Source organism: Prionailurus viverrinus, chromosome B2 (genome assembly GCF_022837055.1).
Source record: "Prionailurus viverrinus isolate Anna chromosome B2, UM_Priviv_1.0, whole genome shotgun sequence".
Classification (NCBI taxonomy): Eukaryota; Metazoa; Chordata; class Mammalia; order Carnivora; family Felidae; genus Prionailurus; species Prionailurus viverrinus.
Window position 1 is genome coordinate 120147215 of NC_062565.1, and position 116425 is coordinate 120263639.

Sequence of the window (116425 nt, forward strand, 5' to 3'; positions counted from 1 at the left end):
CGACCGACTTCAGCTCCGGTCATAATCTCATGGCTCGTGGGTTCGAGCCCTGCATTGGGCTCTGTGCTGACAGCTCAGAGCATGGAGCCTGCTTCGTATTCTGTCTCCCTCTCTCTCTGCCCTTCCTCTGCTTGCACTCTGTCTCTCTCTCTCTCTCAAAAATAAACACTAAAAATTATATTAAAAAAAAGAAATGTTGACGTGGTATTTAACTTTCTGATAAAAATATTGTTCAGCATCCTGCTTCATGTATTTCATAAAATCAAAATGGATTTCTATCAGATTTATAAAAATTAAAGAAAATAAAGCTTTTATAATTTTTCATTGGTGAAATAATAACAGAAAACCCTCAGGGATTCATGCACTACTTTACGATTTTTTAAACTTTAAAAGAAAACAAAGTCACGTTAAGAAAAAAAAGACAACGCTGAAAAAACTATTGGCAGTTTACATGATGAAGAAGGGTTATAGCTTTCAAAACATAAAAACCTTTACAAAACAGTAAGACATAGACAAATACTACACTAAACATGTCAATAGACGGTTTTATAGAGGGAAAATACAAATGACTAACGAATACATTAAAATACCAAATATACAAATAATTAAAATACTAATAAAAATGTATTAGAGTTTCATATATCAAATTGGCAAATATTAGAAGGATCCGTAAAACCCAATGTTAATTAGAGTGTGGGAAATTATGCACCCTCATAAGAGTTGAACATGCTCCTATACATCTGGGAAAAATATAGTTTAATTCCTCCTTTCTGAAGTGAACTAAAATATTTATATTAAATTTAAATCATACATGTCACTTAACTCTGTAGTTCCATTTCTAGAAAGTAATCCTAAGAAAAGAGCCAGGCAAGGAAATAAGCATGACCAGGGCATTCTTTGTATAACTCTTGACAGGGAAAGACAAGCACAATGTATTTTTTTATTAAAATCAAAACAAAAGCAAAACACTCTGACCCAGATTATAAAACAGTAGATGTAACACGGCACCCATATATGTATATTTCTATATATACATATATATATAAAGCACATATTTCTATATGTTTTTACAAAGTCCAACTTTATATCTAATGGGCAGTTTGTGAGGGGGGTTTCTTTGCATTTATCTTTATCATTTTAGTGTTTGTGATGAAATAAACATACTAAAATTGATATTCTAACACATATCTCTATTCTTACCTGAACATTGAAATTAGATTTGTCTGTTTGCTTCCTTGCTTTATTTTAGGAGAATATCTTGTGAAAATATATATTTTCTATATTTTTTCTTAACCTAATGAAACTAAATTGCAGCTGCCTTGGTATCTTTCAGGGACTACTTTTTTTTTTATTGCTGCAGGTTCTTTAAACATCTATTTCATATACAATAATGTATTAGCAGTTACTTTTGGGCCACATTACAAAAATATTTTTTTTTAACTTCTATAAACATGTCAGTAGACATTTAAATTTTCTTCTTGTATGATTTCCATGCTGAGCAAGTGTGGCTATTATAGTTGATTCCTGATGAATTTTATAACAGTGAAGATACTAGATCATTGGATCCCTCATTATCTGTTAACCATAACATTGCCATGCTGTTGAAATTTTTTAGGGTTTTAACCAGGGGGAAAGAATGTTTGTAAATCAGATTAGCCTATTTTTTGCAGAGGGGAAAATAAAGGTTTGGGAGAACTCGGGAGTTGAGGGGATCCATGGATAGACGCCAGAAATGCCAGCTGTTCTGGCTTGGGCACACACCTCAATCTTTGCACCTAAAAGTGGGAAGGAAGAAAGTTCTGGGAACTCAAACGGCATGGCATCCTTTGGACATTGAACAGGTTTTTCCTTCTCCCTTCAAAGTCCCAGCTGGTGACACTGATCCAAAAAGATGTTGTTTAAATAAGTAACTCCTAAACCTTCATGGTTAAGCGACGTATTTGCCTTCAAACTGTAACTAATGAGGTGGAAGAGGCCCTAGGAGGCATCAGTAGCAGTCCCCAGGCAAGCGGTTCCTGCGGGGTCTCTCCTGGGTAATTCTACTTCCTCCCAGCACGGAAGTCCTGCCCTCAGTAGAGGGGGCCTTCCCACCCATACTGCCTGGTTTTGTTTTTGTTTTTAGTAAATTTATTTTGGAGTAATTTTAGGTTTACAGAAAAGTTACAAAACTAGTACAGAATTTCTGAATACCGTGCACTCAGTCTCCCCCATTGTTAACATATTGCCACAGGACCTTTGTCACGGTTGCGAAACTGCCATTGGTAGAATACAGTTAACCGAACCCCGGCCTTTATCTGGATACCACCAGCGTCTCCATTAATGACTTCCTGTTCCAGGATCCCATCCAGGATCGCACTTCGTTGTCGCATCTCCCCAGCCACCTCTGGTCTGGGCCTCGTTTCTCACGGCCTCGACAGTCTTGAGGAGCACGGGCCACCCAACCGATGGGTTAGGTCTCCTTTTCCTTGTTGGGCGCCGGAGTAGAGAGAATTACTCCGCGAGGATCTGCTGGGCTGGGAGAGCACAGAGGGGCCGCGGGGGCTGAATGTGTGGCATTTCTGCTTGAAGACACGCAGGGAGATCCCAAAGGCTGGGCCATTTCCGCACACATACGTGCATATGCATGTGCGTGCACTTGTGTGCATACGTGTCCATTCATGCATGCACCCTTAGGGGCTGCATCAGAAGGAGAAGCTACTGCCACGGCCACGGTACTTTCCGCCCACGAAGTTAGGGAGCATATGAGCACGTGCTTCTCCTGGCCTCTGAACAGTGGGTGATGTGGGCAGATCAGACTCTACACAGAAAAGAACTGTTTGTTTTAAGATGGCCTGAACCTGTGTCTCTGTAACCGAGAATGTCATTTGGGTTTTGCTTTTTTTTTTAATACGTTTTAAAATGTTTATTTATTCTGAGAGAGAGAGACAGAGACAGAACCTGAGAGCGTGAGCAGAGGAGGGGCAGAGGGAGAGAGGGAGAGAGAGAATCCCAAGCAGGCTCTGTGCTCTCAATGCAGAGCCCCACATGGAGCTCGATCCCACAAACCATGAGATCATGACCTGAGCCTAAATCAAGAGTCAGACACTTAAGCCACCCAGGCGCCCCTGTCATTAAGTTTGGTACTCAGGCAAAGCAGAGTGAGTCTACACTGGTTGCTTATTGGTGTGTACCCTGCCTCACTGGCAAGAAAGGCTTTGGAACGGAAGGGGACTCTTATGGCATGCTTTGGCTCCCTTCAGGCCCTGTGGGGAAATTTGAATGGCAAAGTTAGTGTTTCTGTGAATGCGTTTTCTAGTCTGAGAGCCAGACGGTATCCTGCGGCTTAAAGAGAAAAAAAAAAATCACCCCTTTTCATGATGCCCTAATCTGGAAACGTCTATGAGGGTGTGAGTGAGAGACTGAGGTGGGATGGAGAGGATTTCCAGGACCCCAAAGGCAGCTTAGCACATGGACCAGAACATGGACCCTGGGTCCAGTCGGTCTAGGCTAGAATCCAGTTCTCCCCAACTTCTCAGCCTTCCTGGGCCTCAGTATTCTCTGCTGTGAAGGGGGGATATCAATACTACCTTCTTCGTGGAGTTATTTTGATGATTATAGGAATTAATATTTCTTTTTTTTTCTTTGAGATCCTGCTTTTAATTCTTTTGGGTATATATCCAGGGGAATTGCTAAATCATATGACAGTTCTATTTTTTTTTTTGTTTTTATGTTATTTACGAATTACTATTTCTCAAGCACTAATACAGCAAGGTATTTATGTTTTATATGTTGTATGTATTGAGAGCAGTGCTGGAGAGACTGAGAGAGTGCAGGGTATTAAACATTCACGTGAAATAAGGAAAGAGCACCCTGGGGTCCATGCTGGACAATACTGAGGAGAGCATAGGAGATGGGTATTCAGGGAAGGTGAAGAAAGAATGTTCTAGGACCACGAGGATGAACAAAGGAGGATACCCACCTCACCACCTGCCTGCTGGGAAGCACAGTCATCAGGTGAGGGCTAGGTTTCTGGAAGGTGCAGGGACCCCACACAGAAGGAAACATGTCTCTAATGTTATTTCTCAACAGTTATGCATTTTGGTGTTGTCTTATCCGGAGATGCCAGTCTGGGAACCGCACTGGACTTTGTCAAACCTCTCACTGGGGGGAGAAAGATGAGAAAAAATAACAATGGAACATGTGTCGCATGATGGAAATTTTATTCAATTTACAGGACTGTCCTTTATTCTTAGGTTATATTCTTCTCCAGCTTTTGATATTAAAACATTATTCACATGAAATTATGGCAAAGTACCTGGAAGTTGTCCCTGGTGCTATTGCTGCTTATTTATCATGACCTTAAGTTGGCAAAGTTAAAATTTGGTAATTAATCTGTTTAGTTCTCCAAAATTTTTAACCAGTTTTATTATTTCTGATCCAAATTTCTAGAAACCACTATCTTGACCCATTACTATTTAAAAAAATTTTAAGTTTATTTATTTTTGAGAGAGAGTGAGGGAGTAGGGGTAGACCGAGTGGGAGAGAAAGAATCTCAAGCAGGTTTCACACTGTCGACACAGAGCCTGATGCAGGACTTGAACTCACGAACCACAAGATCATGACCTGAACCAAAATCAAGAGTCGCTTGACCAACTTAGGCACTCAGGGGCTCCCCACTGATATTTTTAATAGCAAACATAGTATTTTCAGCAGGTAAGCCTTTTATTACTCCCTCAAATAAACCTGGGCAGCATTTGGTCAACTCTAAGCTAAATAAAGACAATGAAGTAATAAGGACTGTTGATAAATCTGACATGATCCAATGGAAGCAGATGTCCAAGAAATCAACCTTCTAGAGAAAGAAATATGAAGTTTCTACTAAGAAAAAGAATTCTTATGCAAGTTTCCTTTTTCTTTTTCTCTCTTCCTTCCTTCTTTCCTCCCTCCCTTCCTCCCTCCCTTCTTCCTTTTCTTTCTTTCTTTCTTTCTTTCTTTCTTTCTTTCTTTCTTTTCTTTCTTTCTTCTATATCATTGAAAATTATTAGCAGAATCTAGGTTATTTTATACACTCATTATCTGAGGTTAGTCTATAAACAGCAACTAGCCCAGAGATGAGATGCCATGTAAATTAGAGGCATTTCCTAAATCTACAATTCTTGCACATGTATGAGTCTTCCTATCTTGCTCATAAGACCATCTTGAGGGAATACGTCAGACAACGATCAAGGGTAAGTGGCAATCAATGCTTTTCAGGGATTATATTTTCTAACATCAAGGGCAGGACTTGGAGGCAAACTTTTGATTATCTTGCATCATACAAAGTTTTCAGTCTCTTTTCTGCACTCGACAATCAGTTTGAGAGTTTTGAACTTCTCAGACATTCCTAAAATAAAAAGTCATTAAATAAACATCTCCCCAGTGACTGAAAGTGTGAGACAATTCTCATTATCAGGGAGAAAGATGCATTAATGATCTCTGCGTTCTTTCCAGTGCTCACACTCATACATTTGTTAATGAGAGGAAGGGGAGAGAAATGTTTTGTACTCTTGTCTCTTTGGACTAGAGGCTAGAGGTAACCAAACACTAATCAGAATCAGAGGGTTAAACTGTAAATGAACAGTGGTTGGCATTGATTACAAAATCCATATGTTCAATGCCAGTCCAAGCAATCCTTCAAGTTAATGAATAACTGAATCAGTTCTCATTTTGATTCATCACATAATTAATTTGTGTTTAACAAGTATTTCTTAGAGATGTGTCTTAATTGGTTATGGAAATCTTTGGGATGAGAAGCAGCATGAAATTAATTTTTCCCCAAATCACAGTCTCTAAAATGGGCTCTAGCAAATCTTCCCTGTTTATTCTTTCATTAAATCTCAGGCATATCTCTACAGTCACTCGTGAGTGTTAAAAATTCAATTTTATTGAATTCAATTTCTAAAAATTAAATGACTCCAATTTTAAACTCAAGTTTAAAACTATCCTCTGTATCTAATTGAATATCCCTGTCCTCGCTATTTCCAATGCTAGCCAAGTCTGAACTTAAAAAGCCTGGTTTCAGGGATGGGACGCATCTGATTTTTCATTCCTTACCGCATCCTTCTTTTCTGCTCCACTCCATAGGGAACAGATAGAGTAGAAGAAGAGAACAATAATTTTACACCGAATTTGGTTTCCTCGTCACATTTGCTTCATGCTCACGACCCTGGTGTTGTGAGCCTTCCAGTAACATCCCTCTTGTGCAGTGCGTATGCGGGTTCTTCAGGCAGCCCTGCAGGACACAGTCCAACCTTCTGCTCCCTGGCATGCATCAGTGCCACCTGAGTAGGTGACAAGACAGGCCTCTTTTCCTGCTGGCCTGTCTGCCTCACAGCCATCTTCCTCCAACTCTACTTTCCCCTACTTGACATGAAGACAGGGCAGGTCAGCAGGGCTACTGAATAAGCAGATCTAAACAGAGAATCAGTTTGAATATCTTGCCAGTACCTTCTTCAATGGAGTGGTTCCCTGGATGGAGAGACCCTAGGAAGAAAGGTCTATAAGGTTTCCCTTCATGGACAGACTCTAAGGAGGAGTTGGAAGTTCAACGGGAGTGGCTCACCGATATCAGGGGACCAGATGGCGGGCAGGCTCCCCGGCCCCCCAAAAGAAGTCATGTATACACCTCATCACAGAGCCTCCACTTAGGTACCTGGCACATTCAGGGCATTGTCCACCAAGACAGTGACCCTAGCAGGCGTGAGGACAGCTTTTGTCCCATTAGTAATATTCTCCTTATTCCATTGCTGCCCCACTCTGGAGGGCGGGTGAAGCAGAAGCAGAAAAGGAGAGAGGAAGAAAGAGTGAAAAGTAGATATACACTCCTCTGTACTCTAGGGCCCAAGGGCCTGGGCCTGGACGTCACTGAAAGAATATGGAACTGGGTGTGATTTTAAAGTTTTAATCTGAATTAGCTAGAATTTATTATGGGTTTATAAGTAGTGGAAGTTGAGTGGAAAGCAATAAGATTTGCTTAGAGTGTTATTAAAAATGAGTGGGGCGCCTGGGTGGCACAGTCGGTTAAGCGTCCGACTTCAGCCAGGTCACGATCTCGCGGTCTGTGAGTTCGAGCCCCGCGTCGGGCTCTGGGCTGATGGCTCGGAGCCTGGAACCTGTTTCCAATTCTGTGTCTCCCTCTCTCTCTGCCCCTCCCCCGTTCATGCTCTGTCTCTCTCTGTCCCCCAAAAAATAAATAAACGTTGAAAAAAAAATTAAAAAAAAAATGAGTAAGGGAGAGTCAAAGGGTGTTTGCCTGCTCTAGTAGATAGAATGGTGAAGCCATTTGATGTTTGTGATGTCACCAAGCTCAGACTGTCTCAAATCTAGTAACATATTCAATGAGTCAGACTTCCAATTAAACTAGCAAGCAGGAAGGATGAATCTGATGACCAGAGACTCATTCCTTCATGCTTTTCCTGACTAATTTGAAGAATACGTCCCACCACCCTACTGCACATTTTGAGAGATCACATTCCTTTCTTAGAAACAAATGATAATTAAACGATCATTCAGTAATTTTGAATTCATTCTTAAATTTCCCCTATTTAAGCATTCATGACCTAAAATACATTTACCATTGATGAAGTGCTCTTCAGCATGTGACCACTCGATTTCCAGCTCAATAGTCAGGGTTGATATTTCAACACAGTAAAAAAACTGTAAAGCAGACGGAGGAGGCAATGACAGTCAGAATGCAAGCTATGCTGACAGGCAGAGCCAGCCCTGGAGACGTCCTCCTTAGCCTTGCATTGATCTTTCTTTCTTTCTTTTTTTTTTATGGTTATGTATTTTTGAGACAGAGAGAGACAGAGCATGAACGGGGAGGGTCAGAGAGAGGGAGACACAGAATCTGAAACAGGCTCCAGGCTCTGAGCTGTCAGCCCAGAGCCCGACGCGGGGCTCGAACTCACGGACCGTGAGATCATGCCCTGAGCCGAAGTCGGACGCTTAACTGACCAAGCCACCCAGGCGCCCCAGCCTTGCATTGATCTTTCAAGAGCTGGATCAGGAGGAGCCTTTGCAGTCTGGGGAGGACTTTCTAGGGAAAATAAACAGGTGGTTCATGGCGGCTCAGGGAAATAGATATTTACCAACCAGTAGTGAGCATTTCAGTGTTTTCACAACTGGAATAGTTGAATTGGTGCCTACCGTCAGAAAATCAGCCCTACGAAGATAATTAAGCACTGTACCTTACTCCTGAAATCCCAGTGAAATGTCCCCAAAAGTATTTCTGAAAGATAAAAACCAGATGAGATCAAATTGATTGAAAAACCAGAGTAAAGCACAACCCAAGATACACACAATATAAGGTTACCAGAGAGGTAAGAGCTGTTCTTTCCAAAAGAGCCTGGGAGAAATCCTAAGCTCCAGAAAGAGCAATCACAAAGAGTAAACGGAAGAAAATATTGAAAGCAATTGTAGGGGAAGCTTTTTCTGGGTAAAAGAAAGGTCCGAGGCTTCAGATTGAAAATGCGAAGAGGACAGACAAACAAAAAAGACCACACAGGCAGCAATGCAACAAATACAAAAAGAAAATCTTAAAAGCTCCTAAACAGGGACCACCAAGAAACAGCTTAAAATTAAGGGATGGCCATCATGCCGGCATCACGCTGCTCCTCAGAGTACTTGTCCTCGAATGCCATGGAGAAATTCTTTTCCAGTTCTCAGGGACTTTCGTTTCTGAACCAGGATTCTAATTCTGGTTAAAATTGTCATTGTAACTGAAGTCCTGTAAAATTCTTCAAAGCTAACTGAGAACCCCGTGTGTCTGTGTATATATTTGAGCGGACCATGAATCTATAGAACCAGGTGAGCCAGATCGAATGGAGGAGAGTTGAGGCAACCTTCAGGAAGGGGCGGTTGTACTGTGAGCCCGTGTTGAAGGACAAGAAGGTGCATCGACTCGGGCCCTGTGCACACCTGGATGCTGCTGGAGTGTGGCCGACACTCTACACGAATTCACGAGATGACTGCAATCAGACCTTGTGCGGGTTACATAAGCCGCAGCCTGCATCCAACAGAGGATGGTTTAATTTAGATTATTTTAAAGATAACTTTCAGTTTCAAGCCATGACGAGTCTACCTTCACAGCCTAATGTCTAGGTGGTAACGCGAGTGTAGAAAAATACATGTTTGGATTTGAAATTGTTCTGTCCCTTGAATTCAACTACCAATGCCCTATAGTTAGGGAATGAGACTCTTGTCAGAGGGTAATTCAAATAAAATTCATAACCATGAATGGTCACACTCGTATACTACAAATAAACACGTATGTTTCTGCAGCATTGATAATGATAAGCACTGTGAGGCATGAAGAATGATCCATACAGAATCTGAAAGGTCAGATAGGATCAAACGATTGAAAAATCAGAGTCGAGAGAAAGACAACCCAAAATACGCTTAGTATAAGGTTTTTAAAGAGGTAAGAGCCATTCCTATCAATAGAGCTTGAAGGAAATTCTATTATTTTCTCAATGTGACCAGGCACACTCTATATAAACTTATTAAAAATGTTCTATATTTAAATGAATACACATCTATTTATTCACTAAACATTTATTGATTATCCATTATTTCCAAGTACAGTGTAAGGTCCAGCTGGGGGTATAAAGAAGAACAAGAGGGACGTTCTCCTAAGTCGTGAAGTTTTTTGGGATAAACAACTATGAACAACAGATCACTAGAAAGCAGAGAGTAATGTCATGGACACAATGATCGGTTCCTGAGAAAGGAGGACATACAGAAATGTTTCTACAAGCTCTATTGTTTTCATCTTTGTACATGGAAAAACAAAGAGAGACTTTGCAAGGGACTGTTAAATACACGAGCAAACATAATCATACTGTTACTCATAATAACGTACTAACAATTGATCCGTGGAAAAAAGAAAATGAAACTTCTAATCTCAACAATGATTAGATGAGATGGGGGGATTTGTGTGGAGACAAGGTGCAAAGGAGCCAAAGAATGAATAGTATAAAACAACAAGATCATGGTTGTGCATGATGTGCGGGCCAACCCTGACTTAGCAGTTAAGATACAGTTTATCTGAATGGCCCTCCCTTCAGTCTCAGGGGGAAAAGCGTTGTACAGTCAAATACTATTTCCCAGGGGCCCGTGGGTGGCTCAGTCGGTTGAGCATCCGACTTCGGCTCAGGTCATGATCTCGCGGTTCGTGAGTTTGGGCCCCGCATCTGGCTCTGGGCTGACAGCTCAGAGCCTGGAGCCTGCTTCAGATTCTGTGTACCCACCCACCCCTGCCCCACCCCTGCTTGTGCTCTGTCTCTCTCTGTCTTTGAAAAATGAATAAACATTAAAGAAAAATACTATTTCCAGAATGAAGGAGTATAGATGAGTGGAAAACTATGGATTGAAATGTTACAGCATAGGGGTGCCTGGCTCAGTCAGTAAAGCGTCCGACTTCAGCTCAGGTCGTGATGTCGCGGTTTGTGAGTTCAAGCCCCGCATCAGGCTCTGTGCTGACAGCTCACAGCCTGGAGCCTGCTTCAGATTCTGTGTGTCCCCATCTCTCTGCCCATCCCATGCTCATGCTCCATCTCTCTCTGTCTCTCAATAATAAATGAATGTTAAAAAAAAATTGTGTTACACCATAGCAAATCAATTACTCCTTCCGATGTCCCCATCTCCCCAAAGAACTTTGCACTTTTCTTTATGATGCTCATACTTGCCCTTGGTAGAAGGAAAGTCCCGTGTTCCAAATGGCTCCCAATGACCTGAATACAGAGGTGGGGCCACAGTCTCCTCTGTAAGGAAGAATAGTTGGTGTTTGCTGCACTTACTCTCTGTCTGCCTGGCTATGAATAAGATTCTGTTGTTGAACAAATATGCTACCTTGGCCTCCTACTCACTTCTTTAAGCCTCAGGCTCCTCACTTAGGAAACAGAAGTAATAATATTTGCCCTCTTACAGGGTTGTTGAGAAGACTGAGAGTGCAGGTAAGAGATCCCATGCACCCAGTGAGGGCTCCGTGACATGGATAAATCATTATTAGGTTGACATTGGCTTTATTGTTATATCTTTCCAGTTCCAGAGCCCACGTGTTGCACACCAGACAGAAGCACTTAATAAATGTTCACTGATGCAAAGGCCAATAGCAAAGGCAGCACACAACCAGAATAAGTTCACAGAAGAGAATAATGAGGGAAGTAGCTGGTGTCTTCCAAGCGAAAGTTTCAAACACTTATAAAAGTACCATAGTATGTTGGTCTAGGAAGAAAGTGATTAAAATGGAATGGCTTGTCGAATCTATTTGAGAGGGTACCCCCCCAAAAAAGAGAGAGAGAGAGAGAAAAGACAAGTGTAAATGTATTAAACTAGATGTTGAAAGCGCTTGCTTGAATCCAGAAGCTTTATGATATTCATCAGAGTTCTTAAACACTTTTGTTTTAGCTTCTTTATCTTTAAAATGAGTCCGGAGGAGGATTCTCTGGCTGCGGAACAGAATGAGAAAACATCGTTACACTAAAACCACTGGAATCGTAAGACATTGATGATATTCAGTGTTGGAACTGAAGAGTTGTGGGTAAAATGATACTAAACATTCTAGGGTGCCTTTAATCATATACAAAATCCAATAAAGACGAGAGAGACATAAGAGAGTTTCTCATAAGCACAGTAGAATTGGAAATGATACACTATTTCAGGAAAGGTTTCCCACTTCACAGCATTTGTGTAAGAACAGAAATGTTGTGTAGTAGATACTGTTGATGTAAATTATTCCAGAAATTTGAAAAATACAGCAAGAATATTCTGATATATATTCACTCCTGCTCCCAAGATCTGATACTCAGTCTGTGAGTTCGAGCCCCGCGTCGGGCTCTGTGCTGACGGCTCAGAGCCTGGAGCCTGCTTCAGATTCAGTGTCTCCCTCTCTCTCTGCTCCTCCCCCGCTTATGCTCTGTCTCTCTCTGTCTCTCAAAAACAAATAAATAAACGTTAAAAAAATATTAAAAAAAAATCTCCGTGTCTGATGGCAATAAAAGAGCTGGAACCACATCAAGTGACGTATCACATTGTTCATGGGGCATAAAGCACCCTTCAGTCTTAGTACCAAGAAAAGTCTCTGAAATAACTGGCTTGGTTTATCCACGGTGAATTGCATGACTAGTGCAGCTTTGTTTTTTCACCCGTGAACCAAGTTTGTGGGTCATATGAAACGTATTTTGCAGATTCTTTCTTGGCTTCTTTTTATGCCCTATATTTCAGTTTTCTTTCTCCTTTTGAACATACTTTTAATTTACATTTTCACCTATATCCTTGAAGGCTTCTGTAAGTAGTTTTTGGAACAAAGTTCAATTACATGAATAAAACATAAATTAATTTGAATATTAATCTTAACATGATGAATGACAATCTTAAAACCCTTTCTTTAACCCATATGTTAACTGGCAAAATTCCTGAAGCCTACTGTAATTCTATGCGGAGACTTACCCGGAGGAAGAAGCTTACTGAATAAATGTTTTTTATGATGCCATTTATCTTTCCCATTGTAAATGCCTGCATTGATATTACAGTTAAGAGATATGTCTCTTGACTGATTTTTTTCTGGCTCTGAAATCACACATTTGGACCCATCAATCTGAACACCAGGCAGTGCAGACCCATTCCTTTACCCTGTCAGAGCAAAGAGCCACTGCCTCCTTAAGTGTCTCTTAGTTGTATTTACAGTTTATTAAAAAAATATTACAAGGAAACAAAGAGAAGATATAGCTTGAGCAGAACTAATATAAAGTAATCAAAGGCAGGGTTAGAATAACAAAAATATACTAGGTCCTTTATATTCTTGTCTTAATCTTTCTGAAAAATCCTACCAGGGAGTGATTAGTAAGCAGAGAAGTACAGTTAAGCTCAGAGGAAATGAAGCAGCCCAAGGTCATGGTGCTAAATGGCAAAGTTGGCATTGCAGTCCAGGCATTTCTGGCTCCAAGGCCGTGCCGTTTCCTTCCACAAATGGGTTTTGATGTTGCATTTATATGAACTTGAACTGTGAGCCTGAATTTAAGTGTTTGGGTCAAAACTGAAGCACACTGTGATTATGTCACATGAGAAGATCTTGCACAGTTATGATTCATTTTTCTTCTTCCCAATGCCATGTTCATTGTGAATCTATTCTCAATCTATCACTTACACTTACTCAGAAAATATATTTATTGTTGAGGAATTCTCTCTCAAGATCTTCTCTGCCAAGTGACCATCAGTTTGATGGCTTTTTGAAACCAAGGATGAAAGAAAGCATAAATTAAGGGGCCCATTGCTGAGTTATAGTAAGCAATCCAAACCAATATTTCATAAATATATGTGGGTGTGATGAAACCCAAGAAGGCATTGATTATTGGATCAATGAAGCATGGCACCCATGAAATCAGGAAAGCTATCACTGGTAGCCTATCAGTGATAGTGAAAGCTATCAAAGGAAGGCGATTCCCAGGGTAGACCAGAGGGTCAGTGACAGCCATGTATCTATCAAGAGAAATAAAACCCAAATGGTAGATAGAAACATAGCAGAAAGACTCTTCGAAACAAGAGTGAAATTTACAGTAACTCTCCCCAAATACTAGCAGCTCTCCACGGACCTCACTGTGCTTCAGGGCATGACAGTCACCCCCACCAAGAAGTCAGTGCGTGCAGCCCAGGGGGGCACGATCAGAAAGTTTGTAGGTGTGTGCAGCTGCTTGAGATGAAGAATCGAAATCATCACCAAGAGGTTTCCAAATATGGTCAGCGTGACCCCAAAGTCAAACACTGCATAGAGAATCATGCGGGGGCCTGGTGAGTAGGCAGTTTGACACAGGATCTATGCAGGTTCTCAAAGCACTTTTGCCCAGCTGCAGGGGGGAGCAAATCACTGCTCATGATTCTTCGTTTCGATACCCGGGAAACTGACTTCTACGGCTAAGAGTGGCATTCCAGTTTTCAAAAATCCTTAGGGAAAAAAAAAAGATATATACAACATACCAGTAATTGCCAGTGCATTCTTTCCCTATTTTTTTGTGAGTCAGATTCCCTATTTTCATGTTTAAAAAGTGATTGATTCATATCCTCACCTTATAAAATATTTCACTTTGCAATGAATAAGCAGTTAGTTTTCATCTTTACATAAGATGCTGTTTATTTTAATTAAAAAATATTTTCCCCGTATCGCCTACTAGTTCATATCTGAGAAGCATTGGTCATCAAAGAGCTGTTATGTGATGCATGCATAATGCCACTTTTTATTAGCATTTTCCCCCTAATTTATCAGAGCTTTATCAATGCCCAAATCACTCTGTCCCCTCAGGAAAGTAGCCAAATAATTCCAAATACCCAGAGCCCTGAAGATTGAATCCCCATAGTGCAAGGTGTGGAAAGAAAAAAAAAAAAATCTAAATAATGATTATCTTTAGGCTAAAAATAAGTTTACACTCTTCCAATTTCCGGACGACATCTGACTTTTTCGTGAAATAGAAATAGGAATAGTGCCTCTCCTTAAAAACCTTTATATAGAACTTGAAAGCCATATTGTTCATTCCTCCCAATTACTGGAGACTGCATTATCATTTTTGTAAGAACCATTTATTTATGATTCCTGTTTGTCACTAAAACCTTCAAATAAGCTCTTTCTCCTTTTCATTGTTGGTTTGTGTTAGAGAAATTAAATGCATAATCATTTATTAAAATCTGGAATGTCTAAGGTTGAGTTTTAATAATTCTGATTTGGAAAAATGGGGGTATGGAAATATAGCGTTTTCTTCATGGAAATACATAAAGGAAGTATATGTCCACCTAAAAAGCAGGTTTCTGCTAAGGCTTTTTGTTTTTGTTTATTTGGTAGTTTGTTTCTAAATGGGAACTGTTGGGAAGATATTAAAGAAGAAAAATCTTTGGAATGTGGATATTCCTACATTATACTTTAGATTTTACCATTGACAAAGTTCTTTTTCCTCTTAGCTTTCTAGAACAGAGCTCAGCTTTAGGCTTTGAAAAAGATTTTTGTTTTTAAATAAATGAGTTCTGGTCATTTTTAAAAACCAGATTTTTCATTATGAGGGATAATTTGTGTGTGGAAAATTTACACTTTTACAGTGTTCAGGCTGATGAGTTACAATAAATAGATCCATCTTTGCCATCAAAATATAGAACATTTTCAATGCCGCAGCAGCTTCCTGAGGCTTTTGTAGTAGATCTCACCCATTTCTCTTCTCCTGCCCTAGGCAACCAGTGATCTTCATTCTACTACTACAGATTAGTTTGTGAGGTCTAAAAATCACTCGGGGAATGAATCACACAATATGTACTCTTCTGTGACCTTCTTTCTCTCAGCTTAATGTCTGGGAGATTCATCCGTTTATTGGCGATATTTAGTGGTTCGTTGTTATTGCTAAATAGCAATCAATTATATGAATAAATCACAATTACTTTATCCATGTACCTGTTGATAGACATTTATTGTGTTTACTTTGGGGTTATTAGTAACAGACTCGCTATCAACATTCATGTGCAATTCTTTGCGTAGACATATGTTTTCATGTGTTTCTGGGAAATACCTAGGAGTAGAATTGCTAGATCATATTGGAACCTTATGTTTAACTGTACAAGAAACTACAAACTGTTTTGGAAAATAATCGCACCATTTTACGTGCCCCAAAACAATCTGTGAGCATTCCACCTGCTCCAAGTTGTCTTCAATATCAGTATTCCCATTTCTTTTTGTTTTATTTTTTTAAAATTTTTTTTTTTCAACATTTATTTATTTTTGGGACAGAGAGAGACAGAGCATGAACCGGGGAGGGGCAGAGAGAGAGGGAGACACAGAATCGGAAACAGGCTCCAGGCTCCGAGCCATCAGCCCAGAGCCTGACGCGGGGCTCGAACTCACGGACCGCGAGATCGTGACCTGGCTGAAGTCGGACGCTTAACCGACTGCGCCACCCAGGCGCCCCTTCTTTTTGTTTTAAACAGTCCAGGCAATGTTAGCAGTATCTCGCGATGCTTTTAGTGAAATGAATGGTGATATTAAGAATCTGTTCATGTTATTATTGGCCATTGATGTATCCACTTTGGTGAACTATTCATTAACACTTTTGCCCACTTGTAATTGGGTTTTAAGAGTTCTTATTACTACTGAGTGGACTGGGTACAAGTCCTTTCTAAATATATGTTACGAATGTTGGACTTTTCGATTTCTTGCGAGTGTTTTTTCTGATGAGTAAAGGTTTTAATTTTAATGAAGTTCAACTTTTTTTTTGGTCAGCGACTTTGTTTCTTACCTGAGAAGCCTTTGCCTAACTCATTGTCACAACCATTTTCTTCTATGTTCCTTCTGAAATTCTTGTAATTCTACTAATGTTTACTTTTGTAATTCATGTCATATTAATTTTAACTATGTTGTGAGGAATTTTATTATTATTATTATTATTATTGTTTGAGGTTTAGTAGCATTAGCAGTAGTAAGATATGGGTATTTAGTACTTCCAGCAGCATTTCTTGAAATGACTATTCTTTTTCCAGTGAATGATGTTTGTTCTTTTGTCAAAAACCAGTCAACCATGTACATGTGAACCTGTTTCTGGACTCTCTATTCTAGTCTGTTGATCTTGTTTCTGTGTTTAGGTTCATACCTGATTGTCTTAACTGAAACATGATAGTAAGTATTAAAGTCAAGTTATGTAAGCTTTCCACCCTGCTGTTCTTTCCAAAATTGTTTTGGCTATTCTGTTGTCTTTATGTCTCACACAACTTTTAGAATCACCTTGTCCATTTTTAGGAAAAAAACAAAACCTGTGGTTTTGTTATTGGTGTAAAATTTCATCTACAAAAGTTACAGAAAGACATACTGAAATATTTGATCAGGACAGTGAATTTGCTCATTTTTCCTTCTAGTTTTGTCATTTATGGTTTACGAGTGTAGATATTCTACCACTAACTATATACATATTTAAGATTGTTATATTTTCCTGGTAACATTTAAGGATTGGACATCCTAATAATATTGAATCTACTAAGTCTACATATTATATTTCTCCATGTATAAGAAGCCCAAAGAAGAAAATAATGGTAACTAAAAGTGTTTTTTTTTTTTTAACAAAAACTAAGGCAAGAAAGGAGCAACAGGGAAACAAAATACAAAAGTAACAAATGAGAAACAAATATCAGATAATAGAATTAACTTAAATATGTAAAATTTATATCAGATGTAAGTGGATTAAACTCTCCAATTAATAGACAAAAATTGTCAGGCTGCATAAAAATAGTAAATCTCCACTATTGCTGTCTAGAAGAGACACACTGTTTAAAGGAAAAAAGAATTAAAAAAATATATGCTATTCACATAATGAGCATAAGAATGCTGTTATGGCTATATAAATACTGGACAATATGAAAATCCTGACAGATCATACCTTCAGAAATAAAGACCGATTCCATAAAATGATAAAAGAACTATATTCCAGAGGAATTGAATCTTAAGATGAGTTCTCTGAATAGGTTCTGGGTTTCCTGGAATTGGTTCTTTGATGCATTCATGACCCCATTTCCAGAGGCAGAAAGAGAATTTTTAGCCCGTAGCCTACAGTGGCAAAACATTTACTCAAATTATTATTGTAGACACCTGTAATCAAGTGCCTACAGAAGACAAGACTCTGGTGACCAAGGATTTGCTGCCATACCACATTTTAGTTAAAATAGAAGTGTAATACATTGGTTAGTTTCTTTTAACTGCTCTGGAGAACCTGGGGAAAGAAAATGATGAGCTTGAGAGTCTTTGAATTCTTTGCTCAAGGGCAATATGAAGGATTGGAACGTTCGCTGAATACTTTGAAAGAATCCCCTCTCTGCCATAGCCATAGGACTTGAGTTTCTGAGAACCAAGCTCCAGGCCCAATTCTATAGCTGGCTGAATTACCATGCAAGATGAATTCTCAAACTCCCAGAGCATCTTTTGCTAAAATTCTGGCATGGTTAGGAAATAAAGATTCTAAATATTAGAATGTTGACCTATGGCAGGTCCTGATAAAACTGATTACCCCTGCCCTCTAATTCTCACAAGCCTTTCTCTGCTGGAAGAGGCAGCTGGTCCACTTCTGCCTGAGGAGGTCACTCTCCTTTGTTTCAAAAAGCTATAATGGCCTTCCCTGGGGAAATTGCCTTACAGTGCACCACTGACCCTTCTCAGGACTTCCCCTAACACCTTTTCTTGCCTCCAGAACTGTAATTACACTCAATTCCAGCAGCCCCAAAGAGAGAAGTACAAAGTGTGATCCATGAAAATGTGCAACTCAAAACAATATTAAAAATATTTTGATACCATTAAGATGTAACTCTTAAGGGGCGCCTGGGTGGCACAGTCGGTTAAGTGTCCGACTTCAGCCAGGTCACGATCTCGCGGTCCGGGAGTTCGAGCCCCGCGTCAGGCTCTGGGCTGATGGCTCAGAGCCTGGAGCCTGTTTCCGATTCTGTGTCTCCCTCTCTCTCTGCCCCTCCCCCGTTCATGCTCTGTCTCTCTCTGTCCCAAAAATAACTAAATGTAGAAAAAAAAAATTAAAAAAAAAAAAGATGTAACTCTTAAGATACTTTAACCACTTTTAAGAGGTACTTCCTAAAATATACCAATGCAGCTACAATTTAGTTTCCTTACGTAAGACAAAATATGCTAGGGATATATACTCGAAGGAAATCCTCATTTGATTAAAACAAGCAAACAGACAAACCTGACTCAGTACTCAAGTAAAACAGATATTGTGAAATAGTAATGTCAATTTTGATACATTAATTTTTCATCACAAACACCGCAATGATAAAGATAAATGACACAGTAACCCTCCATATATACACACATTGTCCATTATACATAAAGTTAGACTTTAAAAGAGCATATGGAAATATACATAGGTAGGGGCCATATTACTTATACTGTTATGTAATCTGGGTTTTAAAATCAGGGTGGGGGCGCCTGGGTGGTGCAGTCGGTTAAGCATCCGACTTCAGCCAGGTCACAATCTTGCGGTCCGTGAGTTCGAGCCCCGCGTCGGGCTCTGGGCTGATGGCTCAGAGCCTGGAGCCTGTTTCTGATTCTGTGTCTCCCTCTCTCTCTCTGCCCCTCCCCCGTTCATGCTCTGTCTCTCTCTGTCCCAAAAATAAATAAAAAACGTTGAAAAAATTAAAAAAAATAAATAAAATCAGGGTGTTTGGGTTTTGTTTTATTTTTATTTTATTTTATTTTTAATGGTTTTTTAATTTTTTTTATTTTTGAGACACAGAGAGACAGAGCATGAACGGGGGAGGGTCAGAGAGAGGGAGACACAGAATCTGAAACAAGCTCCAGGCTCTGAGGTGTCAGCACAGAGCCCGACGCGGGGCTCGAACTCATGGACAGCGAGATCATGACCTGAGCCGAAGTCGGCCTCTTAACCGACTGAGCCACCCAGGCGCCCCTGTTTTATTTTGATTTTAGTCAAAAAATATATTGTGGTTGTTTTTCCATGTCAATTTATACAGAACTCATTAGCACTTTTTAACAGTTTCATAATGTTCCATTACATAGGTGGAACATAATTTATTTAATTTATCCCATATTGACCTTGGCTTTTCCCAGTTAATAATTAAAAGTTATACAATGAATGTTATTGTCATGTTTGCTTTCTCGGCTGGCTCTTTTCTTAAGATTACTTTCTAGAAATGGAGCTATAGAGTCAAGTGATACGTATGTTTTAATTTTTTTTTAATTTTTTTTAATGTTTCTTTTGAGACAGAGAGAGAGAGAGAGAGAGAGAGAGAGAGAGAGGGAGTGCAAGCAGGGGAGGGGCAGAGAGAGAGGGAGACACAGAATCTGAAGCAGGCGCCAGGCTCTGAGGGGTCAGCACAGAGTCCAGCCGTGGGGCTGGAACTCATGAGCCGTGAGATCATGACCTGAGCTGAAGTTGGATGCTCAACCGACTGAGCCACCCAGGCACCCCTTAAATTTTTAATTCCTCTCAGAAAGGAGATACTAAGTTATAGTCTCCCAAGATGTATGTAATTATAATGTACTTGCATGAAAGTATCCAATTTCCCATACTCTAATATCGGGTATTATAGAAACTTCAAATATTTGCCAATTTGGTATATTATACCATATCACACATTCATTAGCATTTAAAAGTTATTTTTAGATTTGCATTTTAATGTGTTTATTAAACATTCGTATATTTTTTCTCTGTGGAATCACCAGTCATATGCCCAGTCAGGTGTCAACCTTGTCTTACTGTTTTGTTAAAGCCTTTACGTGTTTAAATCTATTAACCTTCACCATGTGTGCTGCCCAGACTTTTCCAAGTGTAACTTTTGAATTTTTCCCGAACTAGGCTTCGTTTCCTTTGAATTAAAAAAAAATTAAATTGAGTGCTTGAATCTATACAGATGTTCAGTCATGATTTCTACCATGAAAAATTCTAAAAACACTATTTTTTTTTAACATCTGGAAATACTAGTTTTGATTTTGTTCATGATATGAGGCACGATGCTTAACATTCTTTTCCAAAAAGCTGTATGCCACACCATCACTTCCTAAATAATCCATTCTTTCTCCATAACTTGCAATGCATTGGTATTTTTGTCATCAACAATGTACTACTTTGGATATTTTTTATAGAAAAAAAAGGCCAGAAAAATGCCCTCCACAACAGCAGAAAGGTAAAATAGCAGAAAGGTAAAAAAGGGTGAGAAAACAGTCCCATGAAAGAACAATCACCAGTGTGGAAATTGCATCATCTGTTCAGAATTATTCCATAAAATATGCCCCAAAATATAAAACACGAGTCCATTTCGGAGTCTGAAATAAGCCTCAGAGAACTATAGGAGCTACAGAAAAAGACCAGACCCAAGAAACAAGCTGCTTAAAATGGAAGTCAAGTGCTCAGAGTCCAGGGATGACAGGGACAGCGAGACTTTCACAGGGAACACGGAACCAGGCAACCTTTGAAGGTGACACAAGGGTAAGCCTAACGAGAGGCCTTGAAAAGGAAAATAATTAACAATTGACAAAGCAGGGAATGCACAGATTTGAAGACACTAGAAAATATGAACTTACGTCAGCCATTTTTTAGTAAACATATTTCTTTCAAATGCTTAAAGGTGTTCACTGAGAAAGTAAAAACATAAAATTATGCTACTGAAACTGTGGCATGATTTCTCCTCTGCAGTTTGATGGGTCATCTTCATACAGCGTGATTCATGCCACAGTTCTGGGGAAATTTGCACTCGAGCAACAGATTCCTCGATTTGACATTTAGGATCATTAAGAAAACAGGCTTATGGTTGAGGAACTGTCTTTTAATACTTGACCACTTATAATGAGTTTTACTGCTCTCCTAAACCAAGGGTAAAATAAAGCATAGATCAAAGGATTTACAGCAGAGTTATAATAAGCGAACCAGCAAAGTATCTCATAGACATAAGAAGGTGTTATAAACCCCCCAAAAGAATCAATGAATGAATCAATCATGTACGGTAACCAGGAGATCAAAAATGCTACCACCGTGATACCCAGGGTTTTAGCTGCTTTTCTCTCTCTCTTACTCACCCTGGTTTTGTATGTCCCTGATGCTTCTGTTTTGCTACTAATGTTTTCAATCTTTATAGCCTGTTTTCTAGCCACAAGAAAAATATTACTGTACAGCACCATCATTACAAAAGTAGGTGTGAAAAATAATAGCAAATCTATCAAAATCCAAAATTGATTTATAAGTGGCCGACAACCACCTATGCAGCTGAGGGCACTTACTAATTCCTCCAGCCCGTCATCATGAACACCTGTGAAGAACACAGCACCACTGTATACAAGGGGCAGGATCCAGGAGATGCCGATGCATGTCCCCGACACGGACACCGTGAACTTGGTAGGATAGACCAGAGGCTCAGTAACAGCGATGTACCTGTCGATGGAGATGAAGCACAAGTGGAAGACAGAAGAATAACAAAATGCCACATCACAGCACGTGTGGAAGGTACAGAAACTCCGCCCAAAGTACCAGCAGCCCTCCACAGACCTGACCATGCTGAAGGGCATGACGGTCACCCCCACCAGAAAGTCAGCACAGGCCAGAGAGGCGATGAGAAAATTGGTTGGCGAGTGCAGCTGCTTGAAATGCAGGATTGAAATCACCACCAGGAGGTTTCCAAAAACGGCCAGCACAGCCCCCAAGCTGAACAGTGTGTAGAGAATGAGCCGGGGTCCGGGCGAGTAGGGGACTTGCGCGCAGGATCCGGTCACGTTCTGGTAGCAGAGCTGCTCGGATGCAGCGGGGGACGGGTTGGTGCTCATGGTGCTGCTGCAAACAGCCTGCAAACGTGGAGAAGTTCTGCCCTTGGCCAGTCGCACCCAGCAGAGCGGTTTCTTATTTCCTAAGGCGGAGAAAAGATCTTTTTAACTGATACCCCTGTTGTAGTTATCAGATATTATCACTGTGCCCTGTCATAAGCATTTTATTTTAAGCCCACAACATATAAAATAGTACTATGTTCAATTTAAATGCTCAGTAAATCTTAGCTATTAGTATCATTTTTATTTTTACTCTTTGGCATGTAGTTGAGCCAATTTTTTTAATCCAATACGAATTTTACTTCACGTAGGACTGTGGCAAGTTTGCTTTCGCCACAAAAGATTTTGTTTATCTTGCAACTTATCGAACGTCTTTTATTACCTGCTTTTGATATAGGGGATATTCCTTTTTGCCAGTTAACGATAATTGTGTGACTTGTGTTTTATTAGTTACCTTTTACTGCCACCCCCCACAAAACTGTCTGTGACGTTAATGACAAAAAAGATCCCAAGAAGCACCACCAAATCCCATATCTCAAGTCATCGCAAATCAAGTGGAGTCCCTGTAGTGCAAGGTGTGAATAGAGAGCAGAAACTTATACTTAATATTCTCCACTTAAAACTCATATTTTGACATAGAATAGCCTCCATACTAAAACCCAACAGAGACTATGTGAAAAACATAAACGAAAGGACACCTCACTCATATAAATAAATGCAAAAATCCTGAACAGAAGTTTAACAAACCAAACCTAGAAATATACGAAACGATAATGCATCATGATGGGAGTCGATACAAAGAAGGGAAGTTTGCCTTAACATTAGAAAGTAAAATAATACAATTCACCATTTTAACATATCTGAAGGAGGAAAGCAAATTATATAAAGTTCAACACTGATTCATTACTGAAAAAATTCTTAGCGGGGAGCCAGGGTGGCTCAATTGGTTAAGCATCCGACTTCGGCTCATGTCGTGATTTCACGGTTCATGGGTTCAAGCCCCGCGTCGGGCTCTGCACTGACAGCTTGGAGCCTGGAGCCTGCTTCAGATTCTGTGTCTCCCTCTCTCTCTTTCTGCCCCTCCCCTATTTGTGCTTCTCTCTCTCTCTCAAAAATAAATAAATAAACATTTAAAAAATTTTAGCAAAATAAAAATACAAGAAATCTTTGTAGGTATCAAGGTCTCTACTGAAAATGCCTATTACATATAATTTACTCCAAAGTGCTACTTGAGAGCATTCTCTTTGAGTGACAAGCAAAGATGCTTCAGTAATCACAAGATTCAGAGGGTAAGTCCTCCCACAATACCCATAAATTCATGTGCAGTCCAGTCATTCATGCATGCATTGTTCATGCTTATTTATTTAGCGTCTATTTGTATCAGAGTCTTGAAGATACAAGAATAAGCAAGGAACGTGTCCTGCACTTCAGGGGGGTATCCATGTTAATATGAGAGACAGACGTATAACAATAACAGTTCACTGTGCTCTGAGTTAAAGTTGACACATGTAAAAAGGGTAAAGTGAAAAATGACAACAGCAACTAATAGAATTGGGTGAATACATAGAATTCACTGAGGGTATAAATTGAGAGCCAGGTCTAGAAGGCTCCTAATACCATCCAGGAAGGTATTAATGTAAAGAACAGGGAAAGTTTCAAAACTCTGCACAGCTTTGAACACCCCAATGATCATTTTAGATTTTATCCTATGACTAGTGCAGGCAGGTAAAGAAAGCAAATTATGAGCAGGTGAAGATCTCAACTACCACAGAAGGCAATTTTCTTGATTTTTCTGTAACTTATCTTTACCTCTCTTAAAAACCCCCATGTCATGGAATGCAGTAGACTTAAGTTCAGTCAATTTGGGTTTCCCACTCTCTTCTCCCAGAGTAGGTATGTAGTCTGCCTCATTTCCACACGAATCGATTAGGATTGTGTCTGTAGGTGTCTTCTAGGATGAAATGGCCATCTATTTCCAAATGGAAAAATGGATGTACACAAACCCGAAACTCTGCATAATGTGCTTAACAATAGCCGCCTCTAGACTACGAATCCGATGTCTCTTACGCGTGTTCCAGACCACCCACGTGTGGCACAGTGAGGGGCATGCTGCTTTAGCTTTTTCAGATTTCACAGCCACTGTACCCTCATCAATCTTTCCTCTATCTCCAAGAAAAATGCCACTTTTGTTGAAATTGAGATATTAATTCTTAGTTATCTGCCTTCAAGGCCTTCCTTTTCGGCGTCCTCAGCTAAGACTTGGAGATTTGAGTTATGTCAGAGTAGTCTGTCATTTTCTCTCTAGTTTTCCTTCCCTCCTTCCATCATCTCTCCCCTCCCCTCAGCCTCTGCTAATTACTTTCAGGATATTGAAAACATGCTGAAGTTCTCTTTCAACTCTGTCTCGTCATAGCAATCAGGTATTTCTCAGCCTACTATAACTGCAGAGCACCTACCTAACATCTTTGTATGAATATTCTTACATTTCGGATAATAGCTCATTATCAAATTGTTATGGCTTTTAACAATCTGTTTTACAGAAATCCTTCCTAAAACATTACAGAAATGCTGGAAAAACCCACAAGTATCTTCGTGAATCACAGGGCACAGATTCAGGTATGCAAAACATGCTACCGTATTGTTAAAGCAACTATCACTATAACAGTAGCGAACAGCTTTTGAACACTTGCTATATCTAAGTGTTTTATACGTATTAAATCAATAAATCGTCACAGCAAGAAGAACACATGAAGTCATCGTGACTATTTTACTGAAACATTACAAGTTAATCACTTGCCCAGGGTAAACGTCTAGTAAATGGTGAGCTGGGGATTTGCATCCAAGCAATTTAGCTCCAGATTTTGTGTTCTCTATGCTCTACAATTATAAATTTACCTCATTTCTGGGCCAAGCTCCCTAACCTCCAGGTGATAGAAACTTCCTCTCTGTCATCTGGGTTTTCCCTACCTTCCCTACTGTGTCAGTCACCCATCAACAGTGATTCTGTGGATTAGAGATCTGATCTGGGTGACCATCTACCTACAATGATGTCCAGTAAGATGTCCTTCCTGGTCTCTGGACTTTGGTCTTCTTCTGTCACAGAGTAGTCATTCCTCATATCTGACAGCAAGGCTCCTTTAATTCTTACTTTTATTGGCCAGTTCCAGTGCCTTTCTCAGAAGAATTCCCGTACGCTTGTGGCATCACAGGCAGTCAAACATTTGGTGGGGTTTCGAGGACCTGTCATGACTCCATGGCACCCTCAGGGGCTCAGGAATTTTTACTGTCCTTGTACCATGCAGAGCAGTGGGGTGCTCTGTGGTGCTGTCTCAAGCTGTATGCTCAGACAGCCTATGTAGCCATTTCTGCCCCGTGAGTTCTGCACAAGGAAGGAGAATGAGTTTCCCTTGCACTTGGATCTTTTCCCCTTAAACCTACCTATGTTAGTTTCCTGTGGTTACTGTAACAAATTACCACCGCCCCTGATGGTTTAACACAGCACAAATTTATTCTCTTAGAATTCTGGAGGGCAGAAACATGGAATCAGTTGTACTGAACCAAAACCAATGTGCCTACATAGCCTCACGCCCTCTGGAGGGTGTGGGGAAGAATCCATCCTGGCCTCTTCCGGCTTCTGCTGGCTGCTGGCACTCCTTTGCTTCTGGCCCCAACACTCCAATCTCTACCTGTGTGGTCACACTGCCTTCTTGGTGTGTGTCAGCTCCCTGTGCTTCTTTCTTATAAGGACACTTGAGATAGCATTTAGGGCCCTCCCAGTTAATCCAGGATGATTCCTCCACGTCAAGATTTTTAATTTAGTCACATCTGCAAAAATATTTTTTTCCAAACAGGATTAACAGTGGTAGGTTCCAAGTATTAGGATATGGATCTCTTTCAAGGGGCTATTATTCAACCAACTGCACTGGCATGTCAATTTTTGCCCTTTCTCAACCCTCTCCCAGAGAGGGAGAGATGGGGCGCTCCTCTCAGAGATCCCCACTACTTTCTCCCTTATTTTGGCCATCCAATTATCTTTCCTACTCTTATTCAGGAATACAGGGAAATTTTGATAGTGTGCATAACTTCCTCAAATCTAGTGACTATCAGCTCTTTCTTTTCTGAATAGGGCTTTGGCTTTTAAGGTTAAAGTGCTTGGAAAAAAAAAATCTGTCTTGCTCATTTCAACTAAATCAATTAGAGCACAATAGATGTTCCAAAGAGTTTTTTCCAAGTTTATCTTTTCTAAACTTTATTATATGGAAATTTTAAGTTTATGTTAAATCTTCCAAATTTTTCCATTTGAAACTATGAAAGTATTCAGTATTTTTTCTAAATTTTTATGGTTTTGAATTAAAAAAATTTTTTTTAATGTTTATTTTTGAGACAGAGAGAGAGAGACAGAATACGAGGTGGGGAGGGGCAGAGAGAGAAAGAGACACAGAATCTGAAGCAGGTTCCAGGCTCTGAGCTGTCAGCACAGAGCCCAACACGGGGCTCAAACCCACAAGCTGTGAGATCATGACCTGAGCTAAAGTTGAATGCTTAACCAACTGAGCCACCCAGGCACCCCTATGGTTTTGTATTTTATACTCAGATCTGTCCCAGGGGAACATCTATCTATTTAGATACAGATATAGATATAGATATAGATATAGATATAGATATATAGATATAGATATTCAAGTGTTTGTAGAGGAAGGATATAACTTTTTTCCTCCAAGGTAAATGTCCAAACATAATTTGTTGAATATATCATCTTCTATAAATATATGACATTGTAAGTTTGCATTATAACCAACAGCGACAATATTTATAATACATTATGAAAGGCAACTATTCCCACATGAGGTTGAACAAGTGAAGTGAAATAAACATGTTGGAAAGATAGTTATTGTTATAAATACATCATTTTGTCAATTTCACAATGGAGAGATGTCCTAAGGAGAATGTCCCTTAAACATCAAATCTCAGGCTTGAGTCAGATCTGAACTGGATGTCTGATTCCCTTGATTTTGGAAGAGCATTGGCGAACAAGAGGAACTCAACTCCTCGCTAGAGCATGAAACAGAGGGAGCTGAGGAGATTTAAGACAAGAACTCCAGCAAAAGAAAATGTTGGAATGAAAGTTGGTCGAAAAACACAAGAGTCTAGGGGAAGGCCAAGAGGACATGACATTAATAGAAAAGAGGAAGAAGAACATGAGCATTGAAAGTAACAGGGAAGTAACCGTGAAAGGTGAAAATACCAAGAAATCACACCCCCAGAAGGCTGGGAAGTGGAAAAGTGACAGGACAAGAAGTGGTCAGAATCAGCAGTAGGAAGTAGGTCTGTTCACCACGTCAGTAAATCTCTCTGTGGCAGATGCTTGGAAAAGCTCACTTTAATCAATGTTTGGTTAAATCTGAGGAAGACTTTTTTCAAATTTGATGTCATATTCACACACCGTATCCCATGTCATAAAACACGGAAAATTCCCAACATCTCACAAATACCTCAATTTTAAGTTTAGGCTGATCTTGAAAACACATTTGTGGTGGAGAAGCTACCCTGTAGTTCCTGAGCAGTTAGGTTGTTTGACTTCTCTCCAAATCTCAGGGTAAATAAAACCAAAGATTTGGTCCTGAAGTTTGAAATCCAGGCCTAAAAGTTTGTTACCAATTTGAACGAGTCTTCTCCTATTTTATTATAATCATTGATGCATTTGAGTTTAAGTCAACTATCTTAGTACTTTTCTTCATTCTTCACATTTTGTCTTTGTTCTTTTATCATTTTGGACTCATTTTAAATTACTTTTTTTAGGGGCGCCTGGGTGGAGCAGTCGGTTAAGCGTCCGACTTCAGCCAGGTCACGATCTCGCGGTCCGGGAGTTCGAGCCCCGCGTCGGGCTCTGGGCTGATGGCTCAGAGCCTGGAGCCTGTTTCCGATTCTGTGTCTCCCTCTCTCTCTGCCCCTCCCCCGTTCATGCTCTGTCTCTCTCTGTCCCAAATAAATAAATAAACGTTGAAAAAAAAATTTTTTTAAATAAATTACTTTTTTTATTATTCACTCTTTCTCCTATGAAATTATAAATTGGACTAACATATTATTCTGTTGGAGTCCTGGAGTTTTAATATGTATCCCTGATTAATTAAATTCTTCAATAAGTTAATAATTTTGCCAATTCAGGGCAATGCAAAAGCTTGCCAGGAATTTCAATATACATTTTAACTCCGTTTGTCTTGGCCATTTTTTTTTCTTTTTTTTTTCTTTTTTTTTTTTTTTTTTAAATTTTTTTTTCAACGTTTTTTATTTATTTTTGGGACAGAGAGAAACAGAGCACGAACGGGGGAGGGGCAGAGAGAGAGGGAGACACAGCATGGGAAACAGGCTCCAGGCTCTGAGCCATCAGCCCAGAGCCTGACGTGGGGCTCGAACTCACGGACGGCGAGATCGTGACCTGGCTGAAGTCGGACGCTTAACCGACTGCGCCACCCAGGCGCCCCGTGTCTTGGCCATTTTATTGCTACCGCGGTCATTTATTTTAATTCTGCGTATAATTTAAGTCAAAAAGACATTTATTTTTACTTTTAGCATTCATTTTATTTTCTGATATTGACACTCTGTGGCACACTTCGTTACTTCCCACACTACAGTGTTTCCTCTGGGATTGGTTTTTTTCTGCCTTGAAAACTCCTTTAGCTTCTTCCTTTTGTGTGGGTATGCTGGCAATGGAGATTCTTGGGTTTTGTTTATCTAAAAATATTTTTATTTTGCATTCAATTTTGAAAGGTGTTTACGCTAATTTCAGAATCCAAGGTTGTCAGTTATTTGTTATAAAGGCTTTAATGATCAGGGCACCTGGGTGCGTAAGTCGGTTAAGGGTCCAACTCTTGATTTAGGCTCAGGTCATGATCTCAGGGTTCGGTTCCTGAGACGGAGCCCAGCGTTGGGCTCTGTGCTGACAGCGTGGAGCCTGCTTGGGATTCTCTCCCTCTCCCTCTCTCTCTGCCCCTCTCCCTCTCATGCACACACACACACACACACACACACACATACACACACACACACACACACACACACACTCAAATTAATAAAGAAAACATGAAAAATAAAAGAAAAACATTCCTAAAAATCACTGTCGAAAATAACCTACCAAGTTTACACACCTTATGCTATAGGGATTCCATGCAGGGATTTTCCCGTTGATGGCATTTATTTATCTGGAAGGACTACATGTCCTAGTAAAGCAATGTTGAGATAAGGATAAGAAGAGGTGATCCTTCAGTCCCAGAGTTACATACCGTATCAATGACTGTTGCAAAGAGAAATGCTAAAGGTAGAAAATAAAGATATTTATGACTAAAAGGAAACGTTATCAAATTAAGGCAACCAAATGTTTTTTAATTGACATCAACCCCTCAGTAATCTTTTATTATGTAATTTTAATTTTATTATAGAAATCAAAAGATTTACCATAAAAACGGGAGATTGAAAAATATAATAAACATCCTATCTGATCATTCCTTTAGACATCCTTGTGGATTTTTTCCCAGATGTGTTGAGAAGTAAAATCCCACTTCCTCTGTGAAAATCAAGAAACACAGAATTCTCCACATGTAAACAGCGGCATCGGGAGCAGCACCTGTCCTCACCTGCAGCCCAGAGCTCTGCTACCAGATCATGACTCTGACCAGATCCTGCGTGAAAGCCCCCTACTCGCCCGGACCCCGGCTCATTCTCTACACACTGTTCAGCTTGGGGGCTGTGCTGGCTGTTTTTGGAAACCCTCTGGTGGTGATTTCAATCCTGCATTTCAAGCAGCTGCACTCGCCAACCAATTTTCTCATCGCCTCTCTGGCCTGTGCTGACTTTCTGGTGGGGGTGACTGTCATGCCCTTCAGCATGGTCAGGTCTGTGGAGGGCTGCTGGTACTTTGGGCGGAGTTTCTGTACCTTCCACACGTGCTGTGATGTGGCATTTTGTTATTGTTCTGTCTTCCACTTGTGCTTCATCTCCATCGACAGGTACATCGCTGTTACTGAGCCTCTGGTCTATCCTACCAAGTTCACGGTGTCTGTGTCAGGGGCATGCATCGGCATCTCCTGGATCCTGCGTCTTGTATACAGTGGTGCCGTGTTCTTCACAGGTGCTTATGATGATGGGCTGGAGGAAATATCTAGTGCCCTCAACTGTGTAGGAGGTTGTCAGACCGTTGTAAATCAAAACTGGGTGTTGATAGGTTTTCTATCTTGCTTCATACCTATTCATAATAACTCTTTATAGCAATATTTTTCTTATGGGTAGACAACTGGATAAAAAGGTTGAAGATACTGGGGGCAAAATAGAATTTTCATCAGCTAGTTGATTTATATCCAGAGTGGCCAAGAGAGAGTGAAAAGCAATGAAAACCCTGGGTATCACTGTGGTAGCATTTATGATTTCATGGTCACCGTATAGTATTGACTCACTGATTGATTCTTTTATAGGCCTCATAACCCCTCCCAAAACTTATGAGATTTGCTATTGGTGCGCTTGTTATAACTCAGACATGAACCCTTTGATTTATGTTTTATTTTACCCATGGTTTCGGAAAGCCATAAAAGTTGTTGTGAATGGTTGACTTTTCAAGGACAGTTCAGCTACCGTGAATTTGCTCTCTGAACAAACGTAAACAATTGGACTGGGAAGTTAAAGAAATCTTTACAATTTCTAAATGAAACGAGTTTTAAAAATCAACTAAGGCTATTAATGAGGAGAAAACAAATTACTCTTCAAATGTAATAGGGTAAATGTATTTATGAGTAAAAGGAAATTTTTTTTCCACTCGTTAAAATGTGAACTTCCATGTCACTTCTCCAAAAGCATGTACTTTATTAATAAGTGTTGAATTTTTATTTGCTAACTACCTCAGAGCTCAGCATATCCCACTTTCTAAAAAGACTTTTCTCCCTCATTCCTTTCAGTTCACTGACTCTTCCCTTTGTTCTGATATGTCATCTACAAACATCTTCATTCTTTGATTCACTTTCCTCTTTTCTAAAAAGCTTTTTAACTCTAGCAACCAGTCAAAACTTTCACCTGTGAATTGCATCCCAAGATTCTTGCTTTCTTTTGGTTTGCTTCATTTCCGGAGGGAGCCTTCTGGGGAGCAGTTACATGTCTTGGGCTTAATGTCTGAGGAGAGAGATCTGAAATATTTATCTATAAATTGTGTGTAGACTAACACAGCCACTGTGTCTGATTTAGAATTAGTGGAGATCTCTTGGGGGTTGGGGGGCATTTGCAAGCATAGATATCGTTTTGACCAAGCTGTTGTGATGGCCAAACAGATTACTGTCATCTTGTGTAATTATTTCCTCCCCCAATGTAGGAAGCAGAAGCCACTGTACTTCCGGAAACAATGATAGGATGATTATTTCTCTGCTCTTCTCGCTACTGCTGTTACAACTCAGAACTGTGTAAATGGTTGGTATGGATAGGACTCTATGCTATGCTCTTCTGTTTAAACACATTGAACATTACTTTCCCATTCAGGGTAATTCTTTTTTGAAAGCAGTCTTTAGTTCTTTCTTTTCTGTAACAAAACTTAATTTCAACAGAAAATTTGCTAGTTTTAGGAGGTAAGTGAAATATACATCAATAAAGACATTCACATATTCACCTTGTTTTTCATTTTTGACATATGAACCACATGCCCACATTGTACCAAATCAGTGCTAGATTATGTAGAAATGGTAATACCAGCTTACCTTTATGTTTCAGAATCTGTGACTCTGGCAAGAAGCAATGTTGTTAACTGTGAAAATTTTAAAAGGATAAACACTAGTTCAACTAGATCAAGATTAACATCGATAGTGACAAGTCATGTTGATAGCAGTGTGCCCTTGTCATGATGTGATGAGAATGCCATGTTATTTCAATGTTTTTTCCCCCAAAAAACCTATTACCTCAGTGGAATCATGAGAAAAATCATTACACAAACCCTCATAGAGGACTATCCTACAAAGTGCCTGACTAGTGCTCCTCAAAACTGTCAAGGTCATAAAAAATAAGGGATAAAAGAAACTGTCAAGGTCTAGAGGAGCCTAAGGAGACATAACAACTAAATGTAATGTAGTGTCCTAAAGGGGAACTAGAACAGAGGAAGGACATAAGGAAAACCTAAGGCAATCTGAATCATGTATGGACTTCTTACTGATACATTAATAATAATATATCAATGTTGGTTCATTAATTGTAAGAAATTTATGATACTAATCTAAATTGTTAATAATAGGAGAAATGGGGTGTAGGGTATAGAAACTCTCTGTACTATCTTTGCAGCTTTCCTGTAAATTTAAAATATTCTAAAATAAAATGTTTATTTTTAAAGTACAGGGCACACAGTTATGTGAGGACAGTGAGGATTGATCCTTATACTACTGATTCATTGATCCATTTCACAAATACCTTCGAAAACTTAGCATTCTGGGTTCTGGTTCAGAGCTTTAGGAATACAAAACAAAAACCTTAGACTATCTTATAGAAAAAAATGGTATATCAACAATTTTTATGGTTTGGAATGCATGGAAGTTTAAATGATAAAAGATGTGTTTGAGAAGCAGGAAAGAAAGGAGAACTTGGCTTCTCCAAGGAAGATCAGGGAGGCTTATTAAAGAAGTGGCACTTAAGCTGGGCCTTATGAGATTCAGAGATTTTGCAGGAGGGAAAGGATGGAAACGGATTTTCAGGCTGAAGGAATGGCATGACCAAAGAAACTGAGAAAGTGCACAGGGTATTCGGGAAATACGGAGATAAAGCAGCTAAACAACTACCAAGGGAGTCGTCACCCTTTTGACCTCCCTGAGGTTGGCATTCAAGCCCCTCCACCTCTTCCTCTCCCTCCATCTTCCCAGGCATCCCCCACTTCAATTTGGAGGCATTCTTACCTCCACTGCTCTGCTCAGGTTTTGACTCCTCTGATTCTCATTGTCTTCTGAGCCAACATTTCCCAAATGAGGTTTTATCAGACAGTCATCCTACGAAATGCTCCAGGGGAAAGAAATTCCTGCATCCCCAACATTTTGGAATTGCTGCATACAATAGCCTGCTCTTGGAGAATAACACTAGACATGACAAAGTAAAGACTCCGAGAAGTCCTGTTTCAACAAAAACCTGTTTAACATCATTTAAATATGCACATAAAAATTATTTATGCAGAGTTCCACCTTGTGATATAGCAGAGCGTCCTTCTAGGACAGACAGTGCCATACTCAGTGGATTGTGAAGAGGTGTGGATTTATCTCTAAGAAGAGGAAAATGTGTTTTTAAAAATTTTTTTTAATTTATTTTTGAGAGAAAGAGAGAAAGACAGAGAGACAGAGAGAGAGAGAGAGAGAGAGAGAGAGAAAGACAAGAGTATGAGCGGGGGAGGGACAGAGAGAGAGGGAGACACAGAATCTGAAACAGGTTCCAGGCTCTGAGCTATCAGCACAGAGCCTGACATGGGGCTCGACCTCATGAACTGCAAGGTTATGACCTGAGCTGAAGTCGGACACTTAACCAACTGAGCCACCCAGGTGCCCTGAAAATGTGTTTTTTAAAGTAATGACTGATTTATACTTTGCAATTTTTATTTATTCCTATATCTAAGGCACAGTGTTCCTTGATATCTCAAAATTGCATATATTAGAATAAATTGTAATTTATAATTCTTTTTAAATTTAATTATGTAATAATACCAAAAAGTTAATTGGAAAAGAAAGAATAATTACTTTGAAAGAAAAAAGAAGCATTAAAAAATACATCGAAAAATATGTTTATAATAAATAATTTTTTTGAGAGAGAAAGAGAGAGCATGAGTGGGGGAGAGGGGCAGAAGGAGAGAGAGAGAGAGAGAGAGAGAGAGAGAGAGGATCTTAAACAGGCTCCACGCTTAGCATGAAGTCTGACTGGAGACTCCACATGACCTTAGATGAAATCAAGAGTCAGATACTCGATCGACTGAGCAACCCAAGTGTCCCTACAATAAATAATTTTTTAATTAAGAAAAACAATAAAGTCAATAAAAGTTATCTCTCTAGCCAGAAAGGAAGGAAGGAAGGAAAGGAAATGAATTCATTTCAGTTAACTTCCATGACAAAATAAAACATTACTTTTTTATTTATGGAGATTGATTGATTTATGTTCATATATATATTACATCTATCTATGTATATAGATACATACATACAATATATTCATATATATATTACATCTATCTATATGTTTGTACTTTGGAGACCTCAAATTAACTTACAAATAAGTTTTCCAAATCAGCAATTATTAATTTGAAAAATAGTAAGAAATGTGGGAGTTATTAGAGACCTGTAGGAAAAGATTTAGGAAGAGAAAAGAGGCAAAATGTACATAGAAGATGTCAATACCTTTACTAGTAATAGGTCCTAAGAAACACTCGGTTCAGTGTTGAACAAGCATGTGGCTTAAGTACTTGTATTTCCAAAGAAAATCATATACTGGTGTCCCTGGAAAGATAGTAGATCTAACTTAGGTAATTTTTTTTTAAAAGGAAAAATATTACAATGGCCAGATGTGGATCATTATCACTTTACAAACATTTCACCATTTCCAAGTTTTAATAATTAAAGAAAAGCGAGAAAATATTCCTTCAAGAATACATTTACTCAGTGATCATTGAAATGGGCGAACATAGTTTACAATCCTGTTTAGGGAGATAGGGATTCTAAAGAGGACATTTTGAAAAAGAAACACTCCCAACGCTTGACTACAATTATGAAAAGTGATGTCAAACAGGGTTTTCCAAAGTTAAATTATTATACAATATTTGAGCTTCAGGTTACCTGAACAAACAGTACAAAACCCTAATTTTCCAGCTGCAACTCTGAGATGGGGAGAAATTCAAAGGTTGTCAAAATAGTCTCACCCAAGCACTGCCAGGAGGCAGAACCAGTATGAGAACTCAGAAATCTCCACCTCACGCTCTTTTCTCTCCACCTCTGTATCTCAGTCTCAAGGAAGTGATAACAGCCAAATAATTTCACAGAAGTTTAACACAGCCAATAAATACTTGGTTGATTTCATTCCCTCCTTTTCTACAGAAAAATTAAATAAAGAGAGTGCTACATTCTACTACAGAAACATTGAATTAAGAGAGTACTATATTTCTTTTCGAATTAAGAGGTTGTTTTTTCTCCTCCACTTAAACCATGGTGCCCTAAAAGCATGCCCACGAACTCATGACACCGCCCCTGCCACAGAGCACTCATCTTTCCTGCAGGGACCTACCCCTCGCCTGCATTCAAAGAAGTCACTCTTGGTACAAGTCAATAGTGGGTGTCCGAGGTGAGAAGATCTCTCGACTCAGGCAGAGTTTCAGTGCCTTTCTGAACCACCGGTAGGAGAAGACATAGATGATAGGGTTGCAGGCCGAGTTGAAGTAAGCAAACCAAATAAAGATGTCAAAGACCAGTGGCGGTGTGACGAAGTTAAGGAGGCTGTCAACCAGCGTGTCAATGGTGAAGGGAAGCCAGCACAAGAGGTATATGCCCACGGCAATGCCGAGGGTCTTGGCAGCTTTTCTTTCACGTTTGGCAGCCCCAGCCAGGTTTTTGCTCAAGGTGTTGATCTGCTGAGCCTGCCTGATGGCAACCACAAAAATCTTCACGTACAAGCTGATCATGATGAGGCAGGGGAAGAAGAACATAGGAAAATTTAACCAGCCCCAAAACTTATTGAAGAGCAGTTGGCAACTGCCCACACAAGGCATCTCTTCCAGCCACTGACTGAGCGCATTCTCTACCACATCTGTGTAGAGGAAGAAGGCAGTGTAGGCTGCTGGAATCCCCCACCCTGCCAGGATGTACCTGATGGCCACCCTGACTGTGAACTTGGAGGGATAGATCAAGGGCTCACAGATGGCACAGTGGCGGTCTATGGAAATGAAACAGAGGTGGAAGATGGAGGTGAGGCAGAAGAGGGTATCCAGATAGGTATGCAGGCGGCAGAGGAAGTCTCCAAGGAACCAGCAGCTCTCCACTGAGCGAATGGTACTGAGAGGCAGCACTAACAGACCCAGAAACATGTCAGCCAGGGCCAAGGAAAGCAGCAAGAAGTTAGTGGGGGTGTGAAGCACTTTGAAGTAGGACACTGCAAACACCACAAACAAATTTCCTAGGACCGTAATCAACATGCCTACTGCACCGGCCAGGTAGATGGCCAACCGGATGCCCAGAGGATGGACTGTCCTGGGGCAAGATCCATTCACCTGGTAGCAGAATGCTGTGGGGTGTTCTTCAGCACCTTGGTTGAGGACAGCACTCATTTATGGTTCCTACTCTTCCTTTCTCTCTGGGAACTGGCCACCTGTACCACCCAAAAAACAAACAAACAAAAAAACAACCCCCCCCCAAAAACCACAAAACAAAACAAACAAACAAACAAACAAACAAAACAAAACAAGAAGATGTGGAGGAGAAACTGAAGGGCATTTTGTAACCTAGTACAATTTACTTAAGTACTGAAGCAAATACTGTCCAAAAATCAGTATAATGTGAGATTTAAGGTCTCATAAGAGTCACTTCTCTGCTAGCGCTGGTTTCTCTAACTGGGCACTTTTGAAATTAGTGTAGACTGTATCTTTAAGGGAAAAGAAGTAGAACGTAAGCTAACTGTTCCCTCAGAGACAAAGCAGCCTATGTCACGGTAGGTACTATACAATTATTGAGAGGCCGTCTCTTCCATTTTGATAAGTTGACCTATTGCCAAACAGAAAGTGAGATTTCAAGTTATCAGTCTGAAACAAGGAAGAATTAAGTCTTTGTAATAAATCCTTGCTTGGGGAAAGAATAACATCTGGCTCCTCTTTTCAAGAATTAAATAAAGCAACAGTAAAATCAACAGATTGAGCTGTTTAATTACATGCCAACCAAGAAAATAATTCAAAACACAAATAATTAAAAAAGTAGAGAATCACCAACTTCAGTTTTGCATGCGGCACAATTCCTAAAGAGAACACACATTGTTCATACATCCTGGAAGAACTATCTGTTGTGAAAAAGGATTTTTCTATCTTAACACCGGTCTGCAATTTTAAACAAGTTCCAGTAAATTGAATTCAAGGTTTCTGAACTACTTACAGGAGTAGGAATCAGGATCACTTCATCAGAAGTCCTTCTTGTAGCAGGTGAACACAGGTATGTAGAATTCTCTTCCATCAGCAAAGACGACAGATGTGCAATCAGTTAATGATTTTATACTCCAAATAGAAACTAGTCCTCAGGGTGGTATGCCATGCAAATGAGTGTTGGAAGTGCTCCAAGGGACCTAGTTTGCACTATTCACAAGTTTCAGTAGTTTGAAGCTTCTTCTCAGCACGAGATCATTTATCTTGCCAATTAATTAGAGATGAAAACTGAAGACACCAGTTTTATGTATCCTTTTGTTTAATTTTGTTTTTAGTGAGTTCTGTATATCCTTTCTGCTTTATTTTTTATTAAAATTTTTTTTTAATTTATTCATTTTTGAGAGGCAAAGCGAGACAGAGCATGAGTGGGGGAGGAGCAGAGAGAGAGGGAGACACAGAATCCGAAGCAGGCTCGAGGCTACTGTCAGCACAGAGCCCAATGTGGGGCCCAGACCCATAGACCACGAGATCATGACCTGAGCCACCCAGGCACCCCACTTGCTTTAGAATTATTCGTGCACAGGGTGTCTCTGTGGCTCAGTTGGTTAAGGGTCTGACTTTGTCTCAGTTCATGATCTCACGGTTTGTGAGTTCGAGCCCTGCATCAAGCTCTGTGTTGACAGGTCAGAGCCTGGAGCCTGCTTTGGATTCTGTGTCTCTCTCTTCTCTCTGCCCCTCTCCCACTTGAATTCTGTATCTCTCTCTCTCTCTCTCTCAAAAATAAATAAACGTTAAATATTAAAAAAACATTATTTGTGCACATTTCCTTCAACAAAATAGTTGAGAATAATTGATCATAAGTCCTTAGGTTCACTTTGTGTTGGTTAAAGAAGTCACAGTAGATGAAACAGTTCCCTGAATTCAGCCGAGTTAGATTCTTGTTCTGTTACCCCCTCAGTCATCCCTTACCCTTTTCGTCCCTCTGCCTCCCCATTGGTAATAAGAGTACCTACAAGTAGACTCATATGTCCATACTTTATGTGGATACTACCAAGGAAAATAACACATTCGATCATATTCTGCTCTCTCTGATTTTTGGTACCAAACCTCCAGGGGATGGGATGCCTCTTTATGGCCTCGGAGAGATCATTCCTCAAAATAAACTGGTGTTGAAAAAACCACATAACTGTAAAGGTGACAAAAGATTACATCTGCCAATGGGGCCTGTAGTAGGAAGTATAGGGGTCGAAGGAATGAAATAAAAAAAAAAAAATGAAGGAGGTTGACAGACACCTCCACCTTCTCCACAAAGCCTGGGCCAAACCCAGTGATCGTCACTGGAAACTTGCACTGTATCCAGTCCATGTGCATAGAAATAGATTTTTAATTCCAGAACTTGATGATCAGACCAGGAAGGATCCTGCGTTATCACATACCGTGACACCTTTTGATTCATAAATCCTAATCCACCCTGCAATTAGGCAGAGATTCCCATGGCTCTAAGTCTAATCTGACCAAGAGTTTGTGAAAAGTAAGGACAAATGTCTTCCAAATAAAAGAAGGCCTAAGAAGGAAACTCTCAAAAAGGATCTTGTCTTTTGTTTGTTTGGGGGATATATTGCATCAAACCTGAAATGCAATATGCAAGCACATGTGTGACTCCTCTGTCAGAGATTACCTAACCTTCTGTGCCCTGTTTTCTAATCTATTAATTGAATATAATACAATACCTACAACCACAAGTTTGTCATGAAGATGGATGAGTGTTAAGAATGGTTCCTGTTACATGGCAAGCTGGACAGACAAGAGTGGGAATAGATACTAGTCCCGATTCTGTGTTAACCCTCCCAAGTTAGGGCTCTGATCCCCTCTTCCAGACTGACTTTCAGAAATACACTCCAGGTACATAACAACTGGGGGCAAAACTAATTGGGGTTTGGATCCTCTAGATTTTCTTGCTCATCTTGGGATTCATTGATGTTCCATTTGTACAGCTTTCATCAAAGAGGCTTTATATTTTAGAAACAAGACAGAAGAGAAAGTGGAATATTTATAAGGTAGTCAAAAGTGTTGTTTAGATTTAGGATCTTAACAATTAGTTTTGCTATTTAACAATGCTAAAGCTACTAGAGTAGGCTATAAGACAAGAATATTAATGTTCCCCCCTCCCCCAAAGCAATGTCTGACTCCTTTGAGATAAGCTGTGAGTGTTGGTCCAGGAGAGATAAAGGTTACTAGGAGATATTCTAGAAAAGAAAATAATCTAACTGATGATACCCAAGGGACCCATAAATGCTAGCAATATTTGAGACAGGCAGTCAGTAAGTTTTTAAGAATTGCCTCTATTCATATTTGCAGTCTGAAACAGTAATCACCATTGATGACTAAGGTCTAAGAAAGTGAGGTTTTTCTTTTTCTTTTTCTTTTTCTTTTTTTAACAGAAAGAATAATAAAAGCAATTCCCTTGAGGACACAAATAAAAAAGCAATTGCAGAACAAGATTTCCAGTTTTTCGTAGCCCCTCTGCAATCCAGTCAAGATCAATTAAATGCATATGAAAGGGAAAACCTACGTTAGCAGTAGATGAGGCAAAAAAAAAATGTGGGCTTTACCAAGAGATACACCAGGTTTTGAATATTATGATCTTGGAAAAGTTGCCTAATCTCTTGAACAGGAGATTTAAGCTAGAGGTTATAGAGAGTGCTAGGAAGATTAGGTAGTTCAGTGGTAGGAAGCATCTCCTTTACTCAATGTGATGACACATTCCTTCGGCCTAAAATGCAGTCTTCCCTACACCCCAAGCTAAGCAAAATTTTCCTCCTCCATATTCTGTAACTTATAGTGCCTGGCTCTATCATAAGCTATATTACCACGCAGGGTAATTGAATGGCTATGTCTCTCCTATTAGACCATGAGCCCCTTAAGGCCAGGATTTCAGCTTTATGTGTCTCTGAACAAAAAACACTGAGAGTAGTACTTGGCACATAGTAGATGCTCAGTAAATGTTTATTGAACTGAGTGCCTTTAATATAGGCTGTCCATGGCAGCCACCATCCTCCTGGGATAATGGCTGCTCTATTCAACCTCAATACATTCTGGAAAGAAGAGCACTGGGTTTGTAATAATAATGGAATGATTCACTTTTCCTCGGACTAGCCACCTTCCACTAGGGAAGAGAAGGTGGAGCTGTTTTGAGAAACAATTGAGCTGATGTTCATGGACATCCTTTGTAAATTACAGAAGTGCTTTATGAAGGTAGGGAGTGATTATGACTGCAGCAGAAGCTTCCATATGCTCTTTCATTTCTCCTCTATTTGGCTATGCTTTTAGTGGGCAAGAGAAAATGTGGCCTGTGGCCACAGATCCAAGTTCCTTGATACTAAGTCAACCATTTTGTGTAATTCTAATTTTTGTAATGTTTTGTTTATTTTTGAGAGACAGAGAGACAGAGCACGAACTGGGGAGGGGTAGAGAGAGAGGAGACACAGAATCTGAAATAAGCTCCAGGCTCTGAGCTGTCAGCACAGAGCCTGACATGGCGCTCGAACTTGTGAACTGCGAGATCATGACCTGAGCCGAAGTCAAATGCTTAATCAACTGAGCTGCCCAGGTGCCCCATCCTTATGCTATGCTGAGGGTCAAATGAGAAAATGCACATATACCGAGTAAATGGCTGTCCTTCTCATTCAGTCTCTCAGTTCTAGCAGTGCAAATAACCTTGTTGAATCCCGAAAAAGGAAGAGAGGCTCATCATGGGAAGCAGATTGTAAAATACTCTTTCCATCATATGGTGCTCTATCTATTGACCCATCTGACCCAGGAAGGAGGTCTATGTTGGCCTAAAGACCAAGGAACTCCTCCTGTTTCTTTGAGTCTTCAAAAGGAAGGAGTACCATTAGCCTCTGGAATGTCGTGTTTGGGATTAGGGGCAGAAGAAATCTCCTCCTGAAGGATTAAATGACTGTAGTCATTAAAGAATAAACCAATACTTTACCAAGCATCTTAAAACCTAATTATGATTTTAAATACTGTCCTTTGATGATGATGATGATAATAATAATAATAATAATAATAATTTGCCAAAACATCTCAGGATCTAAATATGCTATATCTAAATGATTAAATTACAAGTACTGGCCTCAGGAAGCTATAAATATTCAACAGAACATGTAGATCCAGAGAGTATTGGGAATTCTCAACTGAATAGAGATGTTATTAAATGTATTTTGGAATAATGAGTAGTTCCTAACAGATAGTCTAGAGTGGGGATAGAGTCAAAAAAGCAAAAAGGTTCATAAACAGCATTTAGGATTTATATATATGTATATGGACATTAGAAACTTTAAGTATTAAGATGTCCTGCATGAATGTGTGATATCATTTAGCCAGGTCAAAGAATGGAGGGGGTTTGAATAACCAAATATTCTGATATTACTATAACAATTACTGTAGGGGCACGTGGGTAGCTTAGTCAGTTAAGCGTCTGGCTTTGGCTCAGGTCATAATCTCACTGTTTTGTGAGTTCAAGCCCCACATCAGCTGGGCTGTCAGCACAGAACCCACTTCAGAGCCTCTGCCCCACCTCCCCCCCCCAAAATAAAAGAAAATAAATTACTGCAATAAAATGCACTTAATATTAAAGCCTATGCTAATGGTAACAAGATTTCTCTTTGCAACATACCAGTGTCTGAAAGTTATGAAAAGCAACCTTACTTCCTGCAAAAATAAGCAAAAGTTATAAATAAATCACATCAGCCACATACAAACTATTTGCAGATAGAGTCTATTTGGCTGGAAGAGTCCTTCTATTGAACATCTCCATTTATGAAATTTCCCAATCTGTCAATCTATTAGATAATCAACAATATTTCTACATAACCAAAACTTTCAGTAAAATACTTCCGCCACTGAGGCATTAGGAAAGGAAGGAAAGATCTGACTTCTATTCTCGGGAATCTCACTATATGAGCATGAAAGCTTCATTTTGAGTGTTGCAAATGTTTCTGAGTCAGTAAGTCCTTTTCCACTATGTGCCTTTGCTGGCTCTGTCCCCCAGTTCCCCAGTACAACATCGTGCACATGTGACCAAAGAAAACAGGAATTAAATTCAGTTCGATTTCTACTTTACAAATAGGCTTTTTCTCCCGTCTTCTTTCCCAAGAGAAGGAGTCCCTACTGGCCTAGAATTCTTTGCTTTGTAGTTGTTTATCTTGGTGGATTTGAGTAACTCCCATGTTCTTCAAAGTTTATATGTTTTAGTTATCCAGTGAACATGTTCAGAGATTTTAATGGGAAAGGAACCATCCCAGGCACTGTGGGATACAAAATGGAAAATATAAAGACATAGTGTCCCACAGAAGAAGTTTATAATCTAATGAGGAACCAACACACCGGTGCATACTCAACTCTGGCACAAAGCAGGAGTCAGAGAAATGGGTTTGGGGTGGTGGGTGTGCATAGAAGGAAGATGCTGGTTACATTGAGTTTGCGATCTTGGTAGAACATTCAAAATGGCAGTCTATTGGTAGTAAGAAATGAGGGGCTTGAGTTTGGAAGAAATGATAGGCTGCAAATAAATATATTTGAGAGAAAGATGATGATATAGACATGAATATTGAAGCTGTGAGGTTAACTAAGGTTAAAGCAGGATTTCTTAACCATGAAACTATTGAAGTCTTAGGCCAGATAATCCTTTAGTGTGGGGGATATTCTGTGCATTGTAGACTCTTTAGCAGTGTTCCTTACCTCTACCCTCTAGTTGTCAGTAGCATCCCTCCCTGGTTGTAAAAACCAAAAACATCTCCAGATACTGAATGGCCACAAAGGGCAAAACTGTCCCTGATTGAGAACCACCAGATTAGAGAGACAGAGGGATGGTATGAAGGACGAAAAGAAGGTTGTAAAGGACAAAATAAGTTTATGGGGTAGGAGAAGCAAGAGCAAGACAAAAAAAAAGACATGAAGAGACATGTGCAGCATTAAGTATTATCTTAAAACTATGGGGTAGCGAAAGAACTTCAGTTGTGAATGAAACTCAACCTTAGTGAATAATTAGTATGTACACACAGACACCCAATGACATGGAAATACCACCTATGTGTATATACACAGGCTGTAAATATATACAGCATATATAATTACATATTGAGAGGGAGAAAGAATATATTCCTAAACTCTTATTTATTCATTCTTCTCATTCAGTAAGACAGTCCAATTTTACCAAAATATTACAAAATTCACATCAATGCTTTTTGAAGAGGTTTAAGTCAGAACCAAAAAAAATGAAACTAGCTACAACTGTCTGCTTCCTTCTCCCCTTCCAAGTCAATCACATGCTAAATAATCCAGACTCCCAATGTTCTCAAGCTCTCTCCCTGGCTCCCCTAAGATAGAACAATAGTCTCATGAAAGATTTAGATAAACTCTGCTTGGCTGTCAATAAGTGTGAAGACCAACTCTGTCTCCTCTTCTGATGTTCATAAGAAAAAAAAAAGATCTCCATTTGATTTAAGTCAAAGGAGTGAAATTCTAAATCTCTAATTTTGTGAATTCAGGAATCAGCAAGCCATGGGACAGAGTTTTTTATTGGAGATGCCTTCCCCAGAACTCCAGAAATTAGCCACTTTGGTAGCTCTGGTAAACCCAGAAGGCTAGATCGATTGCTCCTACTTAGACAGATGTCCATAACACCAACTGGAAGAATATGCTTATCCAGTAAGTTTATGGCCTTACCTTTGAGGAGGAGCATCCAACAAGATTCCTTACCAGGAAAGAATCTTACAGAATGGAGAGTATTGCCTAAGTATCTGCAGGATATAGGCTTAGGGTAGAAGAGTCCGGGTGGAAGATGGTTCCTGTGACAATCATCCGCAATGCCTTGCGAAACCAGGGATAAAACATGCCGTATATGATGGGATTGAAAGTGGAGTTGAAATAACCCAGCCAGAGGAAGACATTGTACAAATCTTCAGGAGTTGTGAAATTAATGAAAGGGTCTGTGATTGTCAAGATGAAAAAGGGCAGCCAGCACAATACAAACACTCCCATGACTATGCTTAAAGTCTTGGTGGCCTTGCTTTCTTTTCTGGATGATACTTTCATTTTGCTTTCTGACCCAACGTGTTTCCTGGTAGGACCCATGCCAATTTGCTTAGTATGCTTCCTGGCTACGCTGAAAATGTGTATGTAAACCCCCACCATTACAGTCCCAGGTAGGAAGCAGGCTATAAAGGAAGCCAACACCCCCCAGAGCTTGTTAAATATCAATACACACAAACCTGTGCAGTCAATGGCTGCAACAAAGTCTTCTGCACCAACTATGTTTAATTCTGAGAATACCAGGCCAAAGGCAAAAAAAATTGGAATAGACCAACTGATGAGTAGAAAGACCTCTATTACAGGGATGGTAATTTTGGTGACATAATGCAAAGGGTCACAAACAGCATAGTAGCGATCCACTGAGATGAAGCAGAGGTGAAAAATAGAGGTGGTGCAGAGCATGATGTCACAGCAGCTGTGGACTTTGCAAAAGAGGTCTCCAAAATACCAGCAAGACTCAATGGACCTGACCATACTGAAGGGCATGACCACACAGCTCAACAAAAAGTCAGTTGTGGCCATGGAGAGAATCAGGAAGTTGGTTGGGGACTGGAGCTGCTTGAAGTGAGCGATGGAAATGATCACAACCAGGTTGCCCAACATGGTCATCACTATAGCACCAGTCATGACAACATACATGGCACACACACTCAGCACAGACCTCACATTTCTAGGGCATGAATTGTTGACCAAAGCAAAGCAAAATTGGACTTCCGGAGGATTCCAAAGTTCAGGTGAATTCATCGTCTTTGTCCTGTGGGTACTATTAATCTTTTGCAAAATTACTGTGCTCCTCTCTTTTCTGTGAGAGAAAGAAGAAAAACAATAAAAATCCCTGGTGGGCAAATTTTCAGAAAGGCCCAGGTAGCTGCATTTCCAATCCTAAACTGAACTTCCTACCGACCAAGAGCACTGCTTTCCAAACTTTAATGTACATACAAATCACCCAGGGGTCTTTCTAAAATACAGATTCTGTTTCTGGGGTGGAGGTTAAGAGTCTGGCTCTCAGGAGATGCCAATGCTGTTAGTCTAAGGACTATCCCTTAAGTAGGAAGGGACTAAAGACAACTGAATGAATATCCAATGTCTAAGTAACCCAGTTAAAACCACCTAAGTAACCCAGGTAAATGCCCATGTTCTGGCACTAATATGTAACCCTTACTTAGGATTCCAAATCTATAGGCAGATCAAGAATTTTCTCTATCCCACTTATATTAACCAATTTGATGGATAAAACCTGTCAAGAATTACTAGGACTTATGGAACTTTTATTTAATGTTTAGCTTCAAAAATAATTACAATCTAAAGATTGTGCTTCCCCCCCCCCCACCTTAACTTCTCTTGTGGGTATTTGCAAATGCTTTGGATCCTGTTGATTAATACATCCTGTTCAGTTAAGGGAATATTTTTCTTTCCAATGTGAAGAATAAGTTTTTAGATTTTTAGAGCAATTTGTGGTCGACTGAAAATGTGCTAAAGTCTACAAAATTATACATGAATAATCTCCAAAAAGGGCAGGGGGATACTGAAATGATAAATTCTGTAAATCTCGTGTGTTACCTCCTTTCATTTAGCAACTCCATCCATGAATTCAAATTTAAGTTGCGGTCTCCTGGTCCCCAGATTGCAAGACTTATATTGGGAACAAATTTGACACATGGGCGTGCTCACTGTTTAAACTGTCACGTTACATAATTTATGTTGTTGCCTTTAAAAATGTGAAAATAATGAGACTGACTCACCCAGAGTATGGCAGAGGTTGGATTTGTTTTTCCAGTGCCCGGACTGGCTGTGTAATTCTGATGACCAAAGACAAGCATTACTGAGCTCTAAGGCCAGGTGGGTAGAGTGGACTTTGGCCTGAGAAGAAATGAAAACTCACTGGTCCATCGTAAAAACAAACCCACAATCATGTCCTCATGAAATTTACTTGGAAAACAGACTAAATGAGAATACAATTACCTTTGAAAATAATATTTACAGTATTTGCTACAATAGCTCAGCCATTTTTTTTTCCAATGTGTATTATTTGAAATTTTAACATCATGGCACATTTTATTTGATCTGGATATAATAAGTTAATTTCTCAAATTAACATTTTTCTTTAGGTATGTTTTAATTTTGTCAATCAAATATTGTGCAATGGATTTGAACTTGAGAAACCAAACACAGGTAAGAAGGACAAAGACTTATTCAAATCCTTTTTAAACTGTAGCTTATCAATTTTGGAACACACAGCACAAATTATTTGGTTACTTATCACTTTAGCCACGAAATCTTAAATAATGGAATAATGAAATCTTAAATGCTCAATTAACTTCTTTAACAAATTAACTTTATTCTGCCTTTCATCTTATTTTTGTGAATTTAATTTTTTTCTTTAATTCTTTAAAAAATCATCCTTAAAGATAGCTGACAGGTACCAAAAAATTTCTTAAGCATTTCACTGCATATCCATAGACAGACAGCATTCTCATACAAAATAGGCACTCTTCAATTGTTTATGGTATAATTTTTGGAGTTTGAAGTTTCATTTTTGAAAATTTAATGCCTGAAAGAATTGATACAACTTAACCTCCTAGGTGTGTAAAGTGAATATCATTTATTTCATCTTATTTATTTATTTTTTTGTGGGAGGAAGCAGGGTATGAAACAGCTGCCCAAACTTAATAGCATTATCTCATGTTTCAGATGCATGGTTACCTATATTAGGGAAGTGTTTAAACTTGTTTACTTACAAAGTCATTACGCGTGTGAATTGTGAAGGTAATGTCAAAGGTAATAGTGCTTTAAGCCCCTATCATAAACTCTTGGTCCCAAATTACAAAAGCAAGTAAGCAAATGCAAATATGGCTGCTGGTCTACTGCTTTGTTAAACAAAGAAATTGTCATGAAATCAAGTGCAGTTCGGCTTTTGTTATTTAATTTTTTTTTTTTTTTTAACGTTTATTCATTTTTGAGACAGTGAGAGACGGAGCACGAACGGGGGAGGGTCACAGAGAGAGGGAGACACAGAACCCGAAACAGGCTCCAGGCTCTGAGCTGTCAGCACAGAGCCCGACGCGGGGCTTGAACCCGCGGGGCTTGAACCCACGGACCGTGGGATCATGACCTGAGCCGAAGTCGGACGCTTAACCGACCGAGCCACCCAGGCGCCCCTGTTTGTTATTTAAGAACATAACAGGGGCGCCTGGGTGGCTCGGTCGGTTAAGCGTCCAACTTCGGCTCAGGTCATGATCTCAGGGTCCGTGAGTTCGAGCCCCACATAGGGCTGTGTGCTGACAGCTCAGAGCCTGGAGCCTGCTTCCGATTCTGTGTCTCTCTCTCTCTCTGACCCTCTCCTGTTCATGCTCTGTCTCTCTCTGTCTCAAAAATAAACATAAAAAAAAAAAAGAACTTAACAGACTAGATTCCTTTAGGTTGAAGACTCACTTCCAAAAGATATACAGTAATTTTTAATAAGATTAAATAAAGTTAAGGCCACTAAGACATCTCACTTTCAACCTAGGATATTATTATGACACTTCTTTTTCTTTTTACCAGTTACATTTCCGGGGGCCAAATGCATGACAGCACTGTAAACAATCACCCAATGCAAGCATAGAAAATTGTTAGTTTTTTTTCCTAAGAAGTAAAAAGAAACATTTGCAAACAACTCTGGAGAGGAGCAAGCATTGCATTGTCTTTTAGTTCAAATTTAATTATTTAAGGGAAAAGATAACATAATAAGGAAACAAACAAGGACTGAAATAATGATTTCAAAAACACAAAAGTCCCTCAGAATTGCAAAGAAAAAATGAAAAAGGACTCACGTAATAATTTTCCCCAAGCATTAAATACCTAAAATTCTATTAATATATATTTATTTCTCCAAAATAAGAAGGAAAATATTCATCTAGCTCAATAATGTATTACAAATACAGTGGAAATTTTAGGAAAGGACATATCAAATCTGCTTACTCAGGTCTGATTTTTCTTCTCTTGCTAAGTGACATAGTTCAGCTGCTTTACTTCTGAGACTACTTCTGTGGGGAAAAATGATTTTATCTTACCTTGATGTACATCACTTAATAGTTTCCTAGGTAAGGGAGCTTGCTTGTGAATCAAATTCAAGAAAGAACTGCTGTGGGTTTTCCTATCATGGCCTGTTTAGAATTTCGGTGATTAAAAAAAAAAAAAGTCATCTGGCTTTATTTTTTAGACCAGTGTTTTAAATTTGATTCCTTTCAACATAAATCAGAAAAAGGATGAATGTATCTGATCTTTTTCTGCTTTTAATATATTCTCCTCTTGTTTACCAGAACTTGTCTGGCTAATTAGGTAATTTGGAGCTAAAGTCACTGTGAGATGAAATATCTGTTGTGCCAAGATTTCTTACCACACAACTGCTCATTGTGTCTCGCGGCTCTCCCCTCTGCTGACACCCGACCAGAAAAGGCACTTAGGCTCAAGTTCTTATAGGTGGTGCCCTGGCAGGCTATCCTGTCATCAGCGTGTACACACAAAATATGCCTCCTGAGGCTGCATCACCTCCTTCTGTCCTGCTTTTGACAGGCGTGTCCTTTAACAATCTTCCATGCGCTGCCGGCAAAGCCATTACAGCAGGTCACCAGAGAATTAGCTCTGGGAGGGCGAATCAGTGTCCTACTGTTCCTTTGGCTTCAGAGGAACAGCATGGAATAGGCTAGCACAAGGCCAAAGTGGAGACAAATGAGAAAAAGTGAAAAGAAGGGGGGGTGGTGGATAAGGAAGCAAAGAAGAAAGAGTGAGAAAGGAGAGAATTTGGTTAAAATCTAAAAAAGTGCTCACTCCACTTATTACCAAATGACAGGTGTTTTGAAGCACTGAGTTCTTTAATCCCTAGTGAAAAGTTGACTCATTTATACTGTTGCAGGATTTCTTACCTCAGTACCGGGGATTCCTTGTCTAGTCTCTTCGAAGAATGAAGAGGGGGGCACAAAATGAGCCGCAGGCAAAAGCTTATTAGAGTATGAGATCAGTAAGGAAGAATAGTTTCGTAAAGAGAGCTTTCATAGCTCTGTTTAAAGAGAGGGGACTTTGGAAAGTGAACGCCTGACGACTATAGGCAAGAGTCCTTGTAAGGTTCTGGTCGCCCCCTGCTTCCCTTCCCCCATATTTCTTCTCAGGTTCTATGCTTATTGGCTTGGTAATTAGGTGCTGGGTTGTCCATTCCTGATTGGCTCATTTCCATTGTCTGAGGGATGGTCTATGGCCATACCATTCCTTGTGAGTCATACGTTTTATGGTGTACTTATTTTGAGTCTACTTATCTTTGCTCAAATTCCTGAGGGAAACCTGAGGGGAAGTAGGTGGGGTCTGTTACGTTCTTAAGAGGACCCTTACGCCTTGAGGGGGTTCGCTGTGGTCAGACCTGCCAGCATTGCTCCAAAAAATGTGTTTTTCCCCACCCAGGGACCTCAGGTCCTATCCTTTCCCTCTCTCTCTGCCTACGGAATCCTATCTTTTCCTATCAGTATTTTTTCCTTATGCTACCATGCACGGGTCAGTGATATTCATACTGCAATGAAGTCCATAATTTTCCAAATGAGGATCCTAACCACGCAAAAAGCAGTAAGAACCATTGCTTCAAACCAACCAAATGAAAAGCGAAAACTTCTTTCACCGTGTGAGTATTTTCATGATCCCTGGGGGAAGGTGCTTCTATTAGGGCACCATAGTCCTAAACACTAAGCTTCAGGTCGTTTACATGGATAATTTTATCACCCATCAGGGACATAAAACTGTTATATCTAAATACTCAATGCTTTAGAGAGCATCAGAGTTTAGGTATTTAGAAAACATTGAATCAAATTATTCATATTGAGAACTAGCAAAAACTAACTTTATTCCATCCTCTGGGGATTTTTCTTTATAAAATGAAAACCCTTGGTGAATGGGGACAGTTAGAGGATGTTGGGTTTTCCTTCAATGCTCATCTGGGTTTATAAAACTTCTCTTTCCAAATGTCTTCCTCGATATAGAACTAATAACCTCATGGCATATTTTTATAAATTCTCATTCTATCGGGCAGGGTCCATTCAGGAAAGTAGAAAGGTACATTGTTGTTTTAACAGAGAGAAATCAACTGTGAAGTTGTTTTAAGAGCTAGTGGAGGACTTATGACCTATTGGTGGCTTTAAGAGTTTGTCCAGGTGAGGGGCGCCTAGGTGGCTCAGTCGGTGAAGCGGCCAACTCTTGATTTCGGCTCAGGTCATGATCTTACAGTTCGTGAGATTGAGCCTGGCTTCAGGCTCTGCACAGACAATGCAGAGCCTTCTTGAGATTCTCTCTCTTTCTCTCTCTCCTCTCTCTCTGCCCTCCCCTGATTGCGCGCTCTCTCTCTCTCTCTCTCTCAAAATAAATAAATAAACATTAAAAGAACAATAACAACAACAGTTTATCCAGGCTCAAACCAAGGCTCGAATGCTTCAATGGTGTTTGACTAAGCAAAATTATTTAGCATGAAGATTACTCCTCAGTGAGCTTCTGAGATGATGAAGCATAAAGCACACACTTAGCTGCTACAGTCAGATTCTGAGCTGTCCGATCCATCATCCCAGCTCTCCTGGGGCACAGGGACTTTTGGAGCCCCAGGACTTAATTATTACTAAAAGAGCTTAATTTGCAAAAAGAAAAAACAATTGCATCCTTTTGACCTTAAGAAGATCTTTTCTTTCCTTGGCATTAATTTACCAGCAGCCCACTCTCAGTGGCTTATCCCCCAAGTTGAATAAAGTAATATAGGATAAAGTATAAATAAGAATAAAGTAAGTAAAATAAAAGAAATAAGAATCAAGTTATAGAGACTAAAATAAAGATCAAAGAATAAAGTAAAAAAGAAAAAAAGAATGGAAGTAAGGAAGGAAAAGACAAACCAGACCAACAGGTACCTATAAATTGCACACTTGAATTTTCAGAAGGATTTCCTTCATACACTAAATAACTAATAGATCTAAATTAAATGCAAGATTTACATGGTTCAGGTCAGGTATATTATACTTGAAAAACTTTGCAAAATATGTGTTCATCTGCCCTACGTTTTCTTTTCCCTCACTAAAATTCAAATTTCCAGAGGACAGGGTTTAGTTCTAGCTTATCACTATGTTCTGTTCTGTATCCCTCTGGGTAGACACTGATAACTAAACACTGTATTGAACCACAAAGGGAGAAGTGATATAATGCAATCATGGAAATGCAGTAAAATAAACATCAAAAAGCAAACAACTAAGGTGTTCGCTGATATACTCAATAAATAGATATGTGCTCACATGGATATTTATTGCAGCATGATTTGTTACCACAGAAATCAGAAACAGTAGAAATCCAGTTATATACATTATGATACTTCCAAATAATGGAATATTTTTTAGAGCTTTTGAAAAATTAGGAAAAACTGTTTCCTGACAGAGAATGAATCCCTAATATTACTAAGTGAAACAATCAAGTTGCAGAACAGCATGTATAGTATTTTGCCATCTTCAAAAAAAGTACGTGAGAACAATGTGTACATATATGATTGTGGATGTGCCTGTGTATTTCTAGAAAGATACACAGGAAAGTAATTGCCTCTGAAAAAGCAGTCTGTAAGCCAGAAGGACAGATTAGAGGGAAATTTATTTTTTAGTGCACAATTCTTTCTTCCTTTTGCATTTTTTAATATGCAAGCAGTCTCTTTAAAATTTTTTCAAAAGATTTAAAAAAATTTTAATGTTAATTTATTTTTGAGAGAGAGAGATACAGAGTGCAAGCAGGGAAGGGGCAGAGAGAGAGGGAGACACAGAATCTGAAGCAGGTTCCAGGCTCTGAGCTGTCAGCACAGAGCCTGACATGGGGCCCGAACTCGCAAACTGTGAGATCATAACCTGAGTCAAAGTCGGACGCTCAACCGACCGAGCCATCCAGGTGCCCCTCAAAAGATTTTTTTGAAGTTTTTCTTTATATCATCTAAATGTATTATTTATTTATTTTTATCATTTATATTTACTTTATTTATATCATTTAAATTTATTAATTAAAATTTTGCGTATAAAAACCCTTATGTTCATGCTTGTGAAGGATCTGTAATTCAAATTTGTAGTATTAATATAGTTTACATCCAGTTTAAAAGTAATCTTTGTATATGTGTCATTTTCAGTATGTGTAATGTTTAAAAGAATTTAGTATGTTAGGGCATTTATCACCATAGCTTTGTGATTGCCACTTAAAATGTGTTTTTATTTTTTTTCTTTTTATATTCTTAAAACTTTTTATTGTAGTACAACACAAACCCAGTAAATGCACAAATATCAAGCATACAGCTTATGAGATTTTGAATACATATAGACCTGTATAGCCATAGTCCAGGAGAGACCTAGAATATTTCCAGTATGTAGATGGTTCTCTTGTGCCCCTTTCTAGTCACCTCTTCCCGTATGGGTAACCACTATTCTGACTTTTTTCATCAAAAATTAGTTTTTCCTGTTCTTGCAATTTTTTTAAAGTGTCTTTATTTATTTAGTAATCACTACACCCAATGGGGTTTGAACTCAATACCCAAGATCAAGAGTCATATGCTCCTCTGACTGAACCAGCCAGACGCCACTCCTGTTCTTGCTATTTTTATAAATGGAATCACAGTATATATAAATGCAGCGTTTGCCTTGATCTCATGTCAGGTAACCAAATATATATGGAACTGGTTCTGGGCTTTCTATTCCGTTCTATCCTTTCACCATTATAACACTGTCTTACTTACTATAGCTTTGTAGTAGTAATCGATATTTGGTAGTGGACGGTCCTCTTCGTTCTTCTTCAAGATTGTTTTCTATATCTTATGCATTTCCATATGAACATTTTAGAATCAGCCCTTCAACTTACACACACACACACACACACACACACACACACACATCTCGATGGGCTTTTGATTGGGATTGCATTTAACCTATACATCGACAGGGAGCATTGTCATCTTCAATCCATATTGAGAATTTAAATCCATTAGTATGGAATATTTTCCCACTTCTTTAGGGCTTTTTCACTAAGTTTTTAAATATTAATTCAGCGTAGTCGAAATATAGTGTTATATTTGTCTCAGGTAGATAATACAGGGATTCAACAATTCCATACATTACTCAGTGCTCGTCGTGATAAGTGAACTCTTTAATCCCCATCACCTATTTCACCCATCCCCTCACCACCTACCTCCTCTCTGGTATTCACCAGTTTGTTCTCTATTGTTAACAGTCTGTTTCTTGGTTTGTCTTTCTCTTTCTTTCTCTTCTTGTTTTGTCTTTGTTTTGTCTCTTAAATTCTTTATATGAGTGAAATCATATAGCTTTTGTATTTCTCTGACTGAATTATTTTGCTTAGCATTATACTCTGTCGCTCCATCCATGTCGTTGCAAATTAAAAAGATTTCATTCCTTTTAATGGCTGAATAATATTGATATACATGTATATTCCACCTCTTCTTTATCCATTCATGGACACTTGGGCCGCTTCCATAATTTGGCAATTATAAATAATGCTGCAATAAACAGGGATGCATGTATCCCTTTGAATTAGTGGCTTTGTATTTTTTGAGTAAATACCCAGTAATAAGATTACTGGATCATAGAGTACTTCTGTTTTTAACTTTTTGAGGAAAAGCCATACTGTTTTCCAGACTGCCTGCGGCAGTTTGCATTCCCACCAACAATGCAAGAGGGTTCTTTTTTCTCTACATCCTTGCCAACATTTGTTCTTTCTTCTGTTTTTTTTTTCTTTTTTTGATTTTAGCCATTCTAAAAGGTGTGAGGTATATCTCACTGTGGTTTTGATTTGCGTTTCCTGGATGATGAGTGATGTTAAGCATCTAGTGTGTCTGTTGTCCATCTGGATGTCTTCTTTGGAAAAATGTCTGTTCATGTCTTCTGCCTATTTTTTAATTGGATTATTTGTTTTTGGCTGTTGAGTCGTGTAAGTTCTTTAAACATTTTTGATACTAACCTTTTATAGGATAGGTCATTTGCAAGTATAATCTCCCATTCAGTAGGTTATCTTTTAGTTTTGTTGATTGTTTTCCTTTGCTGTGCAGAAGCCTCTTATTCTGTTGTATAAAATCTGTTATTAAATAATTAATTTAACCATGATTTTTAAGTTGAAAGGCCCAAGAAAAGTTTGGTAAGTCTATAAATGGTATTATAATTGCTAAGAATCTTAAATTACCGGATCGCTTGGGTGGCTCAGTCAATTGAACATCTGACTCTTGATTTTAACTCAGGTCATGATCCCAGGTCATGAGATCGAGACTTGTGTCAGGCTTCATACTGAGCATGGAACCTGTTTGGGATGCTCTCACTCTCTTTCCCTCTGCCCCTTCCCCTGCTCATGCTCTCTCTTTCTCTTTAAAATAAAAAAAAATAATAAAATAAAACAAAAGAATGTTAAAATTACCATATTTGTAAGCCATTAAGTCTACAAGAGTTTCTAAGTACTAGGAAATGTTTTATGCATTAGTCTGACAAATTTTCAAGAGGGAAATTAAGGGTTGCTCTTGGCTAATTCAGTTGGTAGAACATGGAACTCTTAATCTTGGGGTCGTGAGTTTAAGCTCCATGTTGGGCGTGGAGACTACTTAAAATAAAATTAAATAAAATTAAATAAAATTAAAAAAATTAAAAACTACAAAAAAGATAAGTTGAACATTTTGATAAATACAAGTAAAATATTAAGATAATTCAATTAAATAGCTGTATTTGCCCCTTAAAGATGTTAGAAGTTACTAACTGTGGAAATAGAGTAACTATATTCTGTTTATAAATTATAGTTTATATGTTACCATTAAATAAAAGTTATTAGTTAAATAAGATTTTAAAGGAAGAGCTACGTTTTTCAATATTATTATTTTGTAAGTGAAAGATTAATTTTAGAAGCCAAAATTACCTCAAATAATCTTTTCTATACACAAAAAGGACACCATAAATCTTACATTGATGACTGATCCTAAAAATAAAAAGTTTGTCAGGTAGAGGAGAAAGGCAAGTTGCCCCCAGGTAGGACTAACAGAAGAATGATTTATTGGGCACCAACAATCCCTTCAGAGAAGTGACTAAATGTGAAAACACAAAGAAAGGCCAAGTTGGGTTTGGACAGACTTGATGTTTTTGAGAAGAATTTCAAAACTTTGTCTTAGAGCAATGAAAGCTACACTCACCATGTGTCTAGCAGGAAACAGATGGCACAATCAACCTGGGTGATTGAGGATAGTTTAATAAAGGGACTATTTACAATGATGTGGGCAGCATTAAGAAAACCAGCAAGAAACAACCTAGTATCCAGGGGCAGCAATAGCATAGAGTCACCACCCTGTGGGGCCCTAAGTGACAGGGAGAGGGAGTGGCTATGGGAACTTGTGAGAATAGTTGTATGGAGAGGGACTCCACATGTCCTTTCCTGTATGAAGTCAGCCAACTCCAGGGCAATGTAACAGAGAGTTTATCTGCGTTACCCTGATTTCAACTTCTGTCCATCCTTCGATCTCTTGCGGGTGCTTCTCATTGGTAGAATGCCATTGGACACCCCACAGCAAGGGACCCCCTTAATCCTAATCTTAATCTGTGCTCCCCACTAGTGTAAATAGAGGGAATCTAGCATAGAAACAATGGAAGATATTTAAGAAGAAAGTTGTTAACTTCAGAAAACTGTGTAGAGTAGATCAGAAAGCTGTGAAACCTGAGGCAAGAACACTAGTTAACACAGATGGGAGGGAAGGCATATGATGAATATTTATATCCTTTATTGAGGACTCAATATCTATATCAATGAATAGAGACTTTTCCTATAGCCTTAGAGCTATCTATTACACGCATTGCCTAGCTGAATCTATTCCAATAGATTATTCCATTTATATTTAGAATAGATTTCTATCTATAGTCAGCAAGTCAGTTGTAAGGTCTTCATCTGTGATAATTTTTTTAAAGTAATCTTTGCACTTAATATGGGGCTCAAAGTCACGATCCCGAGATCAGGAGTCATATGCTTTGCCGACTGAGCCAGCCAGGCCCCCTGGTCGTCAACTGTGAGGGAAGAGGTATACTTGGGTGGTGTCCACAGTCTTTTGGGACTCTCAGGAAGAAGGAGCCAGGCAGTGCTACTCATACCCAATCTCTCTCCCTCTTGTCTCAAGACGAGCAGTTGCATTGCATTAGCAAATATTTTGGCAGGCATTCAATTATGCATTTATTACACCCCTTTGCTTTTCTACCAACAAGTACAGGGAATGAAAACTGTAATGATGGTGAAGAGGAATCATCCTTATGGAATCATGTTGTCCTTCAAGGCACAAGTGGAGCCCAATGATTGTCCATAGCTGGACCTAGAAAATGGATGTCAGGGTATGGGGAGAGAAGGGCTTAGAAGAGAGTCGGGAAAAAGCCAGAATTAAATTTGCCTATTCAAAGTCTGACCTAAAGCTGAACTTGGATTCAGGAGCAATCTGCCCTCCTTCTGCTCCTCCTCTTTTCCATCCCACAACTTAATCCAGCGTAGGACAGGATGTGCACATGGTTGTTACACGTACGCATGTGTTTTCTAATCTATCAGATAAAAGGAAGTTTCTGTTTTTTCTTAATGTTTCACAGAAGAATCACTGGAAGGATTCTCACCAAACATTCACGATCTGACTTAAATCATAGGCATTGTGGTGTAGATGAAATTTATTTGGCAGGATGGCAGGGCAACTTACAGAGAAAATGATTTAAACGAGTACAGGGAGAGGCTTTGTGATTGCTGGCAGGTGGTGTAGACACAGCACGCAGAGGAAGAAGGTGGCGACAAAGAAACAGGAAGTCATTTCAAATATAAACCACGGAGTGAGAAATCACAAGGATAAAAGCTCAAATTGCATATGATGATTTGTAATCAACTGCTTCTCCAATGGGCAGCTCTTTGTAGTAAGCTTCGGGGTGTCAGGAAATGACTGAATAATTCATATAATGATGGTTAATAATTCTCCCAAACCAAACAATAAAGGAGACTGACTGCTAGTTGGTAGTAGAGACCAACCTTATGTCACACTTTCTCCATGGGTCCGCAGGCCTCAATAATCTATTTTCTGAATTCCTAGAGTGGAGTCAGCAACCAAAACCATTAGCACTTTATTTTCTTTATTCTTACATTGATTCTTTTATGGGTTTATAATTGTCTCATGTGTGTAAGTAGAGGCCAACCTATTCTGAAATGTTTTATACTTCTTTTGTGTATTTTCCCCCAGTCAGATGGGAGTGTTGATTAGATAGAGGTCACAGTTAATACACGGCTGATGCCTGATGCGTCAAAGATACTGAAGGTAACTGTTGCGCACGTTAGGAGACACTTATCCAGATTACTGAAATTTAATAGTATCATTAACACGAGGCATGAGGCCAAAATGATAAGTCTCATTTTCAATACTCTCTTCACTTTTGTAATAGCTTTTTTTTTTTTATTAATGTGCCTCAGGAAATAGGTTTGCAGTTCCTGAGTGAGAGCTAAATATTTTGCCTGACAATATGTACTTAAGAGCTTTCCGAAACCACGGGTAAAAAAACCCATGAATGAGGGGGTTGCAAGTAGAGTTGAAGTACCCAAGCCACACTAAAAGGTCAAGTACTATTATGGGAGTGGAATAGTCTAAGTATGGGTCTATCAAGACAGCAAGAAAGCAAGGCAGCCAGCATGCTAAAAACACCCCCATTACTATTCCCAGGGTCTTAGCTGCTTTCCTGTCCTTTTTCTTAGATAAGTTTTTTTTCACTTCCACCTTTGTGTTTTCAGGCATGTTGCTGATAACTTGAGCATGTCGTTTGGAAACAAGAAAGATTTTGCCATAAATACCAACCATGATGGAGCCAGGAGTAAAGAAACATGTAGTGAACAATATCGTCCCCCAAAATTTGTTGAACGTAAGTGCACAGAAATGGAAACAAGCAACAAGAATCTCGTAGCTCTGCATGCCGGCAACGTTGGCCTCGGATAGAACTAAACTGAATGAAAAAAGAGCAGGTGCCGACCAGCAAAATGCTAACAGTCGCTTTATCATGGAGGTGGTCATTGTGGTCGCATAGTGTAAAGGGTAGCACACGGCATAAAATCGATCAATAGCAATGGAACAGAGGTGGAAAATGGAGGTTAGGCTAAGCATCATGTCAAAGCTTGCATGGAATTTACAAAAGCCATCCCCAAAATACCAGCAGCTCTCCACTGATCGCACCATGCTGTATGGCATGATGACAAAACCCAGAAGGAAGTCGGTGGTTGCCATGGAGAGGATCAGAAAGTTTGTGGGAGAGTGAAGCTGTTTGAAATGTGATATGGAAATCATTATAACCAAGTTTCCAAAGATAGTGATAAACATGGCTGCAGTCATAATTGAATACATTATCACTCGGACATGCAAAGAGCGGTTTACGGGAGGACAAGATTTATTCCCAAATTTTGGACAACCAGATAAGTCTTCAGGAATATAAATTGGATCCATAGTGCTTTATCACTTAAAAGTCCCTGTTCTAGGAAGATGAGTCTGTGTTTCCTCTCCTCTTAAAAATGATTCCAGGAAACTTCAGCTCCTAAGTGCATAAAAAAAAAAAGCATTAATTGCATAAAAAAAGACATCTGTTATGAATTCATTTCAATTTCCATTTATTTAAATATTTAAAATTATGCCAATTGTGGTTGCGCTCTTAGTTATTTGCTGCATTAGGGCAGGAAAAGTTTCAACTACTTATTCTTTCCTGTTCTATTTTATTCTATTCCACTCATCCATTTGTTCATTCGACCTGGGTTTATCTATTGATTGCTCTGTTCTTTTTAAGGTATTGAGAGCTTCTTAAGAGTTTATTCCACTTGTATAGGGATCTGTAATAGTCAAACCCATGAAGCAGAGAATACAATAGTGGTTACCAGTATGGGGGAGGTGGGGAGTTATTGTTCAATGGATACAAAGTTTTAGTTATGCTACATGAATAAATTCTAGAGGTCTGTTGTACATCAGAGTGCCTATAGTTAATAATATGGTATTGTGTACTTCAAAATATGTTAAGAGGGTAAATCTCATGTAAGTGTTCTTAACACACACACACACACACACTCACATGCACACACACGCACACAACTAAAACTAAAAAGAAAGGGCCAGAACTTGTTGGGTATGTCCCTTACCTTGACTATGGTGATGGTATCACAGGTGTATGATGTCCAAACTAATCAAATTGTGCAGTTCTTTGTCTATCAATATACCTCTCAATAAAGCATGTTTAAGGAAAAAGAATTTATGCTCAACTTTTACCTTGAGCAACCACTTTTCTAGAAACTCCTTTGCACTACAACAAGTTAACATCTCTCATCATAAAAATACTTAATACACAAAAGCTAAGTGGAATTGCAGTGTTTTTCTTTAGGTATTCTTTCAATAATTTAAACTCTTCGTTTTAAAGAGTCTGCAGATGTTGTAAGAGTTATAAATGGCATATAGCTGTTGAAATACAAGGAAAACCACGTACCTATGGGTCAAACCATGCACCTGGGCTAACGCTTCAAAGTTTCTCTACTCTCTACTCCCTTCCTCTCCTCTCCTCTGTCCTTCTCTTCTGCCCTTCCTTCTTTGTTCCCCTCCCCTGTATTTCTGGAGTGTTGTCATTCATCTGAAATTCTAACTACTGGACATATATGCCATCCCCGAGTGACTCAGAAGTATCACAAATTTCATATTCACAGACTTGGGTGAGTCAAATCTCACGTAACTGCTGTTGGTCACAGTGGGCTGAATAAGAGATGATGGACAAATTGCGTAAGTCCAACCTCTCAGTAAGTTATCGCACCTCCCTGCTCTTTACTTTGGGACGCCACCATGAAAACCACTGGCTGGTTCTGGAGAAGCTAGACACCGTGCGTCTCACAAAGCATCAAGTCTACTTAGTGAGCTACAGAAAGACAAGTCCAATCTTGTCCGAGTCAGACACAAGAGACACTCTTGCCCTACGTCAGATTCTTCCAAGCCACAGAGATTCAACCATAGTGTACATTTGGCAAGTTCATCTACTTAGACAGACTCAACTTAGTTTTGCCTTTCGAACCCTAAGGAAGAGCAGCATGAAAGGTTCCTTACTGGTCTCAAAGTGTCAGGAGTTCCTTTCATTCCTTCTGATTCTGTCTCTCTTTCCTGATTGACAGGGAAAAGTAAAAGAACCTGGTCATGACAGAAAAACCTGTTCAATGTAGTTGGAGAAGCATCTTTTCCCAAGTCTCAGGAAGGTTTCTCTTCAGAAAGTCTTAGGGGGATCCTTTTTGAGCTGACTGCTCCATGTGGCTCTCCTGTTTGCTCTGGGTTAGGGACGTACTTACTTCCAAAGGAGAGGGGGCAAAATATCCTTGGATTAGGGGTTCTTCTTCTAGTGTGAGCGTTACCTCTCACTAGCTGTGAGCTCCCGGGAAAAGGAGGTGTGCTAGAATCGATGGCCTTTCAGAGGCTCTGAAAATCTGTGAATGATTGGTACCCGAAAGGTCCTTGGTTTTAAATTATCTTCTCCTAAAAAAAATAGAAAGTGGAAAAACAGAGAAACAAGATGAAAGGAAAACATAGAATAAAGGATGTGGCTCAATGCAGGAATTCATTGAATAGTACTTTCAGTCCTGAGGCACATCTGACCAAGATCACGGATTTGTTTCTCTCCACTGTAGACGCTCCTCCACTCCTCATTGCCTCTCTTTCTTCTTTGGTTTTCACCAAGGAAAGGTTGTGAGCATCTAACCTGGGCCCCATTTTAGCATATAAGTGATAGCAGTCGACAGTTGTTGAATGTATTATCTGTGTTAAAATATACATCAGCTCGCATCTTGTCTTTTCTTGCCTTTATAATCAACTCTAAGTAACAGCTAAATCTTATCAGACACAATTTTTTTAATATACTACCTTGAGGCAAGGAACCTGTCGGATCTCATTCACCCCTGGATTGTCAGCACCTTGGTTAGTGCTTGTGGCAGACACTAGGTACCTATTTTTGAACAAATAAAAGTAAAAATGAAGGGCAAATTATGTCTTTTTAAAAATATCTGCATTGTTCCAATTAAAGCAGTTGCTTCAATGTACTTGAAACTTTGCTGTAAAGGAATGGACTAGACCCGGGAGCACAGTTTGTGAACATACCTTCCAGGATTCAATTGCTTCTGATGGTGTTGCAAAATAATCCCTCATTATTTAGACAACGTTTAGACAGGCAGACAGGAGGGATTGCTGTAGACATACTCTATTGATCCCTTAGGCTAGTGATAAGAGGCTTAAAGATAGTAAGTTCAGATAAATACAAAGATGTCAGTAAAAGAAAAAAAAAAAAAAGCTGCTGAGTGTTTTAGTTAAATGCACCCAGGAGGTGGTGGTGATGGTGGCATAAAATTCCATTGGTGTTTCATGAACACATTAAAATGAGGTTATACTGGCCCTTTTCAGCCCCTTTTACAATGTTTAGAACCTTACCTACTACTGAGGGGAGTTGAAGATTTTCTTCCTGCCGAAACTCACAGACTTTCATAAATTAAATACGATCTGGAAAGCACAGACTCACCATTGACCTTATACAGTATGTAAGTCCATGAAGACATGAACGCTTAAGGTGTAGCGTTGCCCAAGAAACTCCCTGTCACACCTCAGTTGCCCATATGACCTTAATGATGATAGCCGTGACATTGAAACAACATCATATGAGGGCTGTATCTAAATAACTGCTCCATTTCTTCAAGGATTGAGAGGATTCTAGGAGGTGTTTTAACATGAGATCAAATTTTCCTCTATGCACATTACTATTTATATAAGGGAAACTGCGCACACACTTTCAGAAGTAGAGACCTCAAATGGAATGTTTACAAAGACATAGCATGTGATTTTGTGCATTTTCCAGCTTCCTGGCTATCTTACATCCCACAAGATGACTTTGAAATCAGGTCAACCTTGTTTGATGATTGGCTGTAGCACTTACCAACCATATTACTCTGGACAACTTTTCAGTGTCCCTGAGCCTCAGTTTCCTCTTTTATAAAATGGGAGAGTTGGCTGTGAAGATATTTAAGACCATTAGCGTTATTTTTACCTTCCTCCTTGATTTTCTGCATAAGAATTATGGCATCTCCGCCAAGTTTTCTTTATTTTGTACTTCCATGTAATCTATTATGTTGAACCACACGCCTCTGTGAAATTGCCATTTTTGTAAGTTAAAATGTTAAAATATTAATACTTTTATATAATTTACATTAGGAACATTACATTAGGTGTTTTTTTTTTTTCCTTTTTTCCCCTTAGGTTTCAGTTCCAAGCACTGACTGATAACAAGGTTGGCATATCTCCAGTCACATACATGTGCAGGATGTCAGATTTTCTGTGCAAGATTATAACATGGAGTTAAAGCTTCTTGAAGAAAATCTTCATGTGAACACATGATTTTAGTAGGAGGAAAAAGTGGTCCAACACAAAATTTAGGTTCAGAATCTAATTTTCATAGCCTTAAAATATGAATATCATATAAGATGTAGTAGAAAATGGGCATTTATAATCCATGGTTCTAAGAAAGGAGACATACATTTGCATATGCTATTAACAAAGCACCAACTAACATAAGTACATAAGTATCACCATTGCTAGAGAACACATTCTCTTCTGGAACCTATTTGGTAAAGAACTTAAAATTGCTATCGCCTCCTATGTATATATGTCTGTGTACATATACATAAATTAATCCCAATTAAGGTTTTTCTCATTTTTAATTGTTGAAAAAATACCAGGTATAAAGGATCAGCAAAGGAAGATATGAGTCAGTATTATTGTTCTGTAATACTCTGAGTCAAATTAAGTGTAATAAGGAGATTTTAAAGTTTCTCTCTTATTTGCACACAAATGTGGATGATGATCATAAATAATGTGCTTTCTTTTTCTCCTTTGAATTCTGATCGCCCTGGAATTTAAGGCTGAAGTCTAAAGTATTTCAGCTGATCACCTAACTGCTTGAGAGAACCACGTAAAATTTCAAACTAGCCTCTCAAACCATAGGCTCTTCTGAATGCCTGCTCATGGTGTGCCAGTTAAGACAGTCTCTTATCAAAATGAGCACCAACTGGAAGGCCTAGAACTGACACTAAAAATGACTATTTCATTTCTCTTGCCACAAGTTAGAAAATAACGTCCATTTTCATATAATCTTCCAAGAAATTGATCCCAAACTGCAAAGTCTCAAATATAAATTCCGTTTTTAAAGCTCCAAAATCATTCTGGGCCTAAAACCAAATTCCACCCGAAGAGCAGATTTGTGTTAATTTTCTATTAAACTTGTTAAATCAAGAGAGCAGGGCGTAAATAGTGTACATAGTGTAACAGAAAAAAATAAGCCAAGGTTTGCAATTTATGAATTCATGATATTGGATCTTTTCTGGTTAATTCTTTAATATCTAACATAGACTACAATGAATATTTAAAGACTACAATCACAAAGACTCTTTGGAAGACGTTTCAGGGATGATAATAAGTAGGCTATATTCAAATGTAACACTGAAAACAAAACAAACAGAAGAAAAAGATTATTTTTTCTATAAATCAACTTTACAACTATCTCTAGTAGTTTACACATCATGACATCAAAAAGTAAAAATGGTCCCTAGCGTGTAAATGACTGGTTGACCCCAAGTGGCTCATGGTTCTTAAGTAAGCCTTATAACGCCATGTAGCAGCTGGCAACGGGCAGAGATGACATCTTGAAAATGTTGTCTTCTCAAAGGCAGCTGGGATCAGGAAACATTTTAAATGACAGTAAACACACATGGAGAACAGACAGAGCACCTTTCATTTCAGAGAGCGGGGGCAGAAAGAAGAGTGAAAACTAAGAGCAAAGGAAAACATCTTTCTTATAATTAGCTATAAAGGATGGCATGTTTGAAAACCAGCAGAACAGAGGAAGTTTTACTAAAACTATGCATCAGAAAATGTGTCAGAAGTAGACAGCCCAAGAGGAATTGATCTAAATACACCTTTTATCAAGATCACGTATACATTTTTCAGTGGATACAAGGGAAAAAGTCGGAGACAACATACCTTGGCATAATCCTGCATGCCATAAATTTACGCTTTCAGCATCTGTCACCTGCCCCCCCTTCAGTCTGCAATAGCACAGTCACTTTTGCCCACAGTTGTCTCCATGTTGCCCTACAAAGGCCCACTCCGTGGCTTGGCCAACCCCATTTCCTGATGCCCATCCCTTCATCTCTGAGCACTTCAAGGCTCTACAAAAATATCATTTCCTTCCAGGAACCTATTTTTGATTCTCCCAGTTGGAGTTAATCTCATGAAATTCCAGACCGTTGGTATGGCCAAAGATCATAGAGATAAGTGGTTCCAATTCCTCTTCTCACAGCTGACTTCGAGTTCAAATACTTTTGTTTCCTTTTTCAGCAAAGTTCTTTTTTCTTTTAAGTTTTTAAAATATAATTTCTAGTTAGCTAACAGTGAATATTGGTTTCAGGAGTACAATTCAGTGATTCGTCCCTTACATACCACACCCAGTGCTCCCAACAAGTGACACAACTGTTTTTTTAAAATGACTTCACCCTGACTGTAAAAATTTTTCAACCCATTCCGTTAACCTTCCTACTCTTGCAATACTCAATACAGAGCTGTGTGTTTGGGGACTGTGCAGTAACAGCTTGTTGGATTAAATGCAAAGAAATTAATCCCAACACATGATGTAACCTGGTTAATAAGCATCTCCTCTCATGGTGTTAGAAACCTCTGGTTTGGGAAAGTTTAAAACATTAGGAAAACAGTAAATGTTGTTTATCCCCAAATAAACAGTATTCTAAATGAAACCTAGCTGACAATTAAAATTTGGGGTGCCTTAAAGTTTCTAAATTACTTGAAAGCCACATTCCCCTTATAACTAAGGCCTTGAGGTAGATATTGCCACTAAATGCTGAAAAACAACATTATAATCTAGGTCTTTTCTACAGCTTTGTCTGCTTATGGTTTCTCCTACTAGGCCTCACCAATCAAAATATGGTCCCCAGACTGGCCACATCATCATCTCCTGGGAATATTTTGGGAAATGAAATATCTTAAGCCATCCCAAAATGTACATCTTAGCAAGATACCTATGTTATTTGTATGCCCAACGAATTCTAGAAGAACAATTTCAGACAATAGAGAAACTGCATTTTTAGTTCGGACACTCTTTGTATCTGAAATGAGTGAATAATTTTGAGGAGCAAAGAGCAACTGAATACCTTAAGTAAATGCTGCTGGCAAGAGAAAAATACCAAAAATGAAATATGTAGTGAATTAAGCAGTAGCAGTGAATTAAGTAGTATACAACAGGATTTGCTTATTAAAATATAATATTAAAGAGGAGAAAGCATTTTAACATTATTGAAACATAGATGTACCTTACATTTATTGAATCATGCTTGGAATAATTCTAGAATTTCACAAAAACATTTTTTTATAGGCCACCACATAAAAATTTGCAAAACTTGCCAGACAAAACTTAATGGAAAATGTAAGAAGTTTCATTCACTTAAGTGTCATAATAATTATCATTTTCCAGTTAGGAAAATACCTTACCTTTTTATGGCAACAATTTCTGGTTTTCCACCAAATTGAGTTCTCTCTGTTCAATTATTTTGAAAAAGCAAACAAATTAGCAATATTTAAAAAACAATGGTACATTTCCAATTCTTTTTATTGACTCAGTACCTTCCATCTCCTGAAAAGTTAGTTGTGAATCATTGAGTCTTTTCTGGTGACTTGGCAGGTGTGAGGTCAGGAAGTTCTAGGAAGTGTAGGGTTGAGGATTGAAATATCTGATTCATATAAGTTTGCCTCTGCTCTCAAGAGACTTGGAGTGGGGAGCTCAGATCCAGGAGCTCTGAGAGGGTAGCTAACTGCAGAGCCCCCGTGGAATGGCTCTTCTAACTCTCTTTCTTGGAGGATATCAAAATATTCTGTGTATTTTTAATGTCCCGAGTATTTTCAGTTTCCTTTTTTTCCAAACGAAGGACAATTTCATATCAATTTCATGGTCCTTTGGGCTTCATTCTGGCAAGATAAGGTACCAAAGATAAGGTATCCTTTCTGTATATTAAAAACACATAAATATGTGTAGGCTAAATTAAACATTAGCTGATATCCAAAGGAGGGACAATTGACTCCGAAAGTTGCTGTTTACAGTTTGACTCCTGAATGTAATAAGATATTGGGGTAAGAGGGAAGTATTTATTTTTGCTTTAGCGATTTATATTAGTCTGACTAAAATCCTTAATAAAAAAAAAAAGAAGAAGAAGAAAAGCCAGTTGAGGTGCCACAAATCTTGAAAAAATCAGTTCAGCGAACAAAGAACATTGAATGAGAAGTCAGTAGAGCTGGGTTCTAGTTCCGGTTTTCATACTTAGCTGTAAAATTCAGGGCAAATCATTTAATATCTCTGGGTTCAGTTTTCTCATTTGCCACCTACCGTCAAATCCTGGGTGTGGAAAGGAGGCTATTTTACTAACTCTGGGAAATGATGGAAGGTGGACAGTAGGTAGGAGGCTGGATCACTTTCTTCCACAGCAAACAAGTCAGGATGACTACATGCTGAAACCAACAAGTGCCATGAAAACCTATAGAGAAAATTATCTGTTTCAATGAAAGGGGACTAACTGAGCAGAACTTTACACGGGGCTATTTGATATTTTCAAATACAAATAGGATCTAGTAGAAGAAGGAAAGAAGTATTAGAAGGAACTATATGGTGTAGGGCTACTAACATTTTCTTGCATCTGTAAGCACTAGCATAAATAAGAACCACCATCACAAACATTATCCTTTGGCAAAAAAAAAAAAAAAAAAAAGAGCAACGTCTAACCCTCTCCACCGAATTTGTTGTAAGTTTGTCAACAAACTTACATCAAGATATTTAGTTTTATTTTCTAAAGTCATCCGTTAAGGAATTGGGAGGAAATTTAATACAAATTAATTCAAGATACTTCTACTTTCCAGTAAAACTAAATTCTATTTTACTTATTATTTTTTTTTTAGCAATTGGTCTTTTAAATAAAAACAGAACATCTGTGTGTGTGGGGGTGGGTGTCCAAATACCAAAGCAGCATAAACATCAGTACAGTAAAACCTTGGATCGTAACTTGCTCTGTGAGTGATCCGCAAGATGAGCAAACATTTCTAATAAATTTTAACTTGATATATGAGCCAGTGTCTTGCAATACGAGTAATACATGATGCCGAATATGACATGGTCACAACTGAGCCGGTGGTTCGTCTCTCACAATACACACTGTAGGATTGTGGGTGATCATCTCCCATGCTCGGACGCTCGGTCTCAGGCTGTGGTGTTTGGCAGAAATCAGTGATTTTTCAGAACGTTGGAAGCTGCCCACAACTGGCACTAGTGAATTTTTTGTCACTTCAAAGCACCTATGGACAGTCCTTTTCTTTTCCATACAAGAATCAGCTTAGGAACGCTTTGTTTCATTCTAGGTCAGGTGGCTGCAGATACAGACCCTTTCTTCTGCTGCCTTATTGTCAGTTACATTAAATACAGCATATGACAAGAGTTTATGAATACTGGATTGTGGTCAACATCCGTGCTAGCATACATAATGGCCCCCCTGCGGAAAAAGGTTAAAAAGAAAGGCAGTTATAAGGAGCTGATCGCAGTGGAAGTTAAGAAGGAAATCACTGAGAAGTACAAATGACGTATGCAGGTTGCCGAAATTGCAAGATGTTATAAGAAGTCTATGTCTGCATCTTGTTTGCAGAGGAGGAGGAGACAAAGGCGGAGGAATCGCTCGCTTCAAATGAGATTAGGGAGATGTGTAAAATGTGTGAAACAGCGCAAAATTTTGTGGAAAAGCACCACCTGAACAAGTCTGTAGCAGTGCGAGGGATGAATCTGTTGAATGACCATGCAATGTCACAGTTCCCCGAAATCCTCCAAAGGAGGCAAAACCAAGTGTCACTGGATAGGTCCCTTGTTAAAGTTGCATGAAAAGAAAAAGATTCCCTTGAGCCAATAGACAGCAGTGATTCCGTTAGTGATAGTGAAAGTCGTCCTACACAATAACCCTGCTCTCTCTTGTTTCCCTCACACCAGCCATGAAGGTTTTCAGAGGTAAATGCAGGCTAATTTGCTTATTTTTCTTTATATTTTGTACTTTCTTTATAATTTTGTATTATGTTACAGTATTGTAATCATTTTTATACGAATATTTTTGGGTTGTGGAACGAATCATCTGAGTTTCCATTATTTCTTTCGGGGAGACTTGCTTTGATATACAAGTGCTTTGGATTACAAGCATGTTTCTGGACGAAATTATGCTCACAAACCAAAGTTTTACTGTATCTCATTAAAAAGAATTGCCAAAAAGCCACAATAGCATCCAACACACCATATTAGCTGTCATCATTGCACCTGGCTTTAATTCCTCTCTTCTTGGAAAATCAGTGTTTCCACTTATTTTGTACTTGCAATCTCTTTCACCATCTCAAAGAATCTCCACCATTTCTCCTCTACTCTAAGGCTACGGGGAGGCACCAACCTATCAGCACGCTAGCAGGGATGGAAGGTCTAGCCAATGTGTGGCAGGGCCATCTTTGGGCAGGTAGACAAAACTAATATTTCAGCTGACCACAGAATGGTCACTGCTTAATTGTGATTTGTGCAATTAACTAAGATCAAAGCAAATCTACAGGCAATGATGTAAGCTTTTCCATAAAGAGGAGAAATTGCTAATTTGTTCATCAATATAGTTCATCAATTTCTAAAAAAGAAATTAGGGGCACCTGGGTGGCTCAGTTAGTTGAGTGTCCAACTTCATCTCAGGTCATGATCACACAGTTCGTGGGTTTGAGCCCCGTGTCAGGCTCTATGCTGACAGCTCAGAGCCTGGAACCTGCTTCAGATTGTGTGCCTCCCTTTCTCTCTGCCTCTCCCCCGCTTGCACTCTGTCTCTCTCAAAAATAAATAAACATTAAAAAAAAAAGAAATGAACCACAAAAAATTTTAGTGGAATGCAGTTCACTTACACACACACTCACATAACTAAAATTAAAACATTATAAGGCATTACTTACCCTCAATGCAAGCAACGTATTCTGAGACGATTTATTTTCTTCTGTTTGCTTTTCATGAAAAATGCTGTTTGCAGCCAGTGGTGTACTGGCACCTCTCATGGCCACTGACAAGAACAGGTTAACTTTTCAGGACTTCTGAGAGCCAGTTGACATCACATTTATAGCTTGATTTCAGCTAAATGAACAATATGTATTCATTCTGCTAAATAAATGTATGTGTGTATGTATATATATATATATATGTACTGGAATCATAATTTTCATACATATATATAATCTCTCTCTATATATATATATATATTGAGTTTATATGTATATTTATAGTCAAATTCTGCAAATCAAGGCTTTTTTTCTTTGTTTTTTCTTCCTTTTCAGAGTCAGGTGTCAAACACTTAGCAGCACATCCCTGGTTGCAGACCACTAACTTCACTTCACAAGTTACTAATGGGCCTCAACTTATAGTTAAAAAGATGCTGAATAAAAACCTCATGGCTCATAAGTTCGAGTCCTGGGCTCTGCACTGACAGTGCAAAGCTTGCTTGGGATTCTCTCTCTCCCTCTCTCTGCCCCTCCTCTGCTCTCTCTCTCTCTCTCAAAATAAATAAACTTTACTTAAAAAAAAAAAAAAAGAAAGATTTAACCTCACAATAGTAAATTCTAGTAAAGGTTTAATTCTCAGCTAACCAGTGACTGGTTCCTGACAGAATATGCAGGTTTGAAATTATTTCTGTATTTATTTGCCTATAATTATTAGCTGTTGACATTTCAAACTACATCCGGTCAGACACGAAAGAGCAAAAAGCGAATGGAAGAATCACATAAAGTGCTCATGGTGGTAAGAGGCAGCAGGAGTTTTTAAGCTCAGTTTATGCTCTGATCCCTTCCAATTAGTATCAAGGTTGTGTGTTCTTTTCACACCATTCCTGGCTTTTCCTTGTCTTCTCTTTATCCTTCCAAGTTTCTTCCTCTTTTCTCCCTAGAAGTAATAGGTATATGAAGTATTCTGAAGAAGAGGGATTTTGGTTCAAAGAGAAGACTCTTTTTTTTCCCCTCAAGTCTTGGAAACTAAAAGCTTGCCTTGGTAGCCAAAATCACACACACACACCTACACACACATATACACACATGCACACACATATACGCACATGCACACACATATACACATGTTTTAAGTGACTTTATTCTTCTGCATTCCTGTGCGTTTGCCTCATTTCACTCATACACAAGTCTATTCCGTTTCTTTTTGAGTAAACAGATCAGTAGTATGGAAACGTGAGCTGAAAATTTTACCTAGTAAAATGCACTTCAGCGCTCTGCGAAACCAGGGATAGAAGAAACCGTATATTAAGGGATTACACGGGGAGTTAAAATAGCCAAACCATGTCAAGGCATCAAACAGAACTACAGGAGTAGAGAAGTTCAAAAAGGGATCCAATAAAATTGTGAAAAAACAGGGAAACCAACATAGTAAGAAAACACCCATCACTATTCCTAAAGTTTTGGCCGCTTTTTTGTCTTTCCTCATTTGATTATTTTGATTTTCGGGCAAGCTATTGATTGCTCGAGCATGTTTTCTTGATACCGCAAAAATCTTGCCATAAATCCCCACCATCACAGACCCAGGAGTGAAGAACCCTGCCATGAACAAGGTGGTCCCCCATAACTTGTTGAACATCACTGGACAGGAACTGGAACAGGCCACCAGTATATCGTAGCCCTCAATCCCGTCGGCGTAGGCCTCCGAGAAGACCACCCCGAAAGCAAATGCTCCGGGAACCGACCAGCAGAGAAATAGCAACCGCTTGATGAGGGGAATTGTCATTTTCGTGCAATAACGTAAAGGGTAACAGATAGCATAAAATCTGTCAATAGCCACAGAGCAAAGATGGAAAATGGACGTTATGCTAAGCATCAGGTCAAAACTGTAATGAATCTTGCAAAATGTAAGCCCGAAATACCAGCAAGTCTCCACCGATCTGACCATACTGTAGGGCATGATGGTGAGCCCCAGGAGGAAGTCAGTGACTGCCATGGAGAGGATGAGGAAGTTGGTTGGTGTGTGAAGCTGCTTGAAGAAGGAAATGGATATTATCATGGCGAGGTTGCCAAACACCGTGATGAATATGGCTGCAGCCATAAATGAATACATAGCAGCTCGGACACCCAGTGGCCTTTCATTTTCCGGGCAAGATCCATTTCCATATCCAGAGCAATCCAATATTTCCTTCAGAAAAAGCAAGAACACATGAAATTTTGTCAGATATTAATCAAATATTCTGTATTTTATGTAAGTTTTCACAGAACAACTCAAGAAAAATATAGAAGACTCAAGGAAGATAATTAATTTATGCTGAAATATTAATTACAATCTTTCTCATTTATTTATCTTAACTTTCATTTGCAACTTCACAGAATTTTAACCTGGGTTTAAATGATTTATTTGCTTTATACTTTCCTGGATTCAAATTATACCACCAACATTTAGTAGGCTCTTATTTTATTCCAGGGCCAGAAATGAAAAAGAAGGAAGAGAGGAGGAAGAGAGAGAGAACTGGGAGGTGAAAGGAGGGGAAGAGAAGAAGCAACAAGTTCATTATCTACTTTATTATAATTGATGCTCCTATGTTCATAGAAAGAATGGATATATATTAGACAATACATTCACTTCTTCCTCAAATAAGTCCGGAACACTTAATCAGCTTTTATTTGAGTACAGTCTACTGCCTTGTGGGACCAGGATGTTGTTATTATTTGAAAATTGTTTCATTCATGTGTTGTATTATTTTCATGGTGTTTTGATTTTGTTCATGCCAAGGTTGTTTAAAAGGGGAAGAATCATTTAAGGATGTCTAATGACCGGGTAGAATCATTTTCAGCCAGTCATGGAGCCCTGACAAGCACCTCACCAGCCAGAGCAGCTGAATCAGACATGGGCAGAGGCCAAAATTGGACCACTCTCACTTCTTTGGGAAGAACAAGTACACCTCCATGGTGCTTCTCCTCAGAGCCTTGGGCAACGCGTATCACGCAAAATGAAAGCCGAATAAGTTTCAGTGTGTGGGTCACAGAGAAAGCTATAGGAGAAGGTGGTCAGTGAGCTTCAGGACACCTAGGCATCTCCACTCCTTCCTTGTGTTGGCCCAGTATCTTCATTTTGCATATAAAAATCTGCATGATGCCATTTCCATGTATGTTTGGAAAGTAACACGTTCATGAATTAGGATAACTTTCCTTTTTTTTTAAAGTACGTTGGGGGAGAAAACACTAATACAAAAAGAATAACTGTTAATACTGCCGAGAGTCTGTGGCCATCAAGGACTTCACACATATCAGACCTGACCGGTTACTAACAGATAAACCAATAAATTCTCAGCCCCTGTGAGCACCATCAGACACTGAGCTACAACTGTTTACAGAGTGCCCACAACACGCAAGACACAATGAAAGGAACAAGAAAGCTTGAGCTAGTCCTTGGCCTCAGAGATTCTACAAAACAACTGAAGAGGCAGAACTTAAAACCTAAATGACTCTGCACCACAGATAAAAACCAACTGTGGAGATTAACTGATCTAAAAGGAGTCTAAGCAAAATGTGCAAAGGTAAAAGAAATGGGTGAGGGAATTTCAGGCTGGGGTAGACAAGAATGCCCCGGTGAGGTTGGGACTTTCCATTTGGTTCTCAGTGGGTGAGTGGGATTTAAACAGAAGAAAGAAAGCCGGTTATAAGCAGAAGAAAAGGTGAAGGAAGAGCTCGAGGTTGGTTGAAGATTTTTTTTTTATTTTTTATTTTTTTTTCAACGTTTTTTATTTATTTTTGGGACAGAGAGAGACAGAGCATGAACGGGAGAGGGGCAGAGAGAGAGGGAGACACAGAATCGGAAACAGGCTCCAGGCTCCGAGCCATCAGCCCAGAGCCCGACGCGGGGCTCGAACCCACGGACCGCGGGATCGTGACCTGGCTGAAGTCGGATGCTTAACCGACTGCGCCACCCAGGCGCCCCAAGTTGAAGATTTTTGAAAGTCATTCTCAGGGTCTCCAGAACATAACAGAGAAAATAGAGGGTTGGGGAGAGGATAGAGTGGGAGGCGGGAGGGTGTCGAGTTTCACTGTTGCTCCCAAGCCAATGGTCTTAGGCAGTAGGTAGTCAAGGAGCTTTCCCTTTTTTCTCAAAGTTAAACGTGATTTTAAAAAGAAAAAATAAAGAAAGCAATTAAGATAGCTGCAGGAGGAGAATGAGTGCAGATCTGAAATTAAAAGCTTTCTCCAACTGATTCTCTTTTTGTTGAAGAATAACTGCCATACAAGACTCTATTCGTTTCAGGTGTAGTGATTTGATATTTATATATTATAAAATGGTCACTACAACAAGTCTAGTTATCATCTGTCACCAGGCAAAGTCGTTACAATGTTGTTGAGTATATTTCCTATGCTGTGCATCATATCCCCATGTCTTATTTGTTTTATAACTGGAAGATTGTACGTCCTAATTCCATTCACTAATTTTGTCCGTTCCACCCATCTCCCTTCTGATGACCATCAGTTTGTTTTCTGTATCTGTGAATCGGTTTCTGTTTTGTTTATTCGTTCACTTGTTTTGGTTTTTACGTTCCACATATAAATGAAACCATATGGCATTCGTCTGGCTCTGCCTGACTTATTTCACTTAGCATAATACCCTCAAGGTCTATCCAAGTTGTTGCAAATCGCAAGATTCTTTCTCTTTTAAGGATGAATAATATTTCAATGTAAATGGAAGGACCACATCGTTATCCATTCATTTATCAATGGACATTTAGATTGTTTTCATATCTTAACTATTGTAAATAACTCTGCGGTGAACATAGGAGTGCATATGTCTTTACGGATTAAAGTTTTTGTTTTCTTCAGGTAAATACCTGGAAGGACAATTACTAGATCATATGGTAGTTTTGTTTTTAATTTTTTGAGGAAACGCCGTACTATTTTCTGTAGTGGCTACACCAGTTGACATTGCCACCAACAGTGCACAAGGGTTCCCTTCTTTCCGCATCCTTGTCAATACTTGTCATTTCTTATCTTTTCGATAATAACCATTCTCACGGGCGTGAGATGGTATCTCATTGTGGTTTTGATTTGTGTTTCCTTTAGTGATGGTGAGCATTTTTTCATGTGCCTGTCGGCCATCTGTATGTTGTTTTCTTGGGGGAAAACAAAAAGTCTATTCGAGTCCTCGGCCCATTTTTCTTCTATTATTTTGTTTTGTTTATTTTTTTATTCTCTAGTTAGTTAACATACAACGTAGTCTTAGCTTCAGGAGTAGAATCCAGCGATTCATCTCTTACATACGATACCAGTGCTCTGCCCATTTTTTTAGTTAGATTGGGCTTGTTGTTGTTGTTGTTGTTTTTCTTTCTGTTTGTTTTTGTTTTTTTTATTTTTTTGACATTGAGTTGCATGAGTTGGCTGTTCACCTTCCAACTGATATTCTGGATGTTAATCCTCCAACTAATTCTAAGTGTTGAATCCAAAGCAATTATATCCTACTTATCCTTCCTACTCTGGGGTTCTATCTCCCCCTAGACAGAACGAATAGCCTAACTGTGAGATGGGACACATTTTAGCAATGGAGCTAAAGTTAGAGAAGGAGGAACATGACTGTTTACAACCACAGAGGAATGCTACCAAATTGCATTTGGGGTCTCTGCCAGCTAATGCCCTAACGACTATTTACAGAAACGACAGACTTAATCTTGAAAGACAGTTTTGTGTTCCTGGTTTAGTGACTTTCCTATTATTATCAGCTTACTGTCCATTTTTGAAAGTCATACTCAATCCTTCTAAGCTTCAGATCATAAGGTGCAGAGCTTACCTCCCTTTAATATTCAGGAAACTTACATAGCCAACAAGCTCTAGGAACCTTAATAAAGTTCTTTGAAATGCAGAGCATGATGTGTATGTTAGTATACATCATGAAGGGTGTTCCTCATACCCCTGCCACAGAGCAGAAAGGGGCACAGTGGATGACTATTTGATGACTTCATCAAATAGGACTTTAAGTAACTTCCCTCTAAGCATCATTGTCCTGTATGGTGTATTTGGCACGTTTCTTGCGTGTGACATCCATCGACAATTCAAACATTTCAATGGTCACATCTTTCACATCTTTTACAGTGATAGTCTGTGAATGCTAAATGCATAAAACAATTCTTTCAGGGCTATATTCTTCAAGTATCATTAAAATTTTTTTAAACCAGGGCACCTGGGTGGCTCAGTCAGCTGAGTGTCCAACTCTTGATTTAGGCTCAGGTCATGATCTCATGGTTCGTGGGTTCAAGCCTCATGTCGGGCTCTGGGCTGTCAGCATGGAGCCTGATTGGGATTCTGTCTCTCCCTCTCTCCCTCCCCTTCCCCCACCGGAGCATGTTCTCTCTCTCTCTTTTTCTCTCTCTCTCAAAATGAATTTAAAAAAATTTTAAACCTGTTAATATAAGCATATATAGCTACATGGATGTTAATAGAATTAAAGCATAATCTTTTCTCCATTGTTGGTATATCTACAAGAAGAACAAAAACTAAAGACGCAGAACACAATGAATTGCTTGCACATTCACGAATAATTAATAAATACCATGCCTAAAATTTATTCCACTGTATTGTTAAAAATAAGTGTTTTCTACACTCCTGAGAAAGTGATTAAGTTGCAAGACCATGTCTGCAATAATAAAGTTTTTTTCTGATTTTTCTAATGTAATCTCTTGTCTCTTCACCTTATTAAATTGGTAAGTGCTTCCATATGAAACATTCCTCTGTTTTAGCAACCATTTTTTCAACTTTTAACAGACTTTAAAAGTCCTTCTTCCTGCCAATCATTCTTTCTACCTTTCTGGAATTATTCTGCCCTTATCCAAGCTTTTGTTTTCTTTCAGTTTTTCAATTTCTATCAAATATTCAATGGTAATGAATCTTAACATATTAAATAACACACATGAACAGCCTTAGCCCAATGCCTGACGTACAAAGAACACTATCAAGATGACTTTCTTTTCATCTTTCTTCCTTCTTTGTTGGGATGAACATTCAAGAATATATTTCACCAGAAAATATTTTTCCTACAAAAATAAAGGATTGGGGTTGTATGCAAAATCTGAGGTCTTCTTTAATCCTCTGCTTCACTTAGGTTAATGACAGTGATAATTTACTCAGCCATTTGTGAAGAGGTAACACTTTCCAGGATTCTGTATCTTCTTCCCAAGAAACGTATTATACTGCAGAGCAACATATTATCCCGTTCACATAATAAAAAGACTCTGCCTTTTATTACAAATTCATATTGAGTTGTGCACCTACTATCTTTTATATTCCTACACATTCTCCCTGCACATGGCAAAAATGCAAAAAAGAAGAATCAGGTCATGAATAATGCTGTTGCATAATACGAATGACAGTTTACTTCCTAACAAAACCTCAGGAAAGAGAAAACACACAGGTCTGTCCTTAATCCCTTCTCCACATACCTGTTGTATTGTAGATGAGGCCATTGTTAATCAAACTCCTTCTAGCAGGACCTTTATTTCCTTGTTTCTTTTCTAACCACTGTGAATGTTTATATGGAACTAGAAGACCTGCACTATGTGAATGGTGCTATTCTAGAATTTATCAATTAATCTCAAGGGAATTGGGACTGAAATACTTAAGAGAGGGGGGAAAAAAGCAAAAACAAACCCTTGCTTTCTAAAGTCTAACAGCTTAATAAGCCTAAACCACTCCTCTATCCTCTCAGGAGTCTCTGCTGCCTAAGTTGTCATCATCTGAACCTTTGGTCCCTAAGTCCACTATTACATAATGACTATAAAAATGCAGCTGACCTGTTGCATTTCAGGTGGCCCTAAGGAAGCTGACCCCAACCACACAATGATTCCAGTAGAAAAATGGACATGTGTCCTCCAACTCTTTAGGAAAATCTGAGATCGTCACAGTTCGTATTTGTCTCACATTCCAGCCACTGAGAAGAGGCCTTACCATCCATTGTTTTTCTTTTTCTTTTTTCCCTAGCAAAAATGTGATTAGAAGAACAATTCTCATCAACCCTCTGAGACCAGGAAGAATGGGGCAACTTGCTGAATTCTCTTATTATTTTAAAAGTTTCTCTGTGGATTTTTGTGGATTTTCTATGTGGTTAATAATACTATCTATAAGTAACTATGGTTTTGTTTCCTCCTTTTCAATCCTTTAGGCTTTCAGTTCCTTATTCTTAACATATTGTGCTAAGACCTCTAGAACAGTGTTGATTAAGGTACAATTACAAAATGATGAAGCAGCTTTTAAAAAAAAACTCATACTTGTTATGACTGTTAAAAGTCTTCTGTTCTTTTTCTAAGTTTTATTTAAATTCTAGTTACTTAACATATAGTGTAATATTAGTTTCAGAAGTAGGACTTAGTGATTCATCACTTACATATAAAACACCTATATAACTTCTCATCATGAGTGCCCTCCTTAATACCCATCACCCACTTAGCCCATCCCTTGCCCACCTCCCTTCCAGCAAACCTCAGTTTGTTCCCTAGAGTTAAGGTCTTTATGGTTTGCCACTCTCTCTTTTTTTCCCCCTTCCCCTATGTTCACCTGTTTTGTTTTTTTTAATTCCACACATGAGTGAAATCATGTGGTATTTGTCTTTCTCTGACTGACTTATTTTGCTTATCATAATATACTCTAGCTCCAATCATGTGATTGCAAATGAAAAGATTTCATTCTTTTTGATGGCTGAGTAATATTCCATTGTATGTGTATATATATATATATATATATATATATATATATATACCATATCTTCTTTATCATTCATCAGTCTGTGGACGTTTGGGCTCTTTTCATAGATTGGCTACTGTTGATAATGCTCCTATAAGCATTGGGGTGCATGTGCCCCTTCGAATCAGTATTTTTGTATGCTTTGAGAAACACTGAGTAGTGCAATTGCTGGGTCATAAGGTAGTTTTATTTTTAACTTTTTGAGGAACCTCCATACTGTTTTCCAGAGTGGCTACTTCCAAGTTTTCAATCCCACCAGCAGTGCAAGAGGATTCCCCTTTCTCCACATCCTCACCAAATCTGTTGTTTCCTGTGTTGTTAATTTTAGCCATTCTAATAGTGTGAGGTGATAGCTCATCATGGTTTTGATTTGTATTTCCCTGATGACGAATGATGTTAAGCATCTTTTCATGTGCCTGTTAGCCACCTGGATGTTTTCTTTGGAAAAATGTCTATTCATGTCTTCTGTCCATTTCTTAACTGGATTATTTGTTTTTTGGGTGTTGTTTGATAAGTTCTTTATAGATTTTGGATACTAACCCTTTATCAGATACGTCATTTGCAAATATCTTCTCCTATTCCACAGGTTGTCTTTAGACGTTGTTGATTGCTTTCTTTTGCTGTGCAGAAGATTTTTATCTTGATGAAGTCCCGATTATTCATGTCTGCTTTTGCTTCCCTTGCCTCTGGAGACATGTCTAGTAAGAAGTTGTTACTGCCAAGGTCAAAGAAGTGGCTGCCTGTGTTCTCCTCTATGATTTTGATGGTTTCCTGTCTCACATTTAGGTCTTTCATCCATTTTGAATTTATTTTTGTGTATGGTGTAAGAAAGTGGTCCAGTTTCCTTCTTTTGCATGTTGCTGTCCAGTTTTCCCAAAACCATTTGTTGAAGAGGCTTTTTTCCATTGGATATCCTTTTTTAGATATTCTTGGATATATCTTTTTTCCATTGGATATTCTTTCCTGCTTTGTCAAAGATTAGTTGGCCATACATTTGTGGGGGTTCTCTATTCTGTTCCATTCATCTATGTGTCTGTTTTTGTGCCAGTACCACACTGTCTTGATGATTACAGCTTTGCAATATAGATTGAAGTCCAGAATCGTGATGTCTCTTGCTTTGCTTTTCCTTTTCAAAATTGCTTTTGCTCTTTGGGGTCTTTTGTGGTTCCATACAAATTTTAGGATTGTGTGTTCTAGCTCTGTGAAAAATGCTGATGGTAGTTTGATAGGCATTGCATTAAATATGTAGATTGCTTTGGGTAATATAGACATTTTAACAATGTTTGTTCTTCTGATCCATAAGAATGGAATGCTTTATCACTTCTTTGTGCCCTCTTCAATTTCCTTCATTAACTATTCTATAGTTTTCAGAGTACAGATCTTCTACTTCTTTGGTTATTACTAGATAACTTATGGGTTTTGGTGAAATTGTAAATGGGGTTAAATTTCTTTATTTCACTTTCTGCTGCTTCATTATTGGTGTATAGAAATACAACAGATTTCTGTATATTGCTTTTGTATCCTGTGGCCTTGCTGAATTCATGCATCAGTTCTAGCAATTTTTTTTTTTTTTTTGGTGGAGTCCTCCGGGTTTTCTACATAGAGATTATGTCATCAGCAAAGAGTGAATGTTTGACTTCTTCCTTGATGATTTGGATGCCTTTTATTTCTTTTTATTGTCTGATTGCTGAAGCTAGGACTTCCAGTACTATGCTAAATAACAATGGTGAGAGTGGACATCCCTGTCACATTCCTTGACTGTAAAGAAACACCTCTCATCCTCCATTAAGGATGATATTAGCTGTGGATCCTTCATATATGGCCTTCATATATGATGTTGAGGTATGTTCCATCTATCTTTACTTTGTTGAGGGTTTTATCAAGAATGGATGCTGTACTTTGTCAAATGTTTTCTGCATCTCTTGAGGGGATCATATGGTTCTTATCCTTTCTTTTATTAATATGGCATATCGGCTTGATTGATTTGTGAATATTGAACCACTCTGGCAGTCTGGCAGCCCAGGAATAAATCCTACTTGATGATGATGAATAATTCTTTTTTTCATTTTTTAAGCTTATTTAGAGAGAGAGAGAGAGAGAGAGAGAGAGCCAGCAGGGAAGGGGCAGAGAGAATAAGAGACAGAATCCCAAGCAGGCTCCACGCTGGCAGCCCAGAGCCTGATACAAGGCCCAAACTCACAAACTGTGAAATCATGACCTGAGCTGAGATCAAGAGTTAGACGCTTAACCAACTGAGCCACCCCAGCACTGCCTGCATGGTAAATAATTCTTTTAATGTGCTGTTGAATTTGATTGGCTAGTATCTTGTTGAGAATTTTTGCTGGTACAATTCCCTTGGGAAGCCATCTGGCCCTAGACTTTTGTTTATTAGGAGGTTTTTGATTACTGATTCTTTTTCTTTACTGGTTATGGGTCTGTTCAAATTTTCTATTTCTTCCGGTTTAAGTTTTGGTAGTTTATATGTTCCTAGGAACTAAAAGATCTTTTAGAGATGATATGGTTCCAAACTGTTTGGGAACTCTTGCTTGTCTTTTATTCAGACACAAAAAAGTAGCCTTATGGTAGTTAGTATTCATTTTTAGAAAATAAATAGCATAGTTTATTACTTAGTCAAATCACTGAGACTTTGCTTTAATGGTTTCTTACTGTTTCTGAAAATCCAAATTCATATTAAAGATTTTTACAAATATATGTGTATTTAATCCGCAAAAAATAGGATTAGCTTTACTTTAGTCTGATAATGACTTCTCACTACTCTGAATTAGTAAAGCTCTCATTGTGGCAACTTGTCATTCACATGCTTTGCATTGAAAGTGTCAGTGTATATTGCACTGCTGTACTCTGTTTCCAGTTTATTTTGACCCTTATCCTTCCCCAACCCAAACATGTGCCAGCAAAGTAGATTTTAAGCAAATAATTTTTTATACGACAAAAGAGAAAGGAATTAAGGGAAGGAAGGAAGGAGGGAAGGAAGGAAGGAAGGAAGGAAGGAAGGAAGGAAGGAAGGAAGAAGGAAGGAGGAAGGAAGGGAGGAAGGAAGGAAAGAAGGAAGGAAAGAAGGAAGGAAAGAAGGAGGAAGGAAGGGAGGAAGGAGGAGGAAAAGAAATGAGAGAGGCATGAAAGGAGAAAGACACCCATGATACACTCATGCTCAAAACTCCCCAGTGGTTTCCTTTCTTAGAATAACATTCAAAGACCTAATTTTAGCTTAAAAGGTCAGCCATTCTGGCCATCTATTTGGTCTCATCTTCTGTAACTTTCCTTCTTAAAAAAAAAAAGGATCAGATATTTGAGAAACAAATCCAACTATGAGCTGTTTTTAAAGAGATGCATTGAAAACATACGGATAGACACATTTTGAAATTAAAACAAAAATTAGAAAAAAATATTCCAAACAAATATAAATCAAAATAAAACATGTGTAAAACAGATGAACATAAGGGAAGGGAAACAAAAATAATATAAAAACAGGGAGGGGGACAAAACAAAAGAGACTCATAAACATGGAGAACAAACTGAGGGTTCCTGGAGGGTTTGTGGGAGGGGGATGGGCTAAATGGGTAAGCGGCATTAAGGAATCTACTGAAATCATTTCTTCACTATATACTAATTTGGATGTAAATTTTAAAAAATAAATAATAAAGTTAAATAAAAAAAACTTGTGTAGTTATATTAATATAAGACAATGTATATGTTAAGGGCAAAAGCATGACGAATGAAAAGGATACATAACCAAAAAGGGTTCCGTTTCCCAAGATGATGTAATGCATGTAAATTCAATCAGTCTACAAATCCATAAAGAAAAAAACTAACCAAACTACAAAGAAAAATAGACAAAATCCACAATCTTTGTGGGATCTTTTAACACATGTCTATCAATAAATGAAAGGATAATAAATAAATGAGCACCTGGCTGGCTCAGTTGGTCCAGCACGTGACTCTTGATCTCAGGGTCAGGAGTTTGAACCAAGCGTTGAGCGTGGAGCCTACTTAAAAAAAGAAAAAGAAAACAACATTGTAAGGAGAAAAAGGATAAATACAAATATCAGTAAGATTTTAAATAAGTAAATAAGTACAACACAACAAAACAACTGCAGAACACACGGTCTTCTCAGGCATACACAAAACATTTATAAAAATTGATAAAATACTGGGATATAACATAAAGTCTCAACTAATTTCAAGGGACTGACATTGTATGTGTCAGGTTGTCAAAACACAGAGCAATTAAGCCAGAAACAAGTAACGAAGAAAACCCCTTGTCTTGGGATATTAAAAACATACTTCTAAATCACTCATTGACTCAAAAGGAATCAAACATTGAAATTGGAACTTATTTTGAACTAATCAATGAAAAAAATGTATTAAGGCTTGAAAGAGTCATCTAAAAATAAAACTGAATGGGATGAATTTTCCCTTAATTGCTAATATAAAAGAAGAGAGACTGAAAATTAGCTAAATAATCATCCATATTAAGAATTTAGAAAAAGAGCAGTGGAGAGGCTCAGTTGGTTAAGTGTCTGAGTCTTGATTTGGGCTCAGGTCATGATCTCACGGTCTGTGAGTTCAAGCCCTGCGTTGGGCTCCATGCTGTCAGCTTGGAGCCTGCCTGGGATTCTCCTCTCTCTCTCTTTCTCCCTCTCTCTCTCTCTGTCCTTCCTTTGCTCATACTCTCTCTCTCAAAAGGAATAAATAAAAACTTAAAAAGAAAGAAAAAGAGCAGTGGAATACAGAAGGAAAAGGAAGGAAAAAATAATAAAATAACAGGAGTAATTGATACAGGAAACCAACATACAATAATAGAAAGGCTAAATAAAGCCTAGCTATTTTTGGGAAAGAGAGAGAAAGAGAAAATAAACAATATCAGAAATAAAAGGCATATGAATATGTGTAACTATATATTCAGCAAATATTAAAAAAGGTCATAGGGCATCATGAACAACTTTACACCACAAATCTGAAAACCCTTGTGAAACAAACTCCTGGAAAAATATGGTTCATAAAAACTGACTCAAGGAGAAAAGGAAGACAGTCTGTTCTACAGTGTGTGTTTCCAGAATACACATGAGCTCATATCCGACTGATCCGTAGTAAGATGATGTCAGCATAATTCAGCATTATATTTTGATTCTTATGTGATCTTTCCCAACACATGAAAGTTTTGAAATAATTATGACAGGCTTCCTTGCAACTGGAAAAAAAAAAAAGGCTTAGCAATATATAGAGGTCTTAGGGATCTTCCTGAAGCGAGAGGTAGCGGTTTTGGTGGTTTTGAAAACGGCTCTCTTAGCCACAGCTCTAAGCCCTCTGGGGAAGCCGAGGGTACATATGAAAACGCGGCAGTTATTTCCTCTGATGTTAACTTTTTTTTTTCTAGTTAATGATCCATAGCATGCCCAAGGTTAGATTTTTAATTTTATTTTGTTATTAAACGGATCTCTATTGGAAACAAATGCGCTCACGGATCCAGAATGCAAAGGAGCGAGCAGAAGCCCCGTCAGAGAAGTTCACTGTGAAGCTGAGTGCAAATTCCAGTGGAAATTTACTCTACTGATGTTTTTGTTAGGATTATATTTGCTTTTGTTAGGGCCCCAGTTCCAGTGCTACATGGGACTTGGGTGGTCTGCCAGTAATCCTATTTTTCCCATTAGCTCTATTATTCACAGAGCACAATTTTAATAACATTGGTTTCTCAGGTACCCACACATTGCATTAAAACAGAAACATCTGTGACTAAACAGTCTGTGACCATTAAAATGAATAGTTGGAAATGTTCTCATAAAGAATGTTTCAGGTCCAGATGGTTTTAATAGCAAGCTCTACTGAACATTCAAGGACCAAATAATTCCAGTCTTACACAAACTATCTAGAATACAGAAAACAGTCAGTTTGCGAGTTGATTTTATGAGGTTAGCATAAACTTCATATGAGGGTGCCAAATCCTCACAAGGATATGCTGGATAGGAAAATCAAAGCTTATTCTTTTTTCTTTTTTATATATGAAATTTATTGTCAAATTGGTTTCCATACAACACCCAGTGCTCATCCCAAAAGGTGCCCTCCTCAATACCCATCACCCACCCTCTCCTCCCTCCCACCCCCCATCAACCCTCAGTTTGTTCTCAGTTTTTAACAGTCTCTTATGCTTTGGCTCTCTCCCACTCTAACCTCTTTTTTTTTTTTTTCCTTCCCCTCCCCCATGGGTTCCTGTTATGTTTCTCAGGATCCACATAAGAGTGAAACCATATGGTATCTGTCTTTCTCTGTATGGCTTATTTCACTTAGCATCACACTCTCCAGTTCCATCCACGTTGCTACAAAAGGCCATATTTCATTTTTTCTCATTGCCACGTAGTACTCCATTGTGTATATAAACCACAATTTCTTTATCCATTCATCAGTTGATGGACATTTAGGCTCTTTCCATAATTTGGCTATTGTTGAGAGTGCTGCTATGAACATTGGGGTACAAGTGCCCCTATGCATCAAAGCTTATTCTTACTCGTAAACACAAATGTAACAGTCTATAGAGTTCTGAGTTATTTTTTAAAATTTTAATGTTTATTTATTTTTGCGAGAGAGAGAGAGAGAGCACAAGCAGGGGAGGGACAGACAGAGAGGGAGACACAGAATCTGAAGCAGGCTCCAGGCTCCGAGCTATCAGCACAGAACCCAACGTGGGGCCTGATGCAGGGCTCGAACTCACAAACTGCAAGATCATGACCTGAGCCAAAATCGGACCATGTAAGCATGGTTTGACATTTTGACATTAGACATGACTTGCAGTCATTCACTACCATGTCAGAATAAGAGTGGATGATCATTTTATTATCTTAATAGACACATGATAAAATTAAAATCTACTTATTATTTTAAAAAAATAACTTGCAGTAGACCAGGCGGAAAAGTGATTTCCTTAACCCAATTAAGAGTATCTCTGCAAAAAATGAAAAGTTTTCGAGAGATATCTTACTGATGAGACATGATTCTCTTGAGGATGAGGCAAACCTCCTGAAAACACTCCAAAATCATTTCATTTCCTTCTTTTGCTGAAGGCTTTGGCCATGCAGAAAAGCAGAGGAAAAATGTATAAAGATTAGAAACAGGAAAAACTGTTATTATTGACAAATGATACAAATATCTCTGTAAAATATTCAAAATATATGTTTACATTTTTACAATCAATAAGAGAGGTTAACAAAGTTTGCTATATTTTTTAAAAAAGCAGTGTACAGAAATATTGCTTTCTCACATCAAAAAAGGAGTAAAAACCATAACTTTCTAAAAGCTTATCTTTACAACATAATCAAAAAATATATACAAAATACCTTGAGAAATAGATGTGAAAGTTCTTTATGGAAAAAGTTTTCAATTTTATTTAAAGGCATAAATGAAGCCCTAAATAAATGAAGAACTGTACCGTATTCTGGGATTAGAAGAATTATTGTAATAAAGGTACTAATTTTCCACAAAATGATCTATAGAGTTAATACATTCTCTATTAAAATCTCAGAGGGTGTGCAAGTGCATGTGTGTGTGTGTGTGTGTGTATGCAACTTGACAAGTTGTCTCAATAATGTATAAGAAATTATGAAGGTCCTCATAAACCTAAAGTCTCCAGATGAAGAAAAAGAAAAAGCAAGAGGAGAAGGAGGAAAAAAATGGGATGAAGGGAATTTTCCTTTATCTCATTCAAAGACTTAATATAAAGTTATAGTAATTAAGACAATGTGGTGTTGGTATAGGTAAATGAAGGCTTCAAAGAGCCCAAAAACATATGGCTTCCTATATATATATATATATATATATATATGGAAATGTGAGTTATGATACTGCTCACAACAGATTAATGGAGAATGGGTAGAGGTGCTAGGACAATTAGTTACACAGAAAAGATAAATGAGTGGTGCCTGGGTGGCTCAGTTTGTTGAGCCACTGACTTCGGCTCAGGTCATGATCTCACGGTTTGTGGGTTTGAGTCCTACATTTGGCTCTGTGCTGACAGCTCGGAGCCTGGAGCCTGCTTCCGATTCTGTGTCTCCCTCCCCCCACCGCCTTTCTCAAACATAAATAAACATTAAAAAAATTTTTTTTAATTTCCCAGACTTTGAAAAAGAAAGGATAAATGAAATTGGGCCTAGTCTCAACCACACACAACAATGAATTCCAGAATTAAAGTGAATTAAAAACCTAAATATGAAAGACAAAGCTACAAAACTCTTAGAAGCCAGAGGGGCTCAGGTGTCTTAGTTGAGGGTCCAATTCTTGATTTTAGCTCAGGTAATGATCCCAGGGTCGTGGGGTAGAGCCTCACGGCAGACTCCATGCTGGATGTGGAGTCTGCTTAAGACTCTTTCTCTCTCCCTCTGCCCCTCTCCACCACCCATGCTCTCTCTCTCTCAAATTAAAAAAAAATGCTTAGAAGACATATAGGAAAATGTCTTTATGCTTTCATTGTATAAAAGGATTACCGCTGTCACCAAAAAAGGACAAAAAATAAATGCTTAATGAATCTGACTACATGAGGATAAAGAATTTGTTCAATACGTCATCAAAAAAAAAGCTGAAAAAATAAGCTAATAATTGGGGGAAGACATTTGTCACACGTGTACCTGGCAAAGAGTTAGCAACAAGAATATGCAAAGAACTACAAATCAATGGAATTTTTTAAAATAATGTTATTTTTCCTAAAGTGAGAATTAAGCTGTGTGCATGCTCTTAGTGATTTTTATGCCTAACATTTGTACCTTACATATACTGTGTCAAATATTCTGTGCAATATTTATTAAAAACTAATTTGCTTGTACAGACAGATCATTACACTGCAATGCGTCACATGTTGTAATAGAACTATGCCTGAGTGTCTTTTGGAGATCAGAGAAGAAAGTAGCACCTGGGTCTGAGGCGTTATCAGTTGACCTTTAGCAAAAAGTTCTGCTGTGGGAAGGCGTTGAGAATGAGGACATAAACAATTTGATGAAGGGCATTCTGAATAGCAGAAATCGAGTGTTCAAAGCCTGGGTTTTGAAAAGCCTGGTTCCAAAAAGACACAGAATTTTCAGGAAATGTAGGTAACCTGGTGTGGCTGAAATATAATATGCTTATAAGAAGGGGTAGGAGATACAGATAGAAAAGTAGGCGGGACAGACAACAGACGGTCTTTTATGTTAGCCAGGAACTTGGGCGTTGTGGCGCAAGTAATATAAAAAGTACTAAGAAACACTTGAGGATGTTGAACAGCAGAAAGACATTTCGACAAGGGGCCAAATATGGGTTTTAGAGGAATCGGTGGCTGCTGCGCTGAGAAGCTACTGGACTAGAGAGGTCAAGACTTGAGGAATGAAACCAGTTGTGGGATTTATCCAGAGTCCATGAAGAGAAAGTTGCGTATGGAATTACAATGCGTGGCCCATACTTGACAGGAAGTGGGGTGTAAGGATGAGGAAGAGCCAAGGATTCCTCCCAGACTCTCAGCTTGAGCAATTGCAAGGATAGCAGGTATCTTTCAATGGAGAACATAGGAGAAGATGGGATAATGGAACAACTTAGTTTAATTAGGCACATACAGGATTTTGGCACCTGCTGAAGGGGAGCTTCCCAATAGACAAAGACACCAGTGTGTTTTATGTAAGTTGGCCAGACAAGAACAGAAACGAGGAGGGGGCAGCGAGAGTATGATCACAATGACTTTGAGGATTTGTTATATCAGCTAAACAGAAAGAGATCTGAGCTCAAAATGGATAGTCAGGGATATATTTTTAAATTCTCTCTGCAGCATGGACGAGGCTGACAATGCCTAAGTGAATTGGAAATCATAATCATAATCATAATAACCAACTTGTTGACTATGTGATATGAACCATGTACTGTACGTCTGCCAATGTGTGATAAAATACAATCTCATTTCATTTCCAAAACCTGCATTTTATCTCCACAAAAATTCCAGAGGGACAGGGAACGTGTTGGCCTTGTTCCCGTCTGTACCCTTAGCAGGCAGCTAACACAATGGGCTCTAACAGGTGCTTAATAATTCATACTTGTTGTATGAATGGATATATATATAACAGGTACTCAATAATTGGATATATATAAAACAGGGGCTCAATAATTCATACTTGTTATATGAACGGATAAGGGATTTAATGAATGAAAAAAATCTTCACAACACACTGAAAGTTACATACCACCCCTTTGTCAATAACAAAAATGAAATTTAAAGAGGTTTAGTAAATTGCTCTCTGCTGTTGAACATTGCTAAACAGTTGACAATCAACAGTATTTGAATATAAACTCAGGCTAATATGCTTCCAGTGACATCACAAACCATGATTCTGGTCTCTTGGTTATGGTTTTATTTGATGATGCAAACAGGAACCAGGAAGAAGAGTTTAGGGGACTCACCTACCCACGTCATGACTACCATTTTTCACTTCATCTTTTTATATAGGACTAACCTGTCACATTGCTGTCCATGATCAAATTTAGCCTTGTGGTAATTCCGTATCTAGTCTACTACCTGGTAGTAAAATAGGGGTCACTGCCCTGTTTTGTTTTGTTGTGTTTTATTTTATTATTCCTTGTAATATGAACCGTGGAAAGAAAACCAATGGATGCTTTATGGGCTTTTCCTTATTCCCCAAACTTTCATAGTTTTCCAAGCTTAGGACGATATACAGACAAGATGAAACCCTAAACCATTTAAAAAATAAAGCTAACGTATTTCAAGCATATGACATCACTGTTTGGAAACTCTTCTGTTTGTTCGAAGCCTTATGAGAATTGCTAATAATAGTAATTAAATGTGTTGATTGGATACTTACCAATGCCCACCGCAATTCATTTACAGTTTGACACTCTAAAGGTGCAATCTGAGTCCACAGTCCAAAGAGACAAGTGTCAGCAGCATCTCTTTTACTTCGTCTTCCTTTGCCAAACTTCCAGGTAAATAGAGACCAGAGGGCATCATTAACACATCTGCTGTTCTGCCTGGGTCATGATGGGAAATAATTTCACACTGTAAGTCATTAGGGAAGCAGTTGTACTTAGTAGAGATAGGAAAATATTTATCAGAGAACTTTATTTGAGGAACCAAATGTTTGGGGAATTCTCAGACTATTAAGCAAAGGCAAAGTGTAAATCTGAGGAAGAAAACTTTAGTTGATGCAAGAAAGCAAAACACTGACTTCTACCTTAGTCTATTTTCTTATTTGATGTAAATATGTTTACAGAGCTGGCATAATGAGCAAAAAAAAAAAACAAAAAAACAAAAAAACAAAAAAAAAAAAACCAAAAAACAAAGAATCACCGTCTGGAAGATTTCACAAGTCTCAGGAAAACCATTCAACTAACATCACACCTCAGCCAACCAGAGCTGAGGTGGGGTTAGTAACCGGGCAGAATAGTGGGTTTGGAAATTTCATAAATAAAAAGTTTTAAAAACATGGGGGTAACTGTCAGGTTATCAAATAGTCATTTAAAAAAACCCCATCTATTATTATCATATTTTCATAAAAGAAATGAAACATCTTAATCCTGAACATTTAGCAAGGCCATGATCTTAGATGAAAGAAAATCTATTAAATTAAATAAGCATTCCAAAATGAAAAACTCACTACCTTGTTATTTTCTTATTTCACAATGATCTGTAAAATGTTTGTCATATCCAGCACTAATCCACAGACTGAGAGGACTTGGGAAGTCCTGAGTCAGACTGCCAAGTCACCGTTACTTTGAGAAAATGACATTAAAATGCCTAAATTTGGGGGTACCTGGGTGGCTCAGTCGATTAAACGTCCGACTTCAGCTCAGGTCATGATCTCGCGATCTGTACTGACAGCTCAGAGCCTGGTACCTGCTTTGAATTCTGTCTCCCTCTCTCTCTCTGCCCCTCCCTTGCTCTTGCTCTGTCCCCCCCCCTCAAAAAATAAATAAACATTAAAAAATAATAAATAAAATAAAATGTCTAAATTTCAAGAGATAACTTGAGAAATAATCTTTATTGCTGCTTTAAAAATGCCACATTCTAATCACTTATCTTTCTTCTCTCCCGTCCTTGAACAAACTTTCCTGGGGCAACCACGCTGTACCAAGGCCCTGTGGCAGGTGCTGGAGATGAACACGCCAGGGTTTCTGAGCTCGTTTTTAAACAAGGTATAGTATTTATTATCTCTCTAAGTTTTCACTCTACTATATGAACTGAAAAATTCAGAATACCTTTATCTTAAGGATCCAAGTCCATGGTTGTTAGAAGAAATGTAGCTCAAAGGACCTAGGTTGCTAGTTGAAACTAAAGATTTCTCAGTCTCAGTCCAAACATGCCCTAAAACTTCCAGGGCTGTTAGGGCTTCAAACATTGCCTTAGGTAGTAGCTGTTAGCTAAACGTAGTTAGTTTCAGAATACAAGTTTTAATAACTTAACTCTTCAAATCCTTTCTATTCACAATGAATACGCATTTATTACCCAAATTAAACCCATCAAGGCACATCTGCTTAGAGTTGACTGGAGATAAAACTATGAGTCCTAGGGGGCACCTGGGTGGCTCAGTCGGTTAAGCGCTTCGGCTCAGGTCATGATCTCGCGGTCTGTGGGTTCGAGCCCCGCGTCAGGCTCTGTGCTGACAGCTCAGAGCCTGGAGCCTGTTTCAGATTCTATGTCTCCCTCTTCCTCTGACCCTCCCCTGTTCATGCTCTCGCTCTCTCTCTGTCTCAAAAATAAATAAATGTTAAAAAAAATTTTTTTGGGGGCGCCTGGGTGGCGCAGTCGGTTAAGCGTCCGACTTCAGCCAGCTCACGATCTCGCGGTCCGTGAGTTCGAGCCCCGCGTCGGGCTCTGGGCTGATGGCTCAGAGCCTGGAGCCTGTTTCCGATTCTGTGTCTCCCTCTCTCTCTGCCCCTTCCCCGTTCATGCTCTGTCTCTCTCTGTCTCAAAAATAAATAAACGTTAAAAAAAAAAAATTAAAAAAAAATTTTTTTTTTAAAAACTATGATTCCTTATAGTTTCCCTATAGTTGGCTCCACTTTCTGAAATAGGTTTCCTGGAAGGTGGAGTTTGTAGCCAGACTGGGGCTCAAATCTGTCTCTAACTTTTATAAGCTTGATCCCCTTGGATACCTAATCATCCCATCTTCATTTACTCCCTCTTAAAAACATGCATAGAGTGGCTTGTCTGTGCCAGGCACTGTGCTAAGCACAGGGTACAACGATGACTAAAACATACTCTCTTACTTCAGCAATTCAAAGTTCTCTGGGGCAAAGGACATCTTAACACAAGTAATAAGTGCACCAACAAGGAAGTGCCTAGGATATTTGGGAGTTCAGGGAAAAACACTTACCTGATCTGGAAGAATTAAAGATGGCTTCCTGGAGAGGTTCCCCTCAAGATGAGTCCTTTAAAATGAGTAAATGTCAGCCAGTAAAGGGAGGTGGAGTTAGGGAGGAGGCATTCCAGTCATCAGGGGCTGCAGAAGCAAAGGCACAAAGGAGAGAAAGCACAGGGACTACAAAGAGAGCTAGGATTTGAACCCAGGTTTGCCCGATTCCAAAGCCTGAAGACACCCCCATGTGTGGGGTGCTGCAGGACTCTGTTTTATGCCAATGTGCACCAGGGCTTACACAAAGCATCCATTCAAACTTATTAGATAGGCAGATAATAGTTATTTTGCAAATATCTGTATCATATATGTATATATAAATACATAGGTATGATACACACACACATTTTTATATAAATTATTTTCTAAAGAAATAAAAATCCCCATAGCCTCTCAAACATACTGTATGCCCAACACCGACACGCCACAGACCAGCAATCTAAAAATGTAAACACCAGGTTCAACTTCCTTCTGTGTATAGACCTGGAAATAAATCTTCTGCTATTCTGTGGCATAATTGTAATTTTGAAATTTATTAGGAATGAGGATGATGTTGGGGCGCCTGGGTGGCGCAGTCGGTTAAGTGTCCGACTTCAGCCAGGTCACGATCTCGCGGTCCAGGAGTTCCAGCCCCGCGTCAGGCTCTGGGCTGATGGCTCAGAGCCTGGAGCCTGTTTCCGATTCTGTGTCTCCCTCTCTCTCTGCCCCTCCCCCGTTCATGCTCTGTCTCTCTCTGTCCCAAAAATAAATAAAGGTTGAAAAAAAAAATTAAAAAAAAAAAAAAAGGAATGAGGATGATGTAATTCTGCACTACCTTAAAAAAAAAAAACCCACAAAACAACCTGCTATGGACTGTTTGCCTGTGTCAACTTCTCCGTGTACATTGCCTGAGCATATTCTGAGCATCACCGTAGCATATGCCAATAAAATGACAAGGATAATACTGATAACGTATGTTTGTTGAGCATTTTCAGGAAAGGCCCCATGTTCATCCAATAATCAACAGTCAGTGGGGTGGGTGCTATCACTGGCCTCCTTTTGTAGGTGAGTGAACTAAAGCTTAGAGTTTTTAAATAACTTTGTCCAAATAATAGCTGATAAATAGGGCTCCAGAGTATAAACCCACAGTGGTTGGCTTCTAAGCTTTCCCTTTCCACCGCGGATCGTTTTCTTGGCATAGGAGCCGAGTATCCACACTACTTATTCTACATTATTGCTCCCTGAGCAGCAGCCAGGATTGAGAGGCGCTACTTTTTAACACATCGCATAGTGAAGACATTGACCAATAAACAAATCTTAGAGTTTATCATCTATCTATCATTGTTTATCTGACTTGTATATTTAGGAAGAAGACAGTTTACCATTGATAAACCATTGTGAGTGGCTTCACTTCAAGCTTCAAAGTCACTTAAGTTGATATATACGCTAAGAACTTTTAATTTGTATGAGTCAAGGATTTCTCTCTCCCAGGAAAAATCAAAGACAGAAACAAATTACATGCTGATATTTATTATGACTTCACAGGACAACCAGCCTCAACCAAGTTAAAATGGTGTATAAAATCGCTGGGGGTGTAATGACTTGGGAAAGGGGTTTCAGGAGAAGGAGTGATGCAGAAAAGATGGTCAGGACCTGGCAAAGATAAATTTGTGTCCTTTGAATACTTTTTACTGCTGACCATATACTCAATAACCTGTATTGGAAAATGCACATGTACCCTATCTTAAGAAAAAAAATGAAACACTTTGGTCTGATTCTTATGTCATCTAGATTATTTGAGTGCAGCATTCAAAATATCTCTTTGGAGAGTTATTTTATGAGTACACTTAATAGTCTGCTAAATTTAAAAACAAATCATTCTTCATACATCTTTACACACTGAAGTTAAAGTTCAAGCTCTTGTTGACAATGTTCAACTAGACAGAAACTATGAATCACCAGAATCTGCAATGGGTTAGAGTTCATATGGTTTGCCTTATGTTTCTGGCAAGTATTTATGACTCTCCGAAGACTGGATTATTGAGTTTAAGAATCAAGTTTAAATGGGAATGGGTCTTCTAGTCTATTGATCTCTTAATATGGCTTTATTATTATCAATAATAAATAAGTTCCAACACACTTCCTTGCTAATGTGTCTATTTTTATCTCTTCCTTAGTGGTACTTTATAAAAATTCTCCTCTTTGAGAGGAGAGTGGACAAGGAGACTGTTTTGATTGGAAATTGGCTGGACTTGAGGAAAGGAATGTTATGCCACTGCAGTCATTTTCTTGGCCTTTACCATAACACAGTATATCGAGTTAAGGTTCTTTCCGTGGATGCACCCAAGAATTATTCTCAAAGAGGATTTATCAGAAGATTGTCTGGGATTCATGGAATACACGAGAGACTGGAGAAGTTAATTTGGAAATGGACAGTGAGGCAGCTCCAGGGTCTGGTAAGCAAGAACCCCAGTAAGACCAAGAGCAGTCTGATCACGATTTTACCATGTAGATGTCATGGAAATCCACATGTTTTCACTGTTTTCTACTAACGATTCTGCTAAAGATCACTGTCTTTCTCACTCTGGTAAAGGTCCAAATTCCAAAGAAAGGCTTTCTGAAAATCTTAGCTTGGTTTACCAACCTGTCTATTTAGCTAGGGGGAATGGCAGAGGTCTATCTTTTCCCTATAGTTCCAACAAACTATATCCAGAACTATGGATACCCATAACGATGTCGGAATGCGACATTTCTCAAAAGCTAATTGAATGCCAGTTGGGAAATGGATTCTGGACAGCTAAAAGACAAAAATGCTTTCTTCATGACAGAGTGAAAGCTGGAATAAAGCTGGAAATATGGAAAGACAAAACGAGTCTTTCTTGTTTCACTGAGAGGGTGGGTTATGGGCTATCTCTTATTATGAGTATTAAAAACATAGGCTATGAGGCCATAACGTTGAGTAAAAAAGGTAGAATTATCTGAGTCATGAAACTGTCCCAAGAAAAATGTGGAATCAATATTAAAACCTGAGTATTAATTTAAAATAGATGTAAGACAGGGATGACTCTTATTACCACTATCAGTATTTCTTTGGAAATTCTGACTAATAAAGTATAACAAAGAATATAAATAAAAATCATAACTATTGGACGGGAGATAAAATTTAGCATTGTTTGAGGATAATATGACTATAGAGTAGAAGCCCAAACAAATCAATGGAAAAGCTAAAATCAATTTTACTGCATGCCAGCAATAATGGGTACCAAAAAACATAATGGCTTAAAAAAAGATTTATTCACAATAGGCAAAACACACATACACAAAAGTACAAAATGTCTAGGAATAATTTTAAGAATAATGTGTGGGAGCAAATGGAGAACACCACAGAAACTTGCTATAATGTACAGAAAGCTGTCTAAATGCTTTTGTTCCCTTTTCAGAATCTGACAGGATCGTCTCAGCTAAAAAAAAGTCAAGGTAATTTTTGACACTAGGAGTAAAGAATGACAATTTGTCTTATCATACACTCAATGAAAAGGTAACTTGTGTTTTTTAAATGTACCAGAACAAAACTCTAGTCAGATCAATGAAACAAAACATGTAGTCTTGAAATAGACTGTGAGAGCTAGAAGGATTTAACGTATCCTCGGAGATCATCAAGTTTGTGAACATACATTTGCATGCAAGAAGGTGTGTTTTAATTTCATTTAAAATTAGCTGCCTTACCCTAACGTACTCATGAGCATAAGTCACTTTTATTAAATAAATAAATCCGAATCCCTAGGGTTACTCCCCATGCAACAGACTACTTGAAGCCTGTATGAGAAACAGTTCAACTGGAAATCAGTGCTTATAATTTAGAATGGTTGCCCACTCCTGTTAGGGAAGCTCATTTGAAACTATCGTTTGTTCTTTTTTTTCTTTTTTTTTTCTTTTAACATTTATTTATTCCTGAGAGAGAAAGAGACAGAGCATGAGTTGGGGAAGAGAGAGAGGGCAGAGAGAGGGAGACACAGAGCCCGACGCGGGGCTCAAACTCACAAGCTGTGAGATCATGACCTGAGCCGAAGCCGGAGGAGGCTCAACCGACTGAGCCACCCAGGCTCCCCTGTTCCTTTTTTTCTTTGTGTAGATGCCATCTTAACAGGCATGGCATGTCTATTCTGATTGTACCTTTTGTTAATCCCTCATGCTTGGCTGCGCTGATGGATGGCTGTTTCTCTTCCGATGCAGCCTGGAACCCAACAAGTGGATTTGTCTTACTTCCTACAGCTTGTATTTTGAGCCCTGCCATACCAGGCACAACCTTGAAATACAGTGAAATCCTTTCAGACACTTTCCTAACTTTCAGTAGCAGGTAACAGACAGAAACTTGGTTTCATTTCCATTAGTAAAAAACAAAACAAAAAAAAAAGAAACTGAAGTCTAAGTGGTCAACAGAGAAATGGTCTAAAAAAATCTTTGTGCATCCATACATTGTAACATTATACAGTTACCAAAAAATCATGTTGTCAAGAATTTTAAGTTTTTTCAGGAGGTGAACTATGAGTGATATCTTTATTTTCATTTTGTTTCTATACGATATTTATTTTTATTTTTTCCTTACTTTCCAAATTTCTGCAAGTATGAGAATCAAGAAAGCATATTATAAAAAGATGAAAATCAAAATATTTTAAAAGTGGAATATATATTAATAAGAATTCATGATAAATAGCAAATTATGTATAAAAAGTATTTAATATCATTTAATGTGCACTTTATTTGATTTCACAAAAAGACATATATATTCGAGCAAATGGATGACAAAGTAATTCTAATTTGCATATCCAGTTGCGGCCCCATAATTTCCAGCATTGAACAATTGTCAATTCATGGCACTTCAGCTAAGGGCAAGAAAGGCTCTTAACGTAGGGCCTTAAATTCTGGACTTGCAAAGCTTCTATGTAATAGTAAGCATGGCAAGGATTACATCCACTGTGTCCCAAAAAGGAAGTGAAATAAAAGCATTATATGTCACTATCCATTCTTTGGCTCAAACGTTTGATGAAAGACCCCGCAATTGGTGCATGTGGTTAACTATGTTGTGTTCAAAATTATGATCACCAGCTGTTTTGCAAAGCAGTAAACAGTAAATATAATAATTCTATGGATGTGACTCTAAAAATAGTTTATACCTACAAGAGTCTTTTTGGAAAATTTTACCACATAGAATCATCTTCAGTGCTTTTCTGAACCAGGGGTAGAAAAATGCATAAACCATTGGATTGAAAGTAGAGTTCAGGTAGCCACACCAGACCAATGCATCATTTAAGGTGGGTGGAATAGCATAGTCCAGGAAAGGGTCCATGACCATGCAGACAAAGAAAGGACACCAGCATATTAGGAAAACTCCCACCACAATCCCTAAAGTCTTTGCAGCTTTCCTTTCTTTGTTTTGTGACATTCCATTTTTCTCTTCCAATCCAATTGCATCATTAATTGATCTTGCCTGTCCTTGAGCTATGAAGTATATTCTGGAATAGACACACAACATAATAGATCCAGGTATATAGAAAGAAGTCATAAAGGCCAGTACCCCAGATGTTTTGCTAAAGAAGACAGAGCAACCTCCTATGCAGTGAATGTACTTGTAATATATCTCTTCAGCTCCTTTGAAGTTGAGCTCCAGAAAGATCATTCCAAATGCAAAAAGAGCGGGGACACTCCAACTAATGAAGATCATCACAAAAATAACCAAGATACTGATCTTGGCTTTGTATCTCAGTGGGTCACACACAGCATAGTAGCGGTCAATGGAAATGAAGGACAAGTGGAAAATGGACGCCGAGCTCAGCATAATGTCAGTGCTGGTGTGAATTTTACAGAAGACTTCTCCAAAGTACCAGCCATGCTCAACAGATCTCACCATACTATAAGGCATGACCAGGCACCCCATCAGAAAATCCACGGTCGCCATGGAATGAATGAGCCAATTCGTTGGGGTATGAAGTTGCCTGAAGTGTGATATGGAAATAATGACTATCAGATTGCCAATGAGTGTGGTCAGAATTATGAGCACCATTAAACTGTACAGGGAAGCACGGACATCATTTGACCAGCTGCTTTTCACACAAGAAATATTAATGACATTGTGGCAAAAGGACATCATTCCTGAGGGCTATCCACCAGCTTATTTCTTCCTTTGTGTGTTGAGGAATCTTTCTTCAAAATCCATACTCAGGTTAGAGTTTCTTCTTCGCTTTCCATAAACCTATTCCGGAAACCTGGGAGGGAAAAAAAAAAAAAAAGAGAGAGCGAATCATTGGCAATTTGATTCTTTTAACTTCTAACACATTTACCTATTACTTCTTGCTAAAAAACTAATTCTTTTTTTAAAATTTGTTTATTGTTTATTATTTTTGACAGAGACAGAGAGACAGAAAGCAAGCAGGGAAGGGGCAGAGAGAGAGGGAGACACAGAATCCGAAGCAGGCTCCAGGCTCTGAGCTCTCAGGACAGAGCCTAACGCAGGGCTCGAACCCACAGACGGTGAGATCATGACCTGAGCTATAGATGGCCGTCCAACCGACTGAACCACCCAGGTGCTCCCCCCCCCCAATAGTTATTTTAGAAAAAGCTTTCATTTCTAAGCTTAATTCAATGGTTCAGTTCAATAATTTTTTTTAAACATCTACTTGATGTTGGATACTGTGCTAGAAATGAAAAGTTGAATTATTAGGTTAAAGTATATGAAACAGCACCTTTTTGAGGCCAGAGAAGGTCAAATGATGAATTCTTTATATGCTTAATCTATGGAAATAGTCTTTGTTCAAAAGACAGTCTTGAGGGAGAGCTTTATATTCTAAAGGGTAGATACAAGTTCCCAGAAATTTTAGAATTAAAATTTTAGAAATTTTAGAAGAAAAAGTGAAATATTTTACGTGTGCCTCTTGTACACAGGTAATATCCCCTAGTGCCTCCTTTTGCACTTGATAATATATAAGTTCTTTCTTTTTTTTAATGTTTTTTTTTTTTTATTTTTGAGAAAGAGAGAGACAGAGCATGAATGGGTGAGGGGCACAGAGACAGAGGGAGACACAGAATCTGAAGCAAGATCCAGGCTCTGAACTGTCAGCACAGAGCCCGATGCAGGGCTCGAACCCACCACCTGTGAGATCATGACCTGTGCCGAAGCTGGACGCTTAACCGACTGAGCCACCCAGGTGCCCCATATAAGTTATTTCTAATTACAGAATGAATTGCAAGTACATACCTTTACTTCCAGTTTGCAAAGCACTGAAATATAATATTCCAAGTGTTACGTCATTTAACATTTCACATCTACAATATAAACACTGTTCCTTATAAGGAGGACATGGCATGTTTTGTAAGTGTAATTATACTGGCAAGAAATCGAGGCTTAGTTCACGAAACCATTAAAGCTGGAATATGATCTGAGGTCTCAATTACTTGTACAGTTTCATCGTTACCAATCCATATTTTCTTTCCACGGCAGAAAGGACCAACACAGATGAATTATTTTCAAGAATATTAAGCTTTTAGTTTTCATGTGAGAACATAGGCTGTCTTGAAAAGTGGTACCCGCCAGTGAAGTATTATGTTGTGGTCCAAAGTATTAAGGATTTTAAATATACGGACCAAAGTTATGGTAAGAAATGATGTGGCCCAGAGAAAAGACGGCTGAGGTGAGAAACCCAGGGAAACTGAGCTTCGGTGTGGGCTGTGGGCACGGCACTGGAGCCTGTTTTGGTTTTTTCTTTAAAGCTCTGAAACTGATTAAAAAAAATTTTTTTCATGCAATCCCAGTTTATAAAACAAATAAAAGTAAAATCTTGTTAAAACAGAGATGGCACTTTCTTCTTCCTCATGCCTCATTAAAGAACCCAAGTCTCCATGAGACCGAGTTTAAATATGTCCCCACTGTTTCTATATGATTCTGCAATTCTCAGCTAAATTCTGGAATTTTCAATATATTTTGAAATATATATGTATATATATACACAAATATATGTGTGTGTGTATATGTATACACACAGATACATATACACAGAGAGAGGGAGAGAGAGAGAGAGAGGGAGAGAAGAATGTGAATTTCTGCTGTCAATGAACAACCCGTCACTAGGTTGAAATGCTAGAAAATAGCAATAAGACTTAGAATTCCAGGAGTCTGCCTTCCTTTCCATCTCCTGCATTTCCCTCTGGGCTGACAGTTTAGATCAAGACTACATAGAAATCTAAATGCATCCAGGGGTGCCTGGGTGGCTCAGTTGGTTAAGCACCTGACTTTGGTTCGGTTCAGATCATGATCTCGCAGTTTGCAGGTTTGAGTCCTGTGCCAAGCTCTGTGCTGACAGCTCAGAGCCTGAAGCCTGTTTCAGATTCTGTGTCTCCCTCTCTCTCTGCCCCTTCTCTCTTTGTGCGCACTTTGTCTCTCTCTCTGTCTCTGTCTCTCTCTCTCTCTCAAAAAGAAATAAAAAAACCTAAATGTATCCAGAACTGGAATTGGAGGAATAAAATATTTAGGTACTAAAATGCATATTTTAATAAATTTGAAACACCTCTCCCCAATTCCTTCCTGCTCTCTATTCCCGGAAAGAAACATATTTATGCCAAATGAATCTGTAAGATGCATTTCAACAGACACCCAGGCCTCTTCCATGACAGAACAAATAGCAAGTTACAACTAGTTAGATTATTTGAACTCAGTAACATTTGAATTATAATTCAGATTTCACGAAAAGAATGATGGGTTTTTACTATGTAATTTAAATGTGCACCCAACTATACTCTATCTCTTAAGTTATAAATCTTCTACGTAGACTTTTTGTCTATTTCCCCCTTTTCCTTCCTTCTTTTACGTATGCTTTTGACATATTAAAGGAATCAAGCAACACACGCTAATCACTGTTTAGGAATGTTTGCTAATTAGTTTCTGTCAGTCAAAATCACATCCTTACCTGATATGCTAAATACGGATTCAGAGTCCAAAAAGAAGTAAGGGAAGGTGGGGGCGGGGCGCAGGGGGAACAAACTTGCTGTTCAGTTTTTGAATATGAAATTCATAGAGTATTGGAAAGTCATCTGACAACTCTGTATACTTGGTTCTTTGTGAATCAAAATATTCGGTTCCTAGATACAAAACAAAGGACTCAGAGGCTTTCTTCTCATAGTTGTACATACTGGTTTCAGAGAAATAGAGTGTTAAGCACAATATCTTGGAAATTGTTGATAAATTAATGACACTTGAGTAGAAAAATTTTCCTGCTGGGGCGCCTGGATGGCTCAGTCAACGGTTAGGCATCTGACTCTTGGTTTGGGCACAGGTCAGGATCTCACAGTTCGTGAGTTCAGGCCCCACATCAGGCTTTGCGCTGACAGTACAGATTCTCTCTCTCCCTCTCTCTGCCCTTCCCCCACTCGTGCTGTCTCTGTCTGTCTCCAAATAAATGAAAAATAAAAAAAATAAAAGAGCTGTGCTGACAGTTCGGAGCCTGGAGCCTGCTTCAGATTCTGTGTCTCCCTCTCTCTCTGCCCCTCCCCAACTCGTGCCCCCTCTCTCTCTCACTCTCTCTCTCAAAAATAAACATTGAAAAACACTTAAAACTTTTTCCTGCTTATCTTAAAGAATACTACACATAATTTATAGCAAGTATTGATTAAAGTGTTATAATTTGCCTTTAAACAGATTTAATTGCTTAAATAAATGGCGTATGATGATATTACGCGTTAAATGCTTACCTAAGAACATGACATAATAGTACTTTTGTTTCTTTTCTTCCAGCTCTCAGAATTTAGCTTACTAGAAATAATCATTATTTGTATATATAAATAATGCAAGATTGTAATATGGAAAGTTAATGAATCTCTTTGGTTAGCTCGCTAAACAACCAATTCTGTACAAACGATCTGATCACCTAATGTTTGAAAATGGCATATGAATTAAAAATATACTGATAGGAGTTATAGTTTAAAATAGATCTGTCTCACATGATAGGAACTCAGTGGTCGAGTGTTCCCACTTCCCGGTAAAAGACCATCAGCACTAATCCCACCATGCCCTTGGTCCCTGGTTCCACCTCTAATGGCTCAGTCTCTGTTGCGTACAACTCCCTAATCTGCACCTATCTGCCATTACTCACAAAACCCTTCCAAGTGTGCCTTCTGGAGCTTGGGTCATCACCCTACTCCTCGAGCTCCTCAAACTCTTCTCAAATATTTCCCTCACTCTGTTCTAACCAAAACCATCTCTCCCCTGAGTACACCTCATCACCCGGAGCCTTGTCAAAGGTGGCTGTTCTCTCTCCTGCATCCTTAATCCCCTTTGTACCATACAGCTTAGAGGAAAAGTAGATTCCCCTTGCATTGACTGCTACTACAGATCGTTGTGCCGCCATCCTTCCTAACCACCACCCCTCAAAAGTTTGAAGTTCTGTGTTCAAACTATACCTCCTTCATTTGTAGGCATCTACAGACTCCCAAGTCATTTCTCTTTATCTCTTGCAAAGGTTAGCTCTTGACCTACCGCCACTCTCTCCAAGTTTACTCCTGCCAAAACTCTTGATAATTTTAATGTCACATAATGATCCAGTAATGAGCTTTCAGCTCGTTGACCCTTTGTCTTCCAATAAGTATGACCCCCATTCTATTTTATCTCAAACTCCCATGGCCATGCCCTAGAATTTGTCTTCATCAGTAATGCAGTCATTCCAAAATATTAACTTCAAGCTCCACACTTTGTCTTCCTAATCCATGCCACTAGTGCTCTTCTTTTAACACTTTTTCAACCCCCTTGAAGCCCTTCATTCATTTATTTTATCATCTTTTCACTATTCCTCATTCCCTCAGGCTCATCTGGTTTTTTTTTTAATTTTGTTTTAATGTTTATTCAGTTTTTGATAGAGAGAGACAGAACCTGAGTGCAGGAGGGGCAGAGAGAGAAGGAGACACAGAATCCAAAGCAGGCTCCAGGCTCTGAACTGACAGCACAGAGCCTGACGTGGGGCTCGAACTCACAGACCGTGGGATCATGACCTGAGCTGAAGTCAGACACTCAACCGACTGAGCCACCCAGGCACCCCTGTTTAGCCAGTTAGATTCCAATAGTTTTTGACATTATCTTACAACTCCTTCTCATTAACAAACTTTCCTAGCAAAACCTGAACCTTTGTCCAATCCAGTTGTCCTCTTGCTCTCCTCCTGCATTCATGCAGCTGAGCGTGGTGGAGAAAAACACACAAGGGGCCTCCTATTAAATTCATGACAAGTATTGGCCACTAGAACTGCTCAAGGATCCTACCCCTCCTATTACTTTTGTTCTCCCACTCTCTGAGATGACTGTTTCACACCTGCTCCCTACTTCTATCTCAGATACCTTCTCTCTCATCTTCATTCTCTGATGGCCTTGATCCTGTTTCACTGAAAAAACACACCCGATCAGAAGAGAATGTCCACACTGTATCTCTTCACTTACCTCCCAGCCTGCATCTGTTTGTATACTTAATCCTCTGTCTTATGAATGCAAATAACCAACCATGTCTCATCGCACCTGCCCAGTAAGCATCTCTTCATACCCGTTCAAGGACATAACCTACAGTTCTCCTCTCTTCCTTGGCTCTTTAGTATTTCCCTTGTAAATAATTACCTGCAGTACCCAAATATGTAGTACTCTCCCATAAAAAGAATAAATTCCACAAAAAGCAATTATTTTTAAATTCACTTCGAAAAACAAAACTTCTTCAAAAGAGTAATTTTCACCCCCTGTCTTCCTTTCTTCTCCTACTAACCTGTTTTTATTATTATTTGAGAGAAAGTGGGGTGGGGAGAGGGGCAGAGGAAGAGTCAGAGAATCTTAAGCAGGCTCCATACTCAGTGCAGAGCCCCTGACGCTGGGATCATGACCTGCGCCGAAAATCAAGAGTCTAAAACTCAAGTAACGGAACCACCCGGGTGCCCCTCTTACTAACCCTTTGAATACACTCCAAAGAGACTTTTATTGTCAGCACTTCATTAAAAGCTTTTTTCTTCAGCTAAGACAGCAGAAGAGATGATTTATTTTGCATGTGTTACATTCAGCCACAGATGAAAACAGAATGAGTCCTGGAAGTCAAGGCTCCTTGGCAAAGGATCAAAAGGGACTGTTTTAGTATGAGAAAGGTGGGTTTCTCAAAGGTGGTCATTGTGATCAAATGATGATGGATGTCTAGATCCACTGAATCAAGTTCTAGAAAGTAGGCGTGCAGTCCAACAATTTGTACAAACATCCCTGACCTCTGGCTTTCCTTATTTCTGTTCCTGTGACTTCCGTGGGTGCACAAGCTGGCAGTTTACTTGGACCTCTGCCTCATCTTTCTTCTTTTTCGCTTCAGCCTGTTCATCCACTGCTTCTTCCACTTGGCTCTGTGGCGCAGAGGTTTCCCAGAAGATGGCACTGATGCTGAGAGTGCAAAACAATTTTTAATCATGTTGTTCTCTGTTCTAAACCCAGTGATAAATGCTCAGACTTCATCTACTCATCATGCTCAGTATCCCAAGGTACTTCTTGAAACAATTTCTTTCCTTGGCTCCCAGGTCACCACTCTTAAACTTCTGATACCTCACTGGTTACTCTTTTCAGTCTTCGTTGCTAGTTCGTCCTTAAGTCACTTGCCCTAAGGCAAGTCTTTGATTCTCTTCTTTACTTAGAACAGCTCCCTAGGTGATTTCTTAGTCTCCTGGCTTTAGGCTAATCTATATGCTGATGGGTCTCAAATAAATACTTCCAGCCATGGCCTCCTGCTTGTACTCTGGACAAACATCTCCTGCTGCCTAGAGGATATAACCACTGACTATGTTTAAAGCCTCAAATCTTCACAACATGTGTCCAGCTCCTCTTCCTTCCTACACATCTAGAAAATGGCAACTCATTCTTGAAAATCCTCAGTCCTAGTCCTTGAAGGACTACTACTTTCTTAAACTCATTGTGTAAGAAATCATTGACTACTCTTTCTTACACTCAACAATATAGCCAACCCATCAGTAGATATTTTGACACTTCATTGAAAATATATCCATAATTGGACCAACTCTCAGAGTCCGAGCCACCAAACACTATCAAATTAGTAGCCTCCTAGCTGGCTTCCCTGATTCTTTTCTTTTTTCCCTTCCTTTCTGTTTTACTTGAATACATAGTATTCTTTTCTTTTTTTCTTTGTATTTTATTTTCTTTTCTTTTCTTTTTTCCCTTCCTTTCTGTTTTACTTGAATACATAGCTTCTAAGCCAAGGAGTGGATTGGTTTCTTCCTCACCACTCTTTCATAAAAGGTAAAGAATATGAGTGAATTATGTGAAAGGGATGGAAAGTAAGTCTGACAGACAATGTTAAGCAAAGAGAAATTCATTCTGTTTGCCATCAGTTGTAATAATTAGTTATAAAGTGAAAGGAAAGGAGGCCCACTGTGCCCCTTTAAAAGATAATCATGGAGAATAGAGTGGAAAAGTCATAGCTTTTAAAAATAAAACTGTTGGGGAGCTGGGTGGCTCAGTTGGCTAAGGATCCAACTTCAGCTCAGGTCATGATCTCATGGTTCGTGGGTTTGAGCCTCACATTGGGCTCTGTGCTAATAGCTCAGAGCCTGGAGCCTGCTTCAGATTCTGTGTCTCCTCTCTCTGCCCCTTCCCCACTTGCACTCTGTCCCTCTCTCAAAGATATATAACAAACATTAAAAAAATTCTTTTAATAAAGCTGCAATCACTAGTATCCAGGTGAACAGAACCAGGGAGAAGCAGAAGTTACACAAGCTTAGATAAGGAATTTCTCAGCACTCCCAAACACTACAGGAAAAAGTCACCTGATTCCAAGGCACACTTAGAGAGATATCAAGACCTTTTGCCCCAAGGGAACTGGCAGCTATTCAAGGAAACAATAGTAAAATGAATGGCCTGGAGTTACAACAGTGCAGAATCTTCTGGTATGTCCTTAGCAAAATGCACAAATGTAGAAATGTACAAAATGTAGAAATACAAAAGCAGTTTCCAAGGAGGAAATGTAGAGCAGTTAAATTACCAGGGAATTCAAGGCAAGGACTGCTTGATACCTTAAAGGAAACTAAGAATAAATAGCTGTCCTTGGCCTAGATAGAAGCCAGTCTCAATGCTTTGTTGGCTTCTTTGGATTCATTTAAGTGACTTTCCATTTCTTCCAGATGGTGACTTTGTAGTTAATACATAATGCAAAATTAGGAATAGACCTTGTAACCCAGGATTTCATTTTTTGTTCTAGAACTATCCATGGCTATTTATAAGAGAAACTTTGAGGTATATAGTACTCTGACTGATGTGAGGGAGGGAATTTTTAAAAAGTAATATGGACCTGGGGCATCTGGGTGTATCAGTAGGTTAAGCATCCGACTCTTGATTTTGGCTCAGATCCTGATCTCATAGTTTGTGAGTTTGAGCCCCACATTGGGCTGCATGCTGACAGTGCAGAGCCTGCTTGGGGTCCTCTCTCTCCCTCTCTCTCTGTCCCTCTCACGCTTGCTCTCTCTCTCTCTCTCTCTTTCTCCATAAATAAATAAACATTTGAATTAAAAAAGAAAAGAAAAGAAAAACTACTCTAGAGGCAGAAAAATGAGAACTTTAAACAAAATTTAGCAAAAGCACCCAAGAAGATCAAATTAGAGCACGGAAAAAGGTTCTGAAAACAAAAGAAATTATCTTGGGTATTTTTAAAATCCATAAAGAAGTTATAAAAGAGAATAGTCACAACTGAAGACCAAATCACTGACCTTGTGAATCAAGTGGAAGAACATTACATACATACATACATTAAGCTAAAATACAAAGAAATAGAAATTCACACATCCTTTTTCATAAATATTGGGTAAATGCCTTCCCTCTGTCAGATACCAGGCACTGGGGTGAAAAGACATAACAAAACTTCCTGCCCTTCAGGAACTTACATTCAGGTGTGGGTTGGGGGACACTTCATGTTCTCAATAAACATGAAATTAGATTGCAATAGTTACTAAGGAGAAAAAATAAAGCAAAGAAGAGAGAACTGCAAGGTTTGGAGAGAGGATTGAGCTTCAGGATAAGGTAGCCATGGAAAACTTAAATAAAAAGCTGACTGAATAATATATATATATATATATCTGAAGGAACCGAGAAGCTAACCACATGGATATGTAGGGGAAGCACAATCCAGGGAGGGGATAGAGCAGACTCCAAAGTCTTGAGATGGGAACATGCTTAGTGTGTTTGCAAAATTAGCAGATGTCAATGGGGATAGCACAAAGCCAGCAACACAGAGAAAAAATAGATGGGGAAGCCACGGAAGCTGTACAGAGCTACACTGAATAGGGCCTTTCAGGTCACAGTAAGAATTTTAGCTTTGTTTGCCCTTGAGTGAAAAAAGGAAGTCACTGGAGGGCTTTGAACCCAGGACCATGAGTTGACAGGTTCTGACAGATCCACCCTGGCTACTGTCTGAGAACAGAGGCAGAGGGTAAGGACAAAGATGAGATGATTAGGACGTTGTCACTATAACCTGGTGAGGGAAGATGATGGTTTGGACATAGCAGGGGCAGTGAGTGTGGACAGTAGTGGTCAAGTTTGGAAATTTTCTAAAGATACAGCAGGTAGAATTTGCACATCGACTGAGTGTGGGCTGGGAGGAAGTTATCAAGGGAAATAGCAAGGCTTTTGTTTTGAGCAGCTTGAAGGTGGAGGGTCCTGTTTAAGGAGATGAAAAAGATGGTGATTGGAGAAGGGCAAGAAACAGGAAGAAATCAGGAGTTGGGTTTTGAATTTATGAGGTTGGAGCTGTGTGCTGAAGAGTGTGGCCTTTCAAGTCCAGGCAGTTCTGGCCATTCACCTATTCTGTGCCCTTGGACAGGCTACCCAAACTCTTGGGCCTATAGTTTTCTTATGCAATAAATAAATAAATAAATAAAAATCTATTTCTTGAGGTTTTATGAGGCTGGAATGAGTTAACATTTGTAAAGTGTTTACTTACAATAGTATCCTGTGCATAGTTTATCAAATAAGTAAACATCCAAGAGGAATGTTATAGACATGTTAAGGGAATATATAAAAAAGCATCAGGAAACTCTTACAAGAATACACATATATTTAAATCAACATTAAAAAGGTACATTCTAAAAGGTCACTATAGGCAGCGGGAAAGCAATGGGAAAAGGGGGATGAACAGGGAAAACTCAAGATGAAATGAATCAAAGAAGGGAGTGTGTCATAAGGGAATGGGCTGTTTTATTCATTGCTATAGCCCCAGGGCCTGGGAAATGTCTAGAACATTGAGCACAAAAATGAATAAAGGATTGAATGAATGAACAAATGAACTAAGGAGTTCATTAGTTCATGTCTGTGCCCCCTGGGGCCATTATAAAGTAGGGCACATACACTTAGCTTGGTTCTGATTTCAAAGATAAAGAAGAAAATCTTCTAGCCATCCAGTTAGAAATTCCTTCATTGTACATGTTAAATGTGTATGGTTCTTTGCATATCAATTATATCTCAACAATGCTGCTTAAACACACACACACACACACACACACACACACACACACACAAAGAAGGAAAGATGATTGGGCTAGCAATTTTGGAAGCCAGAGGGCAGTGGAAGAAGTTTAGAAACTATTAAGGAAATAGGATGGCAACTCAACAATCCTATATTCAGCCAAAACAGTAGTCAGATGAAGGCAAAAGAAAGGCAAATATACATTTACGACCACCTTCTGAGAAACTCTAGAGAATACTCTAACAATATAAAAATCAAATCAAAACAAAAAATTCTAAATAGCAAGAGATGAAGAATAAAAACAACATCAGTAAGTAACACTATTTAAACTAGATTTAGTGTAAACTAAAAAGGATTATGATCATATAACACAATGCAATGCTTATTAAAAAAGGATTTTGAAATGAAAAAATATGTATTTCAAGAAAACTTAATGTTAACCTGGAACTTAAATTTGCAACTATCTCAATGTCTCCCAGTTTTTCTCAGGATGGTGAGGGGCAGGCAAATGAAACTTCTTGACAAGATGACAAGATATATAGGTAATCATTTATTTTGGCAATTTTCTCTAGCAGTATTTTTTCAAGTTAAAATACCTATGTTGTTCAACCCAGCAGTAGTTTTTGTAACAGCAACAAAAGTAAGAACTAAAACAGTCTGAACTTCTAGCAGATATACACACATCAGTAGATATGACAGATATGCAGTAAGATGTAAAATTAAAATATTTGGAGATATAGAAAGATGGCAGTGATATCTTGTCAAGTAAAGAAAAAAATATTTTCAACAATACTACTTGTAGGGACACACACACACAAACACATACATACACACATTTGTATAAGCATGGAAAATAGGTATGGAATGGTATACTCTAAATGCTTAATATCATTTACTCAGAGGTGGTGAGATTGAAACTCAAAAAAAAAAAACATTAAACAACAGTAAATAAGAAAAATAATACCAAATTTTACCAAAAAAAATTTCCTGGGTGGTGAAAGAACAGGAAAGTTTTACTTTCTCCTCTATGTTTTCTACATATTCCAAGTTTTCTACTATAAGAATGTTTTACTTTCATAACCAGAAAAAAAGTATTTAATAAAATTAAATATATTGTCTATGAATTGCTTCAAACAAAACTTTAACCATACTTTAAAAAAAAACTCTTGGTAAGTAATTATTAAAAAATTATACAATTTGAGCTTTTTGTGCTTATATAATTCTTTACATGGGTTATTTATCCACATTAGTCTTATATTAAAATTAAAGTTTTGCTAAATGCCCTAAAGTTTCTGAAATGCCCTCATATCCTGTTTTTGTTCTATACAGATTTACAAATAAAACTAGAAATAAATTTGATAATAATTTTATTCTAAAAATAGGTTTGCAGCTCTCTAATTTATCCACTATTCTTTATTACAATACCAAAAGTGTTTTGTAAAACACTTATTTTATTTTTGTTTTTTTCAATATATGAAGTTTATTGTCAAATTGGTTTCCATACAACACCCAGTGCTCATCCCAAAAGGTGCCCTCCTCAATACCCATCACCCACCCTCCCCTCCCTCCCACCCCCCATCAACCCTCAGTTTGTTCTCAGTTTTTAAGAGTCTCTTATGCTTTGGCTCTCTCCCACTCTAACCTCTGTTGTTTTTTTTTTTTTTCCTTCCCCTCCTCCATGGGTTTCTGTTAAGTTTCTCAGGATCCACATAAGAGTGAAACCATATGGTATCTGTCTTTCTCTGTATGGCTTATTTCACTTAGCATCACACTCTCCAGTTCCATCCATGTTGCTACAAAGGGCCATATTTCATTCTTTCTCATTGCCACGTAGTACTCCATTGTGTATATAAACCACAATTTCTTTATCCATTCATCAGTTGATGGACATTTAGGCTCTTTCCATAATTTGGCCATTGTTGAGAGTGCTGCTATAAACATTGGGGTACAAGTGCCCCTATGCATCAGTACTCCTGTATCCCTTGGGTAAATTCCTAGCAGTGCTATTGCTGGGTCATAGGGTAGGTCTATTTTTAATTTTTTGAGGAACCTCCACACTGTTTTCCAGAGTGGCTGCACCAGTTTGCATTCCCACCAACGGTGCAAGAGGGTTCCCGTTTCTCCACCTCCTCTCCAGCATCTATAGTCTCCTGATTGGTTCATTTTGGCCACTCTAACTGGCATGAGGTGATATCTGAGTGTGGTTTTGATTTGTATTTCCCTGATGAGGAGTGACGTTGAGCATCTTTTCATGTGCCTGTTGGCCATCCGGATGTCTTCTTTAGAGAAGTGTCTATTCATGTTTTCTGCCCATTTCTTCACTGGGTTATTTGTTTTTCGGGTGTGGAGTTTGGTGAGCTCTTTATAGATTTTGGATGCTAGCCCTTTGTCCTATATGTCATTTGCAAAGATCTTTTTCCCATTCCGTTGGTTGCCTTTTAGTTTTGTTGGTTGTTTCCTTTGCTGTGCAGAAGCTTTTTATCTTCATAAGGTCCCAGTAGTTCATTTTTGCTTTTAATTCCCTTGCCTTTGGGGATGTGTCAAGTAAGAAATTGCTATGGCTGAGGTCAGAGAGGTCTTTTCCTGCTTTCTCCTCTAGGGTAAAACACTTATTTTAAAAGAGAGAAAGAAAGAAGGGGAAGGAGAAACAACTTTTTCAAATATTTAAGTCATGAGTCTTGAGAAGGTGATATCACTGGAAGCAATCTTTTCCATCTTAAAGAAACAGGAAGCATGGCAAATTCCATTCGTTTGCTTATCCATCAACCCATTCCAATTGAAAAGAGAAAAAAGAATCTTCAGCAATATTATGAGCAGGTAAATCAACTATACTGGAAAATTTTTCTGGTATGTAGACTTGCATAAGATGATATGTATCAAATTTAGGTCATCATAACTAAAAACTTCCTAATCTAATCAATCCAATATATGGCACGTAAACAGACACACACACACACACACACACACACATGCTCAAGAGTGAAGTCATTTGGCAAAGGGCCAGGATTTTTCCAACCAAATAATACTTGTGCAAATAAGATTTTAGTTTTGTAATTGAGCAAATAGTAACAATAACAAGCGATTTAATTTTAAAATGTATAAAAATCTCTGTGGGGATCGTTTTTTTATGCTAACACTAGCCAACATACACAGAAGGAATTTCTTTCATTTACGAGAAATGGAGATAAAAAATCATGTTTCAACTTTTCAGGTTTCCTAGGTTTTCATAGGTGAATTTTTAATAAATGTGAAACATTTTTAAAGCACAGGTAAAGCATGCTAGTTAAAAATATGTCACTATTTTTTACCTTCTCTTACTAACTCAGGTTTTATGAAACTAAATTACAGAAACCTTGTTAACTTTTCTATTAAATAATCCTAAATTTTAATGTATTAGTAAGTACCAAACCATTGATAACTTTCCTGGCTGTCAGCATTTTCTCAGTGAAAGATTACCTAGGCCCTCAGGCTAGTCCTTATGAGCATTCAGACCTACCTTCTCAGGTAAGAGTGACCAGAGAGGGGACAAGCCGGCTGCAGAAACACTGCCTTTGGGGAGGAGGCCCCCTCCGCATGTGTCCCCTGGACAGCTACTGACTAGAGCCACTGCTGTGTTACCGTAGGCCACAGTTCACCTAGACAGATGACGCAAATATTGAAATCTGGAAAAGATAAGCTGATAATAAATCTTTCTGAAGCAAGGTAACAGTATATTATTGATACATATAACTGGGAAGTGCTTTTATTCTAAACCAGCATCAGGAAGCTGGCAGTGAGCAAGCTAAATAGAGAAGGTAAATATTACCATTACTTTAAAAATAATCTCAAACATGGGCCACCAGTAACCACAGTCATGGGTGTTACCAGCATATATATAAAAACACGTGTCCATTAAAACTGCCTTAATTGTTGATTGATTTGAAAGAAAAGTACTCCTGTATTAGATATCTTTACAAAGGAAAAAACGAGCACTGAAAAAACGGTTCAATTTCAAAACAGATGACACGCCTGCCCAAGGACTATTTTGAAAAATTAGAATGTACTTAAACCCAATAACATCTTACAGATAGAAAATAAGTTAGAACAACGGCTTTCCCAAGCTTTGTTTTAACCACAATAGGAAGAAATATATTTTGTATCATGACTCAGTACCCATGTAGGTATGCCTCCATAACAGAAGCAAACGTTTTCATTAAACAAAATGCTTACTTCATTCCACCCACTCTGATATTTTCTATTTTATTTCTTTGTTTAATTAGTGGGATTTATCCCCCCAATAATGTTACTAATCACAATTACAGAAACACTGGTTTTGAGGGTAGGTGGTCGCATACGTTCGGTCCATCAATTTTTTAATTCCTCGGTATAAAACTTCCAAAATGGAACCAGATCCTTCAGTAGAGCAAAATGACTACCTTAAGTACAATTTCTCATCCATTTCTGTTTGTTACTCAGCCATAGTAAATCATAGGATTATTGTGATAGGCTACTGTTGGTCCCAGTTCTTCACTCTCCTGGCATCTACACTTGTGTCTTTTCTTCTCTGGGAATGGAAGCTACTACCCTGTCCTTAGAACTTGAGCTTTGTTACTTTACTTGTTTTAGCCAAAAGAATATGGACAGAAATAAAAGTGTGCCAGTTCTAAGCCGTGTCATTGGGAGAACTCTATATTTATGAATGTCCTCCCTGCTTTCCCATGAGAAGACCAAGCCCCAGTGAAGCCCATTGGTCCAATGAGTTTCAGGGTGGTCTGTTATACAGAAGTTTCATGTCAATAAATTACTGTGTTAATTGTTTTCCTGAAAGAAGCCACTGAGGTCTATTACCCCATTCCCCCACCTTGCAGAAACACCGACACAGAGAAACACTGATACCACAGGATGGGTCACTTGTGATCTAAATAGTCACTAACAAAAACTGTGATAGCAAAAACAGAAACAGCATAAAATGAAAATTATGCTTTACATAAGTGAAGTTGACATTTTACTAGGTGATTATAACTCCTGCTTCAGAAATTTCTAGATATTAAAGGATGGTTCAAGAAATAACATCCAAGTTCACTGCTTATAACAGTGAATAGAAAATATCATTCATCTTTCTAAACATGAGTTCAGAGTTTGCCTCAATAACACATACATCTGTCATTTTGTGAGTGAGTTTTCTTTGCAAGCAAGCACAATGCCTCATGTATGGGAGTTTATGATGTTCTAGGAAATCAGAGATCTTATCTGCTTTGTTCATTACTGTCTCCCCATCACCTAAAATAGTGCCTGCAAATCATTTGCTCAATAAATATTTGTTGGTTGAATGATATTAAATTACTAATTGAGTTCATTTTTAAAGTTTTTTAAATCAGAATATTGCATGAATATGGAATTCTCATAATTTCAGCGTTAATTATAAAACTGTACTGAAAAGCCTTCTTTCCATTTTATGTAGGTCACATTCTTTCTTTTAACCTGAACATTTATTTAACTGACTGACAATCACTGCGTGGTAAGTGTGCAGGATAAAATATAATTATGATTCTTCTTTCCAGGAATATGTAGCTAATGGTGAGTTAGACATGCAAACAGATAAAGTACAATATAGAACGTGCTGAATAAAAACAGAAAGGTTGAGTTATGGGAGCACATAAGACAGATCTGGAAACCACACACGGTAGCTAGGAAAGATTGCCTGCAGGCCGCATATAAACTGAAACAGAAAAGAAGGACTCAGAGCACTTCACAAACAGGCTAAATTTAGAATAGGGAAACATATGCAAAAACTTCATATTTAATCCTAAGAAAATAATTTCATAGCGGACAATTAAAATCTGTTAATCAGTAAAAATCATGTTTTACATTTATATTATCTTATTCCAGCACCTATTTCTTTTTATCAACAGAAGTGTTTTGACTGTGTACTGCAGGCATTCAAATTAGTTTCTAATTCCTTCCTGTTACACACACACACACACACACACACACACACACTTAAAAAATAGAAATTAGCAAATGTCTTCATTCTCACTATCAAAGCTCAATGAACACCAAGCTAATGATTAGCTTTATCCCTCTTGTTTTATTTGCAAAGAACAAAACTAAGGTATCTTTGTATTGGGAATTAGTATCATTTTTATAAATGGCATGTTTCTGTGGGTGTGTTGATATTTTCAAAATATGTTTTTAAAGTTACTTCTATTATATGTAAATAAAACGCATTGAGCACTCATTATGAGTGGAATTATGCTAAGTGCTAAAGTAATATTTTCACTTAACCTTCACAATAACCAAATGGAGTAGATCTCATTATTTCCACTTTACAGGTTATGATGAGTCTGGGAGAACTTAAGTAGCTTTTCCAATGTCATATTACTAGCATATGGCAAAGCCAGAAATCAAACTAATATTTCTTTTCTCATCAGGGAAGAATGTAGTTGGCGCAAATACTCTTTTCCAATATGATGGAAAAAGATGAGTACTAAGGCCAGCTAGCACCATAAATGAATCAAATTTTTAGAAAAGATGATAAGTCATGAAATGTATAGGCAAGGAGTAAAGTGTCTGCTTTTAGATTCATAGAGGCTTTCCTTACCACGTAGGTGAGGAATCAGTAAATTGTTTCTGTAAAGGGCTAGATAGTAAACGCCATACGCTTTGAAGGCCATAGGTACATGGCAACTATTCAATTCTGTCATTGTAACATGAAAGTAGTCATAGATGATACATAAATGAATGGGTGTATCAGTGTCCAATAAAATTATATTTACAGGAAATAGTTTACCGACCCCTGATATGGACTATAGAAGAGATATTATGGGGGTTCATATCATCAATCAAAGCAAAATAATGGGAATTCAAAACCATTTTACTGGTAAAATAATTTTCTCCATTCTGCTAAAAATACAGAAGATAACTAGGTAGAGGTATCACTTGCAATGGGGAAAAAATCAGTCTATGGAGGCAAAAATAAGGAAAAGGAAAGACTTTATAATTCCATTTGAGTTTTACATTTGGGGATGTTTTCTACTGGCATAAAAAGAAAGCAATGTTGTTACAGCAAGAAACTGTAATATAAGCCTCTTTATAAAGTTACCATAGGCATGATTGGTTATTACTTGGAAACTATTCCAGAAATGGCTTAGACTTAAGGAGAAATCTCTGATATGCAGAGCCTTCCCCTTTCCTAAGAACCCCTAAATTTTTTACTGTAAATGTAGCAAAGATTTTTTTCTGATGGTTTCATTATTCTCAGATGCCCTCCCTCTTCTTTCCATTTTAGAACCCATGTTTCCAGTGAATGGTCATCAATGACCCCAACTTTTCAACAGCAAAACAAATATGGCTATGCCCAGAGATGCTTCCATTGAAAGGACTTAAACAAACCAGGTCTTCAATGCATAAAAGAATGTCTCAACTTATGGAATTTGGGGCAGATGGGACAAAGATCTTGGTATAAAGAATGTGGCTTCAAGCCCCTGAAATCACAGCATAGCCCTGGCATTGTCTAGGACGAAGCCTTTCCTTACATGGGACATGTATATGGTCAGGTAGGCAGTACTCCTTCTATTGTGAAAGAAAACTGACCCAGCAAACTATCATGGCCTCCTGAAAAATATTCCACATGAATACAAATGTCTTTTACTATCATTTTTAATTGATTTTTAGCAAGCAAACCTATATGTATTACAGTTGACTCTTGAACAATGCAGGTGTTACGGGTGCTGACCTCTCATACAGTTGAAAATCTGTGTATAACTTTTGAGTCTCCAGAAACTTAACTACTAATAGCCTATGTTGACTGGAAGCCTTATTGATAACACAATTAACATATATTTTGCATGTTACATGTATTACATATTGTGTTCTCAAAATAAGCTAGAGAAAAGAAAATGTTATTAAGAAAATTTTGGAGGATAGAAAATACATTTACAGTTCTGTACTGCATTTATTTAAAAAAAAATATGAGTATAAGTGGACCCACACAGTTCAAACTTGTGTTGTTCAACGATCAACTGTATTTGGGTTTCCCAAGCAAGCTTTATATCATGAAAGATGCTGCTGTTCTGACATGAGTATCCAACTGGTTTGGTAAGACGCAGTCAATGATTTATGGAGTGCTTCCTGGATGCCAGACACGTA

At 38.5% G+C, this 116425-nt stretch overlaps 6 protein-coding genes, 1 long non-coding RNA gene and 1 pseudogene across 9 annotated transcripts; 1 reads left to right on the plus strand and 7 right to left on the minus strand.

Moving 5' to 3' along the window:
- Window positions 1-21286: 21286 nt before the first annotated feature.
- On the minus strand, window positions 21287-22312 carry LOC125166234 (trace amine-associated receptor 6-like). The gene has a single exon (XM_047860062.1). It carries the CDS (start codon window positions 22310-22312, stop codon window positions 21287-21289), a length of 1026 nt encoding a protein of 341 aa, XP_047716018.1.
- Window positions 22313-27477: 5165 nt separating this feature from the next.
- LOC125166507 (trace amine-associated receptor 6-like) lies at window positions 27478-30959 on the plus strand (annotated as a pseudogene).
- A 4635-nt stretch (window positions 30960-35594) lies between these two features.
- On the minus strand, window positions 35595-36608 carry TAAR5 (trace amine associated receptor 5). The gene has a single exon (XM_047857898.1). The coding sequence runs from the start codon at window positions 36606-36608 to the stop codon at window positions 35595-35597; it is 1014 nt and encodes a 337-aa protein (XP_047713854.1).
- A 7599-nt stretch (window positions 36609-44207) lies between these two features.
- LOC125165255 (trace amine-associated receptor 4) lies at window positions 44208-46302 on the minus strand. Its single transcript, XM_047857888.1, has 2 exons — window positions 46250-46302; window positions 44208-45309 (listed from the first exon to the last, which is right to left on the minus strand). Exon 2 carries the CDS (start codon window positions 45249-45251, stop codon window positions 44208-44210), a length of 1044 nt encoding a protein of 347 aa, XP_047713844.1. The 5' UTR covers window positions 45252-45309; window positions 46250-46302.
- Window positions 46303-57975: 11673 nt separating this feature from the next.
- Window positions 57976-59007, minus strand: LOC125166318 (trace amine-associated receptor 3). The gene has a single exon (XM_047860195.1). It carries the CDS (start codon window positions 59005-59007, stop codon window positions 57976-57978), a length of 1032 nt encoding a protein of 343 aa, XP_047716151.1.
- Window positions 59008-70833: 11826 nt separating this feature from the next.
- On the minus strand, window positions 70834-71788 carry LOC125166214 (trace amine-associated receptor 2). Its single transcript, XM_047860029.1, has one exon. It carries the CDS (start codon window positions 71771-71773, stop codon window positions 70853-70855), a length of 921 nt encoding a protein of 306 aa, XP_047715985.1. The 5' UTR covers window positions 71774-71788; the 3' UTR covers window positions 70834-70852.
- A 13553-nt stretch (window positions 71789-85341) lies between these two features.
- Window positions 85342-92390, minus strand: LOC125165155 (uncharacterized). Its single transcript, XR_007151996.1, has 3 exons — window positions 91767-92390; window positions 89256-89421; window positions 85342-85491 (listed from the first exon to the last, which is right to left on the minus strand). It is a non-coding gene; the product is annotated as an uncharacterized LOC125165155 (long non-coding RNA).
- Window positions 92391-95801: 3411 nt separating this feature from the next.
- On the minus strand, window positions 95802-111928 carry TAAR1 (trace amine associated receptor 1). 3 transcript variants are annotated; one of them, XM_047858783.1, is made up of 2 exons: window positions 111795-111928; window positions 95802-98047 (listed from the first exon to the last, which is right to left on the minus strand). In XM_047858783.1, the coding sequence occupies exon 2, from the start codon at window positions 97930-97932 to the stop codon at window positions 96928-96930; it is 1005 nt and encodes a 334-aa protein (XP_047714739.1). In that variant the 5' UTR covers window positions 97933-98047; window positions 111795-111928; the 3' UTR covers window positions 95802-96927. The 3 variants fall into 3 exon arrangements, with proteins under 3 accessions (XP_047714739.1, XP_047714741.1, XP_047714740.1); XM_047858785.1 differs by lacking the exon at window positions 111795-111928 and adding an exon at window positions 100742-101147; XM_047858784.1 differs by lacking the exon at window positions 111795-111928 and adding an exon at window positions 99037-100045.
- Between the last annotated feature and the right edge of the window lie 4497 nt (window positions 111929-116425).

Coding starts and splice junctions, on each gene's coding strand:
- LOC125166318 (XM_047860195.1), bottom strand. CDS start 59,007: ATGGATCCAATTTATATTCCTGAAGACTTATCTGGTTGTCCAAAATTT.
- TAAR1 (XM_047858783.1), bottom strand. CDS start 97,932: ATGATGTCCTTTTGCCACAATGTCATTAATATTTCTTGTGTGAAAAGC.
- LOC125166234 (XM_047860062.1), bottom strand. CDS start 22,312: ATGAGCACCAACCCGTCCCCCGCTGCATCCGAGCAGCTCTGCTACCAG.
- TAAR5 (XM_047857898.1), bottom strand. CDS start 36,608: ATGAGTGCTGTCCTCAACCAAGGTGCTGAAGAACACCCCACAGCATTC.
- LOC125165255 (XM_047857888.1), bottom strand. CDS start 45,251: ATGAATTCACCTGAACTTTGGAATCCTCCGGAAGTCCAATTTTGCTTT.
- LOC125166214 (XM_047860029.1), bottom strand. CDS start 71,773: ATGTATTCATTTATGGCTGCAGCCATATTCATCACGGTGTTTGGCAAC.